Genomic DNA, 144179 nt, shown 5'->3' with positions numbered 1-144179 from the left:
AGTTTCTATTCCAATTAGGTAATCTGAGCACACACATAAATAATCTACCACCCCCCAAACCTGACACCTCATCTGAATGACAGTCAAGAGAATGGAACGGAGGCATCCACTGTGAGGAGGTTTTGGAGGTGTGAGAAGAGAGGAAGATTCTCCCTTGAATAACTGGGGAGGGTCTGACTCCCAGGAGGAAGCCCGCAGCTCCATAGAGCGTCTGTATCCAGGTGGACAAGCCTAAACAGCAATGACTGCACAGCTGCTAGTCTACTGCCTTGTCTCATTTCACAGACAGCAAGGAGACAACAAGCCCAAAGCACTATAGATAGTTTATTACTCATGGCGCGGTGGCAGCCCTGTTTGCATCAGATCCGCCTGTCCCCCAAACCTCAGGGCACGATGCAGAGCCGGCCTGGGTGAATGCTGCCCACACAGAGCTGAGGAAACCTCCCAATCCTTTAAGGAAACCACTAGTGAATCTGCCCCGCCTATGCCCCAGGGGAAGCCAGTACCTTCATTACACTGGTCGGAAACAAAACTGTCCTCCAACCCAGACAGAGACATTATCTATAGCTTCCAAGGATGTTTGCAAACAATCTTGAAAGGGTTGTCTGGACAAAAGCGGTCATAAAATGTGTAGGAGTGCCATGGAGACTGGCCTCCCAGCGTCTTGTAGGAATGACAGAGGGAGCTGGAGAAGTGAGGAGGAAAAGGAGTCAGCTGCAGGCCAGGGGAGGAGGGGCAATGGCTAAAGCAGGTGGGGAGCGGGGACTCTGAAGCTGGTACCTGGGCACTCCCTCAAATTCCAGGGCCAATGCAGGGGGTTTCCCCTGATGAGTTTTAAGTCTCCTTTGAGGGACTTATTGATGTCCCAGGATGTTATGAAATGAGGGTGAGCCATATAGGATAAGTCAATTAGGGGCTGCACAAAGGTTTAGGATGGACCGGAGTCATCAGGTTGCAGGTAAGGTGCTGCCTACTGTGGAAGAGAAGTTCTCAAAGCACAGCCCCCTGTGCTGGTAATGACCACCACCCGGCAGGTAATGACTCAGCTCCCACTCACTTCCTGGGTCCTCCAATAAAACCCTTTAATGAAAACCCCTTATTCCTGTGCAGGTGGCCCCTTCAGGTCAGACCCTGTTTGAAGGGAACTACCAAACCTCTCTCCTCACTCTTCTCCATTCCCCCCGCCCCCCGCCCCGCCCCACGCTGAGATTTTCACCTTTTAGATTCAAGCTTGATGGGGTATGTAAGAACAAATTATGGTTACAACACAGAATGTAAACCTTACCAGCCTTGACAATGGGAAAGTAAAATTACGATGTCAGAAATTGGGAAGTGGAGTATGGAGAGAAGAGTTTAAGGGAAAGGCAAGTGTTTGGGGGTTTTAATAAAGGGAGTAGTCAAGAAGGTATTGCTTACTATTTACAATAGCCAGGACATGGACGCAACCTAAGTGTCCATCGACAAATGAATGGATAAAGAAGATGTGGCGCATATATACAATGGAATATTAGCCATAAAAAGGAACGAAACTGGGTTATTTGTAGAGATTTGGTGGATGGACCTAGAGTCTGTCATACAGAGTGAAGTTAAGTGAGAAAGAGAAAAACAAATGTCGGATATTAACACATATATGTGGAATCTAGAAAAATGGTACAGATGAACCTATTTACAGGGCAGAGATAGAGACACAGATGTAGAGAACGGACGTGTGTACACGGGGCGGGGAGGAGGGAGATAAACTGGGAGGTTGGGATTGACATATATACACTACTATGTGTAAAACAGATAGCTAGTGGGAACCTGCTGTATAGGGCAGGGAGCTCAGTTCAGTGCTCTGAGGTGACCTAGATGGGTGGGATGGGACGGGTGGCAGGGAGGTCCAAGAGGGAGGGGATATATGTATACATATAGCTGATTCACTTCATTGTATAGCAGAAACTAACACAACATTGTAAAGTAACTATACCCCAATTAAAGAAAAAAAAAGGTATTGCTTAAAGTCATTGGAACAAGAAAGAGAGATTTAAGTCCTTTACTTAATGTTAAAACAGCAAGAGATAATGTCTAAAGTTGATAAACCAAGAAATAGCACTGTAAGCATAGTACTTAGACACATAGAGGTAACTACCTACAATGGAAACCAAGTAGCTGCCTCTGGGTAGCAGAGAATATTCTTGGTGGGAATGTAAATTGGTGCAACCATATGGAGAACATTATGGAGGTTCATTAAAAAACTAAAAATAGAGTTACCATATGATCCTGCAATCCCACTCCTGGGCATATACCTGGAGAAAACCATAATTTGAAAAGGTCATGTACCACAATGTTCATTGCAGCACAATTTACAATAGCCAAGATAGGAAGCAACCTAAATGTCCACCAATAGAGGAATGGATAAAGAAGATGTGGTACATATATATACAATGGAATATTACTAAGCCATAAAAAAGAATGAAATAATGCCATTTGCAGGAACATGGATGGATCTAGAGATTATCATACTAAGTGAAGTAAGCCAAAGACAAATATCATATGATATCGCTTATATGTGGAATCCAAAAAAAAAAAAAAAGATACAAATGAACTTATTTACAAAACAGAAATAGACCCACAGACATAGAAAACAAACTTATGGTTACCAAAGGGAAAAGAGAGGGGAGGGATAAATTAGGAGGTTGGGATTAACATCTACACACTAGTATATATAATATAAAGTAGATAACAAACAAGGACCTACTATGTAGTACAGGGAACTATAACGGATTCACTGTGCTGTACATCTGAAACTAACACAACATTGTAAATCAACTGTACTTCAATTTAAAAAAACAACTGAATTTGCAACAGGGCCAGTTGGTAGGTATTTTTTTCCTGATACAACTTAAAAAAAAAATTAAGAACTATAAGTGGGACCATATGTGTCTTCCCTCTCCTCCTCTGTGGTTCCATGAATAAAATGTTTCTTAAGCTTCTTTTCTTCTTCTTTTATTTTTGGGAAGACTCATCAATTTTCTTTCTAGTTCCACAGCACTGATTTTAAGGATGTTCAGTGTATCAAACACTTTTAAGGAATTTCCATCTTATTTGTTTATGTATATATTTGTTCATTCATACATTCATTCATTCAATATGTACTCTGTAACTGCATCACATGTGCCAGGCACTGGGGATATTACAGTGAATTTCACAGATTAATAGAGTCCCTTCAAGGAGATTACACTTTATTAGGAAAAGCCTGATTAATTAATTATACACATATATTTACTGTGGTAAGTATCATGAAGTAAAAACAAAAGAGTAGGGAGCCATGAAAGGTAGAGGCAGGGGGAGATGTTAGGTGGGCAAGGAATTCTAAATCATTTAAACCGCTGTTTCTGTACTTTGGGGCACTCACAGCTCAACCTGTTCTTAACTAACACAGCTGCCTCAGGTACACCTCTATCTGCGTAGCACACCTTGTAACATGTCTTTCTCTCTGGGCCTTGCCACATCCCTGGGGCTGAATCTGGGAAGAAAGGCAGAGTTCCCTCTGCTCCCAGAGTTTGTGTCTCCTGCCACCCACCCCCATCCCTGCGGAGCCCAAGGTCCTCTTACTTGGGAATCCATCAACCTCCGTGCACCCAAGGCATCTACTCCACCTACTCCAGGGGAGGAATCTTTATCGAGTCCAGAGAGCTGTAGCATTACTTTTATATCGGATTATTTCTTAGTCCTTTCTGCTCCTTCAGCACTAGACTGCTCCAACTCAAAAGCTGAACTGAATGTGGAAGAAGATGGCAAAAACATTACAGGAAATACAGGATAAATAAATTACTATTACCCTGCCCTATATTTTAAGGGTGATAATTCACCACTGATAATAAATGCTTGTAATATTAAATAGTTCTTTTTTGCTGCTCTTATGGTTTGATTTTTTTTAAAAAAAACAATGTTTTTGTTTGTTTTTTTAAATAATTTTATTTATTTATTTATTTATGGCTGTGTTGGGTCTTCCTTGCGGTGCACCGGCTTCTCATTGTGGTGGTTTCTCTCGTTGCACAGCACGGGCTCTAGGTGCACGGGCTTCAGTAGTTGCGGCTTGTGGGCTCAGTAGTTGTGGCTCACAGGCTCTAGAGCGCAGGCTCAGTAGTTGTGGTGCACATGGGCTTAGTTGCTCTGCGCATGTGGGATCTTCCCGGACCAGGGCTCAAACCCGTGTCCCCTGCATTGGCAGCCGGATTCTTAACCACTGTGCCACCAGGGAAGCCCCAGTTTAATTTTTTATATCAGGTACATATTTATTTTACACAATTTAAAAAGTACCTTTGATCACAATAGAAAAGAAAAACCGTAACACTTTGGTATAATGATGATGACCCTCTAATGTTGCCAGGATCCAGTCTGAGTAACCTGAGTCCCTCCTCCCTACCCCGTTAGGCTTAGGGCCAACTCATCGCAAACACAGAGTTGGAAAAGCATGCCGTTAATGGCTTCCCACCCCTGCCAACATCACTCCCTTTTTTCCCTTCTAGATTCTGATGTCTAACCCAGGCGCCAATCCCATTAGTCTCTGTTAACTGTTTTGTGTTTTTTTTAATTTATTTATTTATTTAATTTTTGGCTGCATTGGGTCTTCGTTGCTGCGCACAGGCTTTCTCTACTTGCGGCGAGCGGGGGCTACTCTTCCTTGTGGTGCGCAGGCTTCTCATTGCAGTGACTTCTCGTTGCGGAGCCCGGGCTCTAGGCACGCAGGCTTCAGTAGTTGTAGCATGAGGGCTCAGTAGTTGTGGCTCGCAGGCTCTAGAGCACAGGCTCAGTAGTTGTGGCACACGGGCTTAGTTGCTCCACAGCTTGTGGGATTTTCCCGGACCAGGGCTTGAACCCGTGTAACCTGCATTGGCAGAAGGATTCTTAACCACTGCACCACCAGGGAAGCCCTCTGTTAACTGTTGGGTTTTTTTGTTTGTTTGTTTGTTTGTTTAATTTTTAAGCCCTTTCTTTAGAATATAAAAATGTATATAGTTGGATATACATTATATGTAGCAGAAGTTCATGACATACTGAACAATCTTAAACAAAAGAGCATATTTTCTTAGCGCTCAGACTTATAATGGTACAAAGGAGTTAATATAGGAACTTAGCAGTCCTCTAAAGCAGTGGTTCGAAATCAGGAGCGTTTTTTTTGCCCCACAAGGAGCATTTTGCAATGTCTGAAGACATTTCTTGTTGTCACATCTGGGGGAGTGGGTGCTACTGACATATAATGGTAGAGGCTGGGGATGCTGCTAAACATCCTGCAATGTAGGGGACAGACCCCACAACGAAGCCTCAAATGTCACTCACAGTGAAACTGAGAAACCCTGTTTTAGAGTTTTAAAACATTGTTTTAATAAATGAGTCATGAGGATGTAATGTATACCATGAGGCCTATAGTAAACAGTATTTTATTGCAAATTTGAATGTTACTAAGAAAGTAAGTCTTGGGCTTCCCTGGTGGCGCAGTGGTTGAGAGTCCGCCTGCCGATGCAGGGGACACAGGTTCGTGCCCCGGTCCGGGAAGATCCCATATGCTGCGGAGTGGCTGGGCCCGTGAGCCATGGCCGCTGAGCCTGCGCGTCCAGAGCCTGTGCTCTGCAATGGGAGAGGCCACAACAGTGAGAGGCCCATGTACCGCAAAAAAAAAAAAAAAAAAAGAAAGTAAGTCTTAAAAGTTCTCATCACAAGAAAAAAATTTTATAAAAAAATTTGGGAACTTCCCTGGTGGCGCAGTGGTTAAGAATCCACCTGCCAATGAAGGGGACACGGGTTCGAGCCCTGGTCAGGGAAGATCCCACATGCCACGGAGCAACTAAGCCCATGTGCCACAACTACTGAGCCTGCGCTCTAGAGCCCTCAAGCCACAACTACTGAGGCCCCGTGCTAGAGCTCATGCTCCACAATAAGAGAAGCCACTGCTATGAGAAGCCCGTGCACCACAACGAAGAATAGCCCCTGCTCACAACTAGAGAAAGACCACGTGCAGCAATGAAGACCCAATGCAGCCAAAAATAAAATAAATTTATTAAAAAAAAATTTTGTATGGTGACTGACGGTAACTATACTTATTGTAGTGATCATTCAGTAATGTATACAAATGTCAAATCACTACGTAGTACACCTGAAACTAATGGAATGTCATGGGTCAATTACACTTCAGTTAAAAAATTGTTTTATAACATTATATTAGTTTCATACTGTAAAATTTACCCTTTTTGGTACACTATTCTGTGAGTTTTTATCATTTAAGTTTGTGATTATCTGGCATGTTTAGTAGATAAGGAATGCTGTGGTTTTCAGGTTTTTATTTTTTGTGTTTGGTTTGGTTTTGTTTGCATTGTCCCTGTAAGTCAGAGAGAGCCCTGCTCCCTTGGGAAAATCAGATTTAGAAGTGAGCTTATAGGAATGACTTACTGTGACTTTTGCCAAATAAATTATGAGAGGGAAGGAGCTCAGTATCTGAAAGGGCCTAACAGTCCCTGACACGTGGGAGAAATTCATTAAATATGGGTCTCAGGTGTGAACGACAGAAGCGATGTTCTGTTCATGCTGGAAATCCAGGCGTCCTTCTCCGTACCCTCCTGGATTTCCCTATTCAAGTCATCACCCAATCCTACTGAGTTTACATGTTCTTTCTCTCGTATCAGCCCTTCTGGGTCTCTAACACTCCCCCCATCCCAGACACCATTATTTCCCATGTGGACTATGTGGTAGCCCACGGCCAGGATTGCTGTAGGCCTGATGTGGACAACTCCACTACACTTAACCGGGAACAAGACCCAAAGATGACAAGAAAAAAGGAGCTGGGGAGGGCTCCCCTGGTGGCGCAGTGGTTGAGAGTCCGCCTGCGGAGGCAGAGGACACGGGTTCATGCCCCGGTCTGGGAAGATTCCACATGCCGCGGAGCGGCTGGGTCCGTGAGCCATGGCCACTGAGCCTGCGCGTCCGGAGCCTGTGCTCCGCAACGGGAAAGGCCACAACAGTGAGAGGCCCGTGTACCGCAAAAAAAAAAAGAAAAAAAAAAAAAAAAAAGGAGCTGGGGAGCTACAGAGCAACCTATGAATGTGTAAAAAATTAATAAAGAGAAAACCTCAAATAAGTAGACTGGGGAGACCAGAAGGGGGAGCTCTCGTGCCCTACGCTGATAGCATGATAGGAGGAAGAAAGACGTCCTCTTCCTGCCAGGCAAGAGCTCAGCCAGTGAGAGAATGTCACAACCCAGCCAATGAAAATCCATGGACTCTTTGTTTCCTGTAGCCCTCCCAACCTCCTTTCCCCCTTTATAAAAGAGTTCTCCTTCCCATTTTTGCCGGGGACTTGTACATGGCTCACCATGTTGTGGACCCCAAATTGCAATTCTTTGCTGATCAAAAAAATAATAATAATAATTTTTTTAATGAGAAAATAACTGGCAGTCTATTTGTTTTAGGTCAACAAGTGCATTGCCACTAAGAAATACACGGTCTTCAACCTTCGCCATGTTGCATGACTTCCTGCAATTATCTAGCATCAAGCTCATCCAAGAGTGGGGCCATTTCATGGGAATTCCCTGGTGGTCCAGTGGTTAGGACTCCACGCTCTCACTGCCTGAGGGCCCGGGTTCAATCCCTGGTCGGGGAACTAAGGTCCCACAAGCCACATGGCCAAAAAACAAAAGCAAGAATGGGTCCATTTTACCTTAAAAACAGAAAGGCTCTCAGGCACTTCTGAGAGAAACAGCTCTAATTTTCTTGGAGTATCAGGAGTCAGAGAGAGGATAAAACCCAGAAAAAAAGCAGGGGGAGGAAAATAAAATCTGAGTTAGAAACTTTGAGCTTGGACTAACAGAGCTTCCAAGGAACCCTACAATTTACAAAGTATTGTGAAACTCCAGTGAGTCCAATGCATCGTTGCATAGGCTCCCGTGCACAGAAGGGTCCAGTGCTCAGTTAAGGCTCTGCTATCACCACCTTGAGATTCTTAATAGTTTTTAAACAAGGGCTCTGCATTTTGATTTTGCATGAGGCCACATATTATGCAGCTTGTCCTGGCCAGGGCAATTGACTGTATGGAACCTGAAAAACAGAAGTTCTAAGTAGTTATTTCGTGTTTTCGATTCAAGCAGGGGGTATAGCTCAGGGATAGAACATTTGACTGTAATGTAAGTAAATTCCTTTCTTAAAGGAGAGATTCTCTCTTTCCTTTCTGAGATAATGTGGCTTCACAGTGGGGAATGTAATGGAGGAGAGTCAGAGTGGACACGAGTGCCCGCCCACCTCCCCTGGGCGCTTTCCACTGTACTCTGAGGGCTGCATACTGCTGACACCCACCCGAAGACTCTTTTCTGGCCACAGGAGGCTGCTTGGGCTGCCCATGGGGCAATCCTGAGTGCTGGGGAATAGAGAGTTAGTGGGTATGGCCCTCACCTTCCTCGCCCCTCAGGAACAGGGATATTTGGAATCCTTCTGAGGCATGTTCCACTCTAGTCCCAGCGTCCCCTCGGGGAGCCAGTCCAGCTGCCCATGGGAGAGACTTGCTTGCTGATGCACACTTTATTGCTCCCTTCCTCTCCCCATCTCAAATCTCCATTCCCCTATTGGAGTTTCCTGGAATTACCTCCTGAATAAACTACATGCACCCAAATCCTCATTTCGGGGCTACTTCCAGGAGAACTCAAAGACAGCAAGTCATTTCATCAAAATCCGGGACAGGTTCAAAGAGTGACGTGAATGACAACTTATACACAGTTCAGGGGCTGCTTTCTCTTCACTTTGCCTCTAAGCCAGCAAATAAGAGTGCAAAGGATACATACTAGGTAAGGATTCAAGCAGGTGAGTGGATGGCTCCTGAGTTCCTCTCTGAGCAGTGGCTTTAGAGTTGGGAACCTGCCAGGTCAGAGGGGTCTGGAGCTGCAAACTCATTACCTGTTAGGCCATTAAGTTGAAAGAGAGGCCTCATCAGTCTCAAGGACCTACCTCTTGCCATGTAAAGAAATTCTTGCTGTGCTGTCATTAATTCACGTTCTTCAAGGGACAGAAAACCTAGGAATGTAGCTTAAACAAGTAAGAAGTTAATTTGTCTTTCACATAGCAGATCGATGGGAGGTGGTCGAGGGTTGGAATGATACGCCTAAGTTTTGCTTCACTCTGTGAGACCTCCATCCTCAGTCTCCTCATTCTCCAAAATGGCTGCTCATAGTCCAGCCATCTCATCCATGTCCCAGACAGCACACCATCTCCCTTTAAGTCTCCTTGGCAGATGTTGTACATATTCTCTTCTGCCTATATCCCAATGGCCAGAATCTAGTCTCATGACTCTACCAAGGTGCACAGAATTCTGGGAAACATGTGCCCAGCTGAAATATAGGTGTTCTATAGAAGAGCAGACTCTGAGGGGCAACTAATAGGCCCTAACACCCCAGCCTCGAAGAGTTCCTTGGGCCCTAGTTTAGCCCAGAAAGTACAGAATAATTCCCATTTCCTCCAGAGAGGCACAGATGTGGCCCAAAAGTCACTGGCTCTGATGGAGTCCTGCAAACTAGAATGAGGTGGGCAGACAACTACAGACCAGATGAATGTCTCAGGACATGCCAACTGGAATAGATGATGACTGAGGTTCAGATGTTCTCCACTGTCGTGGCATACGTAAATTCCCCATAGATGGAACCCAGGAAAAGAGAGGAACTCCAAGTTGGCTTAGATCAGGTTTCTACTCCCTTAATGAAATGAGGATTATGGTGACCATTAGAGCTACTTACAGATATTCTGGTTCTCCTCCTCCTGGGTAGATGATAGGATTTGCCTTTCCCTGCCCCTTTGAAGTTAGCTGTGGTCATGTGATATACTTTGGCACAAGTGATACTTGAGCACAAGTGAGACTTGAGCACAAGTGAGATGTATCCTGTCTTGGCTGAAGGGTAAGAGTCGGTGATGGTTAATTTTATGTATCAACTTGGCTGGGCCATGGACCCCAGTTTTTGGTCAAACACCAGTCTATATGCTGCTGTGAAAGTATTTTTTAGATGTGATTAACATTTAAATAAGTAGACTTTGAGCAAAATAGACTACCCTTCATAATGTGAGTGGGCCTCATCCAATCAGCTGAAGGCTTTAAGAGAAAAAGGCTAAGATCCCCAAGAAAAAAGGAATTCTTCCTCCAGAATGCCTTTGGACTCAAGCTATAACATTAACTCTTCCCTGGGTCTCCAGCCTGCCCTGAAGATTTCGGATTTTCCAGCCCCTGCAATTGTGTGAGCCAATTCCTTAAGGAAAATCTCTCTGTGTCTGTCTCTGTCTCTATCTCTCTCTGTACACACACATACACACACACACACACACACACACACACACATTCTATTAGCTTTGTTTCTCTGGGGAACCCGGACCAATGCAGAGCCTTTGTGCAATTTGTCACATTTTCTTTTTTTCCTCTGCCACAGTGACCTTGAAACACATGTGGAGATGAGGTCCCCAGCCTGGATCCATAAATGACAGTAGCAACTAGGGGTCCCTCTGCCAACCCATGGTGGACAGGGAACATAAGCAAGAAATAGCCTCCATTGTGTTAAACCACTGAGATGTGGGGACTGTTTGTTGTCACAGCATAATCTATTCCATAGACCAGTACACGGAGGCAAAATAGAAATTAGGGTGACATAGAATCATACGGAAAGTTCTATGTCTTCTATTCTGGAATTACAGGCTAAGATTTCATTTCCAAGTACTCACTATTTCTTATTTCTTCTGGCCAAGATTACCACAGGGCTTGAAGCCCTGCAAGGCCAGAAGCAGCTCTTGGAGTTTTCCCTGTTTAGAATGTCCCTGGAATCAATGTCCTATTCCCACTCTTCCATCCTTCATTTAAGCTTCCCTGGCTCTAAAATTCTTTTTCCTCTCAATTCAATAAAAATGTTTCCTTTTCTTCTCAGTGTGAGAGATCACAATTAGGCAAGAAGAAGTAATAAGCAAATTCCCTCCAATGTGTGAATAGAAGCTTCATTTTCCCAAGGGAATTTGCATTTGAAAAGGAGATTTAAAAACAAAACAAAAATCCCACACAAATGAAGCTAAACTTGGTGAAATTCCAGGAAGCACAACTGAATGAGATTTCCTGTCGTAAGGGAGACATTTGGGAACAAGAAAAATCTTTCACAGGTGCTCTGCGGAAGGTACCAATATTGTTGCATTTTATTTCTTGGGATTTCTGGGTACTTCTGAGTGTTGGAGAACAGGGGTCCCTCAGGGATGCTTCAGCGCAGCTTCCTGTACTGTCCAATAATCCCCATTTCTCCTTCCAAACGCTTCCCAATGACTAGCACAGTCCAGCTCTTACAGCCTCACAGCCTTTCCTGGCATCCTCAAGCCAAGCTGCCAGCCACTTTGTTTTCCACAGGGAGCAGATTCCTGGGATATGTGACCTTTACCCCAGGGTAAGGTCCTTGAAATCTGATACAGAAATACCCCTGGGTGTCACATCTCCCCCTCTTATTTCACCCCAGGAGGCTTACCTCTAATCTCAAATGTAATGTATATTCATACAAAATCAACGAGGCAACTTGTTTAAAAATGTAGATTCAGAGATCCAGATTCTGATTCAATCGGTTGGGATGCAGCCCAGAAAGCTGCATTTTTACAAGCCTCCTTCCCCCAGGTGGTTCAAATGTACGTGGTAGGCCGACTATACGTGGTGAAGTAGTGTCCAAGGGAGATGTGGTGAGTTCTGAGTACAGCCTGCCCTCCTGAATCCCCAGCTAACTCTTTTCTAGTAAGCTCTGAGTTTGTGTGTATTTGATGCAGCTGGGCCATCTGTTCACAACCTTAAAACAAAACAAACAAAACAGACAAACGAAAGATGGAATGTTGCTGCTAGGAATTTCTGTGCCATTTGTCTCTTTTCTTTCTGCTTACAAGAGGATAGGTCTTTTTTGTGATTTAGTCTTTGATGACAAAAATGAGAACAAATGGTTGTCTCCTCCGGCACTCAGTTTTTGCCATATTTGCAGAGGACTTAAAAGTTAACACATGAAAGAAGCAACCAGCTCCAAGAGCTCTCAAATGAAAGTTGGAATAATCAAGAGTTAAAGGGAAAAAAAAAAAAAGAGTTAAATGACATTTGTTAACACAGTGTCTTTATACACCTGGTTTAGAGCCAATAGCCCTAGGGCAGAAACCAATACTCAAAAAGACAATTCAACTGGCCAATTGAAGGGTTAATTTCTATGGCCTCCGGGAAGAGGCCGCAGAGTTCCGCACGCTTGGAAGCAATTATCCTTCCCCTCCCCCAACACCACTCCAGCTCCCGCCCAGTCCCAAGCCAGATCTCTGACCGAAACGCGTGTGCCCCCTGGTGGTTCGAAGGTGAACTACAATTTACCTTAGAGGGAAAGGGAACCTCAGGAGTTTTAGTATCTTGGCATTTCACCGCTCCACAGGCACAGAGAGCTTTTTCAGGGACAGATCTGCAGGTGAAGAGTCCTCTTCAAAGGTGCATCAAGACTGACAGGTAAAGATATCGTAGCTCTAGTGGCATCCTCACCCTTTATTCTATACACATCAAACATGTGGGTGCTTTGATACTTCACAAATGCAGACATGTAGCAACCCCTTAAAAGCACAGTTCTTGCCAGGCCCAGCTCTCTCCACTGAACCAGGCCAAGCCACCAGTGCCTGTCACGGAAAGCACTCGATAAAAATCAAGCCCCAAGTTCAGCGTTGTCCCTTGGGCTCCACCAGCGTCCACGCTTCAACTCCAGGCCTGTCTGAGCAGCTTCTCCCTCCTTTCCAGTGTCTGTTTTCCTAACCAGTCACCCCTCATCATGGACCCCAGAATCTGCTCCCAGGGACAGAGCTTGCATTCACCCTGTGGCCCCTAGGCTCCACCTGGTTTGCACGTCCACTCCATCCCCACCACCCTAATTAGGGAAAATCTGACAACTCTTCACCAGGAAATAATAGAAAAAGGCCTCTGGACCTTCAAAAGGGGCTGCTGGCCTCCAGCCAGACCCTCTACACACATGCAAGATTCTTTTTATTTTATTTTATTTTTTTGAGGATATTCCTTTTTTAAAAAATATTTATTTATTTGGCTGTGTCAGGCCTTAGTTGTGGCACATGGATCCTCGTTGAGGCACACGGGATCTTTTGTTGTGGCGCGTGGGCTTCTCTCTAGTTGTGGCAAGCGCGCTTTCTAGTTGTGGTGTGCAGATTTTCTCTCTCTAGTTGTGGCGTGCGGGTTCCAGACCACGTGGGCTCTGTAGTAGTTTGTGGCACGCGGGCTCACCAGTTGTGGCTCGAGAGCTCAGTAGTTGTGGCACGCAGGCTTAGTTGCTCCGCGGCATTTGGGATCCTACTTCCCGGACCAGGGATCAGAACCTGCGTCCCCTGCATTGGAAGGCAGGTTCTTTACCACTGGACCACCAAGGAAGTCCCAAGATTCTTTTTATTTTTAACTATAAATTATACAGATATACCCTATTGTTTAAAACATCCAATATAACATACAGATGCATTGTTATTAATTTGGAGCATGTCCTTCCAGAACTTTCTATAATGTATTTACATATATAAGTGTACATAGACAAATATAGAGATTTGTAAGCCCATGGAGCTTTTTTTTAAAAAAGCAAACAAACAGACAACAAACAGGATCATACTGTACCTATCTTCTTTTGCAGCATGATTTTCTTAATTAACAATAAGATTTCTTCTGGCAATAAATCTTTCTATGTGCATACCTATGGAGCCATTTAGTTCTATTTAACTCTTCACACTATTCCATTTTCCTAAGTCTGGGCTCAGTGGAGAAAGAAGGCAATGGACACAGCAGATATAAACCAAAAAAACTGACAGAAATAAAAATGTTCATATTGTTAGCAAGCTGATTGGAAAATATGGCTTAAGGGCATATCTAGAAGGACTTGCTAATATTTCACCCCTGAATGAGTATAGACTGACTTGTTGGGTCACAGGCATCCCTGGACGCCCAATGTGTCCTCTGGCCGAAAAGCTTGCTACAGAGCAGAGCACAGGCTAGCATGGCCTCAGGGCAGACACCTTGGAAGATGGCAGTGAAAAGCCTTAGCTAAGGTGCCCAGCCCCTTCTCCTTAACTCACCAGCTGGGTAAACCAGTCCTTTTCTCATAGGGATGAATAAGCGAATGAAGGGTGGCAGGGAGGACAGGAGTGTAATCTAGAATCTAACTAAGGCCAGGGAAATGGAGATTCCCCTGAACACTTTCTAGCCTTTTGATCTTGTAACCCTGTTGGCCCAAAATCCACAGGGGCATAACTGACTCCCGCTTCCCCCCTGGAGAAGAGGTCAGGCATTTATCAGAACACTCCTGGCATCTACCTTCATGAATCCATTACCTCGATACCAACCACTGTTCTTTTGTAGATCTGTCTTGTGAACAGTTTATATTTTGGCCTCGGAAGACTCTCACATGGGTTAGGACAGTCCATTTGTTATTAACTCTTAGGCCTTGATGTTGTCTAAACAGAAATCCACTCCATATTCTGTTTCCAACCAAAAACATGCCCTATCACATGGTCCAATGATACCCATCAAAGGTTATACAGCAAAAAGATACTCCTTTCAAAAATGCAATATCTAACATAATAAAGGCCATATATTAAAACCCAGAGCTAAAATTATACTAAACAGTGAAAGAATGGAAGCTTTTCTCTAAGATCAGGAACAAAACAAGAATGCAGGCTTTTGTCACTTCTATTCCACATAGTGTTGAAAATCCTAGCCAGAGCAATTAGGCAAGCAAAATAAATAAAAAGCATTCAAATCAGAAAAGAAGAAATAAGGGAATTCCCTGGCAGTCCAGTGGTTAGTACTTGGTGCTTTCACAGCAGGGGCCCAGGTTCAATCCCTGGTCGGGGAACTAAGATCCCACAGCCTCCTAGTGTGTCTAAAAAAGAAAAGAAGAAGTAAAACTGTCACTATTTGCAGATGACATGATATTATCTATAGAAAACCCTAAAGACTCCACCAAAAACACTGTTAGAACTAACAAACAAATTCAGTAAAGTTGCAGGATACAAAATCAATACACAAAAATCTATTTACCCTAAGAATGAACTCATAGAAAGAGAAATTAAGAAAACAATACCATTTATGATTGCATCAAAAAGAATAAAATACCAAGGAATAAATTTAACCAAGGAGGTGAAAGACTAGTACACTGAAAACTGTAATACACTAATGAAAGAAATTGAAGAAGACACAGATAAATGGAAAGATATTCCATGCTCATGAATTGGAAGAATTAATATTGGAAAAATGTCCATACTACCCGAAGTGACCTACAGATTCAATTCAGTCCCTACCAAAATTCCAATGGCATTTTTCACAGACATAGAACAAACAATCCTAAGGACTTCCCTGGTGGTGCAGTGGTTAAGAATCCACCTGCCAATTCAGTGGACACAGGTTCGATCCCTGGTCTGGGAAGATCCCACATGCCACGGAGCAGCTGAGACTGTGGGCCACAACTACTGAAGCCCATGTGCCTAGAGCCCATGCTCCGCAGCAGGAGAAGCCACCACAGCAAGAGGCCCACACACTGCAGCGAAGAGTAGCCCCCACTCGTTGCAACTAGAGAAGAGCCTGCAAGCAGCAACAAAGACCCAAAGCAGCCAAATAAATAAATAAATAAATAGAACAAACAATCCTAAAATTTTTATGGAACCACAGAAGACCCTGAATAACCAAAGCAAACTTGAGAAAGAAAAACAGAACTGGAGGCATAATGCTCCCTGATTTCAAACTATATTATAAAACTATAGTAATCAAAATAGTGTGGTATTGGCATAAAAATAGACACGTGGATCAATGGAACAGACTAGAGACTCCAGATATAAACCCACATATATGTGGTCGATTAATTTATGACAAAGGAGCCAAGAATATACAATGAGGAAAGGACAGTCTCCTCAATAAATGGTGTTGGGAAAACTGGACAGCCAAATACAAAAGAGTGAAACTGGACCACTGTCTTACACCACACACAAAAATCAACTCAAAATAGATTGAAGACTTGAACATAAGATCTGAAACCATAAGACTTCCGGAAGAAAACAGGGGTGAGCTCTTTGATATCATTCTTGGCAATGATTTTTTTTTTTTTTTTTTTGGCCGTACCACATGGCTTGCAGAATCTTAGTTCCCTCGCCAGGGATTGAACACAAACCACGGCAGTAAAAGTACCAAGTCCTAACACTGGACCACCATTTCCCTGGCAATGATTTTTGTGGATTTAACACCAAAAGTAAAAGTAACAAGAGAAAAACAAACAAGTGGGAATACATCATATAAAAAGCTTCTGCATAGCAAAGGGAACCATTAACAAAATGAAAAGGCAACCTACAAAATGGGAGAAAATATTTGCAAATCATGTATTGATAAAGGGTTAATATCCAAAATATATAAAGACCTCATACAACTCTATAACCAAAAAACCCCAAAAATTCAATTTAAAAATGGGCAGAGGAATTGAATATACATTTTTTCCAAGAAGACATACAAATGGCCAACAGGTGCATGATAATGTGCTCAACATCATAATCATCAGGGAAATGCAAATCAAAATCAAAATGAGATATCACTTGACACATTAAGATGGCTATCATCAAAAAGACAGAAATAACAAGGGTTGGTGAGGATGTGGAGAAAAGGGAACACTTGTACACCTTTGGTGGGAATGTAAATTGGTACAGCTGCTATGGAAAACAGTATGGAGGTTCCTCAAAAATTAAAAATAGAACGATCATATGATTCAGCAATGCCACTTGTTGGTATATATCCAAAGGAAATGAAAACAGGTTATCAAAGAGATATCTGCACTCCCATGTTCACTGCAGCATTATTCATAATAGCCAGTATATGGAAACAACTGAAGTATCCATCAATAGATAAATGGATATATATATATATATATATATATATATATGGATATATATATACCTCCATTCACACACACACACACACACACAATGGAATATTATTCAGTCATGAGACCGAAGGAAATCCTGCCATTTGTGACAACATGGATGGACCTTGAGGGCATTATGCTAGGTAAAATAAGCCAAACAGAGAAAAACAAATGCTGCATGATATCACTTATATGTGGAATCTTTAAAAAAAAAAAAAAGTCAAATTCATAGAAACAGAGAGCAGAAACATGGTTGCCAGGAAGTAGATAAGTTGGTAAAAGGGTACAAACTTTCAGCTATAAGATGAATAAGATCTGAGGATTTAATGTAAAACAGGTGACTATAGTTGATATATAGTATTATATAATTGAAATATACTATTGTATAACTATAGTATTATATAATTGAAATTTGCCAAGAGAGTAGAACATAAATGTTCTCACCAATAAAAGAAAAAGATGAACATGTGAGGTTATGTATGTGTTAATTAACTAGATGGAGAGAATCCTTTCACAATGTATATGTACATCAAATCACTATGATATATAATTTAACTATCTTACAATTTTATATGTGAATTATATCTCAATAAAGCTGAAACTTAAAAAAAATACTACGAAGTTACAGTAATCAAAAACAGTGTGGCAATGGCATAAAGACAGACATATAGACCAAGGGCACAGAATAGAGAGCCCAGAAATAAACCCTTGACTATATGGTCAAGTGATTTTCAACAAGGGTATCAAGACCATTCAATGGGGAAAGAACATCTTTTCAACAAATAGTTCTGGAAAAAATTGGATATCCACATGCAAAGGAATAAAATTGCACCCTAACAAAATTAGGGAATAAAACTGCACCCTAATTTTGATTTTACCTAACACTGTATATGAAAATTAACTCAAAATAGAGCAATGGCCTAAATGTAAGAGTTAAACTGTAACACTCCTAGTAGAAAAATATACGGAAAAGCTTTATGACATTGGATTTGGCAATAACTTCTTAAATATGACACCAAAAGCATAGGCAACAACAAAAATAAAAATAGATAAATTAGATTTCATCAAAATTAAAACCATTTGTGCATCAAAGGATATTATCAACAGAGTGAAAAGGCAACCTATGGAATTGCAAATCATATATCTGACAAGGGATTCACATTCAGAATATACAAAGAACTCCTACAACTCAACAACAGAAACAAACAACAAACAAATTAAAAATGGGCAAAGGACTTTGTGATGGTTAAAGTTATGTCTTAGCTTGACTGGGTTAAGGGATACCCGGATAGCCTGTAAACACGATTTCTGGGTGTGTCTATGAGGATTTCTTCAGAAGAGATGAGCATTCAAATCAGTAGACTGAATTAAGAAGATCAGTCCTTACCAATGTAGGCTGGCATCATCCAATTCTTTGAGGGCTGGGAAGTCTGTCTTCTTTTGCCATCGGACATGAAATCTCCTGGTTCTCAGGTCTTGAGATTCAGACTCAATTTTACCACTGGATTTCCTGGTTCTCCAGCTTGCATACAGCAGATCATGGGGCTTCTTGGCCTCCACAGAGTGTGAGCCAATTCCAATAATAAATCTCCTCTTATATCTGTCTATACTATCCTATTGCTTGTTTCTTTAGAGAACACTAACAGACTTTTTTCTTCTTCTTCTTTTTACGTTTGGCTGTGTTGGGTCTTCGTTGCTGCAGATGGGCTTTCTCTAGTTGCAGTGAGCGGGGTCTACTCTTCGTTGCAGTGGACTTCTCATTGCGGTGGCTTCTCTTGTTGTGGAGCACGGGATCTAGGCACGCAGAGCTTCAGTAGTTGTGGCTTGTGGGCTCCAGAGCGCAGGCTCAGTAGTTGCGGCTTGTGGGCTTAGTTGCTCCGCAGCATGTGGGATCTTCCCGGACCAGGGATCAAACCCGTGACCCCTGCATTGGCAGGCAGGTTCTTAACCACTGTGCCACCAGGGAAGTTCCTGACTAATAGACTTGAATAGACATTTCTACAAAGAAGATATATAGAAGGCAAATAAGCACATGAAAAGATGCTCAACATCAGTAATCATTAGGGAAATACAAATCAAAACTACAAAGAGTTACCACTTCACACCCATTAGGATGGCTATCACTATAAAACAAACAAAAACAGAAAATAAATGTTTGTGAGGATATGGAAAAATTGGAACTCTTGGCATTGCTGGTGAGTGTATAAAATGGTACAGCTGCTATGGAAAACAGCATGAGTTTGCTCAAAAAATTAAAAATAGAATTACATATGATCCAGCAATGTCACTTCTGAGTATAAACCCAAAAGAATGGAAAGCAGGGACTCTGGTATTTTTACACCCAAGTACATAGCAGCATAATACATAAAAGCCAAAAGGTGAAAACAACCTTAATGTCCATTGATGGATGAATGGATACACAAAATGTGATATATACATACAATGGAATATTATTCAGCCTTCAAAAGGAAGGAAATTCTGAAACATGCTACAACATGGATGAATCTTGAAGACATTATATACTACAGGGGAAGAAAAGTAACTTTCCCTCTACCCTTCTGAGTTCTTAGCTGAAACTCCTGTAATAAAAGACAGATTAACAAGAGAGAAAAAAAAGTTTATTAACATATATCCCTCATTTATACATGGGAGATAATCAGGGGGAAATGAGTAACTCTCCAAGGTGGCTTTAGAATTCAGGATTTAATACCATCTTAATAGGGAAAGGGGAATCCAGAGGTACAAACCTCCAGTTATATAGTAAATAAGCCATGGGGATGTAATAATGTAGAGCATAAGGAATATGGTTGATACTGTAATAGCTTTGGGAACAGACTAGACTTATTGTGGTGGTCATTTCATAATGCATGCAAATGTCAAATCACTATGTAATACACCTGAAACTAATGTAATATTGTCAACTACATTTTAATTTTTTAAAAAAATAGGGAAAGGGGAGAGGATATGTATGCCTCAGAGAGAGTAAATAACTTTTAGGAAAGATGCATGAACCCTTAGAAGAATAGATGGAAGTATGATAGTTTGTGGAAAAGTTTGTCTTCATTTTATCATTCAGTTCCACCTAGCCTATGTTCTCAGATAGTTCTCAAACCTTTAGAAGGCATCAGAATCACCTGGAGGGCTTGTTAACACAGGGATTGCTGGGCCCTACCTGTGGAGCTTTGATGAAATAGGTCTGGAGTAGGGCCGGAGTATTTGCATTTCTAACAAGTTCCCAGCGATGCCCTTGCTGGTCTGGGGACCACACCCTGAGGCCGCAGCTCACTGACCTCAACCTTCTCTGAAGGGAATCTCTTTATTTTATTTTATTATTCCACTGTTCCACCCTAAAGCATATTTTTCAAACCTATACTAACTCCCCCTTGACTCTCTGACTCCTAGGTACAGGCCTCTGAATCCCCTTCTTTGCCTTTGGGCCTTACAATAATTTTAATGAGTTGTTTCTCCACCTCAGCCCAAGAAGCCGACATTACTGTTTATTTTTTTAATTATTTTTTTTTAATTATTATTATTTTGGCCATTCTGCGAGGCCTGTGGGATCTTAGTTCCCCAGCCAGGGACTGAACCCAGGCCCACCACAGTGAAAGCACGGAGTCCTAACCACTGGACCGCCAGGGAATTCCCACATTATTGTGTATTAATAAAACACATTTCTGTTCTTGATCTGGTAGTGGACGTGGGTAGTATTCAGTTTGTAATCATTCACTCAGGTTTGAGCACGTTTTTGCATGCATGTTATGCTTTTTTTTAAATGTTTATTAAACACACACACACACACACACACACACACACACACACACACATCCATGCTGATAAGGAAGCCATAGTTTTTGAGTCTCTAAAATCTAAAGCTGCTCATGGCCAGACGTTATATAATTGGTCCACATGGTGGGCTGTAACTCAACCTGCAGATAAGCCAAATGACTCAGAGAGGTTACTTTCCTGCTTGGCCCTAAAAGCAGATGTAAAAAGTGGCCACTTTTCAAACCATATTTCAAACAGTCAAGGACAGCCCCCTGCACACCCCCCTCCACCCCGGCCCAGCCCTGCCCTTCCTACAGCAGCAACAAAGCCTGCCACCAGCAGCCCCGGCCCTGCCAGGAGCACACTCTCTCCTCATGTGCTTTCTGCTCTCAGGGCCAGTCCCGTTATATTGCCCAAGGTTCCAAGTGGTCAGGTTTTTAGAAGGCCACTATATTACAGTTCTTTATTCCCACCCCAAAATAGGACCAGCTAAAAAAACAGGCAGCAGACCACGGTGTCTGCTTTTTCACTGATAAGCATTGGGCTGCACATGGATTCAAGTCTTTGGCTAAAAGCATTTCAGCCGACAATTAGACAGGGTCAAATTAGATAGGCTCCCTCACTCAGTCACAACTAGTCCTGGAGGACTAGAACTTGCCACATAGTAGATAACAGGTCAAAATGCAGTGTCCCTGAGAGTCATCAAAAAAGAGAAAAAGGAAAGGACTTAGCTGAGCATGCCCTGTTCTTCCTCCCAAATTCATTAATCCTAGGTGTCCCCTATTCCCATAGAGAGGTGTGAATAAAGGGACAGGGTTGTTACTCGAATTTAATACTGTTTCATTAGGAATATGAAACCAGAAAAAAATGGAGGTTCCCCCAATATATAGTATGGGTTTACCAGAGTTTAACAATTCCCCTGTTCATGGATATTTAAGTTGTTTCTAATCTTTCCACAGTGAATATCCTCAGGGAAGATCTTGTATATGTTTCATAGTATACATGTGAAAGTTTTCCTCTAGGCTAGCTACCTGGAAGTGAATTTCTAGGTGGAATGTATAAACATTTAAAATTTTAATAAATACTGACAATTTGCTTTCCAAAAAGGCTGTACATGATTTGCATTTGAGCTAGAATGTGTGCAAATACCCGTTTCCCCACATCTTCATCATTACTGGTTACTATCGATCTTTTTAATTTTTGTCAATATGGTAGGTAAAAAGGATGTCTCTGTTTTGTTTTGCTATATATGATTCTATCACTGGGGAGAATGAACATCTTTCTATATGTTTGCTGGCCATTTGTATTTCCTTTTTACAGAGTTGTCTGTTCATTTCCTTTGCCCATATTTCTTTTAGGTTATCTTTTCCTTATGAATTTGTAGGCATTCTTTATACATTTTGGATACTAATATTTTGCCTTTTATATTTGTGGCAATTATTCTTTCCAGTCTTTTGCTTGTCTTTTAAGTTGAGCGTGTATCTATGGTAATACAGAAAATTTTATTTTTATGAGGTTAGTTTTTTTTTTTTTACTTCTGCATTTTGTTTCTTGGTTAAGAAAGTCTTCACTATTTCAAGATTCTTCTATATTTTATTCTTCCACAGTTATTCAAATACTTTTGTTGCTTTGTTTTTGAAATAAATGTAAAAATCCATCTGGAACTTACAAAGGAGTTGTCGACTTAAAGAAAAATGCACAACATGAGAGCTGTGAGTTTAAGTTTTATTCAGGGTCTTACTGAGGACTATTGTCTGGGAGAGCTCTGACAAATTGCTCCTAAGAGGTAGGGGAGGAGCCAGTATATACCTGCAGTTTTTGGCTAGGAGATGTGGGCATTCAAGTATACGGATTGGCAAAAGATCACTGCCCTTCTCAAAGAACACATATCTCAAGCTAATGATTTTAGTGCTTTTCTATGTATAGGAAGAGGCAAGAATCTGGAGTCATTGAAATTCCTCCTGAGATATACATCTAACTATCTAGGGGTCCATGTATCTAAAGTACAGAGTGCCTCATCCTGTTTTTTCATCCTGAATTCCCCTCAGGATGCACTACTGGAGGGCCACTGCAGTGGGTTTTGACTTAACCTTTATATAACTGGTTGATGAATGACACTCTTTTGTTCCTTTTTTTTTGTTGTTCACAGAGTTAAGGAGGTCAGTTTATTATTTTTTTCCCAAATGAATAGCTAATTTTCCATTTGTTCCCTACTGATTTAAAATGCCATCTTTATCAACCACTGTCTTCCCTTGCATGTATGGGTCTTAACATATGTTTCGTTTTTTTTAATTTATTTTATTTATTTATTTTTGGCTGCATTAGGTCTTCATTGCTGTGCACGGGCTTTCTCTAGTTGCAGCAATCTGGGGCTATTCTTCGTGGCAGTGTGTGGGCTTCTCGTTGTGGTGGTTTCTCTGGTTGTGGAGCACGGGCTCTAGGCACATGGGCTTCAGTAGTTGTGGCACGTGGGCTCAGTAGTTGTGGCTCACGGGCTTAGTTGCTCCACGACATGTGGGATCTTCCCGGACCAGGGCTTGAACCTGTGTCCCTGCATTGGCAGGTGATTCTTAACCACTGCGCCACCAGGGAAGCCCCAACATATGTTTCTAATAAAGCTAGATAACTAGGTTCCTTGCCTACCATAGATTGGAAGCAGGGAAATAAATTGAGGAATTTTTTTTTAAGAAATGAATCAAATGATACAAAAAGGAAGTGAAAGCTGAATACAAAAAAGAGTACAGATAAATAGAGGAGGAGAAATTGTGCTGTGTTGCACAATAATGGGCAAAGATAAGTATTCTGAGTCTTTAAAAAAGGGTTGAATTATGTTTAGGCTCATTTGATTTTTAAGACAGGTAATAAATTTTATATTTTAGAACAATTTCTATTTTTAAAAAGTGATAAAAAAATAAACACTGTTTTGGCACTTGAAGGGGCAAGTTTCCATTACATAGAAATAGCACTTACGCAGAACCTTGATTCCCATGCAATGTTGGGTACACTGAGTGTTGCTATAATTCTTAGAAAGATAAACAAGCCACTGCAGAACCAAGCTCAGAAATGCAGAGAAAGGAAGATCTTACCTATAATTTTAAGCAAACCTGAAGAAGACCCAGGTGCTTCTTTTCCCACACCACGCCTGGTTCCTGCATTGGACTGCACGGATATGTAGCCCTTTGTCTTACAAGGTGCAAGTTCTGTGTGTTCAAGTCCTCAGTCTTGTGGCTTCCTGCTGAAGATAGAAGTTCATGGTCCTGTAATTTCAGCTTCTGTGGGCTCATATTTAGCCTGGGGTTAAAAATCAAGGAGGCTGGAAATTTAGCCTAGAGGGTAAAATCAAGGAATATGAATCCAAAGTAACAGTAACAAAGGAGCAATCTTCTGCTGCATGCCCTTACCATTGAGATATCACTCTTCTTGCTCAAGGTGTCTCCATGGTAACTCACTTTTGCCTCCAAACAGCCTTGATGGGCCCTGTGGGAGACTGGGTTCCTGCTCCTTTACTCCCTCCCTGCAGTAGAATGAAACATCCACAGCCTTTGCCATTTGACTTCGTAGGGTCTCCCACTGCAGTACATTTTCATGCCCCATGGATGTGGGGCTTGACTATGTGATTTGTCTGTCAATGGAATATTCGTGGATATCACCTAAGCAGAGGTTATAGACGTGCTTGCGTGGTTTGGTTTCTTCTGTTTTTTCTTCCAGTTTTATTGAAATATAATTGACACACAGCACTGTATAAGTATAAGGTGCAGAGCATAATGATTTGACTTATGGTTTGACTTCTTGAACTTCTGTCATCCTCTCTGACACCAGAGTCATGAAGCCACAGGCTGAAGCAGAACAACCAGCCTGAAACTGAAGACCTAGAGTGAGAAACATGAATGTGGTGCTGATGTTGCTGTAAGCCAGCGAAATCTGGGTTTGTTTCTTTGTTTAAACAGGATCATTGGGCTTCCCTGGTGGTGCAGTGGTTGAGAATCTGCCTGCCAATGCAGGGGACACGGGTTCGAGCCCTGGTCTGGGAAGATCCCACATGCCGCGGACCAACTAAACCTGTGCACCACAACTACTGAGCCTGCGTGCCACAGCTACTGAAGCCTGTGTGCCTAGAGCCCGTGCTCTGCAACAAGAGAAGCCACCGCAATGAGAAGCCTATGCACCGCAACGAAAAGTAGCCCCCGCTCACGGCAACTAGAGAAAAGCCCGCACGCAGCAACAAAGACCCAACGCAGGCAAAAATAAGTTAATTAATTAATTTATTTTTTTTAAAAAACAGAATTATTGCAGTGAAAACTGACTGATCCACTCCCCTTCTTTGGCACCCCCAGACCCAGTGTTGGCCGTGCAGCTCCCCTGTCCTTCCAACAGTCACTCCTCACCCGACATGCACTGTGACTCTTGTGCCTTGGTTTCCACTCTCCTGCTGTGCCAGGTGCCCCCAACAACCCCTCTAAGAGCTCCCATGTCTCTGGGGTCAGAGGCAAGGTACAGCTCCCCTCAGTTGCTGATGAAGTGAAACACTTTCTTCCATCCTCAGTTAAACACTGTGAGGCCATAAAACAGAACCACCCTGTGCTTTACCTACAGCTCTTAAACTTGACTAATTTTTTCATTTCAGTACAAGACTCCTCTCCCCAGGAGACAGATACAATACAGCTGGGCCTAAAGATCATTTGGGACTCTCCTCAGAGATGCATTGGCTCTTGTTGGGGTGAGTTGCTTTCCTTTTAGAACACCACTGAGAAGGTTAAGGTAAAGTCATTGTTCTCTGATTGAATGTGGATTACAATCCTGGGGGCCAGCGGTCAGTCCCAGTGCACCAGGTACCAGGCTCTTGGGAGAAAAAGATCCGTGAGAGCCCATGTGGAAATTCACATGAGCTCCATAGCTTGTGCCTGCCCTGTGGGATGCTAAGTAGACTAAGTGGCTGGTAAATAGTATTTTCACTTTCCTATCCTCTAGGGAAGATAGGTGTGTACCAGCCCAGTTCTGGAAGATTCACTCACTAACTCTTTCAGAAAATACTTATTCAACTACAGTGCTAAGCACTAGAGATACAAAGGTGAAAGAGACAAAATTCTTGCCCTCATGAAGCTTACATTCCTGGGAAGAGGAGAGGAAGGAAACAGAAAATCAAGAGAAAAACACGTAAATGTGTAATTTCAATCAGTGATAAGTGCTATGAAAATTTCAAAAGCAGGGCAAATGGTGGGAAGAAGTAAGGCTCTTCATATAGGGCAGAGAGAAGGCATCTCCGAAATCCTAACATTTAAGTAGACACCTAAATCAAGGGGGGAAAGCCATTAGAAGTTTTAAGGAAGGACAATCTAGAATAGGAAAAATGAATAGAAAGATCCTGAGGCAGGGCTTCCCTGGTGGCGCAGTGGTTGAGAGTCCGCCTGCAAATGCAGGGGACGCGGGTTCGATCTCTGGTCCGGGAAGATCCCACATGCTGTGAAGCAGCTGGGCCTGTGCGCCACAGCTGCTGAGCCTGTGCTCTGGAGCCTGCGAGCCACAACTACTGAGCCCGCGCACCTAGAGTCCATGCTCCGCAACAAGAGAAGCCACCGCCATGAGAAGCCCGCGCACCACGACAAAGAGTAGCTCCCGCTCGCCACAACTAGAGAAAGCCTGTCCACAGCAATGAAGATCCAATGCAGCCAAAAATAAATAAATGAAATAAATAAATTTATAAAAAAGAAAAAATAAGATCCTGAGGCTGGAGCAAACATTCAAAGACCATCTTGAAGGCCAGTGGCTAGAGGAAAGTGAGCCAAGAAGAGTGGGAAACGCTGGGTGGGCAGGGAGCAGGTTGTCGAGTGGCCTGTCATCCACGTAAGGAATTTGAATTGTATTGTAAGGGAAAAAGGAAGCCAGTAGAGAGAGTTGAGCAGGGGATTGGCTTGTGAATGGATTAATATCTTTAAAACCTAATCTTCACTGATACAAAGGACAAGGTAGAAGCAGCAAGACCAGGTAGAAGCTTACTGCAGTAGCCCAGGTGAGACAGAAACTATCCTGGGGGATCGTTTGAAGGTAGAGTCAACAGGACTTAGTAAGTATTTGGATGTGGAGAGTGAAGAGAAGAGAAGAATCAAGGATGACTTGCTAGGCTGGGCAGAGTGAAGTGAGTGTAGGTCTTGAGGAAGCACCCTGAGACCTATTTTACACATGATAACTCAAGATTCACCCCCATCTCCCATCATTTATATGAGAATGTCCTGAAGACAATTGGCTATGCAAGTCGAAAGAAAGGCCAGGGCTGCAGGTATGAACCTGGGTGAGTTTGAAGCTATGAAGCAGGATGAATTCTCAAGGGAGAAAATGTAGTGAGAGAAGGGATCTGAGGATGGAGTCCAGTCCATGTCTAGAATCTCACAATTTGGAGGATGCCTTGAGAAATATGGATGGTTCTCCCTTTGGATGTAATGGTGGATCAATGCTCTTGAGGGCAGGGGCCATGTCTTAATCATCTTGGTCACCCTTCCAGATTTTGCATAAGCTTGGTGTCTGGCCCCTAAGTACCAGTGAGTCTCAACTGAGGCTTCAGCTCTGAAACTGAAGGAGCAAGGCCAAATCAGGCTTGAACTGCAGCCAGAAACCAGGAGTGAGCTACAGTTTACTTTGAATTGTGTGTGTTGTCACAAGAGTTCTGCTGCCAGGATGCCAATTATTTTGTGTGGGAGGAGGAAAATTGGGATGAAAATCTCTCAGCGTTTGAAATTTTCAGCTATCTTTTGAGTAAACCTCTAAATTCTTTTTTTGTTGTTGTTTGTTTTTTTTTGCGGTACACGGGCCTCTCACTGTTGTGGCCTCTCCCGTTGCGGAGCACAGGCTCTGGACGCGCAGGCTCAGCGGCCATGGCTCACGGGCCTAGCCGCTCCGCGGCATGTGGGATCTTCCCGGACCGGGGCACGAACCCGTGTCCCCTGCATCGGCAGGCGGACTCTCAACCACTGCGCCACCAGGGAGGCCCAACCTCTAAATTCTTAAAATAAATCTTTCACAGTTGCTGGGGTAGAAATAATCACTGTAATTAAATTGTGCTGGCTATATCATAATTTTTTAAATCTTTTTATTTATGGAGAATTTCTAACTTACAGAAAAGTAGTCCAAATAGTATAACAAGCCCTCAATGTACCTATCACCTATCCCAAAACCATCAATCCTACCCCATCCACACCCTGATCCACTTCCTCTCCCCATGAATTACTTTGAAGCAAATCTCAGACATGACATTATTTTATTCATAAATATTGAGTACGCTTCTTTAGAAGGTACTTTTCTTTTTGGCAGAGCCACAGGGCTTGCAGGATCTTAGTTCCCCAAGAAGGGATTGAACCCAGGTCCAGGCAGCAAAAGCACCAAGTTCTAACCACTGGACCACTGGGGAATTCCCAAAAGATACATTTTTAAAACATACCACAATACAATTATCACACTTTAAAAAAATTCCTTAATAGTGTCAAATGTCATGTCAGTGTTTAAATTTTCAATTGTCTCCTAAATGCTGTGAATTTTCCTTTTTTCATTTTGTGGAGTTTTTTTTTAATGGAATCCAAATAATATCCACACATTACAAATGGTTGCTGTTTTAAAAATCTCTTTTAATCACAGGTTTTCCCTCCACTCCTTTTTATAACACTTGGAATTTATCTGTTGAAGAAACAAGGTTGTTTATCCTGAATAGTTTCCAATAGTCATGGATTTTGTGTACTGCATCCTGTGGTTTACAAATATCTTCCTCTGTCTTCTGTATTGTCGATAACAGGTATCAAAAGTTGGAATTAGGGCTTCCCTGGTGGCGCAGTGGTTTGAGAGCCCGCCTGCCAATACAGGAGACACGGGTTCGTGCCCTGGTCCAGGAAGATCCCACATGCCGCGGAGCAGCTGGGCCCGTGAGCCATGGCCGCTGAGCCTGCGCGTCCGGAGCCTGTGCTCCGCAACGGGAGAGGCCACAACAGTGAGAGGCCCGCGTACCACAAAAAAAAAAAAAAAAAAGGAATTAGATCTATTTTAATAATACAGGCAAACCTCAGTGTCTGCCGAGGATTGGCTCCAGGATCCTCACAGATACCAAAATCCTCCAATGCTCAAGTCCCGTATACAAAATGGCATAGTATTTGCATATAACCTATGCACATCCTCCCATATAGTTTAAACTATCCTTAGATTACTTATAATACCTCATACAATGTAAATGCTATGTAAATAGCTGCCTATGTGCAGCAAATTGAAGTTCAGCTTTTTGGAAATTTTTTATTTTATATTAGGTCAAATGTTTAATAAAATGGTTCTGTTGATTAGTTTTTATTTTCAACCTGCTAAGATTATATTGAATTTGATTCTCCAATTCATTCCATTTGTTTTTTTGTTTGTTTGGTTTTTGTTGGTTTTTTTAACATCTTTATTGGAGTATAACTGCTTTACAATGGTGTGTTAGTTTCTGCTGTATAACAAAGTGAATCAGCTATACATATACATATATCCCCATATCCCCTCCCTCTTGCATCTCCCTCCCACCCTCCCTATCCCATCCCTCTAGGTGGTCACAAAGCACTGAGCTGATCTCCCTGTGCTATGCAACTGCTTCCCACTAGCTAGCTATTTTACATTTGGTAGTGTATATATGTCCATGCCACTCTCTCACTTCGTCCCAGCTTACCCTTCCCCCTCCCCGTGACCTCAAGTCCATTCTCTATGTCTGCGTCTTTATTCCCATCTGCCCCTAGGTTCATCAGAATCATTTTTTTTTAGATTCCATATATATGTGTTAGCATACAGTATTTGTTTTTCTCTTTCTGACTTACTTCACTCTGTATGACAGACTCCAAATCCATCCAACACACTACAAATAACTCAATTTCATTTCTCTTTATGACTGAGTAATTCCATTGTATATATGTGCCACATCTTCTTTATCCAGTCATCTGTCGATGACAATTAGGTTGCTTCCATAATCTGGCTATTGCAAATAGTGCTGCACTGAACACTGTGGTACATGTCTTTTTTTGAATTATGGTTTTCTCAGGGTATATGCCTAGTAGTGGGATTGCTGGGTCATATGGTAGTTCTATTTTTAGTTTTTTAAGGAACCTCCATACTGTTCTCCATAGTGACTGTATCAATTTACATTCCCACCAACAGTGCAAGAGGGTTCCCTTTTCTCCACACCCTCTCCAGCATTTATTGTTTGTAGATTTTTTGATGATGGCCATTCCAACTGGTGTGAGGTGATACCTCATCGTGGTTTTGATTTGCATTTCTCTAATGATTAGAGGTGTTGAGCATCCTTTCATGTGTTTGTTGGCAATCTGTATATCTTCTTTGGAGAAATGTCTATTTAGGTCTTCCACTCACTTCTTTTTTTAAATTGTTTATTTATTTATTTATTTTTGGCTGTATTGGGTCTTCGTTGCTGCACACAGGCTTTCTCTGGTTGCAGCAAGTGGGGCTTACTCTTCGCTGTGGTGTGCGGGCTTCTCACTGTGGTGGCCTCTCTTGTTGCGGAGCACAGGCTCTAGGTATGTGGACTTCAGCAGTTGTGGCTCACGGGCTCTAGAGCAGAGGCTCAGTAGATGTGGCGCCTGGGCTTAGTTGCTCTGTGGCATGCAGGATCTTCCCAGGCCAGGGATAGAACCCATGTCCCCTGCATTGGCAGGCAGACTCCCAACCACTGCACCACCAGGGAACACCCTTCCACTCATTTTTGGATTGGGTTGTTTGCCTTTTTTGATATTGAGCTGTATGAGCTGCTTGTATATTTTGGAGATTAATCCTTTGTCATTGCTTTGTTTGCAAATATTTTCTCTCATTCTGAGGGTTGTCTTTTTCATCTTGTTTATGGTTTCCTTTGCTGTGCAAAAGCTTTTAAGTTTCATTAGGTCCCATTTATTTATTTTTGTTTTTACTTCCATTACTCTAGGAGGTGGGTCAAAAAGGATCTCACTGTTATTTATGTCATAGAATGTTCTGCCTATGTTTTCCTCTAAGAGTTTTATAGTGTCTGGCCTTACATTTAGGTCTTTAATCCATTTTGAGTTTATTTTTGTATATGGTGTTAGGAAGTGTTCTAATTTCATTCTTTTACATGTAGCTGTCCAGTTTTCCCAGCACCACTTATTGAAGAGACTGTCTTTTCTCCATTGTATATTCTTGCCTCCTTTATCAAAGATAAGGTGACCATATGTGCATGGGTTTATCTCTGGGCTTTCTACCTTGTTCCATTGATCTATATTTCTGTTTTTGTGCCAGTACCATATTGTCTTGATTACTGTAGTTTTGTAGTATAGTCTGAAGTCAGGAGCCTGATTCCTCCAGCTCCTTTTTTCTTTCTTAAGATTGCTTTGGCTATTTGGGGTCTTGTGTGTTTCCATACAAACTGTAAAATTTTTTGTTCCAGTTCTGTGAAAAATGCCATTGGTAGTTTGATAGGGCTTGCACTGAATCTGTAGATTGCTTTCCATCTGTTTGTGTCATCTTTGATTTCTTTCATCAGTGTTTTATAGTTTTCTGCATACAGGTCTTTTGCCTCCTTAGGTAGGTTTATTCCTAGGCATTTTATTCTTTTTGTTGCTGTGGTAAATGGGAGTGTTTCCTTAATTTCTCTTTCAGATTTTTCATTGTTAGTGTATAGGAATGCAAGAGATTTCTGTGCAGTAATTTTGTATCCTGCTACTTTACCAAATTCATTGATTAGCTCTAGTGGTATTCTGGCAGCATCTTTAGGATTCTCTCTGTGTAGTATCATGTCATCTGCAAACAGTGACAGTTTTACTTCTTCTTTTCCAATTTCGATTCCTTTTATTTCTTTTTCTTCTGTGATTGCAATGGCTAAAACTTCCAAAACTATGTTGAATAATAGTGGTGAGAGTGGGCACCCTTGTCTTGTTCCTGATCTTAGAGGAAATGGTTTTAGTTTTTCACCATTGAAAATGATGTTTGCTGTGAGTTTGTTGTATATGGCCTTTATTATGCTGAGGTAGGTTCCCTCTGTGCCCACTTTCTGGAGTTTTTATCATAAATGGGTGTTGAATTTTGTCAATAGCTTTTTCTGCATCTATTGAGATAATTATATGGTTTTTATCCCTCAGTTTTTTGATATGGTGTATCACATTGATTGATTTGTGTATATTGAAGAATCCTTGCATTCCTGGGATAAATCCCACTTGATCATGGTGTATGATCCTTTTAATGTGCTGCTGGATTCTATATGTTGGTATTTTGTTGAGGATTTTTGCATCTATGTTCAACAGTGGTGATGACCTTTAGTTTTCTTTTTTTGTGACATCTTTGTCTGGTTTTGGTATCAGGGTATGGTGGCCTCATAGAATGAGTTTGGGAGTGTTCTCTCCTCTGCTATATTTTGGAAGAGCTTAAGAAAGATGTGTTAGCTCGTCTCTAAATGTTTGATAGAGTTCAGCTGTGAGGCCCTCTGGTCCTGGGCTTTTGTTTGTTGGAAGACTTTTCATCACAGTTTCAATTTCAGTGTTTGTGAATGGTCAGTTCATATTTTCAGTTTCTTCCTGTTCAGTCTTGGAAGCTTGTACTTTTCTAAGAAGTTGTCCATTTGTTCCAGGTTGTCCATTTTATTGGCATAGAGTTGCTTGTAGTCATCTCTCATGATCCTTTGTATTTCTGCAGTGTCAGTTGTTACTTCTCCTTTTTCATTTCTAATTCTGTTGATTTGAGGCTTCTCCTTTTTTTTCTTGATGATTCTGGCTAAAGATTTATCAATTTTGTTTATCTTCTAAAACAACCAGCTTTTCGTTTTATTAATCTTTGATGTTGTTCCCTTCATTTCTTTTTCATTTATTTCTGATCTGATCTTTATGATATCTTTCCTCTGCTAACTTTGGGGGGTTTTGTTGTTGTTGTTGTTGTTGTTCTTCTTCTTCTTCTTCTTCTTCTTCTTCTTCTTTCTCTAATTGTTTTAGGTGTAAGTTTAGGTTGTTTATTTGAGATTTTTCTTGTTTCTTGAGGTAGGATTGTATTGCTATAAACTTCCCTCTTAGAACTGCTTTTGCTGAATCCCACAGGTTTTGGGTCATCATGTTTTCATTGTCATTTGTTTCTAGGTATTTTTTGATTTCCTCTTTGATTTCTTCAGTGATCTCTTGGTTATTTAGTAGCATATTGTCTAGCCTCCATGTGTTTCTATTTTTTACAGTTTTTTTATTGTAATTGATATCTAGTCTCATGGCGTTGTGATCAGAAAAGATACTTGATGCAATTTCAATTTTCTTATATTTACTAAGGCTTGATTTGTGACCCAAGATATGATCTATCCTGGAAAATGTTCTGTGAGCATTTGAGAAGAATGTGTATTCTGTTGTTTATGGATGGAATGTCCCATAAATATCTATTAAGTCCATCTTCTTTAATGTGTCATTTAAAGCTTGTGTTTCCTTATATATGTTCATTTTGGATGATCTGTCCATTGGTGAAAGTGGGGTGTTAAAGTCCCCTACTATGATTGTGTTACTGTCGATTTCCCCTTTTATGGCTGTTAGCATTTGCCATATGTATTGAGGCACTTCTCTGTTGGGTGCATAAATATTTACAATTTTTATATATTCTTCTAGGATTGATCCCTTGATCATTATGTAATGTCCTTCTTTGTCTCTTGTAATAGTCTTTATTTTAAAGTCTATTTTGTCTGATATGAGTATTGCTACTCCAGCTTTCTTTTGATTTCCATTTGCATGATATATATCGTTTTCCAACCCCTCACTTTCAGTCTGTATGTGTCCCTAGGTCTGAAGTGGGTCTCTTGTAGACTGCATATATACAGGTCTTGTTTTTGTATCCATTCAGCCAGTCTGTGTCTTTTTTGATATGTATGTACAATATATCAATACATATTGATATGTATGTTCCTATTACTATTTTCTTAATTGTTTTGGGTTTGTTTTTGTAAGTCTTTTCCTTCTCTTGTGTTTCCTGCCTAGAGAAGTTCCTTTAGCATCTGCTGTAAAGCTGGTTTGGTGGTACTGAATTCTCTTAACTTTTGCCTGTCTGTAAAGGTTTTAATTTCTCCGTCAAATCTGAATGAGATCCTTGCTGGGTAGGGTAATCTTGGTTGTAGTTTTTTCCCTTTCATCACTTTAAATATGTCTTGCCACTCCCTCTGGCTTGCAGAGTTTCTGCTGAAAGATCAGCTGTTAACCTTATGGGGATTCCCTTTTATGTTATTTGTTGCTTTTCCCTTGCTGCTTTCATTATTTTTTTCTTTGTAGTTAAATTTTGATAGTTTGATTAATATGTGTCTGGGCATGTTTCTCCTTGGATTTATCCTGTATGGCACTCTCTGCTCTTTCTGGACTTGATTGACTACTTCCTTTCCCATGTTAGGGTAGTTTTTGACTATAATCTCTTCAAATATTTTCTCAGTGCCTTTCTTTTTCTCGTCTTCTCCTGGGACCCCTATAATTTGAATGTTGGTGTGTTTAATGTTGTCCCAGAGGTCTCTGACACTGTCCTCAATTCTTTTCATTCTTATTCTTTATTCTGTTCTGTGGCAGTTATTTCCACCATTTTATCTTCCAGGTCACTTATCCTTTCTTCTGCCTCAGTTATTCTGCTATTGATTCCTTCTAGAGTATTTTTTTTTTTTTTTTTTTTTTTTTGCTGTACGCGGGCCTCTCACTGCTGTGGCCTCTCCCGTTGTGGAGCACAGGCTCCGGACACACAGGCTCCGCGGCCATGGCTCGCGGGCCCAGCCGCTCCGCGGCATGTGGGATCTTCCGGGATAGGGGCACGAACCCGTGTCCCCTGCATCGGCAGGCGGACTCCCAACCACTGCGCCACCAGGGAAGCCCTCTAGAGTATTTTTAATTTCATTTATTGTGTTGTTCATCATTGTTTGTTTGCTCTTTAGTTCTTCTAGGTCCTTGTTAAACATTTCTTGAATTTTCTCCATTCTATTTCTGAGATTTTAGATCATCTTTATTATCATCACTCTAGATTCTTTTTCAGGTAGACTGCCTATTTCCTCTTCATTTTTTTGGTCTGGTGGGTTTTTACCTTGCTCTTTAATCTGCTGCATGTTTCTCCATTTTCCCTTGTTTAACTAACTGTGTCTGGGGTCTTCTTTTCACAGGCTGCAGGTTTGTGGTTCCCGTTGTCTTTGTGTCTTCCCCCAGTGGGTGAAGTTGGTTCAGTGGCTTGTGTAGGCTTCCTGGTGGCGGAAACTGGTGCCTGTGTTCTGGTGGGTGGGGCTGGATCTTGTTTTTCTGGTGGGCAGCACCATGCCTGGTGGTGTGTTTTGGGGTGTCTCTGAGCTTAGTATGATTTTAGGCAGCCTCTCTGCTAGTGGGTGGGGTTGTGTTCCTGTCTTGCTAGCTGTTTGGCATGGAGAAGGCAACACTGGAGCTTGCTGGCCATTGTGTGGAGCTCAGTCTTAGTGTTGAGATGAAGATCTCTGGAAGAGCTCTCGCTGATTGATATTACATGGGCCTGGGAGGTCTCTGGTGGTCCAATGTCCTGGACTCGGCTCTCCCACCTCGGATGCTCAGGCCTGACACCAACAGGAGCACAAACACCCTACCAGCTGCACTGCATGGAAGAAAAGGAAGAAAAATAAAATGAACAGACAGAACCCCAGAACAAACTGTAAAAGCAAAACTGAACAGACAAAAATCACACAAAGAAACATATACAGGGCTTCCCTGGTGGCGCAGTGGCAGAGAGTCTGCCTGCTAATGCAGGGGACACGGGTTCGAGCCCTGGTCTGGGAGGATCCCACATGCCGTGGAGCGGCTAGGCCCGTGAGCCACAGCTACTGAGCCTGCGCGTCTGGACCCTGTGCTCCGCAACGGGAGAGGTCGCGATAGTGAGAGGCCCGCGCACCGCAATGAAGAGTGGCCCCCACTTGCCACAACTGGAGAAAGCCCTCGCACAGAAACGAAGAGCCAACGCAGCAAAAATAAATAAATAAATAAATAAAAAAAGAAACATATACATACACACTCACAAAAAGAAAAAAACAAAAAACGAACAGACAGAACCTCAAGACACATGGTAAAAGCAAAACTGAACAGACAATATCACACAAAGAAACATACACATACACACTCACAAAAAGAGAAAAATAAAAATAAAAAAGGAAGAGAGCAACCAAACCAATAAACAATCCCACCAATGAAAACAAGCACTAAAAACTAAACTAAGATAAACATGAAACCAAAAACAAATCAAATGCAGAAAGCAAACCCCAAGTCTACAGTTGCTCCCAAAGTCCACTGCCTCAATTTTGGGAACATTCGTTGTCTATGCAGGTAGTGCACAGATGCAGGGTTTATCAAGCCGACTGTGGGGATTTTACCTGCTGCTCCTGAGGCTGCTGGGAGAGATTTCCCTTTCTCTTCTTTGTTTGCACAGCTCCTGGGCTTCAGCTTTGGTTTTGGTGCAGCCTCTGAATGTAGGCCACCCTCAGGCATCTGTTCTCTGCCCAGACGGGGTGGGGGGGGCGGTTAAAGCAGTGGGTGATTAGGGCTCTCTTGCTCACTCAGGCTGGCGGGGAGGGAGGGGTACGGTTGGTCGTCATAGTTGGAATGCAGGGCGTGCCTGCAGCGGCAGGCCTGAGTGACACTGCAACAGCCTGAGGCATGCCATCTGTTCTCCCAGGGAGGTTGGTCCTGGATCACAGGACCCTGGCAGTGGCGTGCTGCACAGCTCCCAGGGGGGTGTGGGTAGTGACCTGCGCTTGCACACAGGATTCTTGGTGGCAGCGGTGGCAGCGGTAGTGGTCTGTGCCCGTCTCTGGAGTCCAAGATGATAGCTGTGGCTCATACCCTTCTCTGGAGCTCGCTTCGGCAGTGCTCTGCCGTCTGTGGGCACACAGAGCAGGAAGCCCCTCTCCTCGCGCACCCTGAAACCATGGTTTCTTGCCTCTCTGGCAGGTCCAGACATTTTCCCGGACTCCCTCCCAGCTAGTTGTGGCACACTAGCCCCCTTCAGGCAGTGTTCACACTGCCAACCCCAGCCCTCTCCCTGGGGTCTGACCTCCAAAGCCCAAGCCTCAGCTCCCAGCCCCACCCCACCCTGGTGGGGGAGCAGACAAGCATCTTGGGCTGGTGAGTGATGGTCGCCACAGATCCTGTATGTGGGAACCTCTCCGCTTTGCCCTCTGCACCCCTGTTGCTGCACTATCCTCTGTGGTTCCAAAGCTTCCCCCTCCCCATCCCCGTTAGTGAAGGGGCTTCCTAGTCTTTGGAAACTTTTCCTCCCTCACATCTCCCTCCCAGAGGTTCAGGTCCCATCCCTATTCTTTTGTCTCTGTTTTTTCTTTTTTCTTTTGCCCTACCCAGGTACGTGGGGAGTTTCTTACCTTTTGGGAAGTCTGAGGTCTTCTGCGAGCGTTCAGTAGGTGTTCTGTATGTGTTGTTCTGCATGTAGATGTACTTCTGATGTATTTGTGAAGACGAAGGTGATCTCCACGTCTGACTCCTCTGCCATCTTGAAGTTCTCCCCCTGTTGATTAGTTTTTGATCAGATTGGGTTTTTTTAAGATTTATTTATTTATTTAATTTATTTTTTTTTGGCTGTGTTGGGTCTTCGTTGCTGTGCGAGGACATTCTCTAGTTGTGGCGAGCAGGGGCTACCCTTCATTGCAGTGCACGGACTCTCATTGCGGTGGCTTCTCTTGCTGCAGAGCATGGGCTCTAGGAACATGGGCTTCAGTAGCTGCAGCACGTGGGACCTTCTTGGACCAGGGATCGAACCTGTGTCCCCTGCATTGGCAGGCAGATTCTTAACCACTGCACCACCAGGGAAGTCCCCAGATTGTTTTCTGATATGGAACTTTCTGAAAAAAATTTTTTGATATCTTCTATCTATAGTTGATTGAATCTGTGGATTTGGAACTTGCAGATACAGAGGGCTGACTATATAGATGATTTGGAAAAGCACAAATGGAAGGTAATATAGAAAAGCAACAAAAGTACAATTTACTCAAATTGTACACTTTTAACCCTCTTTTTGAATACTAAAGAGTAAAAATGGGAGTTCTCCCTTCCCCTCCTGGAATCCCATCCCTCAAGTGTAACCACAGGTAACAATTTGGGGCTTGGAGGACATAGTTCAAATTAAAAAATGAAGAAAGGTGTGTTGGTTAATGTATGTGTCAACTTAACTGGGCCATGGGGTGCCCAGACATTTGATCAAAACTTATTCTGTGTGTGTCTGCAATGGTGTTTTTGGATGAGAGTGACAATTCAATCCATGGACTGAGTAAAGCAGATTGCCTTCCCTAATGTGGGTGAGGTTTATCCAATCAGTTGAAGGCCTTGAACAGAACAAAAAGATTGACCCTCCCTGTAAAGGGAACTCATCTTGCCTGATAGCTTGCTGGGATGTTAGTCTTCTTCCAGCCTTTGGACCCAAAGTGAAACATTGGCCCTTCTTGGGTCTTGAGCTTGCCAGCTTTTGGACTAGAACTTACACCATCAGCTCTCCTGGTTCCCAAGCCTTCAGACCTGGCCAGGAGCTACACATTGGCTCTCCTGGGCCTCTAGCTTGCTGACTACAGATATTGGGAATTCTTATCCTCCCCATTGCATAAGCCAATTCCTTATAGCTAATTTATATATGTATATTCTGTTTTTATATTCTGGTTCTAGTTCTGGTTCTGGCTCTCTGGAGAACCCTGATTAACACAGAAGACTAAGTGGAGGTGATAGAATTTGAGCTAGGTGGTGAAGGATTGGTGGTATTTCAATGGTTAAAGACAAGGGGAAAGAGTATGCCAGGAAAGCAAAGTGGAAGAGTCTGGAATATGAATTTGTTATGTGGGTCTCAGTGGGGAGATTGGGCAGACTACAGCTGAGACTTGGGGTTGTTGAGTTATGCAGGGTTTTGGAGGCCAGGGTAAGGAATACGTACACAGTCCTACAGGCAAGCAAGAACCATGTCCACTGTCACCAAGATAAGAGGCAAGTGTTGAAGAAGTTCAATGTGTATGCAAAACAGCTCAAAGCAGCAGGATTTGCTGGACAAGTTCCATTGTGGAATTCTGAAGGAACCCAAGATTCTCATTATCAACCTGGTGTCAGAATTTCCACTTGGAACCTTTAAAAATCACATTTGCGGGCTTCCCTGGTGGCTCAGTGGTTGAGAGTCCGCCTGCCGATGCAGGGGACATGGGTTCGTGCCCCGGTCCGGGAGGATCCCACATGGCGCGGAGCGGCTGGGCCCGTGAGCCATGGCCACTGAGCCTGCACGTCCGGTGCCTGTGCTCTGCAACGGGAGAGGCCACAACAGTTAGAGGCCCATGTGCCACAAAAACAAAAAACAAAAAAAATCACATTTGGGAGCCCTCCAAAAGGGAGGTGCAGGGCTGTACAGCATTTACCTCAACACAGTCACACCCTAACTCTCTGACACTCCCTCCTGCTCACCACTGAGTTTGTCTCTCTGGTTCTCATCCTTGAAATGCACCTGTATCTGTGTCTCCTTGACTTCTGATGCATTCTGGTTCCCAGCACTTGCTCAAAGAGTCAGCTTCAGGTCTATGTTTATCTGCCTGTCTTATGTAAGAGGCAATATAAGGTGCAGAATGTATCTCTGGAGCCATAATGCCAACATTTAAACCCCAGATCTGCCTCTTTAAATAGCTGTGTGAACTGGGGCAAGTGCCTTAAACTTTCTGATCCTGTTTCCTCATCTGTAAAATGAGGAGAGTAATAGCAATTTACATGAGAGTTATTAGGAGGATTAAGTAAGATGGCACATGTAGAGTGCTTAGAACAGGCCTGGCACAATAGTAATAGTTGGGGATTTTTAAATTAATTTTTTCATTAAAAAAAATTTTTAAGTTTATTTATTTACTTATTTGATTTATTTTTGGCTGTGTGGGGTCTTTGTTGCTGAGCGCGGGCTTTCTCTAGTTGTGGTGAGTGGGAGCTACTCTTCATTGTGGTGTGCAGGCTTTTCCTTGCGGGGGCTTCTGTTGTTGCAGAGCACAGGCTCTAGGGCATGCGGGCTTCAGTAGTTGTGGTTCGCAGGCTCTAGAGCGCAGGCTCAGTAGTTGTGGCGCATGGGCTTAGTTGCTCTGTGGTATGTGGGATTTTCCCGGACCAGGGCTCAAACCCGTGTCTCCTGCATTGGCAGGTGGATTCTTAACCACTGGGCCACTAGAGAAGCCCTTTTTAATTAATTTTTATTGGAGAGTAGTTGATTTACAATGTTGTGTTAGTTTCTGCAGTACAGCAAAGTGAGTCAGTTATAGACATCCATATATCCACTCTGTTTTAGATTCTATTCCCATATATGTCATTACAGAGTATTGAGTAGAGTTCCCTGTGCTAAACAGTTGTTTTTTTATTGAAACATAAAGCGCAAGGTCTCTGCTTCCACTGCTCTATCCCCTGTTGAGGTCACCAGTAGCCCTGAATTTCAACCTCTGGACCTCAGAGCTGTGTATTGCACTCTCTTTGAGAACTCCCCAAGGAATACTGGATTTCCACACTGCTAAACTCCCAATCTGGCTCCTTAGCCCTTGCCCCAGCTAGTTAAGCACCTTCATTGGGAGAAGAGATACATGAGCCCCTACCTGTTGCTGCTCAGCTGTGGGCCCTGAGACCCTTTCCCAGCAGACTGAGCTGGCCCTGACCAAGAAGGAGGTGCGGTGGGAAAACCTGAGCCACAGTAGAAGAGATCTGGAATCCTTCCATGGCTGCCATGTATATTCTGTGCTGGAGCTTCTCAAACCCCTAAGCCACAGGCATGCCCCACTCTCCAAAACTGTGGGCTGTGCCTCCACTCCCCATTCCTGGTCTAGACAAGGAGTCTTCCCTGTGGCAAACCAGGCTTGTGTTTGATACCCTGCCCTGCCCCCTCTGGCCCAAAGAGGCTATCCTCTCTTTTCCTCTAAAGGCTTTATTGATTTTTCCCTTCACATTTAAATTTGCAATCCATCTAAAATTGATCCTGCCTCTAGTTTGAATGTTCTGCAGAGAACTGAATTGAAAATGGTTGGTTTTCATTATTTAGGCAGTGGTGTCCATCCAGGCTCTTCCTGCCTCTCCTGCTTCCTTATCCTCCAGAGCTTACTGTTCCTGCCCAATTCCAAGCCTGATTTTCCAGCCTTCCTGTTAAATATATGAGCTTTCTAAAAACCTCTTCTAAAGTCCCCTATTAGCTTCCCTGATGGCACAGTGGTTAAGAATCCGCCTGCCAATGCAGGGGACACGGGTTCGATGCCTAATCTGGGAAGATCCCACATGCCACGGAGCAACTAAGCCTGCGAGCCACAACTACTGAGCTTGCATGCTGCAACTACTGAAGCCTGCACACCTAGAGCCCGTGCTCTGCAACAAGAGAATCCACTGCCACGAGAAGCCCGCGCACCACAGGGAAGAGTAGCCCCCGCTTGCCACAACTAGAGAAAGCCCGCGCTCAGCAACAAAGACCCAACACAGCCAAAAATAAAAATAACTAAATAAACATATAATTTTTTTAAGTCCCCTATTAGTTGTATCAGCCAGTGTTGGTTTCTATTGCTTGCAATTAAAGATCCCTAATTTTTACACCCCAGAGAAGTGGATGGCTCATGTATAGCTATCTGGGGTGAAGGTGGTGGAAATGAAGACCTTTTGGGGTATCAAAGGAATACTAATGGTGAAATAGTAATATGTCACATTTACTTCCTTTATGCAGGAGACTAGAAATGACCATCCCTAGGCCTTGCCTAGAAACTGGGCAGTATGGCTAGCCGTAAGTTTGTTGGTGGTGGAGACACCGGCCATAGGCAGACAGAGATTGCATGTGTGGGGCATTCAGGAAACTGCCAATAGACTACTGTACATCTCCATAGATTCTGGACTCTTTGGGATAAACCAGGTCTTGTTCTGACAGAAGCAATGCCCCACCAACACTCAGCCTGTCCCATGATGGCTGAGATGATCTACGACACACTCTGTGCACAGAGCCCATGACTAGTTGTTCTAGGCTCTAGAGGTCTGTGAGGGAGCATGTGTGAGAATGTGTCTGGGCTGAGTGGCTAGACACACATGATTTCACTTTTACTGAGAGTGCCATAATCGTAATTTTGGTGTCCCCTGCAACCAACATAATCCCCAGTCTGCTACCCAAGCTGGGACCACCTAATCATCCCACAGAGAAGGAATGGCAGGTATTGTTTATTGCCTACTTGGCAGGTGTTATGGGCTGAATATGTGTTTCCCACCAAAATTCACAGGTCAGAGCCCTAACCCCCAAATGTGATAGTATTTGGAGCTGAGATCTTTGGGAGGTAATTAGGGTTAGGTGAGGTCAGGAGGTGGGACCCTCATGATGGGATTAGTGCCGTATAAGAAGAGATACCAGAGAGCTTGCTCTTTTTCCTCTCTCCCACTCTCTCTCTCTCTCCCAACACACACCTCAGGAAAGCCACGTGAGCACACAGCAATATGATGTCCATGTCCAAACAGGAAGACAGTCTTCACTAGAAATGAACCCTGCTGGGCCATGATATTGGACTTTCAGCCTCCAGTTTTCCATTGTTTAAACCACCCAGTCTATGGAATTTTGTATTAGATGACTAATACAACAGCAATTCCCTTTCTTTCCTAACAGAACTCTTATTTTGTAATGGGTGGAAACCTCTCGTAACAGAATCCCAGGGGATGAATAATGATTTGTCTAAGGCAATCATTGTAATACCATCCCCCCTTTCAAATAATGGGTTTAAGAGTGGGTATGTCTAACACAGTAGAGGAAAATTGACACCTGCAGTAACCCTTAGGAAATAAACTGTAGAGTTCCATATTCTGGTATTGTGGTTATATTGTTTTATATTAAAAAAGAAAAGAAAAGAATTGTTTTTAATTTTATTTTTCCCCATCTTGCAAAGTATAGTGACCCCTGTTTCCATTAAATTTGAACAAACACTATTTTTGCTTGACAAAAAAAAAAAAAGGAATGGGCATGTCAACCAGTTATGGCCAATGAGAATCAAAAGAAAGTCGGGATAGAAAGCCGTAAAAAATCCTTTTTCCCCTGCCCCTTCCTTCCTCTTGTGCAGTTGGAGCAGCAGCAGCCATCTTGTAACCAGGAGATAACATACATGAGGAAGCAAAGCTAATACCCTGATGATGGTGAGGCCAAGGATGCTTAATGATATTACTGAGCCATTTAACCAGCCCTGGGATTTCATGTTGAGTAAGCAACAAATGTCCTTATTGTTCACACTTACCAGTCAGCTTTGTGAAATGATGTTATTTGAAACTTTCTGTTATTTGAAACTGAATGTAATAATCTCATTGATATGGGAGGAGGTCACTGGACTTCTCCCCAGGCAGGCTGAATTCCAAAAGGCATTTAGCCAATGGAAAGCTGTACCATTTCTAGATGTCCAGGGTATAGGTCCTTGGCAAAAGCATATTCTCCCCCGTTGGGGGCAGAATACCATAAAAGTTAAGAGCTCCAGCTTTGGAATCAGATGCATGGGTTCAAATCCTGACTTTTAAGCTGATTAACTATGTGACCCTAAGAATGTTACTTAACCTCTGTGCCTCAGTTTCCTTCCCCATCAAAACCTAGGAATAATAGCAGTGACTACCTCATAAGGTTGTTGTAAGAATATAATGAGATGATACCTGTGAAGTGCCTAGCACAAGGTTGGTATATAGCCTGGCATATAATAATCACTCAAATATTTGCTATGCTCCATGACAGAAGATGAAATCTTCAGTAGAAGATGAAGGTCTTCAGTATTCAGTGGACAAGAATGTCCAACATGGATTCATGCCACTCTTGATTGTACAGGCTGATAAATCAGGGAGACTCTCTGCTCTGGAATGTCTAAGGAGTCATTTGTAAAGGGAGTGAGGCTCTTAGGGCTCTTAGGGATACAGCTTGAAATTACAGGCATAATTTTCAACTGTTTATTTAGGAACATTAGTCATCTCCTTATTGGACCTTAACCTCAGACATCAACTACAGAACACTCAATTCTTCATTAAGCAAGTACCTTAGAGAGCCTAACATTGGGACGGATCAGCAGTGCAATGAGCAGAGAAGATTGAAGACCTGAGAGAGTTTATTCAAATTGTTATGCCCGGGCTTCCCTGGTGGCGCAGTGGTTGAGAGTCCGCCTGCCGACGCAGGGGACACGGGTTCGTGCCCCGATCCAGGAAGATCCCACATGCCGCGGAGCGGCTGGGCCCGTGAGCCATGGTCGCTGAGCCTGCGCGTCCAGAGCCTGTGCTCCGCAACGGGAGAGGCCACAACAGCGAGAGGCCCGTGTCCGAAAAAAAAAAAAAAAAAAAAAATTGTTATGCCCATCAGATTACTTTTGATACAGGTACTTCAAGGGTTTCATGAATGAGAACATTAATGGCTTGTAGCCTCGAAGTTATCCTCTACACAGATGGTTCTCCACCAAAGTGACACTGTTCCCGGGGGAATATTGGAAGTTTGTGGATGTTGCAATGACACCCCTGACATTTAATGGTCAGGGGCCATGGATATTAAACATCCTGCAATACACAGGACAGTCCTATAGGACAATGGATTATGTCAGTATCAAACTGGACATTCGTGTACATGCAAAGTGTGTTTATAAGCGTAGAATCTAAGCCTAGAATCGAAGTTGGCTTTGATATATAAAAACAAAGTATTTTTACATTTTAACATACTCTAGATTTGAAAGGAATGTCATTATTGTGGAAATGGAAGGATGGTTGCATTGTGTTCTGTTTAAAATGTTAGCACAGATTGTTTACCATTTCAGAAAATTCCATCACCAGCGCCTTAGTAATTAACTAGTACATTACCTGATGCCATTTGCACTTGCAAATGTTGCATTCATGGAGATTTTCACACTAGATGCAAGCACCTGTTGTACTCAGTGTCTTCCAGAGTAGTCCTGACCAAATATCAACACACTAAAATACACATTTTTTATTATAAAGTTTTTCCCTCTCCTTTTTTTTTATATTTCTACTAAGGCACTATGTTGATTTTAATTATAAAATTAAAATTTTATTTTAAAATGAAAAAATTTTAATTATACACGTAGTATGTACAATTATCTACAACTTTCATTTCAGGAGAGTACAGAGGATGTCACAAGACATTTGTTATAAAAGGGGGGCATTTGGGGGCTTCCCTGGTGGCACAGTGGTTGAGAGTCCGCCTGCTGATGCAAGGGATACAGGTTCGTGCCCTGGTCCGGGAGGATCCCGTGTGCTGCGGAGCGGCTGGGCCCGTGAGCCATGGCCACTGAGCCTGCGTGTCCGGAACCTGTGCTCTGCAACGGGAGAGGCCACAACAGTGAGAGGCCCGTGTACCGCAAAAAAAAAAGAAAAGGAGGGAGGGGCATTTGGGTTTGATAAAGTGAAGAACCACCACTCTATGGGGACTATTTTTTTAAAGTAAACGTTACATTGAAATAAACATATATGCAGAAAAATGTAACTTAATTTATAAATTAAATTTTCCTAAGTTACCCATCTCCTCTGATGGACCCTAGTATTACCAGGTCCACAGAACTCTGCCTCATACTCTTCCCAGTCACTTCCCACTTACTATCCTGACTTATCATACCAGAGATTAATGTTGCCCAACCAAGAACCGAACCCGGGCCATGGCAGTGAAAGCCCGGAATCCTAACCACTAGGCCACCAGGGAAGTCTCAATGTTGCCTGTTTTTAACTAAAACTTCACGTTTATGTGAAGTGATGGCTATGTTAACTAACCTTACCGTGGTAATCATTTCACAATATATACACTATTCAATAAGTGTGTCCAGTCATCTCATACACCTTAAACTTGCACAGCACAATATGTCAATTATGTCTCAATAAAACTGGGGGGAGGGACTTCCCTGGTGGTGCAGTGGTTAAGAATCCGCCTGTCAATGCAGGAGACACGGGTTCAATCCCTGGTCCAGGAGGATCACACATGCCACAGAGCAACTAAGCTGGTGCACCACAACTACTGAGCCTGCGCACTAGACCCCATGAGCCACAACTACTGACCGTGTGTGCCACAACTACTGAAGCCCGCACGCCTGGAGCCCGTGCTCCGCAACAGGAGAGGCCACCGCAATGAGAAGCCGGCACACTGCAACGAAGAGTAATAGCCCCCGCTCGCCACAAGTACAGAAAGCCTGTGTGCATCAGAGAAGACCCAACGCAATCAAAAATAAGTAAATAAATAAAATTGATGCTTTAAAAAAAAACTGGAGGGAAAAAAAGAAAAATACTTCATGTAAGTGACATCATAAAATTCTGTATTTATTTACGTGTGGCTTTTTTTCCCTCAGCATTGTATTTCTGAGAACCATCTATGCTGCTACACATATCAGTCATTCATTCTCATTGCTGATACTATTCTTTTTTTTTAAAATAAATTTATTTTATTTATTTTTGGCTGCGTTGGGTCTTCGTTGCTTCACGCAGATTTTCTCTAGTTTTGGCGAGCAGGGGCTACTCTTCGTTGTGGTGCGCAGGCTTCTCATTGCGGTGGCCTCTCCTGTTGCGGAGCACGGGCTCCAGGTGCGGGGGTTTCAGTAGTTGTGGCACATGGATTCAGTAGTTGTGGCTCGTGGGCTCTAGAGCACAGGCTCAGTAGTTGTGGCGCACGGGCTTAGTTGCTCCGCAGCATATGGGATCTTCCCGGACCAGGGCTCGAACCCATGTCTCCTGCATTGGCAGTCAGATTCTTAACCACTGTGCCACAAGGGAAGCCCTGATACTCTTCTTTTGTACAAATGTAAGAAAATTTATTTTACCCATTTGACTATTGAAGAATATTCAGAGAGGGATGAAGAATCATCCCTCTCTGAATGTGCTCAAGGCTGAGTGCTGCTGAGGGGCATAGCTAGCAAGTGCTATGAGCAAGGCCTTGGCTGAGTGACAGCCAAGCCTCGCCATCTCTGGAGCTCTGGAGCTCCCACTGCATCTCAGGGGGAGGATGACTTCACACCAAGGCCCTTGAGGCAGAGAAGGAGTTTTTCGAATGCCCCTGGCCTCCAGCCTCGTTGGGCTGCACAGGTGGAGCATGGAGTAGGCAGTGGGAAGGGAAATGAGCAGGCTGCCTGTCAGCTGGAAAGCAGACTCAAGGTAGGTGGGAGTGGGGCAAGTCAGGGTACAAATGGCTGCATTTCCAAGGTGTTTGCCAAACAGATATAACTTAGAACTAGGTTTTTAATTGAAAAATTAATTCACTATACAGGGAAAACTTTTTTTTCCAATCACCACAAGCAGGCATGTAAAAAAAAAAAGGTCTCTTCTGTCTCTTAGATTGCCAATCCTCCAGGCCCCCTCCCCAAAGAAAGGCATGTTCCTCCAGAAGCAGCCTGTGCTTACACAAGAATAGACACAGAGCTATCTTCAATAAGTTACTCAACTTCTTTGGGCTTTATCATCTTCATCCTTAGCATGAAGAGGTTGGGCACAGTGTTCCCCAAAGTTCCTTGTTGATAAGAATCACTTGAGGAAACTTGTTCAACGTATAGTTTCCCAGACCACAGGTCCTGGGATTCTGATTTAGTGGGTCTGCAATTGGATCCAAGAATTTAAATTATTGGAAGACTCCTTAGGTGATTCTTATTATCAGAAAGTTGAGGGGAACACTGGATTTAGAGTAATTTTATTGTAATTTTACTTGGTTTTGCCTGGGGCAAAGGGGTGGTGGGGATGAGGGGTGCCAACCCTAAAGATCCAGCCTCTATTTTTCCTGGTATCCCTGACATAAAGCAAAATAAGGGCACTTAAAGCATTTATTTTGAAAAGTTGGGGGTTTATTATTCATACTAATCATGAATAATACATTTATATGATGAAATGAAACTGGCTTTGGACTGAAAGTCAGGAGATATATCTGGATATGCCACTAAGGAGCTGTGTGATCTTGGAAAAGTCACTTAATTCTCTAGACCTGTTTCCTTATGTATGCAGTGGAAGGGTAGATTAATGATTCTAAGGTATACACATAGTTTGGATTTTGTTTTGTTTTGTTTTGTTTTCATGGTTGTTTTTTTTTTTTTTTTTTTTTGCGGTATGTGGGCCTCTCATTGTTGTGGCCTCTCCCATTGCAAAGCACAGGCTCCGGACGCGCAGGCCCAGCAGCCATGGCTCACGGGCCCAGCCGCTCCGCGGCACGTGGGATCCTCCCAGACCGGGGCACAAACCCGCGTCCCCTGCATCGGCAGGCGGACTCCCAACCACTGCGCCACCAGGGAAACCCTGTTTTCATGTTTTGACATCTCTGAACTTGGACTGCATCTTATAATCAATGGTGTCTTACCAATATTATTGGCAGAATTTTTTTCTTTGCTGCTTTCACAATCTATAGCAGATTGGAATCAAATAAACACCATATCTAGAAATTTACTTCTATCCTGGGAGCCTTCTGGGCCCTGGTAAAGATGGAACACGTGACCATGGGACACCAACTGACTATGAGAACTGTCTGTCATTAACTGGGTATTATCTTACCTTCCAAACCATAGAACTAAACCCATACAGCAGTCTTCCAAAACAGAAGCAGCATATATATATGAGACCAGGCTGGAGTAGTCCAGAAGGCACAAATAAACTCTCACAAGCTGGTGGCCCAGAATCCCATGTTACCTGCTCCTATTAGCTTGCACTCTCTCCCTCCAGCCATCCTTATAGCCCATGGGAATTCCCCATGACCAGTTAAAGAAGGAAGCGAATAAGGAAGAGTCAAGCACCTGAATCAGTGATTGACCTGCATGGTATACTAGTTCCAGCTGAAATTGGACAACTGCTGCCCTACTATCCCACTCAGCGTGACCCTGAAATGCGGTGGAAAAGAGAAGTCCTCTGAGAGGGCAGGATTTGCATTGTACACTTTATTGTCTACTTCATATGTAAGTAAAGATAGACTGAGTACAGATCTATACTTATGAATAAGCACTCACAGCTGTTCAGGGACTGGGAAAGAACAAGGCTAGAAAATGTGACATGAAGGTCTGGAGGAGAGGTACGTGGATAGACCTTCCAGAATGGTCACTGAGAGTGAAAATGTTCATACCTCATGTGCAGTAGTCAGAATGACGGCCCTCAAACCTAATATATGTTCTCTTACATGACAAAAGGAACTTTGCAGATGTGATTAACTTAAAGATCTTGAGATGGAGATATTATCCTAGATTATCCGGGTGGGCTTAATGTAACCACAAGGGTCCTTATAAGAGGAAGACAGCAGTGTCTGAATCAGAGGGAGATGTGAAGATGCTCTGCCGGTGGCTTTGAAGACGAAGGAAGGGGTCATGAGCCAAGGATTGTAGGTGGCCTCTAGAAGCTGGAAAAGGCAAGGAAAGGGATTCTCATCTAGAGCCTTCAGAAGGAATGTGGCCCTGTTGACAATGTGATTTCGGCCCAGTGAGATTTCTGAACTACATCATTATAATGCATAATGTGTTGTTTTAAGCCAGGAAGTCTGTGGTAATTTGTTATAGCGGCAATAGGAAACTAATACATCCTGTAAATGCTCACCAGAGGGTGTTCCCAGAGGACGAGGCACTCTATTAATCAGGGGGACAGATGAAACATTTATGGATGTGGGTCAGCCTCTTTCCCCAGCCACCCAAGTGCTAGCTTGATAGACCCATGTACAAAGTGTATATTTAGTCATTTAATCCTCACATCAAATTTACAAGTTAGTACTACTATTATTTTTCCTATTTTATAGATAAGGAGACCAGGGCATAAGGAGTTTGAGTAAATTGGCCAAAGTCATACACTCAGTAAACAGTGGAGCCAGGATTTGAACCTAGATCATCTGACTCCAGTACTGTACTATCCAATATGGTAGTCACTAGCCATATATGGGTATTTAGATTTAAATTAAAGAAAATTAAAATTTTAATTTCTGTCACACTAGCCACATTTCAAGTGCTCAGCAGCCACATGCGGCTAGTGGCTACCCTATTGGAGAGTACAGATATAGAACATCTCTATCTTTGAAGAAACTTCTATCAGGAAGTATTGCTCTAGAGTGTGGGCTCTAAACCAATGTGCCCTTCAGCATCTCCCATTAATGAGCATATGAAGCTCTAAATCAGGTCACAGTGTGGCTCGGACTCTTCTCCAGTCCCCTAAATAGCTATTCCTTGTGGCTGCCTTGATTTCTGCAGGTTCTTTGGATTCCAAAGAATATGTTATTGACACAAAGAAACGCTTACAACACTGGCATTAGGTGTTGAGACCTGGCAGCAGATTACATGTGCTAGAGGGTCAAGGTTGCTGGGAGGACTAAAATAGGTTGACATCTGCTTATGTGCCTGGTAGCATGCTGGGTGGCAGTTGGAAGAGGGTGGAGGAAGATACCAAAGCTATATCATAAAACCATTGTTCTCAGGAAAGGAAGGACACAGGATTAAGCTCATCTATCCCACAAACTGTTATTTAGGGCCTACTATGTTATTGTCATGGTCCTAGGCATTGGGAATTTTGTGGCAGATAAAACAAAGTTCCTGACCCTATGGAACTTATGTTCTTTCCTTGGGGAAAGAAAGACATTGAGTGAGAAATAGCAAGTCTGATGTGTGTTAGGAAATACAAAGTATGGCATACTTTGGGATGAAGTAATTAAAGAGCTGATAATATAAGTGTTCCAGCAGTTTATAAATGAGAAATAGCCATGTACATTAATAGGACATGTTCTTACTTTAGGCAGGTAGGAATCTTTGTAACATTTTCAGCAAGGTAGTGACATGTTGGTCAGAGGTGTTCTAGGGAGGTGGTATGTCATGCAGGTTAGGCATTCTGGAATCACGTTGGCCGAGCTGTAAAGCCTGCCTCTACCACTTACTAACTTCATGAACTCAGTTTTATCATCTCTAAATGGCATAAGCATAATAGTCCCTACCTCATAGGTTTCTTTTGTTCTCATAGGTTTTTTTTTTAACAACTTTATTGGAGTATAATTGCTTTACAATGGTCTGTTAGTTTCTGCTTTATAACAAAGTGAATCAGCTATACATATACATATATACCCATATCTCTTCCCTCTTGCATCTCCCTCCCTCCCACCCTCCCTATCCCACCCCTCTAGGTGGTCACAAAGCACCAAGCTGATCTCCCTGTGCTTTGCGGCTGCTTCCCACTAGCTATCGATTTCACATTTGGTAGTGTACACATGTCCATGCCACTCTCTCACTTCATCCCAGCTTACCCTTGCAACTCCCCGTGTCCTCAAGTCCATTCTCTAGTAGATCTGCATCTTTATTCCAGTCCTGCCCCTAGGTTCTTCTCTCAAAGGTTTTTATGAAGAATAAATGATTGTAATGTACATTGATGTTCTTCTAACTATTACTACTATTTTTTTATATAATAGTGTTTATTTTTACTTGTTGACAGTTTGCTTTATTTATTTATTTATTTTTGGCTGTGTTGGGTCTTCGTTTCTGTGCGAGGGCTTTCTCTAGTTGTGGAGAGCGGGGGCCACTCTTCATCGCGGTGCGCGGGCCTCTCACTATCGCGGCCTCTCTTGTTGCGGAGCACAGGCTCCAGACGCGCAGGCTCAGTAATTTTGGCTCACGGGCCCAGTTGCTCCGCGGCATGTGGGATCTTCCCAGACCGGGGCACGAACCCGTGTCCCCTGCATTGGCAGGCAGACTCTCAACCACTGCGCCACCAGGGAAGCCCCTACTACTATTTTTTAAATTTTATATCCTTTGATAATTTTTAAGAAGATGGGTTTGAGAGAGTTGGATCCTTAGGAAGAGAGACCAATTAGTGGGCTGCTGAAGTGGCTCTGGGCAAGAAGCTGTGAAGAGGAAGAGAATTTGAGACATTTTTAAAAAGTGGTGGTGAAGGGGGGCGGTATTTACCAGCAATCCCATTCAGGAGAATTGAAAATATATGTCCACACAAAAACTTGTATTAGTCAGGGTTCTCCAGAGAAAAGAACCAATAAGATAAACAGTGATATGTATAAGAGATTTATTACAGGAAGTGGCTCATGCTGTCACGGAGGCTGAGAAGTCCCTTGATATGCCATCTGCAAGTTGGAGAACCAGGAAAACTGATGATGAAACTCAGTCTGAGACCGAAGGCCTGAGAATCAGAACCAACAGTGTAAGTCCCTGTGGGAGCCAAAAGACCTAAGAACCAGGAATTCCAAGTCCGAGGGCAGGGGAAGATGGATGTCTCAGCTCTGGCAGAGAGTGAATTCGCCCAGCTTCCACCTTTTTGCTCTATTCAGGGCCTCGATGGATTGGATGGTGGTCACCCACAATGGTGAGGGCATCTACTGATTCAAATGTTAAGCTTTTCCAGACACACCCTCACCGACTCGCCCAGAAAAAAACTGTTCAACCAGCTATCTGGGCATCCCTTAGCTCAGTCAAATTGACACATATGGGGGCTTCCCTGGTGGTGCAGTGGTTAAGAGTCCGCCTGCCGATGCAGGGGACACGGGTTAGTGCCCCGGTCCGGGAAGATCCCACATGCCGCGGAGTGGCTGGGCCCGTGAGCCCATGGCTGCTGAGCCTGTGCATCCGGAGCCTGTGCTCCATAACAGGAGAGGCCACAGCAATGAGAGGCCCGCATACTGCAAAAAACAAAAAAAAACCACCACCACCAACAACAACAACAAAATCGATACATATGAATAAATGTTCATAGTAGCATTATTCTTTTTTTTTCTTTTTTTTTTTTGATGTGGACTATTTTAAAGTCTTTATTGAATTTGTTACAATATTGCTTCTGTTTTATTTTTATTTTATTTATTTATTTTTTTTGAATTTTTGAATTTTATTTTTTTATACAGCAGGTCCTTGTTAGTTATCTATTTTATACACATTAGTGTATATATGTCAATCCCAATCTCCCAATTCATCACACAACCACCAAGCCCCCCCTCCCCGCCACTTTCCCCGCTTGGTGTCCATACGTTTGTTCTCTACATCTGTGTCTCTATTTCTGCCCTGCAAACCAGTTCATCTGTACCATTTTTCTAGATTCCACATATATGCATTAATATACGATATTTGTTTTTCTCTTTCTGACTTACTTCACTCTGTATGACAGTCTCTAGATCCATCCACATCTATACAAATGATCCAATTTCGTTCCTTTTTATGGCTGAGTAATATTCCATTGTATGTATGTACCATGTCTTCTTTATCCATTCTTCTGTCGCTGGGCATTTAGGTTGCTGCCATGATCATGCTATTATAAATAGTGCTGCAACGAACATTGGGGTGCATGTGTCTTTTTGAATAATGGTTTCCTCTGGGTATATGCCCAGTAGTGGGATTGCTGGGTCAAATGGAAGTTCTATTTTTAGTTTTTTAAGGAACCTCCATACTGTTATCCATAGTGGCTGTATCAATTTACATTCCCACCAACAGTGCAAGAGGGTTCCCTTTTCTCCACACCCTCTCCAGCATTTATTGTTTGTAGATTTTCTGATGATGCCCATTCTAACTGATGTGAGGTGATACATCATTGTGGTTTTGATTTGCATTTCTCTAATAATTAGTGATGTTGAGCAGCTTTTCAGGTGCTTCTTGGCCATCTATATGTCTTCTTTGGAGAAATGTCTATTTACGTCTTCTGCCCATTTTTTGATTGGGTTGTTTGTTTTTTTAATATTGAGCTGCATGAGCTGCTTGTAAATTTTGGACATTAATCCTTTGTCAGTTGATTCATTTGCAAATATTTTCTCCCATTCTGAGGGTTGCCTTTTTATCTTGTTTGTAGTTTCCTTTGCTTTCCAAAACCTATTAAATTTCATTAGGTCCCATTTGTTTATTTTTATTTCCATTACTCTAGGCGGTGGATCAAAAAAGATCTTGCTATGATTTATGTCGAAGAATGTTCTTCCTATGTTTTCCTCTAAGAGTTTTATAGTGTCTGGTGTTACATTTAGGTCTCTAATCCATTTTGGGTTTATTTTTGTGTATGGTGTTAGGGAGTGTTCTAATTTCATTCTTTTAAATGTAGCTGTCCAGTTTTCCCAGCACCACTTATTGAAGAGACTGTCTTTTCTCCATTGTATATCCTTGCCTCCTTTGTCATAGATTGGTTGACCATAGGTGTGTGGGTTTTTCTCTGGCTTCTTATCCTGTTCCATTGATCTATATTTCTGTTTTTATGCCAGTACCATATTGTTTTGATTACTGTACCTTTGTAGTATAGTCAGAAGTCAGGGAGTCTGATCTCTCCAGCTCCATTTTTTTCCCTCAAGACTACTTTGGTTATTCGGGGTCTTTTGTGTCTCCATAGATATTTTAAGATTTTTTGTTCTAGTTCTGTAAAAACTGCCACTGGTAATTTGTTAGGGATTGCATTGAATCTGTAGCTTGCTTTGGGTAGTATAGTCATTTTCATAATATTGATTCTTCCAATCCAGGAACATGGTATATCTCTCCAACTGTTTGTGTCATCTTTGATTTCTTTCATCAGTGTCTTATAGTTTTCTGAGTACAGGTCTTTTACCTCCTTAGGTAGGTATATTCATAGGTATATTATTCTTTTTGTTTCAATGGTGAATGAGACTGTTTCCTTAATTTCTCTTTCTGCTCTTTCATTGTTAGTGTATAGGAATGCAAGAGATTTCTGTGCATTAATTTTGTATCCTGCAACTTTACCAAATTCATTGATTAGCTCTAGTAGTTTTCTGGTGGCATCTTTAGGATTCTCTAGGTATAGTATCATGTCATCTGCAAACAGTGACAGTTTTACTTCTTCTTTTCCAATATTTATTCCTTTTATTTCTTTTTCTTCTCTGATTGCCGTGGCTAGGACTTCCACAACTATGTTGAATAAGAGTGGCAAGAGTGGACATCCTTATCTTGTTTCTGATCTTAGAGGAAATGCTTTCAGTTTCTCACCATTGAGAATGATGTTTGCTGTGGGTTTGTCATATATGGCCTTTATTATGTTGAGGTAGTTTCCCTCTATTCCCACTTTCTGGAGAGTTATTATCATAAATGGGTGTTGAATTTCGTCAATAGCTTTTTCTGCATCTATTGAGATGATCATATGGTTTTTATTCTTCAATTTGTTAATATGGTGTATCACATTGATTGATTTGCATATACTGAAGAATCCTTGCATCCCTGGGATAAATCCCACTTGATCATGGTGTATGATCCTTTTAATGTGTTGTTGGATTCTGTTTGCTAGTATTTTGTCAAGGATTTTTGCATCTATATTCATCAGTAATATTGGTCTGTAATTTTCTTTTTTTGTAGTATCTTTGTCTGATTTTGGTATCAGGGTGATGGTGACCTCATAGAATGAGTTTGGGAGTAATTCCTTCCTCTTCAATTTTTTGGAAGAGTTTGAGAAGGATAGGCATTAGCTCTTCTCTAAATGTTTGATGGAGTTCACCTGTGAAGCCCTCTGGTCCTGGGCTTTTGTTTGTTGGAAGATTTTTAATCACAGTTTCAATTTCACTACTTGTGATTGGTCTGTTCATATTTTCTATTTCTTCCTGGTTCAGTCTTGGAAGGTTATACCTTTCTAAGAATTTGTCCATTTCTTCCAGGTTGTCCATTTTATTGGCATAGAGTTGGTTATAGTAGTGTCTTATAATGCTTTGTATTTCTCCTGAGTCCGTTGTAACTTTCTCATTTCTAATTTCATTGATTTGAGTCCTCTCCCTCTTTTTCTTGATGAATCTGGCTAAAGGCTTATCAATTTTGTTTATCTTCTCAAAGAACCAGCTTTTAGTTTGATTGATCTTTGCAATTGTTTTCTTTGTTTCTATTTCATTTATTTCTGCTCTGATCTTTATGATTTCTTTCCTTCTACTAACTTTGGGTTTTGTTTGTTCTTCTTTCTCTAGTTCCTTTAGGTGTAATGTTAGATTCTTTATTTGAGATTTTTCTTGTTTCTTGAGGTAGGCTTTTATTGCTATAAACTTCTCTCTTAGAACTGCTTTTGCTCCATCCCATAAGTTTTGGACCATCGTGTTTTCATTGTCATTTGTCTCTAGGTATTTTTTGATTTCCTCTTTGATTTCTTCAGTGATCTCTTGGTTATTTAGTAACATATTGCTTAGCCTCCATGTGTTTGTGTTTCTTACTTTTTTTCCCCTGTAACTGATTTCTAATCTCATAGCATTTTGGTCAGAAAAGATGCTTGACATGATTTCAATTTTCTTAAATTTACTGAGGCTTGATTTGTAACCCAAGATGTGATCTATCCTGGAGAATGTTCCATGTGCACTTGAGAAGAAAGTGTAATCTGCTGTTTTTGGATGGAATGTCCTATAAATATCAATTATATCTATCTGGTCTATTGTGTCATTTAAAGCTTGTGTTTCCTTATTAATTTTCTATCTGGATGATCTGTCCATTGGTGTAAGTAAGGTGTTAAAGTCCCTCACTCTTATTGTGATCCTGTCAATTTCCTCTTTTATAGCTGTTAGCAGTTGCCTTATGTGTTGAGGTGCTCCTATGTTGGGTGCATATATGTTTATAATTGTTATATCTTCTTCTTGGATTGATCCCTTGATCATTCACTTTTTTTTTTTTTTTTTTTTTTGCGGTACGTGGGCCTCTCACTGTTGTCATGGCTCACGGGCCCAGCCACTCCGCAGCATGTGAGATCTTCCCGGACTGGGGCACGAACCCGTGTCCCCTGCATCGGCAGGCAGATTCTCAACCACTGCGCCACCAGGGAAGCCCAATCCCTTGATCATTATGTAGTGTTCTTCTTTGTCTCTTGTAACATTCTTTCTTTTAAAGTCTATTTTATCTGATATGAGTATTGCTACTCCAGCTTTCTTTTGATTTCCATTTGCATGGAATATCTTTTTCCATCTCCTCACTTTCAGTCTGTATGTGTCCCTAGGTCTGAAGTGGGTCTCTTGTAGACAGCATATATATGGGTCTTGTTTTTGTACCCATTCAGCAAGCCTGTGTCTTTTGGTTGGAGCATTTAATCCATTCACGTTTAAGGTAATTATCGATATGTATGTTCCTATTACCATTTTCTTAATTGTTATGGGTTTGTTTTTGAAGGTCCTTTTCTTCTCTTGTGTTTCCCACTTAGAGAAGTTCCTTTAGCATTTGTTGTAGAGCTGGTTTGGTGGTGCTGAATTCTCTTAGCTTTTGCTTGTCTGTAAAGCTTTTTTTTTTTTTTAGTTTAGCACCATTTATTAAGTGATCTCAGCTGTTGTTGTAGCTGCTGCGTGTCAACCTGTTCTTAAAACATAAAATGCTCTTCCGATTCCTCTTGTCCAGGACAGAAGGGTCTTCCAGGTAGCACGCCAACAGAAGAAGAGACTCCGATGATGCCAGCTTCAATGATGGTTCCATCCAGAGAGGGAGAGGGTCATGGCACATTCAACCGTGGCTTCCAGAGGTTTTGAAAAAGGAGCCTTTGGGGGCCCAGGCTGCCTGGCATTTTGATGCTCTTGGTGTGGGTTTTGTATTCCATAATGATGTTGGGAGGTAGGTTAAGCACTCGCTGAAGCGTATCCTGGATGCGGGCTGTGGTGTCTTGGTTGCTGGCAGTCTTATTCCATATTGAAATAATGTCCTCCTGAAACCAGACAGAGACCACAGCCCCGCAGATCTCCTCCCCAACCACGAACTGTTCCCCCAACATGGCCAGGATGAGATTCTCCCAGCAACCGGATGCCAAGCCCTTCTGAAGCCGAATAATCCACTTGCCACCATTTTTATTTGCATCATCCTCCCACATGGGTTTAATTCCTTCTTTGAAGAGGTGGAAGTCACTGTGGCCTGTCAGGTCCCCGGGACGTACCATGTGGCTGTAAAACCTCCAGAACTGCTACACAGAGGCAAAGGTGCCAATCTGTTTGATATTCTGTTCATAGCTCTGTGAGCTGTTGGGATGGCCAGGGGTTCTCCTGGAGTGCTAGAAAGTGTAGTTATACTGCAGCAGGTGCTCTGCTGGCACAGAGACAACAGCCTTCCTCTTGCTGCTGCTCTGACTCTTGTCTCATTCCGTGTTTTCCTTCTCACCATCTTTCTGTGTGCTGTTTTCTTCATTCTGATCATGGTCCCCACTGTCGTCATCTTTCAATCTCATTGCATCTTCGCAACTCTACAACATGGGATCTGTTACCGTCCGCAGGTGTCGAAATTGTTGTTCATCCTCTCACCGCCGCTGTCGCCACTCTTGTCTGTAAAGCTTTTGATTTCTCAGTCGAATCTGAATGAAATCCTTGGGTAGAGTAATGGGGTTATTTTGGGGTTTTTTTTTGTGGTATGCAGGCCTCTCACTGTTGTGGCCTCTCCCGTTGCAGAGCACAGGATCGGGACGTGCAGGCTCAGTGACCATGGCTCACGGGCCTAGCCGCTCCGTGGCATGTGGGATCTTCCCAGACTGGGGCACGAACCCATGTCCCCTGCATTGGCAGGTGGACTCTCAACCACTGCACCATCAGGGAAGCCCGGTAGAGTAATCTTGGTTGTAGGTTCTTCCCTTTCATCACTTTAAATATATTGTGCCATTCCCTTCTGGCTTGTAGAGTTTCTGCTGAGAAATCATCTGTTAACCTTATGTGAGTTCCCTTGTAGGTTATTTGTCATTTTTCCCTTGCTGCTTTCAATAATTTTTCTTTGCCTTTAATTTTTGTCAATTTGATTGCTCTGTGTCTTGGTGTGTTTCTCCTTGGGTTTATCCTGCCTGGGACTCTCTGTGCTCCCTGGACTTAGGTGGCTATTTCCTATCCAATGTTAGGGAAGTTTTCAACTGTAATATATTCAAATATTTTCTCGAGTCCTTTCTCTCTCTCTTCTCCTTCTGGGACCCCTATAATGTGGATGTTGTTGCGTTTAATGTTGTCCCAGAGGTCTCTTAAGCTGTCTTCATTTCTTTTCATTCTTTTTTCTTTATTCTGTTCTGCAACAGTGAATTCCACCATTCTGTCTTCCAGGTCACTTATGCATTCTTCTGTCTCAGTTATTCTGCTATTGTGTCCTTCTAGTGTATTTTTCATTTCAGTTATTGTACTTTTCATCTCTGTTTGTTTTTTATTTAATTCTTCTAGGTCTTTGTTAAACATTTCTTGCATCTTCTCAATCTTTGCCTCCGTTCTTTTTCCAAGGTCCTGGATCATCTTCACTATCATTATTCTGAATTCTTTTTCTGGAAGGTTGCCTATCTCCACTTCATTTAGTTGTTCTTCTGGGGTTTTATCTTGTTCCTTCATCTGGTACAATTCCTCTGCCTTTTCATTTTGTCTATCTTTCTGTGAATGTGGTTTTCCTTCCACAGGCTGCAGGATTGTAGTTCTTCTTGCTTCTGCTGTCTGCCATCTTGTGGATGAGGCTATCTAAGAGACTTGTGCAAGCTTCATGATGGGAGGGACTGTTGGTGGGTAGAGCTGGGTGTTGCTCTAGTGAACAGAGCTCAGTAAAACTTTAATCTGCTTGTCTGCTGATGGGTGGGGCTGGGTTCCCTCCCTGTCGGTTGTTTGGCCTGAGGCAAACCGGCACTGGAGCCTACCCGGCTCTTTGGTGAGGCTAATGGTGGATTCTGGGAGGGCTCATGCCAAGGAGTACTTCCCAGAACTTCTGCTGCCAGTGCCCTTGTCCCCATGGTGAGCCACAGCCACCCCCTGCCTCTGCAGGAGACCCTCCAACACTAGCAGGTAGGTCTGGTTCAGTCTCCTATGGGGTCACTGCTCCTTCCCCTGGGTCCCCATGTGCACACTACTTTGTGTGTGCCCTCCAAGAGTGGAGTCTCTGTTTCCCCCAGTCCTGTCGAAGTCCTGCAGTCATATCCCGCCAGCCTTCAAAGTCTTCCTCTCTAAGAACTCTTCCTCCCATTGCCGGACCCCCAGGAAGACTGATAAGTGTTTTCCAGTTTGTGAGTCATCCACCCAGCAGTTATAGGGTTTGATTTTATTGTGATTGTGCCCCTCCTACTGTCTATTGTGGCTTCTCCTTTGTCTTTGGATGTGGGGTATCTTTTATGGTGAGCTCCCGTGTCCTCCTGTCAGTGATTGTACAGCAGTTCATTGTGATTCCCGTGCCCTCGCAAGAGGAAGTGAGCACACATCACCCTACTTTGCCATCTTGAACCAATCTAGTAGCATTATTCTTAATAACCAAATAGTGGAAACAAACCAAACGTCCAGCAACTTATGAATGATAAACAAGATGTGGTATATCCAAACAATGGAATATTATTGTCATAAAAAGGAATGAAGTACTAATACATGCTACAACATAGATGAAACTTGAAAACATAAGACTAAATGAAAGAAGCCAGCTAAAAATGCCACATATTGTATAAATCCATTTATATTAAATGTCCAGTATAGGCAAATCCACAAAGACAGAAAGTAGATTTGTGGTTTCCAGCGACTCAGAGGAGGAGCATAGGAAGTGACTGCTAATGGGCACAGGATTTATTACTGGGGTGATGAAAATATTCTGAAGTTAGACAGTCATGAGAGTTGCACAATTTTGTGAATCTACAAAAAGCCACTGAACTGAATATTTTAAAAGGGTGAATCTTTTTTTTTTTTTTTTTTTTTTTTTTTTTTTTTTCGGTACGCGGGCCTCTCACTGCTGTGGCCTCTCCCGTTGCGGAGCACAGGCTCCGGACGCGCAGGCCCAGCGGCCATGGCTCACGGGCCCAGCCGCTCCGCGGCACATGGGATCCTCCCAGACCGGGGCACGAACCCGCATCCCCTGCATCGGCAGGCGGACTCTCAACCACTGCGCCACCAGGGAGGCCCAAAAGGGTGAATCTTATGGTATGTGAATTATATCTCAAAAAATTAAATTGAAAAAAATTAGTATAATAGGGTGAGAGAAATCAGAAACTGACTGTCTATGCCAAGAAATCCTTTAATATCTATTCTGTCTGGTATTAACCAAAAGGATTGCTTTGAGCACTTGCCATGTGCCAAGTAATGCTCCAGGAACTTTACATGTATTCATTCATGTAATGCCCACAGCAATCATATAAACTAGGCATCATTAGTTCCTGAAGAAACTGAGGTCCAGAGAGGTTATATAAATTGCCCTGGATCTACACAACTAGTAAGTGGTGCAGGTAGGATTTGAACCCATAAAACCTGGTCCTAGGGCCTTCCCTAGTGGCACAGTGGTTAGGAATCCACCTGACAATGCAGGGTACATGGGTTCAAGCCCTGGTCTGGGAAGATCCCACATGCTGTGGAGCAACTAAGCCTGTGTGCCACAACTACTGAACCTGTGCTCTAGAGCCCGCAAGCCACAACTACTGAGCCCACGTGCCACAACTACTGAAGCCCACGCATAGAGCCCATGCTCCAAAAAAAGAGAAGCCACCACAGTGAGAAGCCCGCGCACCGCAACAAAGAGTAGCCCCTGCTCACCGCAACTAGGGAAAACCTGTGCTCAGCAATGAAGACCCAACGCAGCCAAAAATAAATAAATTTATTTATTTAAAAAAAAAAACAACCTGGTCCTAGAAGAAACCACTATATCATAAACTCTCTTACTGAGATAAATACATCATCTTCTGCACTAAATTTCCCTTTCACACCAGCAGCTGTCGCTGTGTTTATCAAGGATACATGTTATCTCTGTGGATTACCCTACTATCTGATCCTGGATCACGGTTCTCAGTTTGTTCCTTAATTCTTTTAAAGTCCTTCGTGTATCCATCAATCTATCCACCATCCACCATCCACTGCCCAAAACTCAAGAAAACACTTCAACTGGATTCTAAAGAATATCTCTCAGCGTATCTCCCAGACCACGGAGTAATTCCTCCAAGGGAGAGGAGGAGAGCAGAGGGGAAGGGAGGGGAGAGAGGGAGGGAAGAAGGGGTGGGGAGGGAGGAATTGAGACGGGCCTGCTTCCTGCTCTTTCACCTTCACACCCCACCGGTTGGAATGGGTCCTTCTGATAAGGATTTCCTAAAGAGAGTCAGAGATTTTCCTTTGAACTGTGAGCACTGTCCTACCCCATTTGGCCCTTAGGAACTAATCGGACAGCTGGGTCAGCTCCCTAGCCTGGCCCTGTTGTCCTCCACATGCTATCCCCTCCCCCCCTACCACCTGCCTGTGCTGGTAAGTTTCCAGAATGCCTGGAGTCTGGGCCTCATTCCCCTACCTTTATTTATTAGTCCCAAGTGCAATGACTGTAATTCTCTCTCCTGGGAGAGGATCACAGGTTCCACAGGAGCTTCCTGGCCTCCTTGCTCCATCCCTGGGCTCCAGGACCAAGGAGGACGCAGCAGCTGCTTGTCCCTCACCTCCCCTTGCATGCTTCCCTATCTAGGTACCTCCCATTTTATGCCCTGTGGGCTTGGTCTCTCCCTCCCTCTACAAAAAATATTCCCATCCTTTGGCTCATTTTTGATTGTAATAAGAATGGGTGGTGGTTGGAATAATAGCCAACACTCACAAAGTGCTTATAGTGGGCAGGCACTAACCTAGGAGCTTCCTATCTAGGACGATGTTAAGCCCTACCAACAACCCCCTGCTGTAGGTAGTACTTTCATCATCTCTATTTACAGAGGAGAAAAAGGAGGCACGAAGAGGTTGTGACAGAGGTGAGTTACAGCACTGAGTGACGGAGCTGAGGTCTGAAGCCAGCTGAGTCCAGCATCAGAGTCTTTTTCACTACGCCATACTCCTCATAATACAGAGTAGCTTATATATTCTTCTTTCTGGCTGACATGTTTGTGTTGTAAGAAGGCCTTTCAGGATACCAGTCCTTGACTCAAAGGTGTGAGGAAAGGCAAACAGATATATTTCAGGTGAGTTTAGGTGCAGGCCTTCTCAGGCTAGCTCCACCTATTCTGGGTCTGCCAATTGACATTTCCTCATTTGGCCTCAGATGCTGATTAAGGTTTCTCATGATGATGCTGAGGCAGGCACTACAGGTTCCTGAACTGCCTTCTGAATCATCCAAGAAAGATTAAGCTGTGCGCAGCCTGGTTCATTCATTAAATAAGTTCTATCACCAGGCACCCAATATTAGCGCCCTGCCTTCAACAAGCTGCAGCTTGATGGGGGAAGTACATATTAATCAAATAATCACGCGGTAAGTGTAAGATTGCAACTGTGACAAAGGCAACTAAGTGTGAAGCATAATAAGGGTCTGATCCATTCAGGGGGTCAGGGAATTGACTGAGGCTGAGGAGTTGACTGAGTGGAGATCATTTTTTAAAAATAGATTTATTTATTTATGGCTGTGTTGGGTCTTCGTTGCTGCTCATGGGCTTTCTCTAGTTGCGGAGAGCAGGAGCTACTCTTCATTGCAGTACGTGGGCTTCTCATTGCAGTGGCTTCTCTTGTTGCAGAGCACGGGGTCTAGGCACACAGGCTTCAGTAGTTGTGGCGCATGGGCTCACGTGCTCCACGGCATGTGGGATCTTCCAGAACCAGGGCTCGAACCCGTGTCCTCTGCATTGGCAAGGGGATTCTTAACTACCGCGCCACCAGGGAAGTCCTGAGTGGAGATCTTGAAGCACAAGGGTCAACTAGGTGAAGAGAGGAGGGAAGAACATTCTAGGCAGGGAGAACATGCAAAGCCCTGGGGTAGGACAGAGCATGGTAAATAGGAGGCCAAGGAAGCTGGAACGGAGAGAATAAAGAGGAAGATGCCGAAAAGGTGGGGAGGACACACTACACAGGGCTTGTGGACCACATGGAAGTTTTGCTTTATGCTAAGAGGGAGGCGAAGCACAGAAGCGTTTGATCAGATTTTCCTTTTGAACTCATCACTCTGGCTGAAGTGTGAATGACTGTTGTTTTACAGAAATGCTACCTCATTGAATCCCCACCACAATCCTGTGAGCGTTACTGTTATTCCTGTCATACAGGTTCAGAAAGGTTAAATAATGTACCCAGGTCATTCCACTACTAAATGCCCAGGAAAAGGACCCAAGTTTTCTTGATTCCAAGCCCTGTCCAAAACTCCTTCCTTAAATAATCCCAAATCAGGGGCAGGTTGAGGCCATTCCTGCTGCCACACCTACCCTAACCTTTAGGAACAGTTACCAGAGAGAAGAGGCATGCCTCCCTCTTTCTAGTTACCTGCCTGCTCATTGGGGTGTGCCTGCAGCCTACCCTCTTCCATCCTCTAAATGCCTGCCCAGCAACCAAGCACAAAATTGGCCAAAAAAGAATCTTCTTGGGCAGATGATTAACACCTGATTTTTCTCCTCCAGTTTTAGTCAAATAGCCTAGTAACTAATAGTGCAAATTTATCAAAGCAGTTACAGTCAGCGCCTTGAAGGCTTGATTGCTCCATGAAGTTCAAGGCAAATTACGTTTAAAATGCAGTTCTAATATCTTATGTGTAGGAGATTTTTTTTTTTCCTAGCAATACACTTGGAGCACAAATAACTTTTGCCTGGAGAAACATCAGTATTCTGAAAAACAATGACATTGATTTTTCTCAAATATTCTACATTTTCTCTCTTTTGAAATGAATAAGAGGATAATTCAGACAGGATTTTAGAAACTGTACCTTTGTAGGAGGTATGGGGGAGCAGGGTTGGCACAAATAAGAACTGAGGTACTGTCTCTGCTCTGGCATGAGAAGGTGGGATAAGGCCCTAAACTTAGTGAGTCAGTTCTGATTCACCCTTTGTGTTTCTTTTTAATGCTCATATCCAGCTCGGATCCAATACAGAGGCGAGTAGCAGAGGGTCTGGGGGATGGCTGTGGACAAGGTGAGGAAGAGGTGAAATGGATCACTTAGGCACTGATGGAAGGCAGGAAAGAAGTAAGGTGGGAGAAATAGAAGAGGGACTGCAGGAGGAAAGAGAATGGTTGAAAATGCACAGGGAAAGTAAAGAGAAAACAGTGAGAAAGCAGAGGGAACAAAGACACGGCTGCACGGTGGGGAGAGTATCCTTCCGTCCTTACCATGAAAGATTCAGCACTCTCACCAAGGACTTCTGTGATCTGGACTCCCCGTCACTCGACTCCAGCCAGCCTAACTTCCTCGCTGCTCTTGAGCACGCCTGCCTTAGGACCCTCCATTTTCTGTCTTTTCCCCCACGACTGTCAACTAGGTTTGCCCCCTCACCTCCTTCACGACTCTCCCCGTTGGCTGCACTAACCACGCCCTACATAAAGTAGCACCTCTCTCGCTCTCTAACTTCTTTACCACGCTTTCTTCTTCAAGCTGCAATCACCAGCCGACATCGTACTTATTTGGCTATTGTCTGAACCTCCTGCCGCCCACCCTCCCCTTTCCCAGAAGGTAAATTCCGTGTGAACATGGACTTTGTTTTGCTCACTGCTCTATCTCCAACACCCAGAAGAGGGCCTGACGCTTTGTGAGGGCTCCATACACGCTGTAGGAATCAAGGGGTGGGTGCGAGTGGGAGAAGGGACCAGAAGAGAAGTGCTCGGAAGGGGTATCCAACGCAATAGCACACCTGCCGTTCTTTTTCTCTTTCTCTTCTCCCCGTCTTTCCTTCTCCACTTTAAAAGCTAAGGACAAGAAGCGGGAACGCGAGAAATAAGGAAAAATCCAAATTAGTCCAGCTCAAGTCCTGGTGAAAAGTGCACGATGGAGAATGGCGAAAGGGAGAGAACAAATGCACACGCAAAAGTGAAAGAAGTGAAAAGTAAGAAGAAAAGGCTGGCAGACATCACTCTCTCTCTCTCTCGCCGACTCCCTCTCCCGGCCAGCGCGGCTCGGATCGCCTTCGCCACCACCATGGTGGAGACCAAGTCCGCCTTCCCCGCAGGACGCCCCAGGCCCGCCTCGGCCGAGGCCCGGCACGCGCCCGTCGGAGCCGCGAAGGCGGCGGGACTACAGCTCCCAGGGTGCCGAGCGCGGAGGCGCCTGCGCAGTGCAGCGGGAGGCGGCGGTCTGTTCTCCGCTGAGGAGGAGCGGGGCAGAGGAGGGAGGCAGCGGGTGAGAGTTCAGAGTTCAGCAGCAGCAGCCCGAGCCCATGATTCCCATATGCCCTGTAGTTTCTTTCACCTATGGTGAGTATAATGTGCCCCGTCGGGGTCCCCGCGTGGCCCCTTACCCGGCCCGGGACGGCGGGGAGGCGCGGGGGCTTGGGGCAGGCTCTGGGGAGGAGGCGGCGGCCGCCACCGGGCGTGCGAGTGAGTGAGGGAGTGCGAGGCGGGAGGGGGAGGCGGCGCGGCCGCGGCCCGGCCCGGCGAGGGCGGCTTCTCACGGAGCCTCTCTCTCTCTCTCCCCCCTTCCCTCCCTCGGCGTCTCTGCTCCTCCGCGCCTCTCCTCCCGCCATGGGACCCGACTCTCCGTGCCCGCCGCAGTGCCCAGCCGGCTGGGGGAAGATGCCAAAATGGCGACCGGCAACTACTTTGGATTCACCCACAGCGGGGCGGCGGCGGCGGCGGCTGCGGCCCAGTATAGGTAACGGCTCCCCGCCCTCTCCCTCCTCTCCCCCTGCTCGCCCCTCCGCCCGGATCCCGCCGACACGACGCCCACACGCCCGCCGCCCCCCCGTGCCCCCCCCCCACTCCGAGCGCCGGCCGGCGGCAGGCCGAGCCCCGCGGCCTCGCCCGACCCTGGGCGGGCAGCGGCCCCGGTGGGGGCGGGAGCGGGAGACGGTGAGGCGGAGGGCCTCCCGGGCCTTAGGCGGCCCCGCAGCTAAAATGGCCTCCCGCGGCCTCGGAGCCGAGCCGCCACCCCCGCCGGGCTGGGAGGGAGGGAGCCGAGGCCGCGGCCCCTGCGGTGCCTCCGGTCCCGCCCCCGCCGGGCCGGTCCCCACCTCCGATCCCCCTCCCACTTGAGGAAGGAGACGGTGGGCGAGGGCACCTTTCGGGGAGTGCGGAGTCGCGCCGCCGCCCGGGCACCGGTCCTCGCCCGGTGCTCCGGCTCCCCGAGCCCAGATAACGTGTTGTTTTCTCGGGTGCCTTCTCCTGCGTCCCGTGGTCTCCCCTGGCCCTCCACCCGATCCCCGCAAACAGACTGTGGGTGTCATTGCATTCGTTTGGTTCCTTTAGTTCTCCCTTCAAGGAGAGAAGTAAACACACCAACCACCTGTGAATTGTGTGGCTGGTAGACTGGAAGAGATGTGCGAAGTTTCTAGTGCTGATAAATGAGCCCACAGCTTTGTTCTAGCTGTTGCGTTTAGGCTCCAGGTGGGCCAGTAATTTCCCTTGGCGGGTCTTTCCCCTCCAGGGAAATGAAAAGTGCAAGTGAGGTGCCGAGTTAGTGAAATGCACCCTATGAAATCTCTTACTTAAGGGAAGCTCTAATTTCTGAAGTTTCTGTAGTTCGTTATATATCTTATCAAAAGAAAGAAAAACACTAGATTCTGTTGTTGTTACTTTTGAGTCAGTCTGAGACGGTCTCTTTAGACTCAGGCCGTAAGCGTTCAGGGCTCCTAAGTGATCAGCTTTTTATAGAGAGAGATTATATTAGATATCTGTGTACTAGGTAAATTAGCTATTGGTTAATAAACCCAGGTAGTTTTCTCACCTCATTCACTTCAGGCTGCGGGTTGTCTAATGGAAAGGACATCACTGGGAACCAGAAGACCTGGGTTCCAGTCTTTTTTGCTCCGGATTTTAATGACGTTGGGGACATCTCTTATTTGGTCTTTCATTTTCCTCATCTGTAAAATTGGGCTATCTTTTTCGGTTAAAACTTGTAATTCTGAGGAACAGAGTTGTCATATTTCATGGAATTATAAGATACCATTTATTGTAAAGGAAGGGTATCATTTAATGTATCACTGAAAAAATCACTACCAGTTAAAATATGAGTCAGTGCTTAAGACCCCATTGATTTTTAAGACATGTTAAAATGTGTAAATGTGTTTTATTGATGAAATTAATATTCTACTAATTGTCAAATGCGTTGAACGCATGTGGCATTTTTTTACAAGTCTCTTTTGCCTTGAAGCTTATTTCCAGAAAAAGAACTGAGATGACAAATTATTCGGGCGTGATCTTGGGGCTTTTCAAACTTTTAAAAAATTCTTTACTTACAAATTGTGATAATTAAACAACTAACAAAGTCCCAGCCACTTTAATAAAGAGCAAATAATTTTCGTGGAGAGAGAGAAAAATCAAGCCATTTTCTTTTTCTGGGAAACAAGATATAGCTAACCAGCACTGTGCCGTAAATCTACTGCTACCAAGTACTGTGTGTCCTACACAAGGCTGTATTTAACCATTTAAGTTTTAATTGTTTTACACAGTATTTTTCTGTTACTGTGGGCAGAGTGATAGATTTGTTGGATTATTAACTGTTTACTGAAAATGTAGTGGGTTTGTTCTTTGTGGCAGTTTTGAAATATTTTTTCGAATGCAAACCTATAGATAGAAATGAGGGGAGGAAATGCCAATTTAAAGATAATCATTTTTTGATCAAATATTTGCATGTATGTATTTTATCCCAGTATAGGAAACTATTACAGAATTTCTGTACCTAGTTTTTCTTTGGCTTTGAATCTTATAAAGTTTCAGTAAACTGTAACAGCAATCCAAAGTATTAAATTGCTTGTTAATATGTGTGTCTAATGAGAAAAGACTAGTGTTTTGACATTACTTATTTATGCATGTATTGGCAAAACTAATTGTTAAGATGCTCTGTCCTTGTATATAACATACTATATAGAATTGTTTGTTTTTAATGGAAAGAAATCAGGTCCAGTAATGCTAATACCTTGGTTCAAGGAAGATGAACAAATAGCATTAATAATAAAAGCATATGCAAAAAATACAGTGATGGTGCTCATCTTTCTTCCTGTCTAGAAATCATTAAAATGTAACTTTGAGACATGGAAGACCAAAGCTTACTTTGCAAAAAAAGAATTTTTTTTGAAGGATGTAAACTCAAGGAGATCTTAAACATTTACCTGTAGATTATGTGAATAGTTGCGTCACCTGTCGTTGAGTACAGATAACTGAGAGTAACTATTCGAAGTCTAGATTTAATTCCGGTTCTTAGTTTTCTTGGTTACCACTATGTGAGGTATTTGATTACATTTATTTTAAATTTAGACTTTCTTTTTGCTTGTTAATATTTGAGATTTATAATGGCATACTAAGTATCAAAGTTCTTTAAGAGATGTTGTAAAGATCTCTTATAAGTTCTACTACTAATAACCTTTAGATAAGCCAGGTTTTTCTTTTGTATAATACATATTAAATATTTTTGTGGTAAGCATTTATTCAGTCTTCGTGCTACAGGTTCCATCAGCTACTGATTGCTTTTCTTCCTGCTTCTGTATTTTTTTAAGACTAGTAAATAAACCTATTGGCGCCATTTGCCACTATTGCAAATGTAATCTTTTCATTTTCTTACCTTTCATGTGCTTTTTTCCCCTTGGCAGTGACAAGATCAGAAAGGTTTTAAGTATTAATTATTGTGTTTATAAGTATATATTTCTGGTAGAATGTTAATTTGGGGTGTGTAGGACAAGGCAGATCCCAAGCATGATGAAAAAATAGGAATGGCTTCATGGCAGAAAGGGAACTTGGTTAGAGAGGTACCTACTTCAGTAGAGTACCTTTTTTGTTTGAGAAGATATACTTAAAAACTTTTAGACAGACATTAATTTTATAATAAATCTTGAAAAAAATGATTTCAACAGTTGTAAGAACTTAGGGTAGCAAAGAACGTGAGAAAGATAACTCTCAGTGGAAAAAACTTTCTAATTAACAGTATCATAGGATCAAATCAGTTTTTTTTCCTTCTTCATTGGCAGTTTTACAGAAGTTCTCATAGGAGTTCTTCAGTTTTTGAAGGGGATTTGTGGCATAAACAAATATGCTATGTATATGTAATATAAACTAAAGTAATCCCATTATATCCCACTATGAATAGGGCATAACTTTTTCTTTGAGAGTTTTAAACAGCTAGTTTCTCGTATTCTTTAGAAAAGCCTTGGTCATATCGTTCTTGTCACCTTTGTATCTACTCAAGACGCTTGTCTGTTAACCTGCATAACCTAAATGTTTAGCTTGTGCTTAAACTAATTTTCTTTGTTCTATCTATAGCTCTTAGTGTATCATTGGTATCTGAATGTTATTCTTCCTTCAATAAAGTTAGCTATTTAAAATAATCATTCGGGGGCCTCCCTGGTGGCGCAAGTGGTTGAGAGTCCGCCTGCCGATGCAGGGGATACGGGTTCGTGCCCCGGTCTGGGAGGATCCCATATGCCGCGGAGCGGCTGGGCCCGTGGGCCATGGCCGCTGAGCCTGCGCGTCCGGAGCCTGCGCGTCTGGAGCCTGTGCTCCGCAACGGGGGAGGCCACAACAGTGAGAGGCCCGTGTACCGCAAAAAAAAATAAAAATAAAAATAAAAAAAATAAAATAATCATTCGGCAACATTTTTTTACCCTTTTAATATCTAGAATTAATTGAGTTCAGAAACTTTATAGAGTAATGATTGTATAACGGTACAAAATAATTGCCCCCATATTCTTAGGATCTCAGCAAATGTTGTTAAATAATAAATGTTTAAGTGGATTTCGACTGTTGTCTGGACATTAGCTTAAATTAAGCATCTGTTAGTCAAAAGAAGGCATCTCATCTAGTGATTCTTGAGATGTCTTTAGGACATCTGTTCCTGAAGGATAAGTATCTTTTCACATCACTAAGATAACTTGGGTAGGTTGATTGCCCAGTGATTTTTCCTTTTTTTCCTTCTCTTTTTTGCTTTTTATTTGAACGTAGAGTTAAGAATATTGTATCTTGAAGGAAAGAATAAAAGTAACACTAGTAAGGTAGAAAGAAGTAATCACTAACTGAGATGGTGAGAAAACCAGGTGAACAGGTTTTTGAAACCGATCTTAGTGATGGAAATTTACTGGCTCTACCAAAAAAAATTTACTGCAACTGCTAATTACATCAGCTCCTCCATTGTTGAATCAGAGATCTTAGGATTCATATTGCATGAATGAATTTGAAATAATGAAGATTTTCTTTCCAAAAGGAATAGTGCTTTTACAATGATGATATATCCTGTATGTGTTATTAATAGCCTTAAGAGTAGGATGAGGGAGAATAGCCCTGTATAGAATGCTTAAGGTGTATGCCTAACTGTGTTTTTATAACCTGCCTCACAGTATACTATAGTGAAAAGGGCCTGAGCTAGTCAGACTTTGGATTTGAATCTCAACTCTATCTGTTCAGATACTTATGCAAGTCACCTAATCTTTCTACAACTCAGTTTCCTCAACTAACTTGCTTTGAGGTGAAGTTATTAAATGTAAACCTTCCTAGCCTAGTGCTTGATTTTCAATAGGCATTTTACCAATGCTAGTTTTCTATAGAGATTTGTGTAATAATACTAAAAGGGTTTTAAAAGCTCTCCTTAGTTGATGGCTATCATACACTTAATATTTAGAGCTTCATAATCTCAAATGTTTTAAAAGTAGGTACTTGAGTATCAATTGGAGGCTTCAGTTTCAATGTCAGTTTAATAGGGACCTCCAAGTTTTTAATTATTTGCAAGCAACATGATTATAATCAACAGACTAATATGAGAGTTCAAATTTTCTGGATCTAAGATCACTCCTGTTTCAGCAATGTTGAATTAGATTATCAAATTTCAAATAAGTCCTTTTTATATAGCCGCAAAATCTATTAAGTAGAAGTAAAACTAATGAGATATACGAAACACTTTAAGAAAAAAATACAATAGACTATAAAGGACATAAAAGAAGACAAATAATTGAAGATGGGCTGTGTTCATGCAGTGAAAAAAATCAATACTATCAAGTTATCGATTTTCTCCTAAGTAGTCTATATGTTTAATGTAATTGCAATAAAAATCACAACAGGCTTTTTGGGGTAACTTGATAAAGGAGTTCTCATGTTGATAGTGAACAGAGTATTTGTCCAAAAGTAGTCATGACAGTCTTGTAAGATATCATAAGGAAGGTCTTGTGTTAGCAGGGATCAAAAGATGTTATTAAACAGGAAAATGTGGTATTGGTAGAGGGATAGACAAATAGATCATTGGCTTAAAATAGCCCAGAAATAGGTGTATGCTTATGGGCAGTTGGATTAGAATATATAGCTGTTTAAGTAGAGGTATGTGTCAAAAAAAGCAAATCAGGGCCTCCCTGGTGGCGCAAGTGGTTGAGAGTCCGCCTGCCGATGCAGGGGATACGGGTTCGTGCCCCGGTCTGGGAGGATCCCATATGCCGCGGAGCGGCTGGGCCCGTGAGCCATGGCCGCTGAGCCTGCGCGTCCGGAGCCTGCGCGTCCGGAGCCTGTGCTCCGCAACGGGGGAGGCCACAACAGTGAGAGGCCCGCATACCGCAAAAAAAAAAAAAAAAAGCAAATCAACCAAATTATTATTCAGAAGTACACCATCAGGATAATCAGAAGACAGTCCTTGGGCTTATAAATGTAGTAATTGACAAAGTATATTAGGATTACTAGAATGAGATTAAAGGTGAGGAGTGCGCCAACAACATTGTCCTTGGCATCACTGTATCAGAATTAGGGTCGTTGTTCTGAGTATAACATTTCTTAGTGTTTTGTGAAAGCTGTGTGCAGTGCAGCTCTTAATTCATCCTTACAGAGGGTGAATTAATGAAGCAAAGAACACTGGGCTTTTTTGTTGTTTTAGTATTAGTCTCCTCATGTAATATATACATTAAAATACGTTCATAGGGAGTAACTTACAGTATGCATAGTCCCTGCTTTCAAGGAGTTTACACTCCTGGGGGTGAGGGTAGGGGCAGGTATACCTACAAGTAACTGCCATGATAGCGATCATAACTGAGTTTTAATGAAATACTAAAATGGGGAACTGGAGGATTCTGACTATGGAGTTTGAGGTAGGCTTTATGGTCTTTAATTCTGAAAATGGAGGGAAGGTCATTTTAGACAAAATGTGTTGAGCCGAGATAGGAATGAATTAAATCCAGCCCCCACTCCTCCCCGCCAGCTGCGCTGCGTGGCATGCGGGATCTTAGTTCCCAGACCGGGGATTGAACCTGAGCCCTCGGCTGTGAAAGCGCAGAGTCCTAACCACTGGACTGCCAGGGAATTACCTGAATTAAATTCTTGATATGGTTGATAGTTGGTGGGTTCTGAAGTCAGGCTAGCTGAGCTGAATCCAGGATCCCTCTACTATTTGTCATGTGAGATTGGGCAAACAGTCCTTTGGTACTTGAGTTTCTTCATCTATAAATTAGAGATAATACTAATAATTACCTCATAGGATTGAAATTTTTAAAAAATTCTCTATCAAAGTATGGTATATATAAAAAGAACTGCACATATAATAAGAATATAGCTTGATGAAATGTCATAAGCTGGACACCTATATAACCAGCACCCAGATCAAAAAAACAACACTCAGCATCCCTGGAGGCCTGTACAGTCTCCATTGTGATTTGAGAATTCAATGAGATAAAATTTGTAAAGTGCTCAGAATAGCCCCTGCATACATATATCTCCATCAATGTTAATATTATATTCAGTAGACATTTGGAAATGGAGCTCAGAAGGGGGATAAGGGTTGTAGTGTAAATCCGAGTATCATCCATATGGTGGTGATCCACCATATAGGTGTGAGCATGGATGAAACCAGAGAAAGTACAGTGCCTGTCATAAATCAAACATTTAGTAAACATTTTTTGAATGAGTGGGAAAAAAATAGAACAGAGAGCCATGGTTACAAACTTGGGGGTCATCTGTGTTTAAAGTAGGGCCAAAGAAAGAAGCAAATACTGGGACAGGGTCAGGGTGGGGAGAGAGTTGGGAGAATGTAATGTTCATAAAAACCAAAAGAAGATGGAGTAATCAGCAATGTTAGGGTTTTAGAGAGGCTGGATAAAGGATTGATAGTTAGCAAGATCTTTGGTATAATTTTCATGGACAGCCAGTATAGAAAAACTAGAATCTGATCATTTGGAGCTACAGAAAGACAAGCATAAAATTTTGCATAAGATAGGTCTTGTAGTCAAATTTAGTATTCAAATAAATTTTTTTGTTGCTGTTGTTGACGTGTAGTTGATTTACAGTGTTGTGTGAATTTCTGCTGTATAGCAAAGCGGCTCAGTTACACACACATACACATTCTTTTCCACAGTCTTTTCCATTATGGTTTATCCCAGGATATTGAATGTAGTTCCCTGTGCTATACAGTTGTTTATCCACAAATAAATTCTTGAGGGTCCTAGAGGTTAAATGGGCTTAAAGTATTCGGAAGCACTGTTTTTGAAGATCAATTAAATGAAAATAAAATTTTTAATTCATTTTTTATTTCTGGGAAAAGATATTGTGCCTGAACCACCCCCTCCCGTCCTTGGAAAAATTGTCTTCCACGAAACCAGTCCCTGGTGCCAAAAATGTTGGGGACCTCTGACCTAGAAGGATAGTACAATAGTGAAATAATTGGAGGATGTTGCATTGTCTTAAGTATTGCATCGTCTTTCAAGAAGGTATGAAAGAAAGGAGAGACGCTGTCTTTTAATAGTTGGCTTTTAGTTTTTTCAACACAGTTGAGGAGTCAGAATTACTCATTCTCTGTTCATACTGGCAAAGAGAAGAAAGTTAACACAAGACGATATTTGACAACTCTTAGCTAAATAAGATGAATACAAAAATAGCACCACTCTAGACAAATGATAATGGTGAAGTTGATTGTATAAGCAAAATCTCAGCCTAAGAGTCTATAGATACAATGTCCTAGATGATTTTTTTCAAACTGAAGAATCAGTGAGTGAACAATATATTTATAAGGATAAGAAAGGAAAGTAAGGTATTCTCATCTAGTTAACAGGAAGGACTTCATTATGTAATATTCTGTGACAAGTTCCAGAACATCCCATTTTGCTAAAAGTATATGTGGCAGAAATCTTTCATGTTTTGTGATGTTTGTGAACCAAAATTTACTCGATATGGTTCATTAGTGGACAGATGCTTAAGGCAGATATATATACAAAGGTAGTTGGAAGGAAATAGATGGTGTAGAAATTAAAAGATTCTTTAGATCATTCCAAAGCAAAAAACTGATAATGTTTTACAGTTATGGAGCAAAGTAGCTGACATCTCTCTTCAACAAAATATGAGCCATAAAACATTTCAAAACTTTTTTAAGCATTGCATTTTGACAATTCAAATGCAGGAAGATGAACCAAAAGTAATGGTAAGTTAGAACTCATTAGAGAAATATTTGAAATGTGGAATTAGCATTTATGGGATGGGCATGTTCCATGTTCATGCATGAAAGTTGATGAGCAGTTATGTTCAGAGAACGTGGTGCATTTTGTGTATATGTGGAATAAAAATTTGGGTTTACTGTACTTTGTATTTAAAATTTTCTAATAGTATTTTCATTATCCCTTATTCTTATGTAAGTTGTCAAATGACCTCAAAAATACAGAAAATGTAAGAGGTCCAGTGGACCCAAATGATATTTCTCCTGGTATGTTGAGAGTTAAAAGATGTCAAGAAAACTGTCAACGGTTTTCGTATGATATTTAACCACCCTCCCTCCCTTGTAGTCTACCCATCTAAAGAGTTGGTAGAAATTTTAGGATTATTTTATTCTAGTTTTTAAGAAGAAAATAGAGCCTGAATCTAAATTTCTTCTAAAATTCTACAATGATGCAGTTATTGTTTTAATGGCACTGTGAAGGTTAATGGGAGCATGACATTACAATAACAAGTTTAAGGAATATTTAAAGGTGGTTTGTCTTTGGGGTTATTCCGTGAGAAAGTTTAATTTTGCATCATTCTCAACATTATAAAATACTAAGTGTAAAGATAAATTTGTCAGTGATTTGTAGATACGTAAAATGCCATAATTTGACCTAGAAAAGTCCAGCAATGTTGAGCATTAAGTTTGGACTAATGGAAAGGTTAAATTGTGTTTTGTGTGCCAAGAGAAAGACAGAAAAAAAAGTTTTATCAGTTACTTTACCATTTTATGCAAAATTGAAACAAACACAAAGTATGTTTTCCAGGAGAGAAAAAGCACCTTTAATAATGTAAGTGACAGGAGCTGCCTACATTTTCTTGCCTGAGACTTGCTTCCCTCATGGCCTTTCAGAAATATTCTGCATTTGTCCTATAGTGGTTCCTCTAGAAATTTAGCATATTTCATTTAGTCTAAAGTTAATCATCACCTTTATTCTCCTAAACAATACCAGGACTTAAAATGTTTTAACTTTGGTCAGTCCACTCCTGATTTTTGTCCTTTTGTTGTACTATATTTCAGATGTTCTTAACCCCACAACCGTTGTTGAACAAAATTATTGTTTTATATAGCTAGTGAGTATTTAAATTTGCCTTCGTATTTACCACCTTTTTTTTATTATTATTTAACATTCGTTCACTCTGAGATCATTTCATTCTTCCTAAAGTAAATCTTTGAGAATGTCCTTTAATGTGGGTCTACTGATAACAATGTTTTTTTGGTTTTTCTCTCTTTTTGAATCTCAAAATATCTTCATTTCACCCTTCTCATTCTTGAGAAGTCATCACTTAGTTTCTAGGGATTTTTTTTCCTCAAGCTACTTGTGCTTCTCTCTCTTTGGTGTTTACAGTTTCACTCAGATGCGTCTTGGTGAGAATTCCTTATTTAATTCTACTTAGGGTTAGTTGGGGGCTCCTGGATCTGAGGATTGTTATATCAGACATTCTATTAAGATGTTTCCTCTCTCCCGTTTTCTTCATTTGCAACTCCAGTGAGTTGTAAGTTACCATTTTTTATTCTTTTCTCCTGGTCTTTTAATCTCTTTAATATCTTTCATCTCTTTGTGTGCCTTCTGAGTAATTTTTATAGATTTTTTTTTTGCCAGCTATGTCTAATTAGTTACGTAATGCCTTTCTGCGTTTCTGATTATAATTTTTTTTTTTTTTTTTTTGCGGTACGCGGGCCTCTCACTGCTGTGGCCTCTCCCGTTGCGGAGCACAGGCTCCAGACACACAGGCTCAGCGGCCATGGCTCACGGGCCCAGCCGCTCCACGGCATGTGGGATCCTCCTGGTCCGGGGCACGAACCCGCGTCCCCTGCATCTGCAGGCGGATTCTCAACCACTGCGCCACCAGGGAAGCCCCTGATTATAATTTTTATATACCGTATTTCATTTCTGGAAATTCTGTTGTTTTTTTTTTTAATTAATCTGGTTGTTTTTGATTGGACTCTTAGTTCTTGGTCTTGGTTTTCATAGGCTCTTTAAGTGTACTTATTTTATATTTCGTATCCAATACTAATACTTGTAGTCTTTTTTTTTTTTTTTTTCTCAAACTCTTGCTCCTAGTATCTTGTTTCCTTATGGGTTTTGTTTGTGATTTTTGATTGAGATCTCTTTTTTGGAACATGGTAGCATTAGAGAGGAATGAGCATTTTGTGGTACCTGGAAGGAAATAAATAAATAAATAAACGCCAAACCAAGTAGTTAGTTTTCCTGGTCAGCTAATGTGAATTCCAGAGCCCAAAGTAGGGGAGTGCTGGCTTGTTGTTAAGAATTATCAGGAGAGGCTTCTCGCCTTTACTTGGAGCCAAGGCTGAGACAGGAAAGTTTCCTTACAGTTCTCCCTTAAAGGGGGAAGTGGGCTTTTTCCTAATTCACCTTCTGTTAGTTGTGTGTGGGAGTTCCAAAATTCTAAGCCATTACTTCCCTATGCCTTTGATGTCTCTGCTAACATAGAAAATGATATTTGTACAGCAGCACACCGGGTAAACTGGGAGAAGATTTGGAGCCCTAGGTAAGACTATTATACAGCTGTAGGCAGCAGACTTGGGGCTCTGGCCACTTTTGCAGTGCTCATTTTACCTGAGAACAAGTACTGTTTCCATGTCATAAGATAGAAGGAAACATTTTGCTTAAAGGGACAGTAAATAAAGAGCAGGAAAATGAGTGGTGAATACCATTACAGACTCTAAGTTAATGTTCTGTATTGTAAAATGGTGGTTCTCAAACTTTCTGGTTTGGGGACCCTTCTAACCTCTAATTATTAAAAACCCCCAAAAGCTTTTGCTTATGTGGATTGTACTAATATTTACTATTTTAGAAATTTTAAAAATATTTATTAAATTGTTTTAAAATAGTAAAAAAACCCACTACATGCTAACCAAAAATATCTTTATGAAAAATAACTATATTCCAACCACTGAAAAAGTAGTAAGATGAGAAGCATTGTTTAACATTTCTACCAATTTTTTTTTCTTTTTTTTTTTTTTTTTTTGTGGTACGCAGACCTCTCACTGTTGTGGCCTCTCCCGTTGCGGAGCACAGGCTCCGGATGCTCAGGCTCAGCGGCCATGGCTTATGGGCCCAGCCGCTCCGCGGCACGTGGGATCTTCCCGGACCGGGGCACAAACCCGTGTCCCCTGCATCGGCAGGCGGACTCAACCACTGCGCCACCAGGGAAGCCCCCTCTACAAATCTTTTTAATATCCCAGTTAAGATGGTTGGATTCTCATACCTGCTTCTGCATTTAGTCTGTTGCAGTAAATTGTTCGGATTAAAATATATGAAGGCAATCTGTAATTGAAAAGGGAGAACCAACCTCCTGAGCCCTCTGAAACGGTATTAGGGACCCTCAGCAGTCCTTGGAGATCACATTTTGAGAACCACTGTCGTATAGATACTAACAGAGGTGTAGGATGCCGCTTATGCAAACGAGCCATTTGTACACATAAGTTATTTTAATTTCAGTAGTGACTATAAATTTAGTAGTGTAGTATGAAGCCAGGTCATATTAATGGAATTCAAAAGCACTTAAAGATGGGCCTAAAGTTGGATATAAATTAGGGTTGAGGCCAGAAGTGTAGAAATATAGATATTAGAGTTGTGTTGGGATAACTAGAAAGGAGTATTTAAATTCGGGGTTGGTTTGTTGGTCATTGAAGTTGCCAGCTTGAGAATTCTATTCTGATATCTTTCTGCTTATCTTTCATTACTCCCAGAGTAATGCATTAATTAATTAAAAATAGTATAGAAGGGCTTAATGAAAACAACAGTTCCTTATTTTCCTTCTCCCTGCCTCACAATTCCCCACCTTTAACGCATTTTGGTTTTATTTCTAACCTCCATATCACTAAACAGTATGCTGCTTTTTTATGTCTTAATTTATCAACTTTATGCATTATAGTTTGATTTCTTACAATCATGGTTAGGATTTCATACATACTCTCTCATGCTTCTCATTTCTCCTCCCAGGTTCAGTGATATGGCTATTTCTGTTACTTCAAACAATACACACCAATTCTAGTTCCATCAAAGGTAGACAGTATCTTGGTACTCTCTAAGAATCTTGAAACCCTTGTGCTTTACTTTCCCTCTTTCTCCACCCCATCCCCCAACCCAGCTCTCGTTTTCCTTGTTATAACACTTACATTGTGTTCTGTAATCATAGTTTATCTTCCGTAATTTAGGTTGATTCTAAAACCTTAAAGCAGAAAACTTCCATTATTATGACTGTAAATAGTATTTACTCTGGAGCCAAGTACTGTTCTATGATTAGAATTCCTCATGTAGTCCATTTTTACAACCCTGTATCACTTAATAGAGAATCTTTCCAGCGTCAAGTGCAAACAGATTTTTCCTTTTTTACACCCTACTAATTGCTCAACTGAGATCATGACTTTTCTTGAGCAGTTTCATATTTCCTGAAGTCTTTCATTACCCTTTTTTTCACACAAATCTTCTTGGTGCCTTGATTATATCATGAGATTTTCCCAGGCTCTTGGTCTACTGTCTATTGTCCAGTCATCTGTTTTCCTAGACATCCTTCTCCTGGAGGCTTCTGTCCTTCCTTTGATTTCAGTCTCATAAACTTACTGCCTTCTGGGCCTGCTGCATAGCTGCCGACCTGGGCTTTTATCTGTCTCCTGAGTTTGAATCCACTGTTTGTGGGATCCCATGATATCTTCCTTGTTTTATTTTTTGCTGAAGTACATTTTCATGTAGCTTCCTAAGAAAAGGCATGTGGGAGGTAAACTCCTTCAGACCTTGAATGTCAAAATCATTATTCTGCATTAATAGTTTAACTGGGTGCAGAATTCTACATTGATAATCATTTTCCCTTGAATTTTGAAGACACTACCCTATTGTCCTCCAATCACTGGTGTTATCAGTAAGTCTGATTTTCATTTACTTGTATGTAGGTGATCTGTTTTTCTTCTCTCTGGAGATTTAAAGGATCTTTTTTTTTTTGTCTTGAGGTGTTGGGAAATGCTATCAATATATGTCTCTCAGTGTTGTTCTTTCATTCTGTTTTGCACTCCGTAGATATTTGAATTTGAAAATACGGGCCTCCCTTCAAGAGTGGGAAATTTCTTAATTTCTTCCATCTGCTTTTTTTCTCTTCTCTAGAATTCCTTCTTGTTGGAGTATTAGACCTGCTATGTTTATCCTTTCTCTTTTCTTTTGTCTTTATCTTGTCCATGTCCTTCAACTTTATCTTCTAACTAGTGTAAAATTCTTGTTTTATGGATACAAATTAGAGATTTTTAAAATTCTTATCTGTTGCTTTGAGATATCCATTTCCCATGGGTTCATTCTTATTCCTTTTGCAGTTTATAGTAGGCTTTCTTTAAACATCTGGTGATTTTAGCTGGCCGTTTATTTCGGTAAGGCTTCTGGCTGGCTTCACTTTTTGGTAAGCAAGTAGGGAGCAGACCATTAACCTCCAGCTTAAGTTCAGAAATATGAAGGATGTTTTTACTCTTCAATATTAATAATTTCCTAAGTACTCTCCCCCCCCCCGCCACCGCCAAGAGAAATACCCTTCCATTTTATGTCTGATTGTTTCCTTTTTTTGGTATCATTTTGTTTGTTTGTTTGTTTGTTTGTTTATTTTTGGCGGCATTGGGTCTTCGTTGCTGCACACGGGCTTTCTCTAGTTGTGGCGAGTGGGGGCTGCTCTTCATTGCAGTACACGGGCTTCTCATTGCAGTGGCTTCTCTTGTTGCAGAGCACGGGCTCTAGGCACGCGGGCTTCAGTAGTTGCAGCACATGGGCTCAGTAGTTGTGGCTTGCGGGCTCTAGAGTGCAGGCTCAGTAGTTGCGGCACACAGGCTTAGTTGCTCCATGGCATGTGGGATCTTCCTGGACCAGGGCTCGAACCTGTGTCCCCTGCATTGGCAGGCGGATTCTTAACCACTGAGCCACCAGGGAAGTCCCTGTCTGATGGTTTCTTAAACTTTCTTACCCATGTTGTTTTTATATGTTTGTTTCATAATTTATTATTTAATTTGTCCCAGTTTAAAACTGACTGAAGCTGATTAGATTTAATTTATTCACAAAGGATATTACCTTCTAAGTAAAAGCTTCTGCTCTACTGGATGCTTAGTAAGTGAAAATCTTCTCATATTTCACAAATTATTTTTTATGGCATAAGATTTGGGATTTTATGTCCTGTTCTATTTAAGAAAAAAATTATTATTATTATTATTATTATTATTTTGGCCACACGGCTTCTGGGATTTTAGTTCCCCAACCAGGGGTTGAACCGAGGGCCTTGGCAGTGAGAGCACGGAGTCCTAACCACTGGACCGCCAGGGAATTCTCTATTTAAGAAATCATTTAAAGACAGTTAAGTCTTACATTTTATGTAGGGATATAATTTAACACCTTTCATTCTCACACTCCAGACTAGGCAAAAACCTTGATTTGAACTGTTCCAACTTAAGACTAATTTTTATGTAAACTAATTTGAACTCGACCTGAATTTTTAAAAATTAATTTACTGGGCTTCCCTGGTGGCGCTGTGGTTGAGAGTCCGCCTGCCGATGCAAGGGACGCAGGTTCATGCCCCGGTCCGGGAAGATCCCACATGCCGAGGAGCGGCTGGGCCCGTGAGCCATGGCCGCTGAGCCTGCGCATCTGGAGCCTGTGCTCCGCAATGGGAGAGGCCACAACAGCGAGAGGCCCGTGTACCGCAAAAAAAAAAAAAATTAATTTACTTATTTAGACTTAGCTACTTGATATTTAATTGAACGGTTATAGTCCAGTCTGGTCATCTATGTCATGTGAAAGGTAGTTTTCCTAAAGGTATTTGAAATTGGAAGAGAATTTCCCAGATGGGTCTAAGATAACAAATCAGAGAATCTTTATTCTGAACAATAGTCAGCTGCCCTAACCCTTGACCCCCTGGGAACTGGGACTGGATCGTCATTCTTCATTATGCTTGGGGGGAGCATGTGGTTCCAGCCCAGATGATGGTTAGGGACCTGGCTCTACAGAACAGGTTAGGTTAGACAGCCCTAGGGATCAGTGGCAGGGCTTCCCTGGTGGCGCAGTGGTTGAGAGTCCGCCTGCCAATGCAGGGGACGCGGGTTTGTGCCCCGGTCTGGGAAGATCCCACATGCTGCGGAGCGGCTGGGCCCGTGAGCTGTGGCCGTTGAGCCTGCGTGTCCGGAGCCTGTGCTCCGCAACGGGAGAGGGCCACAACAGTGAGAGGCCCGCGTGCCGCAAAAAAAAAAAAAAAAAAAAAAAAGATCAGTGGCAGTATAAGTCAAATTGCCTGCCTAGTGTACTTGACATTCCTATTCTGCTCCAACTTTTGTTTTTTGTCCTATAGGACATGTTTTGGGGACCATGAAATGTGAACAGATACTCAATAAAGAGCAGTGGGATGAATGGAAACAGTATAGGAATTCAAGACTATCTGAATTTTACATAACCATGTAGCCTCTATGCAGGAAATCTTATCAGTAAACGTTAAATACAAGTTTCACAGAACTGGTGTATTTATATTTTAAACATAATTCTTTTTCTCAGTTCTAGGAATTTTGAAGAAGTATATGTTATTGGAATTTTTCTTAAGGATGTGGAATTATCCATAGAAAATGTCAATGCCCAACCAATTTCCCACTATTACAGTTTAAACTTCCCTTTTCCTGTCTTATAATTGGCATATATGTAGGAAATGTTAGCTAATTTTAATATCAAAATGCGGAAAACCTCATCCAAATAGAAATTATAAGAGTTTCTTTGGACTCTGTTCTAAGTTTTTGTTTTTGTTTCTTTTTCATATTGGGCTGAAATCTGCCACCCTTCCATCCATTGGTTCTAGTTCTGTTCTCCGGAGCAGCTAGAGTAAGTCTCTTCTATTAGAAGGCAGCTATCATATCTTCCAAGGTCACTTTTTCTAGACTGAATGTCCCTAGGTACTCTACTTTTATGTGAAATAATACCTATACTTATAAACTTCATATTGATTCCCTTTGAACACATCCTAATTATCAGTGTTTTCCATAATACAGTTAAAATATGATGGCCCCAGATTTTAATTCTGTGCCATATTTTTTTTTGGTATTGTGCATACCAGTGAAGAATACCCTGTACTATAACCCATGAATCAAACACTCTAGTTTATTAGTGCAGCTTCAGCTTATGTCAGGTATTTTTTTCTTAGCTATTCTTAACTGTTGGCTCATATTAAAACTTATGGTCATCTAAATAACTGTTGGGGCTCTCCTTTTTTTAAGAAGGCATTTTTCTGCCTTGGTACTATAGCTTTAGCAAGTGTGATTATGAATGTATTACTCAAGAGAACCTAAAACAACAAAAACGTTTTCATTTGGTAACATTTGTGGGCCTGGTTTTATGTGATACAGGCTCTCAATTTAAAAATTAAAGTAAATGTTATTTTAAGAACTTTAGCTGAAGATGCATTTGATTTACAGTTTTAGAAAATGTTTTTGTCTCTCTGAGGTTTAAACGTTATGATTGCAAAGCATCTGACTTAGGTCTCCTTTTGCAACATGTGCTACTTTTTAAGAGAAAAAGAAATGTGTATAATGAATTGCTGCCTGTAACCTGGAAACTTTATCTAAAATAATAGATATTCCATTGTAAATTCTATACCTTAGAGCAGGATTCCTCAGCACTGTTGACATTCTTTGGATAATTCTTTGTTGTGGATAGCTGTCCTTTATGTAACAGCATCACTGGCCTCTACCCACTAAATACCAGTAGCACACATCACCTCTTCCTCCTCCGCAGTTTAACCATCAAAAATATCTCCAGACATAGCCAGATATCTCCTGGAGGGCAAAATCTCCCCTAGCTGAGAACCACTGCCTTACAGCATCAGAAGTATTTAAGTCATCTCGGTAATAGTTTCTACCTTAAATGTTTTCCATAATTGGAGTTAGAATACAATATTTTTCTTGATATGATTTCCTTGTAGAGATTTTTTTAAACTATAGAACATAATAAAGAACTATACATATAACAAATACTTTTTTAAGTTCCTAGGTTGAGCAGTTTTTTCTTTCTTCCTAATACTGCTTCTTATCCCAGTTTGTCCTCCCTGCTTTGTGATATGATGTTTGATCTGAAACATATATGTGACTCTCTAATTTATTCAGATTAAGGAATGAAAATTATGCAACCATAACAAATAGAGTGTTGGTTAGTTAGGTGGTTTATTGAGCTCAAATACCTGTTCTCTGGTAGTCCGTGATTAAATCATTGGGAAATGTGCTTTTGATTTAAGTTGATTAACCTCCTAGATTTTAAACATTAAATTGTATTCTGTTTATTCTTCTACTCCACAATACAGCCAGCAGCCAGCCTCGGGTGTAGCCTACTCTCATCCAACCACGGTTGCTAGCTACACCGTCCATCAGGCTCCAGTAGCCGCTCACACAGTTACTGCTGCCTATGCACCAGCAGCCGCCACAGTTGCAGTTGCCAGGCCTGCCCCGGTAGCTGTTGCAGCCGCTGCAACAGCTGCTGCATATGGAGGGTACCCCACTGCACACACAGCAACTGACTATGGTTATACACAGAGGCAACAAGAAGCACCTCCACCACCACCCCCAGCTACGACACAGAACTACCAGGTAAGAAAACTACTTTCATGAGCCTTAACATATAGGTTCAGTGGCTTCCGTGTTTAATGTAATGTCCAAGCCACTGCTTCTCAAAGTTGGGTCTTCCAAAATATACCTCTAATGATACAGAAAAGTGAATGTGTGTTCCTAGATAATTTGGGGGTGTACTCCAACCATTAAGTTTCCTTGCAGTGAGTTTTATATTAGTAATCCCCCAGTGCCTTGCATTCCACTCTCTATATATGTTTGCTTTAACTAAAAAAATACAGTAATTGGGACTTCCCTGGCAGTCCAGTGGTCAAGAGTCCGCACTTCCACTGCAGGGGGCGCAGGTTCGATCCCTGATCAGGGAACTAAGGTCGCACATGCCACATGGCGTGGCCAAAAAAAAAAAAAAGATACATTAATTACTGGTTAAGTATTTTAATTTTATTACAAGTTTTTGAGGAAAATTAAGACACACAGGGTCTTCTGCCCCCTTATTTAAATGTTTATTTATTTATTTATTTTAGGGTCTTCTGTCCCTTGCTGGTACTATGGCATTATTTATCCACTTGGGACACCCCTGTGTCTCCTATTTTGAGAAACATGAGCCTCAGCTGAATAGGACAAATTACATAGTGTCTTCTTGAAACTTATCAAGGGTGGAAATTCTATTGCCTAAATGTACATTCTTCCCTCAAGGTGTTCTTTCTTAGTTTGTAATAGAAATTGATCCTGCTCTTAATTCATCTAATTGCTTCTTGTTAGGTTTATAGAGACATAAAGATCTAAGTCTGTTTATGGTAATATAATTCTCTTTATGTCTGATATGACACTAAATTACTACCTGCTTATTTAATTAAATTTGGTCCTAATCCTTTATCCCATTTTTTGTTTGTTTGCTTTTAGGATCTGTTTTTTAAACTTTGGTCCTTCTGGACTTTGCCTGGTTTTTAAATATTCTTTCTAAAATACAGGGATTTATTTTGTTAACTAAGAAGCTGACATGAATCGGCAATATTAGTATTTGCTATTAATATTTAGCAGGTTACTAAACTCAGGATTACTTTAACATATGTGATTGTTTTCATTATGTCCAGAGACAGAATATTATAAATTTTATTGTTTTTGATAGGATGTATGAAGCCTATCATTTTCTGGGCCCTTCCAACTCTTTCTGCCTTTCCTCCTGCATACCTCAGGTGTACCTCCCCAGCTCTCCTCACTATATGCGATGCCAGAATTCACCCAGCTCACCTTGATCTTCATTGCCTTGGAGATTTATATTTAGCGTTCCTTTCCCCTGGAACCTCTGTTCCCCTTTCCTCCACCTGGAAGCTCCTACTCATCATTATGTTAATGAATAGTAGTAAATAAGGAAGAATGAAAAGAAAGCTGGAACAGTCACAAAGCTTAGAACACCCAGGTGTTCTTTACTGTGGGATCCATCTTTAAGGCAGATCCGCCAAGCAATTTTTTAATAAAATTAATTTTTTAAAAAAAAATAATGCTTATTTTAAAATTTTGATGATTTTTCTGATTGTAAAAGTTAAGCATACTGCTTAAAATGGTTTTGACCTTATTTGATGAAGTCCAAAATGAATGCCCTTTGTATTGAATTTGAATCTTCTGTCTCTGTTCATACATACTTAGGCTTTTGTTTTCTTTTACTGCGTTTTTAATATAGTAAAGATGAAGGTTTTTTTCCATCTGCCACTTCACTCATAGCAAGATTTTCTTTCCTTCTCTTTCTCTAGGACTCATACTCATATGTAAGATCCACAGCTCCTGCTGTAGCTTATGATAGTAAGCAGTACTACCAACAGCCAACAGCAACTGCAGCTGCTGTAGCTGCTGCCGCCCAGCCTCAGCCTTCTGTTGCTGAGACCTACTATCAGACAGGTGGGTTTTATTAACATATGCCCTTTCATTGTACACTGTTGAAACATATTATTCAAGGTGTTTTTTAACGAATATATGCTTTTGAATCCATCTAAACTCATTGTGTTATATTACCTTGAGGGGCAGGTTCTAACCATGTCCTTCTCTTTCTCCGTAAGAATGCCTTTGAGTTCCAAAGAGAGAAGATCTTGGAGGCAATTCATAATCATGTCCTTCCTTCCTGGAAGTGTATTTCATATCTGTTCTTCAGATTATAGTTCTTTTCCTGTTGAAATAAGCTGTACAAAAGAAGTTGTGGCAATACCTTCTGGCCACCTTCTTCTCTTTGTCTGAAATGCCCAGACATAACTGCTGACTGCCTTTGTAACTAGTGGAGGCCCTAGTATGGTTTCCATTTTGTGGACCCTTTCTTTTTTTTGGCTGTGCCGCTCAGCTTGTGGGATTAATAGTCCCCCAACCAGGGATTGAATCCGGGCCCTCAGCAGTGAAATCTCAGAGTCTTAACCACTCCGACCGCCAGGGAATTCCTGTGGACCCATACTTTTAACTCATCTTTCTCTGATCTGTAATGACAGTTGGTTCCATTACCAGCCACTGATATTACGGTATATATTAATGGTTTGAATGCAGGAAGTATTTTGTTTGCAAAGAAACCTACATATTTGTAGTCTTTAAAAGATGGGGTTTTTTTCATAGAGATTTAATTGAGAACTTTGAAAGCAAAGCTCTCTTAGTTCTGAAAAATAGCAACTCCTTTATTTTAATTATTTTTGAAGGACCATGAGAGTGTGGGTAGAGCCTTGAATTAGGAAAGAGTAGAATTGGTTTCTAGCACTGGCATTACCACAATGTGGGCAAGTGATTTTTTACCTCATTTCATCTCTGTTCTCTTATCTGTGAATGGGGTAGTTGACTCAGGTCTTTTTTTTTTTTTAATTATATCTTATTTTATTTGATTTATTTTTGAGTAATACTTTTTTATTATTATTTATTTTATTTTATTATTTTTTGGCTGCATTGGGTCTTCGTTGCTGTGCACGGGCTTTCTCTAGTTGCGACAAGCGGGGGCTGCTCTTCGTTTTGGTGCACAGGCTTCTCATGTGGTAGCTTACCTTGTTGCAGAGCGTGGGCTCTAGGTGCGCGGGCTTCAGTAGTTGTGGCGCACAGCCTCAGTAGTTGTGGCTCTCAGGCTCTAGAGCTCAGGCTCAGTAGTTGTGGTGCACAGCCTTAGTTGCTCCGCAGCATGTGGGATCTTCCCAGACCATGTACCCTACATTAGCAGGCGGATTCTTAACCACTGTGCCAGCAGGGAAGTCCTGACTCAAATCTTTCTAGGGTACTTTTAGTTCTAAGATTGATTTTATGAGTCCCTTAAAAGTGGTTTAAAAATATTTTGCATTATAATGACCCTGACTTTTCTTATCATCTCTTTTCTAATGATTTGTGGGTACAGTGAACTATAATGAACTTCCTGATTAGTTACCAAGGTTAGATAGATTGTGCTTAAGAGTACTGAAGTAATCTAAGAGTCAGAAGACCTTGGTGTAGTCTGAACTCTGACATTGACCATGTGACTTCTGTAAATCATTTAGCTCCTGGACATCAGGGTTTTTTGGTAAAATGTTGTACTCATCTATATGTTGTGTGGATCAAATTTCATACTATGTGTAGGAAAAGTTTTATAAATTCTTAAGTGCTATTTATTTCAAGTACCTTTACTTAACTAGGCATGAAATGAGTTTGGCGCCTGATATTTGGGCCTTTCTCAGAAAATTACATTTGTATGCTTTACTGATCATTAATAACGGATTAATTATTAATTTAGTGATAATAAGTCTCATAAGATTCTTAAAGTATACATTTGTTTTAATATGTTCAAGGGCAGTGGAAAGTTTAGCAGAGACATTAATGGTAGCCATTTAAGAACAGCTGTACTCATACTATTGACATTTGAAGAATTAAGTCAGTAGCACCTTGTGGGTTGTAATTAGATTGAAGTTCACTATGGATAAATCAGTAAAATGCCATAATAGTATATGAACAAGTTCCATGTAATTAAACATTGAAAACTTCACTGTGACTTAAATTATACTTTGAGGCTCTCTCTATTCTGTTCCCAATATTAAGCATAACTCTCAAGTAGACTGACTAGCCCAAATACACACACACATACCCTTTTCTAAAAACTTTGTTTATTGCTAATATGTTTTAAATAGTGCTGGTGTTTTAGTTAGTGGCAAATTTTGACAAATGTCATTTTGGAAATATGTAAAAAGCATATGTGGAGGGATAGTAAATTTATACAGATGTTATATTTTATTAAGTTGGTGATAAGAATTTTATCAAGAAGAAATTGCTAACATAAAATTTACAGTTAATGATGTTTACATTTTTTTTCCTAGGATATTGGTACAGTAACTATAGTGGTTCACCCTTCTAATTTTCTGATGTCTCTTTCCCAATTTAGCCCCTAAAGCAGGTTATAGCCAAGGTGCAACTCAGTATACACAAGCCCAGCAAACTCGACAAGTGACAGCCATAAAACCAGCCACACCAAGTCCAGCTACCACTACTTTCTCCATATATCCTGTATCCTCCACCGTACAGCCAGTAGCAGCTGCAGCTACTGTGGTGCCGTCCTATACCCAGAGTGCTACTTATAGTACCACGGCAGTTACTTATTCTGGTAAGGCTGATAAACTGTGTTTAAATGAGTAAGCAAATTAAAAAGAGACTCACTAAGAAACTATCTTGATTTTCTATGGAATGATCTTACTCCCAGTAGCAAGAGTTGAATTAATTGATAGGCATTAATATAAATATATGTGCATAATGTGACAGATGAACCATAATCAAAGTTGTAAGGGTTTTGTTTGTTTGTTTGTTTGTTTTTTATTAATTAGATAAAATAACACCTAGTATTCTGTAGGGTCATTTCCTGTCTGACTTTTCCAAATAAATTTGAAAATTCAAAGTTAACTTCAGGAAATAACCACTGACAGATTCTTTATGTTGTTTTTTTCAGCTCTCAAGGAGCTATATCTTCATGTTTATCCTCAGGAATAAGTAACCTTGAAAATATTGGGGGCCTTTATAAACATCCATAAGATGATGGTTATATAACACATCTCTTGGAAGGACAGAGTAGATTTACTTTCCTTAAATAATCATATATTTTCCCTGCAGAAGAAGAATTACTAAAACCTTCTTGCTGTGCCCACTGCTCTTCCTAATTTCCAGCTGAGGTACTTTGTAGTGTTGCAGTGATGAAAGTCACACATGGCTTTTTTTTTTTTTTTTTTTTTTTGTGGTACGTGGGCCTCTCACTGTTGTGGCATCTCCCGTTGCGGAGCACAGGCTCCGGACGCGCAGGCTCAGCGGCCATGGCTCATGGACCCAGCCGCTCCGCGGCATGTGGGATCCTCCCGGACCAGGGCACGAACCTGTGTTCCCCGCATCGGCAGGCGGACTCTCAACCACTGCGCCACCAGGGAAGCCCACACATGGCTTTTTTGAAGACACTTAGCCTTGTACTACTGTATGGTTTGTTGTTGTTTTGCATTTTATTTATTCCTTAATATGCTGTCTTGTTCCATGGAGGATTTAAGGTGACATAGGCCGTTGCATTTATTACCTCTTGATGTTTTTGTGGTAACCTAGCTACTGAATTTCTAACCTATTTTTTTATTTTTTAGAGATTTTTTAATCTCTTACCCTATGTCAAATCCTGTGCTTGGTGCTAGGGATAGAAATCAGGCAGGCATGATGTATTTGGGATCAACAGTTCATTGTGGCTGGAATACAGGATACATGGGGTAACTGTCAGGAGCTGAGGCTGGAAATGTCAGTGTGGAAAGTTCTGTAGGGTCTGCTGTGGTGTCTGTGTTTATCCTGTGGGCAGACAGGGTGCCAAAGAGGAGATCTCAAGAAGGGGAGCAATAGGAACACATTTATAAGTTAATTAAGACAGCCATGTGGAAATGAACTGGCATGAGGAGATGTTGGTATTCGGGATTGCCCAGATACAACTTTTCTGCCTTTCTCTGATTAGCTAGTTATAACTGTAAATGGAGTTACTTCAATGAAATCTGTTTGGACACTAAAAAAAAAAAATCCACATTAGCTTTAACAAAATAAGGAATATGATAGTATCCTTTCCTATTCCTTGTTTCTCTCCTGCCTGTGCTCCTTCTCCCTTTATCTTTTCTCTGTCTCAGTGTTTGTCTCTCTCAGTTGCTTGAATATACCTTACACAGAATGAAGATAATTATTTTTATTTACTGCTTTATTATGTAAGTAATACATCATTTTAAACCTTGAAAGTATGGATTAAAAAAGGAGAAAAAATTAAATTACTAGACATCTACCCCTAGACACTGATTACCATTAATATTTTAGTGCATGTCCTTCTAGACTTTCTTCCATGGGAATATGCATATATAAACATCATGGTTTCTTTATAAAAATGAATTTGTCTTGTATCTACTGTAGTGTAAACGCCTTTCCTCATTGTGAATGCCCTTTCTAAGTATAGAGATATACCATTCCTTGGATTCATGTTTTTTCCCCAATTTTAGAAAATTTTAATTCTGCAGAAAAGTGAAAAAATATTATAGTACAACAAATGCCCGCACAACATTTACCTAGACTCACCAAGTATTATTTTGTCACATTTGCTTTATCTCGCCTCTCTTTAAACATATTTTCAAATGGTTCAGCAGTGTTTTATAAGTTGCAGGCAACATGGTGCTTTGCCTAGAATTCTTCCACATGTATTTCCTAAGAATAGGGTCATTCTTTTATATAGCCACAATTCAGATAAGGAATTGGACATGGATATTATCTAATAAATTTTTTCCAGTTGTCCACAAATGTCTTTTATGGCTGGGCTTTCTCTGTAGTTAATGTATTTGTGTTTGTGCTTTGTTTTAAATTTAGGGTCCAGTCAAGGATTATGGGTTGTATTTGGTTGTTAGTTTCAGTTTCCTTTAATGTAGAATAACCCCTGTTTTTATCTTGTCTCTCATGACCTTGATGTTTTTGAAGAGTTCAGGCCAGTCGTCTTGTAGAATATCCCACAGTCTAGATTTACCTGATTTCTTTTATGTTTAGATTCTGGCAGCTTTTTAGTTAATTAAACTACCTATGTGAGCATTACATTTCAGCACATCAGGTGCACAAAATAAATAATGTCAGTTTATTCCTTATTGATGGTGCCAAGTATAATCACTGATTAATGTGGTGACTACCAGATCTTTCCATTGTAAAGATACCTTTTTCCATTTTATAATTAACCAAGTAATCTGTGGGCCTATTACTCAACTACCTTTCTGTCTAAGGTGTTAGATCCTATGAAAGTCTCAGTAACTGAATCAGGTTCTCCAATGGTGAATGCAAAGTCCTTTTACTAAGAATCAATGTAAAAGGATTTGGATTCTTAGACATTCTTCCCTAAAGAGGAGTCCCCTCACCCCTTTTTTAGTATTACTGTGGGCTCCTTTTTTATTCAATGTAGTATCCATTGCTTTCATTTTTCTTTCTGAGGCACACAGTGTCCCAAATTTGGCCAGTGAGATCCTTTTCAAACCAGCTCTGAGTCTTGAACTTGGCATCATTTGTCTTTGAGTACTTCTTTCCTTTCTGGCACAGTAAGATGTTATTCTGCCTGATTCACCATTGTATCCCTAGCATCCAACATAGCATTTGACATAGGGTAAGAGATAAAAAACCTCTGAGAAATAAAAAAATATTTTTAAAATTCAGTAGCTAGGCTTCTAACAGCCAAGATGCAACAAAACATCAAGAGATAAGAACTGAAATTGCCCATATCACCCTAAATCCTGCACAGAACAAGACAGTATATTAAGGAATAAATAAAATGCAAAACCACAACTTTGAGCCTTTCCTGCCCTAGACTCACAATTAGCCATTTCACAAAGGAGCGCCTTGGTTTCTGTATGGCATTGGTATTTAGAAACCAAGATCTATGCTTAGAAAAACATAGTTTTTAATGACTAATACTGTCTTATTGTATGCATGTGCCACATTTTAAAAGTTCTTTTTGGGGACACTTAGTTTCATATTAAGGAAAAACTAGAAACGACACTAGGTAAACTAATCCTTTTATGTAAAGATTTGTGTGTTTGCCAGTTGTTTCCCTAGGATAAATTCCTAGACTTGGAACTGTTACATCAGAGTATACACTTTTTAAAGAACATGTGATACACAATGTGAAATTGCCATCCAGAGAGATCATTATTAGGGCTTCTGAATTCTGTATCTGCAATTTTATATCAGCTACAACTTAAGTCAGCTATTCTTTTTATCTCATTAAAAATGAGTTCCAGAGTATTGGTACCTACTAAATGATGACTTGTAGTATGATGCATTTACTGTTGAAGTGATAGTTTTTGTTTCTGATACCATACCTTTAAAAATTATATTTTAACTGCTATAATTATGCAACTTTCTAATTGACAAGTATTTATAATAAAGGTGCTTTTTAAGTGAAACTGTTTTAGCATTTCCAAATTGAGCTTTTACTTAATTTAGAGACACATCCTTATATTTATTTTCCCATTAGTGCTTTATAAGAAATATACGTTTGTTTCCTAGTAGTTATAGGAGATTTAAAGGTGTTCCTTAGCAGAATTCCAGAACCTTCAGCCTACCTTTCAGTTTATGCTTTGATTTTTTTTAAAAAAGCTAAGTAGTAAGCTATAATTAGCTTACCTTTTTATTAGTTTTAGACTACATGTGTACAAATGAAGGAGGTTATTTTGTAAATATTATGCTTAACCTAGTGATTTTTGTTGTTTAAATAACACAGAGGACCTTACGATCTCTTAGCCTTAGTTTTTTCATCTCTAAAGTAAGTATAGTAATACCTGCAATACCTAACTTGTAGTTCTGTTTTGAGACTTCACTGTGTCTGGAACACTGCCTCCCGTAGTGTGGATTCTCATTTTTAAACCTAGGGAATTCCCTGGCGTTTCCAATGGTTAGTACTCAGCGCTCTCACTGCTGCAGGCCTGGGTTCAATCCCTGGTTGGAGAACTAAGATCCCGCAAGCTGTGAGGTGCTGCCAGAGGAACAAAAAAAAAAACCTAGAAGTCCTGGTCATCTAGCGTTGTAGGATGCTGCTGCCCTTATTCTCCTTTTTATTTTCTTGATACATAATTCATGAAGTTATATTTTAAGTAGCATGTTTAAAGTTCCTATACACAACTAGTCATTTGGAAATTTTCTGTTATAAAGATTTCATATAAAAATTATGGTCCTAACCAGTAATAATCCACAAGTAGCTTTGTTATTTTAAAAATCAGACAATTTTATGGTGTTGTTTAAAGAGTGAAATATAAACTGTACATGTTTCCGACTATAAATGTGAAAGTATTTGGCTGTGAGCTGAATTATATTCTTTTATCACAAACTTCAGTAATAGAGGCCACTGGTAGGACTGACAAAGAATTTATTGATTTATAGAATTTTTCTTTTAACCAGTTATACCAAGTGTTTTCTAATTTTTAGAACTCTGATCATATCCTTATTATTGATGTGTTTACCTGCTTCTTCCTACTTTCATTTTTAGGTGTTTTCTTCCGTTACCACATTTTCTTTCTTTATATCTTCATAAGCATTTATATAATTTAATAACCTGACATAAGTCTATGAAGGTTTTTCATAAAAGTTGCCCAACTACTTCCTTCCCCGCTCTCTCTCCACTTTCAGATTCCTATGATACTGATTTCCCATGCATCTTAACCTTCACCTTTCCAATTCGTATTTTCTCCCCTGTGTGTGTAAGATATATTGGAGTCAATGTGTCATAAGTCTTTACTCCTCAGTATAGCAGCCTGCATTTGAGATACCAAAAAGTTCAGTTTTCCTTAAGTAGTTCTCCTGTGCCATCATGGCAACTAGGAATCTCTCTCTTGAGCCTTAACTCTTGGCCCACTCATTTCCACTTTAGGGGAAAGGATGATAATTAGGGAGTCCAACAAATTTCCAGAGATCTTAGTTTAGGAAGCAGTGAGTTTTCCAGTTTTGCGATAGGGTTATAAATAAAATCATCAACTTTGTCACAAGCTTTGTCACAAGCTTTTATAGATTTTTAAATCTATACATCATAACATAAACAGCATGTATATATTATATCAATAACTAGTCTAATGTGTTATTCATCAAAGACTTTGAACAATGGAAATGGATAGAATCCATACATTTAACCAGAAAATTCAGTGCTTTTTCACCTTTTGGAAGATGAGAACCAGTGTATTTGGTTCTTTATTTCAAAATCTTTTCTTTGTCGTCCTAGGTGTTCATCTGACCTCCAGCTCCATATTATGGACTTCTGCTAAGCTTTATTCACCTTGCCTCTCCAGACCAGCTTCTGTCAGCTCCTTGCTTTTATTGGTTGCACAACCCATCAGTCAGTCCCTGGGATTCAGAATCTTGGTGTCATCTTTGTGTGTTTTCCTCTTCTTTCACATATTTTATCCTCTAAGCCACCAAGCATGTAAAATCTTACTTTCATGACTTTATTTTTTTTTCCTTTCTAGTATCCTAGTTCAGACTCTGCCTCAAATCCAGCACTTCCCAAATTATTCAGAGGAATTCTGCTTGGCGAAATACTAATAACAGGTTCCATAACCACATAAGTTTATCAAGCCTATCACTTCCCTCCAACGGAACTATAAGCCTTCTTGAAAGCAGGGACCAAATCTTATTCTTACTTCACATCTCCATGACACCTGGCACGTATTGCGTAAATACTATGTTGGTTGACTTACATTAAAAGGAAGATGAGTGAGATTTTTTTCCCCAGGTTTTGTGAGATATACTTTATTTGTAAAAATGCACATGTAAACCTACCTTTATTAGCAGCATTTATTGGATTTAAATTCATAGCATTTATCTTGGCCTTTTATAATTATGTAACATAACCTTTGTTTGATTTTATCTGTAAGGTACATCTTATTCAGGTTACGAAGCAGCCGTGTATTCAGCTGCGTCCTCCTACTACCAACAGCAGCAGCAGCAACAGAAGCAGGCGGCGGCGGCAGCGGCAGCAGCTGCTGCAACAGCTGCTTGGACAGGGACCACCTTCACTAAAAAAGCACCATTCCAAAATAAACAACTGAAACCAAAACAGCCTCCCAAACCACCCCAGATTCACTATTGTGATGTTTGTAAGATCAGCTGTGCTGGACCACAGGTACTTATGTTGTATGCTTTACCATGAGTCTTCAGTGGTTGGGTTTTTTGTTTTTTGTTTTTTTCCTGTTGCTAAACTTAAAATAAGTGATTTAGGGAAGAGTCTGTTGATAAAATCTAGTGAATTCAGCTCCCTTCCCAACTTTATTTGTTAATACTTTATTTAAGAGTATCTAGTTTTCGTATAAAAATTTGATAAGCAGTTTGGCAGACAAAAGGCATAGTATTTGAAAAGACCAGATTTTGACTCTTTGGTAGTTTCTTCCAGTTATATCCACTCCCACCCTTGCCCAACCTGTGTATCTTCTTTTTAATTTACTAGATTAGTTCTGTCTACTTTTCAAAACAGAATTTGTAGGGTATTTTCAGTTACCAGCATTTGCTGAGTTACACCGAATTAGGGAATATTTTAATATATGTGGCTAGTAACATAAAACCTTTTTTCCTATTTTCAGTATGATAGGAAACAGGTTCATTGTGATTACTTGGCTGGGGGAGAGGAGACAGGTGGGGAATGTTTGCAGCAACCCAGGATTAAACTGAACGGGAACAAGAATGTTGGTTTTAGGGTTTGAGGAGTGTATCTTTAAAACATCAGTAGTGACTGTTTTAAAGGTAATGATGCTATGAGTGGCAAATGCAAACCATAAGAGACTTGTTGAATATGTGGTACCATATAAAAGGATAGAACATGGCTCTAGGGTGATAGGTTAATTGCAGCATTTAGAATGAGTATATATATAAGGCTGACCATAGATCTGGGGGAGCTGGATGGTTACACAAGAACAGGCCAAGGGTACTTCTGCAAGTCAGAGGCAGTGCCATAACGGGTTAACGAGCCTTAGAGAAAAATACCATTGAGGTGGTGAGGTAGGGTGAGTTAAGAGTCTAGTGTAGACATAAGGAGGGAGAATAAGTTGGTTCATATATAAGGGGCCATGGTTCCAGTCCTCTCTGCAACTATCTTGTGGCCCGGGGCAACTTGGAGACCTTAACTTCTTTGGGCTTCTGTTTCCTCAGTTCTGTAATAAGGACTTGTCCTAAATTATTGAGGTTCAGACTGCTTCACGGAGCCACTTTAGACTGCCGCAGATAGTGAGAGGAGAATCAGATGGCTAGGTCTTACGCCTTCCTCTTTTGTTTCAAAAACAGTAACTTTCCTTACTTGTGCACAAGATTTCATTTTGAGGAAGGATTCTCTTGTTTAAAATTTAGAAAATTGTTGTTTTAGTTAATCTCCAAAGTCTCATCGAGCTCTGAGTTTCTATGCTGTATATATAATTTTATGCTAATCATATGTCTGTATTAAAACAATTTTTTAAATAATATAGGAAAGAGTAACTATCTAGCCCCACTCAAGAAAAAACAAACTACCCAGCAGTCCTTATTGACCTCCTCTCATATTAATAAAGCTACCTTCTTCAGTCATCTGCATTGAAGACAATTTTTTTTTAATGGTTTTTTGTTTTGTTTTGTTTTTTATTTTTGGCTGCATTGGGTCTTTGTTGCTGCGTGCTGGCTTTTCTCTAGTTGTGGCGAGCGGGAGCTACTCTTGGTTGCAGTGCATGGTCTTCTCATTGTGGTGGCTTCTCTTGTTGTGGAGCACAGGCTGTAGGCGCACGGGCTCAGTAGTTGTGGCTTGTGGGCTCTAGAGCTCAGGCTCAGTTGTTGTGGCGCACGGGCTTAGTTGCTCTGCAGCATGTGGGATCTTCCTGGACCAGGGCTTGAACCCATGTACCCTGCATTAGCAGGTGGATTCTTAACCACTGCGCCACCAGGGAAGCCCTGAAGACAATTTTTAATATATAATTTCACTATTTTGATGGCTAGTATTACAATAATACTATTTTTCCTTCAAAAGAGATAAAATTTTGGCTGTTAAATATTTTAAATAGGCTTTTGTTCAGGGTGGCATGGATTCTAACACAGATTCTATGTGAAAATGCATTCTGTGTTTGAAAAATAAAAGAAAGTGTTAGGTAAATGTATTCTTGGAAAACAAGGTACAGAGAACCACAGATACATCATGTGTGTAGGGAAACCACATGCTGTTGTTCAGTTGTGTTTAAAAAATGTGTACTGCTGATTGTTTAATGAGTGTTAGAGGTTTGAGAATTGAATAATTTCAAATGATGTAGATAGAAAATTAGTGAAGCAAAATTTATTCTTTTTGTTTGAAACAGACTTACAAAGAACATTTAGAAGGGCAGAAACATAAAAAAAAAGAAGCCGCATTGAAAGCCTCACAGAATACCAGCAGCAGCAACAACTCCACTCGTGGGACTCAAAATCAGCTACGTTGTGAGCTCTGCGATGTGTCTTGTACAGGAGCAGATGCGTATGCTGCCCACATTCGTGGTGCTAAGCATCAGAAAGTAGGTGTTTTTTTCCCACACACCCTTATGTCTTACTCTTGTTTTCTTTTCCTTTTTCAGTGGGGGGTTTAAAGTAAAGGTGGCTTCGAAATTTGAAAACTTTGAGTGCATTATACACCTTGCTTATATGTATATAAAGGTGACATCAAATACTCTTTGCTTAAGGAAGGAAAGACTGGAGACCTTTCTTCTTTAAATTTAACTAGATCGTTTTTTTCCACCAACTGGAAATTGAGTCATGTGATTGTTTTCCGCCTTTTGTCATGCTTACAACTAGGTTGGTAAGCATGTGGCCAAGTCATTTCCTTACCTGGTGGTAGATGGAATATGTATCCATATTTGCTTCACGGAGATTATTTTGAAAGTAATAAGTTTTTATCTAAAAATATATAACAAAAAATACAACAAAGAAAAATATAGTTAAGATTTTCATTTTATAGTGTCTTTTAGACAGACTTTTTATTTTTTTTAATTTATTTTTTTTATTTTATATATTTTTTTAGACAGATTTTTTTAAAAAAAATTTACATTCTCTGAGTTTCCTGACAAATAAATATGCTTTTATTTTGTAGGTGGTTAAATTACACACAAAACTTGGCAAACCCATTCCTTCAACAGAACCAAACGTTGTTAGCCAAGCTACTTCTTCAACAGCCGTGTCTGCTTCAAAACCAACTGCCTCTCCTTCAAGCATTGCAGCAAGCAATTGTACTGTGAATACTTCATCAATTGCAACTTCTTCAGTGAAAGGTCTTACAACTACAGGAAACTCGTCTCTTAATAGCACAGCCAACACTAAAGTATCAGCAGTGCCTGCAAATATGGCTGCCAAGAAAACATCTACACCCAAAATAAACTTTGTTGGCAAGTACTGAAGATTCTCTGTGTTCCTTCTAACTCTGTTAAAAGTGATGTTTCTCTTCCATTCCAGGGCTAACCCTTCTACTTTTGCTGTTGTATCAGTCTTCTCCTCTTTTCCTGGGACCTTATTCAATCATATATCTATTTTTTTCTTGAAATTTTTTCAGTTCCCTTTTCTTCAGCCAACAGGTATACCTGTGTCTTTCATAATCTTAAAAAAATATGTGTATATATTTTCCCATTTCTCAGGCTACTAACATAATTCTTATTTTCTCTACTTACTATCCAGTCCTCAGACTCTTACAGTGTTTCGACTCTGTGCTTTTCTGAAACTGCTTTCAGGAGTCACCAAAGACCTACTTGCCTGATTGATTGAGTGGCCAGTTTTCTGTTTCATGCTGTTGACCTCTCTAACATTTGACACAGTTGACTGCTATACGTTAAAGCTTAAGATATGCCTCTGTCTCTCTGTTCCATGTCCACTCACCTCTTCCTTGGGTATCTTTATTGGTTCTCCTGCCTTCATGTTCATTAACTGGTGGTGTTCCTAAGATTCTGATTTTGGACCTCATCTCACTTACCTAGTATTCACGAGTGGTCTCATCTATTCCACTGTGTATGCAGTGAGTTTAAAACCAGTTGGGCCAATTCAAAGCCCCCACCTGAGTTCTAGAGCCATAGTTTAGGTATTTCCTGGTCACTACCTGTATGGTTCTGTTGATTCCTACTAGTGTGTCATTCTAACTTTTTATCTCATCACAAGAGTACCGTGAAATAATCTCATAAAACTGCTGCTTTTTCACATGGAGAACTTCACTGACATCATTTCTTCTTATTTATTGCCTCCTCCAGTCGTTTATCTAGTCCTTTTGTTTCTGTCACTACAGTATTTCTCCAAAAAGTGTCGTTTCCTCTTCACAGCCACTGCCTTGTTTTTAGACCTTCGAAGTCTCTTCCTCAGAGCTTTGTCTCTTACTGTACCCAGTTTCTCCAACACTTTTGTCAAAGTCATTTTTTAAAAATAAGTATCAAATTGTGTTAGTCTGTTATTTAAAAATTTTCTGTGGCTTTCCCCTTGCATATAGGGAAAAACTCTGTATTCCTTCATTATGTCATCCAAGGCTCTTCACAGTTTGACCCCTGTCTCATATCATCACCTCTATCTCGGTAGTAATTCATATTGAATTACTGAGTCTTCTTTGAATTTACCATAGTCTTTTTAACACCATGTCTTTGTGCTTTTCTTGTACGTGCTACTCTTTCTGTTTAGACATCATTCTCTTTTTTTCTGCCTAACAGTTCATACTCATTGCTCTTCTTTCAAAGCCCAGCTCAAGTGTCATACCCTTGGTAAAGCCATTCTTAACTGGGTCAGTTTAAAGGGTTGTGGCTCCTTTCCTTTACATTCCCACAATACTCTGTTAGTACTTATAACAGCACTTGCCACATTGTACTCTAATGACTTATATATTCCTTTAAATTGTTGGCACCTCAAAGACAGTCTTATTATTATATTACTAGAACTTAGGACAGTGCCCCATTCCATGGCAAAGGGATATAAGCATGATTTAGGCTTAGACTCTACCATTTCAGGTACTTGCTATTTACTTTTAGGTACTTGATCCCATAAGAGCCATGGTGGGGACAGAGAGCACCATTGGATATTGGGACGTAGAGAAGGGGAAAGAAAATTCAGACATGTGTTTAATTAATAAGATAAAAAAGCCAAGTGGTTTACATGGCTCTTCAAACTTCTGACCTGCTCTGTGTCAGACAGGAGTTTGACAATTGGTAGAAAAGATCAGAACTTTATTTGAAGTTCTTGTTGTATCAGGCCATACATTACACAAAAAGAAAATTTAAATCACTATAATTCTTTTATGCTCTTCTAGGTGGTAATAAGCTGCAATCAACAGGAAATAAAACAGAAGACTTAAAAGGAACCGAATGTGCTAAAAGCACTCCTGTCACTGCTGTACAGATCCCGGAAGTAAAGCCAGACACAGTGTCAGAACCAGTCACACCTGCGTCCCTTGCTGCTTTGCAGAGTGACGTGCAGCCGGTGGGCCATGATTATGTGGAGGAGGTATTGATTTGAGAATACTAGTGCTGTGAGATCAGATAAAGGGAAGACGTGTGTCTTTGTTACAAGCATGCTTTACATGTATAATTAAATTACATTCAATTATATTTTAGGTTTAGATTACTTAAAAAGGAATATCAAAGGCATCTTTGTTGAAGGGTTTTTTTTTTAAGCTTGCCTAAGTGACATCACAATTTTTTTTGTTAACTTCTCTCTTTCCCTGCTGACAGCCATCACTGTGGTGTGAAGTAACTTTCCATCTATTTGGCAGGCATTCTTTTAATACAACCCTTCCACTGTTCTTCTGAACATAAAAAGTAATAAAAATTGTGAGCAGCAGAAATGACAAAGACAGCAAATACTTCCTTCCAAACAGTCAGTTTCATGTGTAAAATTAAGGTTGCTGATTTAACAGATACTGTTTATTTGATTTCTCAAGCTGATTAGAAAACTATTCCTGTTTTACAGACAAAGTAACTCAATAAATGGAGGATGAGGGAACGTCAGAGGGGCTTGATAAATATTTGCTGTTAGCAGAAAGACTATCATACAGTGGTGTAGCCCTACTCTTTACTTTTGCTGTATTGTAGAACAATTGTAGAGAACAAGTTCTCTGAGCTTCAGTGTCTACATCTATAAAATTTGGTTATCTCCCAGCAAAGTTACAAAGCTTAAATGAAATAAAGTACCTAGCACAGTACCTAGCCTACAGTAGATTTTTAGCAAATATTTATTTGTTCCTTCATCCTTTTCCGCATCAAGAAAAATTACATATTGAGTTCTTTGTTTACAGGGTGGAAAACTGGGCTATGCAGTTTGAAAGTATACAATTTTAATTTAAAGTTATAGCTTTACATACAATTTTAATTTAAAGTTATAGCTCTTGGGAATTCCCTGGCGGTCTAGTGATTAAGGCTTCATGCTTCCACTGCTGGGGGCATGGGTTTGATCCCTGGATGGGGAACTAAGACTCCACAATGCCGTGCATAGCGCAGCCAAAAAAAAAGGATATTTAAAGGTTAATAAACTTCTTTTAAAATAATTAATTAAAGTTATAGCTCTTAAAAGAGTAAAAAAAAAAAATGTACAGCCAGAACACCTTAATTGCCAGTGATGTTGGTTAAAATAATCTTAAACTTCAGAGAATTGAGTTCAGAACCAATTTTTTAAACTTGCACCATTTGAACTTAGAATTCACTGTAGACTTTTTAATAACATTCTAGCCTACTTGTCTTCCTAACTGGTTGTGCAGTGAGAAAAAAATTGATACTGGTTTTCCATAAAGTTACATGTATAAAGTCTTGGGCTTTATAGAAATAAATGTGAATAATGCCTTTCATTATCTTTATTTTCATTTCCAAGAACAGTACCTGGCCAGTAGCAAGTATTGAGTAAATATTTATTATAGAATTTAAGGTATCTAATTGCGTTTAAATCTAAATGTTTACATGTAGACACAACTATTAAAATAAAAGTTAATTACAAGAGCCAGATACATGCTAACACGTCTTGTATGCTACAGTTAAAAATTCTAACCTTTAGTTCATTTCTGTAGATTATCCTTTTTAAAAAGTATAGACATTGCCCTGTTTTTTTCTCATTTCAAATTCTAAAAGTTATTTACAACTCATGAAGGTATATAATTGAAATCTTCAACTGTAACATTCCTGTATATAATTGAAATCTTCAACTGTAACATTCCTGTTGTGATTCTTGAATTTTTTTTTCCACATCAAGGTACGAAATGATGAAGGAAAAGTAATTCGATTCCATTGCAAATTGTGCGAGTGCAGCTTTAATGATCCCAATGCTAAGGAGATGCACTTAAAAGGACGAAGACACAGACTTCAATATAAAGTGAGTAAAATTTCAGCTATTTTCTCTTTTTATATGTCTTGGAACATTCTAGATGCAAAAACAAGGCCTCTAAATATAACTCACTAAGTCCGTGAACTCCCACTCCAGAATTGGCATGTAATGTCTCACATAGAGTCAAATGTTTAGTTTTTATTGACTAGTTTGTTATACTTAGGAAAAAACGATATCATATTTCATTACTTTTAGTGGCAAAATAAAGCTATAACATTATTTGGATCGAGTAATCATGTAAAGATAATTGCATCACAGGAAGTGTTTGAAAGAAGTGTCAGGTCTCCATTCTTTTCCTTTATCTTGGCAGAATTCCCACTAAAATGAATTATGAGATGAGGAATTCTTGATTGAAAACACTTCAAGTGATAAGTTAAATCTAAATAGTGTATTTAAAGTTTTTAATTAGGTTGGACTAATGCACGAGATTCATGTTTTCTAAACACAGAAGTGAAAGTTAAAATAAAAGTAATCTGTTAAAGAGCAATACATTTAGATGAAAAGAAACTTTTTAACCCCACACTCAGGTATCTAGAATCATTTACTTACAAACGAAAATTAATATCCATCAGTCTTCTAAGGATTTCTTTTATTGGTTAGCACTAAGTTATGTATGTTTTACATACTAAATGTATCACTTTAAACTTGAACAACTAAGAATTTTGGGGGTGGGAAGGAAAGAAGAATGTTTATGAATGTATTCTGAATTTTTCCTCTGATTCAACTTATTTTACTGCATTTACTCTTAAAATAGGAAATTTGCAAATAAAAGCCCCTATGATGAAAGAATATGTGGGATTGTATGATTTAAAGATACGTGTAGATTGTTGGAGGGGTTGCTGCTTTTTCAAATATCTTGTCTGTATTAACAGAAAAAAGTAAATCCAGATCTGCAAGTAGAAGTAAAACCCAGTATTCGAGCAAGAAAGATTCAAGAAGAGAAAATGAGGAAGCAAATGCAGAAAGAGGAGTATTGGCGAAGAAGAGAAGAAGAGGAACGCTGGAGAATGGAAATGAGGTAGTATCTTTAACTTTTAATAGCACGATAAGTGGTTTAGCCTTTCTAAAAAACTTAGCTATTCTGAGTATGTGACATCCATTCAGAGCAATCCAGATTTATTTAATATACTTTTTTTTAGATTTATTTATTATTTTATTTATTTATTTATTTATTTTTGGCTTTGTCAGGTCTTAGTTGTGGAACACAGGATCTTCATTGAGGCGTGCGGGATCTTCGTTGTGGTGCGTGGGATCTTCGTTGTGGCGCACAGGCTTCTCTCTAGTTGTGGCGTGTGGGTTTTCTCTTCTCTAGTTGTGACACACAGGCTTCAGGGCACACGGGCTCTGTAGTTGTGGCGCGTGGGTTCCAGAGTGTGTGGGCTGTGTAGTTTGCGGCACGCAGGCTCTCTAGTTGAGGCGTGCGAACTCAGTAGTTGAGGCACGTGAGCTCAGTAGTTGTGGTGTGCAGGCTTAGTTGCCCCGCAGCATGTGGGATCTTAGTTCCCTGACCAAGGATCGAACCTGTGTACCCTGCATTGTAAGGCGGATTCTTTACTACTGGACCACCAGGGATGTCCCTATTTAATATACTTTTAGTTTTCACTTCTCAGGAAGATCTTAGGTCTAGGAGAGAAATGCATTAAAACTAAGTTATTGGCTATTCTAATATTTGACTGTGTCCTTGGTATTAGGAATTATGTTGGAAATGGTATCATATATATTTAAATACATAAATAGTTTAATACTATAAATAAATGCCTCAGTTTAAAACAAGCAAAATAGAACATTTGGTTACATGATAAAAATATCCAGAATATCAGATTTAGTAGCTTCTAGACATTAATAATGTGTGGGTTTTGGGGTTTTTTGTTTTTGTTTTTGTTTCTCAGGAAACGTCTATTATAAAAACTTCAGAAGCTACAGGGAAGGAGAAATGAGAAACGTGTTCAAGAGATATGTAAATGTTTAGTTTTACTGATGTAATTGGCATATCTTTAAATGGTAAAATTCACTGGTTTTTATTATATTCGCAGAGTTGTGCAGTCATTACCACAATCAATTTTAGAACATTTTCATGACCTGCAAAAGAAACCACAAACCCATTAGCAGTCAATCCTTATTCCCCCCCACAACTCCTCCCTCTACCCCTAGGCAACCACTAATAAACTTTGTCTCAATAGATTCACCTATTCTGGAGATTGCATGTAAATGGAATCACAAAGTACGTTGTCTTTTGTGCCTGGCTACTTTCACTTAGCATAATGTTTTCAAGGTTCATGCATGTTGTAGCGTATATCAGTACTTCTTTTTTATAGGTGAATAATATTCCATTATGTGTATGTATCATATTTTGTTTATTCATCAGCTGATGGACATTTGTGTCATCTCCACTTTTGGACTATCATGAATACTGCTGCTATGAGGATTTGTGTACAAGTTTTAAAATATAATTAAGATAGGGCTTCCCTGATGGCGCAGTGGTTGAGAGTCCGCCTGCCGATGCAGGGGACACGGGTTCGTGCCCCGGTCCGGGAGGATCCCACATGCCACGGAGCGGCTGGGCCCGTGAGCCATGGCTGCTGAGCCTGCGTGTCCGGAGCCTGTGCTCCGCAACGGGGGAGACCACAACAATGAGAGGCCCACATACCGCAAAAAAAAAAAAATAATAAAATAAAATAAAATAAAATATAATTAAGATAAATATAAACAGAAGTGTAATGTATGTGTATTTTATAACCTACTTTTTTTCGTTTACATACCAACTCTTTTAAAAAGTAAGCTAGAATTATTTTATCTTATTTTCCATGGCTACATAGTATTCTCTTGTGCAGATGTAAAATTTTCCTTATAACCAATTACATATTGTTAGATATTTAGGTTTTTTACAGTATTTCCCTATTATAATTATTACATTGACCATCCTTGAGGCTATATTATTGCATAAATCATGATTAGTTGCTAATAATAAAATCCCAGAAATGAAAATGTTTGACTGGCAGATACCCATACTTTTTGCCTGTACTGGATAGTTTAACTTACTAGTTCTCAAACTTTTTGGTCTCAGGACCTTTTATACTCAATAATTACAAAACTCCAAAGAGCTTTTGTGTATATGGATTATAGCTGTCAACATTTACTGTATTAGAAATGTATTAGTGAAACTGTATTAGAAATGAAAACTGAGAAGTTTAAATATTTATGAATTAATTTTAAAATGACTTTGTATTTGTTAAAATGTAGTTAAATATTGATAATTATAGTATTAGATCAGCCATACTTATTAATATAATATGGTGGATAAATATAATATGCTAACTATAAAATAACTATTTCTCCCCCAGAATAATGAGAATGACATTGTTTTATATTTTTTCAAATCCCTTTAATGTCTAGCTTAAGGTAGCCTGATTTTCCTATCTACTTCTCTGCTCAACAGGTTGTGATAAACACATTTTGCCTCTGGATAACTCCAGTGTACACTCATAAGAGAATGAGAATGGAGAAGGCAAATGTCTTGTTATTATTATTAGGAAAGTAATTTTGATGTCATGGATCCCCCTGAAGGTGTCTCAGGAACCACCTAGGGTCCCTGGACCACACTTTGAGAACTGCTTCTATAATTTATTAAAATCTCTCCAATGAGAGAGTGAAACATGAAAGCCAGTTTTGTTTCAACTTTAATTGTTTGTATTGCAGGCAAATTAAATTTTTATTTCATGCTTAACCACTTAGATTTCTTCTGTGGTGAATTGCCTGTTTATTTGTTTAACTTACCTGTTGTTGATTTGTACAGACACTTCTTATATTATAGCTATTAACCCATTATTAATATGTTACCTTTAAATAATCTTTGTTGTTATGTATGTATTGATTTTTATTTAGGTATCTAAATCTATTTTTCTTATTCTTTATGAAGTTTCTGCCTTTGTAATGGACTGGAAATTTTTCTCTATACCTAGATTACGCAGTTACTTCCTCTTTTATTGTTATATCGAATATTTATTAAGCACTTACAGTTTGCCAGGAAGTAACACGTACTGTGTTAGACACCAAGTATGAATTGGTAAACAATGGATAAAGGTCCCTGCCCTTACTTAACTTAAACATCTTTAGTAATAACAAAGTATTCAGTACTGGAATGAACATGGTTTTCCAGAGCCTTCAAGCTCAAGACCTAAATAACATAGAAGTATGGTTCTTCCTGTCCTTAGTGGGATGACCTAAAAAGCACTGCTTATTCCCGACTGAAGAAATTGGTGGTTTCTACAGTGCTACTTGAGAAACATACTTCTTTCTTATGTTTTGTGTTAAACAAATTTGTCTGGTAAAAACTTAATTGTTACAAAAATTTGCTATAAAGACAGGACTACCTTGGGAGTTATTGGTATCCTAGTTTGAAGCTGAAAGCGAAGATAGAACTGAGAAGGAGAGAGTCACGTGGTAAAAAAGAAATTAGATTCTGAAAATGTTGACTATTAAAGCAGAGGCTACACACAGGCTACACACTAGCTTCCCGCAGTCCAAGTTCAGTCCATGGGTGTTTCATTTGGTACACATGGTATTTTTTGGATACCAACATGAACCAACACTTAAAGACCATGAGATTTCACAAAAATCCTGATAACCTTGGGATTACCATCTGTATTCCCTTATGGTAATAATTAATAGCTGTGCTGTGGCTCAGAGCATGTGCTTTCTTCTTCACCATAGTTCCTGTCACCCTTAACATGTCCCCAAAAGTGAAACATGATGTGAGTTGCCATTTATCTCAGTTGTTTTTCCTCATTGTAGAGAAGTGTCTTTGTCTCTCTGCCTGTATCCGTTGAGGAAATTAAATGTAGTCTTCAGAAGTTCTCTCTTAGAAAAAAATAGGAGAGAGCACATTTCTTTGGAGACATGAAGAAAATTTCTGAATGTATGCTTTGAGTCTTTCACTCACACACATTGTTGGTTGGCCACATTAGGTAGGCATTCAAGTTTACAGTCTCCTGTAAAGAGGGAGAGGTTAGAAGGAACTCTGAGGTTTCTGGTGCTTGTTCTTTCAACCCTGTCTTCAGACTGTGAAATTTTGTTTTGCTTTTATCTTTGTTTACTTATTTTCTCTTTTCACTGGGATTCACTTCCATTTACTGCTAGTTAAAGCAAATAAAGGTAATCAGATACAGTAGAAGAACAGAGAGATGTAAGCTAGACTGATTTGGAGTATTTTTTAAATTGCTTTTTATATCATTATTGATGTAAATTCTTGGGTTTTATTTTTCTTGTAGACTTATAGTATCATTCTGTATGTTTCAGACGTTACGAAGAGGACATGTACTGGAGAAGAATGGAGGAAGAACAGCATCATTGGGATGATCGCCGCCGAATGCCTGACGGAGGCTATCCTCATGGTCCCCCAGGCCCACTAGGCCTTCTGGGAGTCCGACCAGGCATGCCTCCTCAGCCACAGGGGCCTGCAGTGAGTGTCCACTTTGTTTACATAGCGGGTGAAAGTGTAAGACTGGCTCAGCATTGGAAGATAACAGTTTGGGGAGCTAATTTTTAGACTTAATAATATCCAAATCTCAATTAAGTTTTTCATCTGATGTAGAATTTTCCCTCCTTTTATTACAGGTTCTCAACTCGTGTCCTTATTTATGAGGACGTCATAGAATTTCCATGCATCTTTCTTACTTTCAGTATGAGCGAAGGAAGCAGAGCTTCTTTCGCCAGCTCTTCTTTCACATAAGAGATTTTCCTGCCTTTGTTCTTTAGATTGTCAGGAACAACTAATTTTGAAGGCAGTTGCTTTGCTTTCAGAATTATTCTTATCTTCCCATTACCAGTGGTTTAAAGTCTTTTTTCCTTTTTCAAATAATGAAAAAAACCCTACCACTACTTCTAAATTAAGTGCAGGATAAGGGGTAAGTAAATGGTCCAAGATGAGCACACAGTGGATGTATTAGGAGAACTGTAGGCAAGAGCTGCATCTTGAGAGTTTGTGTTCTATGGAAGCTAGGTAAAAGAAGACATACCTGGGTTATGAGGAATATTTCCTATAAGTTCAGACTGCAGAAAACAAGATGTTTTTATTCTTTGTTCTGTTTTCTAGAGGGCACTTAGAAGGAAACAGCAACAAGTTCCTGCTCTTCAAACTATTCTTTCTCATTTGTCTTTCCATAGAATAAGTATTTGTGAAACTTGTTTTATTAAAAGCAAAACATTTCAGAATCACTGGTTGTTAAAGTTGAGTAGAAAGTATTTTTATAACCTTAGATGGTGTGTATTATAATTTTACTTGTTTTGAGGCAAAGCATACATATATACATAGATACATACTCATTCTTGATAGTGTAATTTTCCATAGTTTACATGTTTGTTTTTACTGAAATGGAAAAAAGGGAGAAGATAGCTTTAAATGGACATTTTGCATAATTGACTTTCTTATTGAAAAGATGTGACAAACATATGTATAGTTGAAATATAATAATTTACTTTTGCTTGGGAAGCTTTTTTTTTTTAATGAAGTTATCTTTTTTGTCTTCTCCAGCCCTTACGTCGTCCTGACTCATCTGATGATCGTTATGTAATGACAAAACACGCAACCATTTATCCAACTGAAGAGGAATTACAGGCAGTTCAGAAAATTGTTTCTATCACTGAACGTGCTTTAAAACTTGTTTCAGACAGCTTGTCTGAACATGAGAAGAGCAAGAGCAAAGAGGGAGATGATAAGAAAGAGGGAGGTAAAGACAGGTGTGTTTTTAGAGTTTTTTACTTTTGTTTAATTTTGGTTTCTCTTATGTGGACTTCTTACACTTGAAATAAAAGTTACAAAGACTGAAAATTCTCTGTTGTCAGTCTACATGTGTTATGCTTGTGTTAGATATTTAATGTATTCAGCTGTTTTTTGCTGAAATGAAAAATAACAGAATTTCATACAGTCTCCAACCTTGTAATTTTACTCATTTTATATAAAACTATTTCAAGTCTGTTTTCAAAGCAGCCTTTATAGTTTTCAATTGCATTTAGCTGCTATTCAGTTTTTATTTATTTGTTGCATCTGTTTACTCTTTGTTTTAGCAGCTTATTTTTCCTTAACACATTGACCCATAAGTGAATAAGCTCAAGCTTTAGCAACATCTTTCATATCAAGTTTGCATTATGATCTATAACTTTTCATTTTCCCCTTAACCATTTGGAAATATCTTTGTATATATTGAACATGACTTTTATTCTAATTTGTAAAGTGAGACACAGAAAAGTGTTAATGGCCTTTGCTTTGCAGTTGTCCTTGTGAGAACTTAGCTCTTGATTTATTAATTTATCCATATTTCTTATCTAAGTGAAGGATACTTCTAAAAATATTGAATGTTTTTATACTGTAGTTGATAGAGAATTTTAACGGTATAAAAGTTATTTCATTTACTATTGTGTGTTAAGAGATTATCACGGTTCTGGTTGAGAAGGGAAATGTCATAATATAACTTGATTTCACTGCAGAGCTTTAAAAGGAGTTTTGCGAGTGGGAGTATTGGCAAAAGGATTACTTCTCCGAGGAGATAGAAATGTCAACCTTGTTTTGCTGTGCTCAGAGAAACCTTCAAAGACATTATTAAGCCGTATTGCAGAAAACCTACCCAAGCAGCTTGCTGTAAGTATTATGGAAATGTTCATTTTTACCCCTTGTCTGGTTCAAAAGTTTTTGGCAGGACTAACTGTGCTTCAGCTTAATCTTAAGCCTGCCTTTAAAGTTTTGGTTTGACTTTCCAAATTGAATTTTTTGCTTGATTGTACAAATTGGTAGAACTGTTTTCTACTTTGTCTTTTTAGGTTTTATAGTGCTCCTCTTTGGCATGAAGCCATCTTGCTAAGTTACTTTAAAATATAAAATTGCAGCACATGTCCTCTTCCTGTTTTTTTTTCCAGGAGTTGAATCATTAAGAGATGAGACTTTAGGAAAAAAAGAGATTTTTTTGTTTTGTTTTGTTTTGTTTTTTAAACAAAGCCCATGTATGTATAGCAAATTCTAAATTTTTAGAATTCATGAACTTCTTGCCTATTTAGTTGAATATATGTTTTTAATAAAGTATAGTAACTAAAATAGAGACTTTCTGATTTGAATTTCCCCAGTTTTATTATGATTACTTTCAGTTTTCTACATGTTATAGTCGTAGGTATTACCTCTCACTGTCTCTCTGCAGCAAATTGTGGCAGTGCACAATTAATAGAATATCCCCTTTTGGTCCTACAAAAAACTTTTTTAAGTTTGAATCTTTAAAATTTTTATACAGTATCTTGTCAGAATCGCAGACTGGGATTTAAAATAAAGATTTCTTGAATAATTTAATGTATAAAACTTATTTAGGTATTTGAAATCCAAGAATTGACATTTCATTGGCAATACGTATTCCACAGTAATGTCAGAATAAATAGTACCTGACGACAGCAGAGCAACCGATACCAAAAGGGATAGTGAAGCATGCTATTAAACGACTGTGGCACTTACTGTTGTTTGCTTTATATTACCATTGTTCCAGATGTGAAGTTTCTTATTGTGGATTTTTAAGTATTAGGAGCCAGGAGAATTGTCATTGTATGTCTACTTGTTACCCTTTGTTGAGGCTGCTAGAGCAATGAGGGGGGAGGAGACTCAGAAGAGGTTTGAGGACTTTGAAAAAATTATATAATTTGCGAGAAACATCTTGATCCTAAATTGGGGTGTTTAGTAAATCTACAAAGCAGGGGGGCTTCCCTGGTGGCGCGGTGGTTAAGAATCCGCCTGCTAGTGCAGGGGACATGGGTTCGAGCCCTGGTCTGGGAAGATCCCACATGCTGCAGAGCACCTAAGCCCGTGCGCCACAACTACCCAGCCTGCGCTCTAGAGTCCGCGAGCCACGACTTCTGAGCCCACGTGTTGCAACTACTGAAGCCCACGTGCCTGGAGCCTGTGCTCTGCAGCAAGAGAAGCCACAGCAGTGAGAAGCCCGCACACCACAAGGAAGAATAGCCCCCACTCGCCGCAACTAGAGAAAGCCCGCACGCAGCAATGAAGACCCAACACAGCCCAAAAAAACTACAAAGCAGAAAATACTATATCCTAACTAAATAATTAACAATTACACTAAAAGCAGCATACTCTTTCCAAATCATTCTATGTACTTATTGTACAAGTGGATAAGCAAGAGGAATAGAATTTATTATCGTCATCATCATTGTCATAGTTAACGTTTATATAATTCTTACTATGTACCAGGCACTGTTTTAAGTGCTTTATATAGTTAATTCATTTATTCTTCCAACAATCCTACAGGTTAGGTAAAATTACTGTCCCCATTTTATAAAAACAGGTAAAGGGGAGTTAAATAATTTGCCCATCTTCATATCATTAGTAAAGTAACAGAGCTAGGATTTGAACCTAGATACTATGCTGTAAACACTCCATGTAATTTCTATGGAGTCTTCATTTGTTCATATATACTGAGACTTATTTCATGTGTACTGAATTGCAGTGAATCCTGGTTTTTCTTCTGTTGATCAGGACTTTCTGCTCCCTGATAAAATGTAGATCTGTTGAGTTCACAGACAAGGGACACTAGGAATGTTTGAATTGTGGCTCCTGTTAGTTTCAGATATCTATTTTAGTCACATTCATATTCTGCAAGTACTTAACTACCCAAGATGCTATTAGGAAGGTATGGTAATAAATAGGGCAGTGTTTCTTTTATCCAAGAACTCATCATCTAAGAGAGACATACACACATACAGATAACTCATATGATACAAATAATGGTAAATATTAGTTCGACTAAGGAAAGAGGAGCAAGAGATTTTAATATTTGCACATATTACAAGGCTTCTTGGGGGGAGTAGTATATGATCTAGTCCTTATAAAATGGTTAAGGTAGTGAGAAAATGAAAGAGCCATAGTGAAACTGCTCTGTTTGATAATGTTAAAAGTTCCATCTAATTTCCTGTGCTCTTCATTACATAGGTTATAAGTCCTGAGAAGTATGACATAAAATGTGCAATTTCTGAAGCGGCAATAATTTTGAACTCATGTGTGGAACCCAAAATGCAAGTCACTATCACCCTGACGTCTCCAATTATTCGAGAAGAGAACATGAGGGAAGGAGGTTGGAAAGCCATTAAACATTCTACTTTTTATTAACTTTTTTTTCCCCATTTACCTACTCTTTAAGATTGGCATTAAGCCCTAGAAGGCAACATGCTGGCATTACATATGAATTTGATAGATTTGACTTATATAGCAACCAGTTTTGCTTAAGATCATTTCCCAGATCTTTTATTAATGTCTTTTTAGCAATGTACTTTTATATAAAACACTCATGGTATTATTGATTTTCTTGATTTTTTTTTCTTTTCTTGCTAACCTCAGATTTCTGGAAAAAAAAAAAAGTTCAAAATTATTCTTACCAGCATAGTTGACCCATGAACAAATTAAAGAAATGTTGCTAGTGAGGGGCCACAAATTGAACTTCTGTTAAGTTGTTGTTCTTGTCTTAAAAAAGACAAGAGAGTTCCATAAATAAAATTGGTTAAATATTCATAACACAGTTTAAGAGGCATTGTTATATATGTAATCATGGATTTGGCTTGTCCTGAGGTAAACATTTCTGGTTCTCTGAGGTTGCTCTTTGGTTTGAAGCGTTTTCATAAATGCAGAGCATCCTAATGCACGTAGATTTGGGCATCTGACCCCACTATTATACTAGAGATACTGAAAACTAAATGGTGTTGGCATAGTTAGTGAGTTATAGCACAATTCAGGGTTTTTAAACTTACTTTACAATTGTAGAATATGAAATCCTGCTGGTGCCAGCAATGTTGCTTTAGGGACTATTGTGTAACATTTTCAAAGCTTCAAAAGCTTTTAAGCCAAAAAGCATGGTCAGTGTCTGCCGTATGTTGGTTCTGTTGTTTTATGGGTCAGATAAAATTTACTTTGTTTCCTTTCATGTTGTTTTTGTACATCTTAATTTGTTGATATGGAGTTATAGTCTACACTAATATTTCTTTGTGATACAGATAGAGGAGAAAAGAATACTTAAAATTAATTTGTCTAATAGCATAAGTAGGCTCTCAATTACTGTCCCTTTAAATTTGTTTTCTTACAGCAAAGCAATTTTTTTTAAGGCACTGTGCTTTCCACAACCCAGGAAAAGATCATTTTTACTAAAAATGCGATCATTGGGAGACATGTCTAACTTTGCATACATTATATATACACCATATATCAGGACTTGTATGTTGTGTAAGCTTTGCATCTTAAAAATAAATGGGGTTTGTGTAGAGGATCTTTTATATGAGCATGAGTTCCCACTCAAGGTCTGGCCGTGGATATTGCTGGAAAAACAGTTCCTGAGTCAATCTGGTCAATTCGTATGCAGCATAAGACTCTTAGGATTTGAATAAGAAATCTTCAAGATTATGTTATAAGTAATAGTTGCTGTATTTCATATGAAATTTTACTCATATAACCATTTAACTTTATTTCAGAGCACATCTTGTCCAGTTATATTTAGGCTTACTTAAATTTGTGCAGTATCAAGTAATTTTATTTTGTTGCAAAAGTCTAAAGTTAATAGTATCATATTTGTAGTAGTCTTTAATAACCTATCCCTTCTAAAGGAAACAAAATTATATTTTTGTCTGACCCAGACTTGAGTTATTGTTCTGAATTTCGTAAATATTACGGTGAGAGAAGTGGTCAGTCCAAAATTGAAAGATTTTACTTCAAGACACTGAGCTGAAAAGTTGGATGTGCAAAAAGTGTAGAAACATTGATAGTGTTCTTTGCTGCAGATAACTGCAGTAAATCATGTCTTTAGCTTCATTATGAAGATTGCTGCAGAATAACGGTATGTATTCTCTCTCACTGCAGCTCTGAATGCTCTGTGTCTTAAAATCATTTAAAGCCTATAGCTTGCTTTGGGGAGTTAGTACAGGGGTAAGGAAGGCTTTGCCGGAAGAGCACTTGTAAATCATGAGACTGGCGACTTGCGCATAGTTGTGGTAGCCTCTTAATGCGTAATGGTCCTGTTTGATACCAAAAATTATTTAAAGGAGATGATTAAATTGCCCAAATAGCTGTTAAACACATTACAGATCTGTTTTATGTTACTGTGTTTGACAGTTAAACATTAAGTAAACACTTAATTGACTTGAAGCTTGAAATGTTCAGAATGCTCTAACCCTTGCTACAGTGTCTCTTCTGTAGCAAGTCAAGTATTGTGTGTGTTTTTTCCCACCTTTAGCTTATCAGGCCTGGTCCAAAGCCTTCTAGCAGAGGGAATTGATTCCTGTCAGGGGTTGCTGCCAAGACATCGGAAGGATTTTTGACCAAGGTTTTCAAAAGCTCAGTGTCACACCTGCCATTTGAGTAAGGAGGGATTTTGGATGCAGAGTCTGGCATTTATTGTCCTTTGTGTGGCTGTTTTGTTTGTTTTGTCTTTGTCTTCTAGAATTGAGCAGTGTTCACACTAGTTTTTAAATTGTTGGGTGGATTACATATTTTATATAACCATGTTAATTTAAATTAATATATTCCCATTAACTTTTAATCATAAAATAGTGTGGACACAGCATGTGTTCTAACTGGTGATTAACCCCTTAAAATTTATGAAACACATTTTTGTAGGGTAAGAATTTGCTTTCTTTTAAATAAATTAACTGATTTTGTTTTGTTTTGTTAACTGGGTATTAGGAAGAAAGTATGATTTTAGTACAATATATCTAAGGGGTTAATCCACTTGAAATATAGAATGGGTGCAAAAATCCACACTCTAAATTTGACAGACATTTCCTACTTATAGCTCTTAAGTTGTTTTTAAATTGCAATAGGTGTCTTGGCATCTTTGAAATTGTATCATTAATTTAAATGTCCAAAGTTATGAATGATTGTGTGCAAAAGGAAAAGTTTTCTTCTGTGTTGGAGGAAATTAAAACATGAATTAACATTAAAAATTCAGAAACTTTTAGAAAGAGATTGCACATTATCACCTATTTGCATTTTAGCTTTAGCAAGTAATGTAAATAAGTAAGGGACATGGAAAGGGTTCTTCAGCATGTTCTGTAACCTTGCTTTGGGGAGTGGTTTTTTGTTGTTGTTGTTTCTTGCTTTTTTTTTTTTTTTTTTTTTTACTTCTTTAATTAGCTGTGCTTTCCTGTGTTCCTTTTCCTTCTCTCAGAATAGCCCATTTCTTATGTTCATTATATTTCTGGATTCAGTAGTTGATTTTTCAGGTTTTGAGATTGTTTATTAGTTTTTAAAAATTACTACTATTTCTGACTTGATACTTTTCTTTTTAGTACCCAGATTCCTCTTTCAGTGTTCATTTTCAGAATGCCACACAGTGTTCTTTGATTATCTGTAAAATTCCCTTCTAATATGTATTCTGAAAATATGTGCCATCTGATTATGTAAGGACTAGGAACTAAGAAGAAAAAGCCCAGACAAGGGATGGAATTCTTTATTACTTTTTAAATATGCTTTTTAATATGTCATCTACTCAAAATAAGGACCAGATATCTTTTAAGATTTCTGAATGCTCATATAAAAATAGACGATCAGGGCTTCCCTGGTGGCGCAGTGGTTGAGAGTCTGCCTGCCGATGCAGGAGACATGGGTTCGTGCCCCAGTCTGGGAAGATCCCACATGCCGCGGAGCGGCTGGGCCCGTGAGCCATGGCCGCTGAGCCTGCGCGTCTGGAGCCTGTGCTCCGCAATGGGAGAGGCCACAACAGTGAGAGGCCCGCGTACCACAAAAAAAAAAAAAAAAAAAAAAAAAAATAGACAGTCAAATAATTTGCCCAGCGTTGCAATAGTACTCTTAAAGTAAAATCATCTTTGTGTTTTCTTTTATTGTATATTTCATCTTTTGTCCCACATATTCATTTGGTGCCCTCCATGATTTATAAAATTATATCCTAAATATCCCATAATTTTGGTGCTTTTTATCTAGAAGACTGTTTTCAATAGATTACTTGCCTGGTATGTAATTTTCCTATATTTAGAAAATATTTTAAAATCACCAAGAGTTGTGAATTAGATTGACTTATACCTTTGAATAGCTTGATTAGCAACTTTTGTACACAGTTTACAGATCTGTTTAAATGAACGTAAAGCTGGCCTTTTATGAATGAAAAGTTTACTTCTTGTCCTGATTTAGGTTCAGATTTTCTTCTCAAGTTTTATATAGCTCATTTATGTTTTAATACAATAATCTGATTAAAATCAGTTATAACTGACTTTGCAACTTAAAAGATTCTACAGATACATCATCAAACCATTCTGCTTACTGCATCTGTTCTATTTCTATACTTATTCTATTTAACCATGCTAGTTCCTATTGCCCTTTTCTACTTTACTCATTGTTTCTCTCCAATTATTCTTTGAAATACTTCATGGGAACTTTGAATTTTAAAGGGCATTTCATATTCCCTTAATTCTTAAAGCTAAAATTCTCTTGTGGAAGAGAAGTCATTTGAACTCTTAGAAATGCTTCTTTTTGGCTCTTTATTTTTTTCTATGATTATTACTGCATTGATCATCCCATATTTATCGTTAGTTCTTTGACATATTAGCCCCAGAATAACCTATGACCATTTAAAATACTGAACAAACTCAATAGTTTATTGTACATTCTCATTTATTAAGGTGGATTTTTGTGTTCCCTTTTGTCTTGTCGTCTTTGTGCTGGTGCGCTGTGTCCAGTAATCCTTCCTTTTGATTTTATTTTGGTGGGTAGGGTTTATATTTGCAGAAGTTATTTATTTCTAAAATAAAGAGTTTAATTCTCATCTTGATCTTCATATTAGATTATGTGAATTTGTTGAAAATAACTCCCTTGGTACTTTAAAGTGTTGACAAACTCTCAAATGGCTCATGTGACACTGATGCTACTTTAAGGAAGTGTCTTGCTCACCTGGTCAAACACCCATTCCTCACTGCATTTTGCCAATTCAATCCATTTTAGATGTAACCTCGGGTATGGTGAAAGACCCACCGGACGTCTTGGACAGGCAAAAATGCCTTGACGCTCTGGCTGCTCTACGCCACGCTAAGTGGTTCCAGGTTCGGAACATCATTTTACTTTTTTCTTGTAGCCTTATGAGAGAGTAGTTCAGTACAACATGTTTAACTGTGTTTAAACATTTCAAAAGATTGCCCAAGCAATACTATTTTAAATTAAATATCAGAGAATGTTAACATAGAAAGCTGGGTATGAAGACCTGCATATTGCAGTTACTATTAATTTGACAATAAACTCAGGTTTTGGGGGTGTTTTGTAGTTTGGGTTTTTTTATTTTTATTTTTAGTGGCTATATTTAAAGTTGACTTGTTTAGGAACATCACATGTTTGTGTACATATATTATATTCCATAAGGCTGCAGATTAACTTTGCTTTAAATAATGGAATATGTGTTTAAAGCTTTGTGTATAGTTTTAAGATTTTCCCCCCCTCTTTCTCTAAGTTAATAAGTGTAGGGAATGAAAGGTGAGGAAGCAGCTGTTTGGTTTAGTGACTTTGCAGTTATGCAAAGGCACAGAAAGGAAACCAAACAGATTTCCTTAATCTTTCAGTCCCTAGACAAACTTTTTAGCTCTTTACTTTTTCTTTTATTTCTAATGTAGGCAGACTTTTTTTTGAAGTTTACTGTTTTAAATGAACACAGGTCAAGGTTCACAGGGGATCAAGAACAATTATTCTTGTATAATCTGTTTACTTTGACCTAAAATATCAGCTTTTAAATACTAACCCTGGCATAAAATATTGCTGTAAATGGCAGCTCATTGAATCCAATTTTAAGCGTGGTTATTTTTGTTTTATTTTTATCTGAGCTTCCATTGAACAGTGGTATTTTAACTTTTTTTTCGTCAAGGGATACTTTCAGTATTTCTAAGATTAATTCAGTTGGTTTTTGTGTTGCTCTCAAGGCTAGAGCTAATGGTCTGCAGTCCTGTGTGATTATCATACGTATTCTCCGGGACCTCTGTCAGCGAGTTCCAACCTGGTCTGATTTTCCAAGCTGGGTGAGTAATATGTAACTGTACGGTGTGAAAAATAAACATATAGGAAATATTTCTGCAGTTTTTTAATAGACTCATCTTACATCTAATTATCAACTTTCTTTTCATTTCCTAAATGTAGTTTTTTTCTTCCAGTGAGAAATCCTGGGGTCTTAATTTTCTGAGAATTCCACTTGATTTTCTTTCTGTATTTTCCTCTTTTTTTTTTTTTTAAACTCTCCTCACAGTGTTTATTACTTTCTTTAAAATAGGACCGATTATTAGTTGTACATACATAAAGGTACAAAGAAAGCTAAAAATGAGCTATTAATCTACCTATGCAAGGTTTTGTTGACATTTTAACAAAATAATGTATAAGGAATTTTTAAGATTTAGAAATATACATTATTCAAAATGCATAAAATTAGGAAATTCAAATAATGCAGAAAGGCACGAAGTAGAAACGAAAGCCTTCTCATCATTTAAAGGCAAGCTATCTTGACACAGTTTGTTGTGATTGTTTTCCTAGGGGAAAAAAATGCATTCATATATATCGTGTATGTTCCTTTTTTAAAAAAATATTTATTTATTTGGTTGTGCTGGGTCTTAGTCGTGGCAAGCAGGCTCCTTAGTTGGGGCTTGCCGGCTCCTTAGTTGCAGCACACCAGCTCCTTAGTTGCGTCACGTGGACTCCTTAGTTGTGGCATGTGAACTCTTAGTTGCATCATTCATGTGGGATCTAGTTCCCTGACCAGGGATCGAACCCAGGCCCCCTGCATTGGGAGCATGGAGTCTTAACCACTGCGCCACCAAGGAAGTCCCATGTATGTCCCTATTTTTATTTATGTACGTATATCCCTTTGATATTGAACTGTTTGGGTTCCTACAAGAATTCAGATAGAGAGGGATTCATTCAGAAATATAACTGAAACTACTGATTCCAGAGTTGGGTTAGAGAGAGTTGCATAGCCAGGGTTATCTTAATTCTTTTTTTTTTAACACAGGAGTGGGTCATGCTGTTTACATTGTTTGCATCTTTCTCAACAAAATGCATCTTGGAGCTCTTTGAGAGCTGTATTGACTACATGGTGTTGCCTTTGTATGGACATGCAGTATTTTATTCAACTGGTAGTCATTTGATGGACAGTTGCATTGTTTGCAGTCTTTTGCTATTAAATTTTCATTGTATTGTTATCAGGCTTTTATGAGTATTATATACATGTGATAAATGGCTAGGGTCAATTGCTATAGAATTCCAAGGTCAAAGGACATGTGTTGATTGTTACCAGAAAGGTGGATCATTTAAAACTTCCAAAAATTGTTGAACTGATCATTTCCTTCACACCCTCGCTAACTTTGGGATATCATAACACTTCTTTAACACAATAGGTAAAAAAAATGGTGTCTCATTTTTTATTTAGATTTCTTTATGTGATTATTGGCATTTGTAATTATTTTTCTCTTAACTGCCAGTTCCTTTATTTTTCGTTTTCTCAATTTATAACTCTTTCTATAAGAAATTAACTCTTATCTGTATTAAAAAATAATTTTTTCCAGTTTTTCATCTGCTTTTCATTTAATTTTTGCTGTTTTATAAAAGCTTTAAAATCTTTGCAAATTCTAATTCATTGATGTTTTATGACTTAATGGTTTTATTTCTACTTACAAAGTTCTTTCATATTTTAGGTTATAAATTATTCACACGTTTTCTTCTAGAGCTTTTTTCCCCCCCATCAAATTATATTTTCTACAGATGCTTGCTTGTTTGCATGTTTATTTAGTTCTTTAGTCATAATGCATAGCAAACCTCCTGGAAGGATGTATTTCATATTACAACAGTGGTTGTCTCAGTAGTGACTAGTAGGATTAGGTAGAGATCTGTAATGTTTGGATTTTACTAGGATGAAATATATATTTTATTACTTGTATAATTAAAAATTAATTTAAAAATCATACGTGGATTAAAGGTGGATCCAGCTATATGTTTTTCCAGACCAATTACCAATTATTCCAGTACCATTTAACATTTTATTTAGTAGTGATGTTTGTTCTCCCAATCCCCATTTTGAAATGTCACCATTATCATAAACCAGTGGTTCTCAGCCACCATCAGTTTTGCCCTCTAGGGGACATTTGGCAATGTTTGGGGATAATTTTGGTTGTCAAAACTGGTTATCAGTGGCACTGAGGAAGAGAAACCCTGTCACAAACCAAAGTTCCTTTTTTGCAGGCCTACTTCTGCAGCCCTCTTTCATTGCTCAGTCTTTTCTAGTACCAAACTCTTTTAATTTTTAAAGCTTCATAGTGTGTTTTAAAATTCTGATTGTCCTCTTCATCAGAAGTCTTCCCTCTTCATTCTCTGCTATTCATTATAAACACCATCTTACACAGAAGATTTTTGGGGGGGGAGTGCTTTTCTCATGCTTCTTTTTCTGAAAGAACTTGACTACCATTTTGTTCAGTTTCTCCGGTTCTCTTGATGATTTTTAAGTAGCACTGTATTGAATTAATAATTGGTGGAATGTCATCACTTTTATAATACTGACTCTTCTTTATGGGATGTCCTACTTATTGGAATGAATGTTACTCTCTTATTTAGATTTGAATGGGTTCTGAGCATAGTTGTTTGTACCTAGGTATTTCTCTTTTAGAGTTTTTTAAAATACCATTTTCTGGTTATTGTTTATATATGTTAAATATATTAATTTTTAACCCACCACCTGACTGCATTCCTTTATTTGTAGTAATATTTTTCATGTGATTCTCTTGGCTTGGAATCATATCTACCAATCTCTTTTCTAATTTAGTTGGTTGATACTCCTAGAATAATTATGGAATAAAAGAAATAATACTTTACATGCATGTTATGTCTTAATTGCTTTGAAAATGTTTCTAGTATATAAAGTCTGTTAAGCATGGTGGTATAGCCTTTTATTTGAGATATTTATTTCTTTGTAATGTTAGAAATGTCAACCCTCTCTTAGTTTACTAAGTAATTTTGAATCAGGAATGTAAATTGAACTTTATCGATAATTTTTCAAGGTTTCTTGACATGAATGTATAGTTTTTCTCCTTCACCCTGTTAATATTGTATATTTACAAATATATCTCCTGATATTGAGCTACCTTTGCATTCCAGAGATGATTCTCTTATATTTGAGAATAATCTTAATGAACTGTTAAGTTCTGTTTGCTGGTAGTCTATTTAGGAATTTTGCAGTGACATAAAGGAAATTTTTGTGGTTTTATTTTTGTCTTCTTTGTTAGATTTAGGATCAATAATACACAAACTCTATAAGAATAATTTAGAAGCTTTCGTTCTTTCTCTAAACTCTGAAACAGTTTTTAGTAGCATCAAAACTATATGTTTTTTGGGACTTCCCTGGTGATCCAGTGGTAAAGAATCCGCCTTACAATGCAGGGGAGGCAGGTTCAATCTCTGATTAGGGAACTAAGATCCCACATGCCACAGGACAACTAAGCCCATGAGCCACAACTACTGAGCTTGCACGCCTCAACTAGAAAGCCCACGTGCCTCACCTAAGACCCAGCACAGCCAAAAAATATATATATAAATATATATATAAATTATTTTTTAAAAAACTATATTTTTTGATAATTTATAAAATTCATGCGACATCATCAGTCACTTATAAAAGGGGTGGTGCTTTCTTGGTTTCTTTTATTGTGATTAATTGGTTTGTTTAGTTTTTCTTTCTCTTGGGGTAATTTTTGGCAACTTATCTTTTCCTAGAAAAATTGACCAATTCAGCCAGATATTCAGATTTTTAGAGTTTTGCTCTCTTAGAGTTTTAAAAATACCTGTAGCATCTTTTTTATTACTTTTAATTCTTTGATTGCTTAGACTAGCCAGTAATAGCAGTTGCTGTATAGGAGCAAAATAACAAATGGGTGTTTAGTATTTATTTGTGATGAGAATTCACTGAATTCTTAATAGATTTTAAGTATAAAAATTTATGAGCATTATATAACTTTAAATTTTTTAAGTGTTCAAAACTATAAGCATTATGCATTACCATTTTACTTCCTGATTCCTTCAACTTCAGTCCCTTCAACCCAGGTGCCCTTGAGGCTATTTCTGTTGTAGTAAGTCTAAGCTTCAGTACTTTTGAGACTGAACTCTCAGGCCACTCCTTGGCTACTCTTGGAGTTTGGAGGTCCAACACTACAGATGGCCCTTTGCCTACACCTTACTTTTCCTCTTTATCAGAGAGAGCCATAAACTTCAAGGGACCCTCTCTCCTTTGAGGGTGCAGAGATCTAAGAACTGAGTGGAAGAGAGGATGCACAGGTGAAAGGAACTTGGGGAAGATAGGCCATGACAGGGTAATGATGGGAGAATCAAGGAGGGCAAAGCTGCTGGCCGATCTGTGAAATCATGTACATATAACATAAAATACGCAAGCGTTTTGGTAGGTTAAAGCACACCAAAATGTCAGTATTTTGACATTTAAAAATCTCTCCTAGTATCATATCCTTTAGTCAGTAGTTTATCCAATTTATTATTTTTTTCCTCCCCTCAAAGAGCCAGCTCCTTGGATTTAGCTGCCAGATCTGCCATTTTCCTTAGTAATTCATTAATTTCTTATTTCATCTCTAGTTTTCTATTTTCCTTGGGTTTATTTTTGGTCTTTTACAAACTTCATGAGTTGGATACTTGTTTCATTCACTCACTCTTTAATTATAGAGGTTTTAAAGCTGTAGTTTAAGGCTGGACATAGGTTTTGGCCATATATACATATATGTGTGTGTGTGTGTGTGTGTGTGTGTGTGTAATATTTTTTCTTTTTTTTCCTATGCATTCCAAAATTCATTTTAATATTGTCTTTAAGCCAAGAGTAGTTTTGAGGGAATTTTTTTTTTTTTTTTTTTTTTTTTTTTTTTTTTTTTTTTTTTTTTGCTGTACGCGGGCCTCTCACTGCTGTGGCCTCTCCCGTTGCGGAGCACAGGCTCCGGACACACAGGCTCCGCGGCCATGGCTCGCGGGCCCAGCCGCTCCGCGGCATGTGGGATCTTCCGGGATCGGGGCACGAACCCGTGTCCCCTGCATCGGCAGGCGGACTCTCAACCACTGCGCCACCAGGGAAGCCCGGGAATTTTTAAATTCTACATGACTGAAGAAGAGTTGCTTTTGTTTTTGTAAATAACTTCTAGATTTTATAGCATATAAAAATAATGCAATAAATATATTCTATTTGCAATTTTGGGAATTTAAAAAGTTTTCTTTGTGGTCTCATATGTACAGTTTTTGTAAAGTGTGGGCACTTAAAAAATGTGTTCTCAGCAAGGTATAGCATTTAATATATACCCCTTAGTTCAACTTCCATCAATTCTGTTCATATCTTCTGTCTCCTTTCCTTCATATTTTTTGTCTACTTTATCTGTCCATGGACTGACAAAGATAAATTAAAATCTGGTATTTTGTTGTGTTTTCTACAGTTCTTTATTGTTTTGTTGCAGTAGTATTTTGGACATAGACACTTAATACAACTATGTCGTAATTGTGAATTTGAACCTTTTGCCATTATAAAGGGCATTTAATTAACACTTTCTGCTATTAGTTAATAAGCCTTGTCCATTTATTAATATCAGAACTCTAGCTTTGAGCTTCCCTGGTGGCACAGTGGTTGAGAGTCTGCCTGCTGATGCAGGGGACATGTGTTCATGCCCCGGTCCGGGAAGATCCCACATGCCACGGAGCGGCTGGGCCCGTGAGCCATGGCCGTTGAGCCTGCGCGTCTGGAGCCTGTGCTCCGCAACGGGAGAGGCCACAACAGTGAGAGGCCCACATACCGCAAAAAAAAAAAAACCCAAAACTCTAGCTTTAAAAAAAAGAATTATGGGCTTCCCTGGTGGCGCAGTGGTTGAGAGTCCGCCTGCCGATGCAGGGGACACGGGTTCGTGCCCCGGTCCGGGAGGATCCCACGTGCCGCGGAGCGACTGGGCCCATGAGCCATGGCTGCTGAGCCTGCGTGTCCGGAGCCTGTGCTCCGCAACGGGAGAGGCCACAACAGTGAGAGACCCGCGTACCGCAAAAAAAAAAAAAAGAAAGAATTATAACTAACTTACAATATTATATTAGTTTCAGGTGTACAACATAGTGATTTGATATTTTTATACATTATGAAATGATTACTGAAATAATGACCAGTTATGATTTGTTACCAAAGTTATTACAGTATTGTCAACCATATTCCCGATGTGCACTTACATCCCTCTGACTTACTTATCTTAAAGCTGGAAGTTTGTACCTCTAAATCCCCTTCACTTATTTTGTCTGTACCCCCAGCCTCCTAAACTCTAGCTTTTTATATTAACATTTGTCTGGTATGATTCTTTTTGTTTCCTTTGTTTTCTTCTGCCCTTTCCCGTAATTCTTATCCTTTTCTTGTTCTTTCTTATGTGTGAATGGGTTTCCCTCTGATTACTTATACAATTAGTTGTTGCCCTATTTATAGTTTTTTGTGGTATTTTCATCTATTTGTTTAACAATTTGAGGTAATGTTTGTTAACCTCTCATCTATAAAAGCTGAGAAAATGATCACTTCTTCATACTCCTCACATCTTTTGGGTTTTTTGTTATATTTTCTTTTTTTCATTTGTTTCATTCATTCCTTTAAGTAATGTATTAAAACCTGTTTCTTGATTTATGTCTTAATATATGCTGATTCCACTTAGAAAACAAGGAAAGTTTACACTTAATGCTTTTTTAAACCTTGAAGGTTTAAAAATAACTACATTTACCTTCTGGAGTCATATTCCCTTTGTTTAATGTTCTGTATCTGAATGTTTTCATGCCAACCATTAGATCTTTTACTGGGGCTTCCTCTTTTTATTACTTGATTGACTGCATTTTTATCATCATATAGTTTTTATCAAAAAGTGTTTTAATTTTTTAAAATTTCTTTCATGTTTGAGAATCTTTGCCAGTTACCATTACTTTATTGAGAAATATATTGTTAGGTCACAATTTTTCCTCCTCCATTTATTGGTGTTGCTCCATTATCTTCCAGCACTGAGTATTACTAAATCTAAGTCCAGCCTAATTTTTTTGCCTTTACTTTTTCTACAGGCTGCTGAAAAATTCTTTATCCTTGAATTTTAGTAACTTAACCAAATTATGTCTTGGAATCTGTTGTTCAATGTCAGCATTTCATTGAAAACTTTGTCCTTTTTGCCCTGCAGATTTGACAAATTATTAATATGATTCTCTATTTTCAGGGACACCAATTATCCTTATATTGCATTGCCTTTGTCCTACATATCTATTATCTTTGTGATTGTTTTTATCTTTGTTCTCTTTCCTCTTTTGTCCCCTGTTATTGTTTCTTTGGCAGTAATTTAGTTTCCAACTATGTCCTAATCTTCTTTGCTATTTATAATTCATTATTAGTTCTATAATAATGTTATTTTGCATTTCAGTTTGCTTAATTAGCTCTGCAGTCTTCCTTTTCATCTCAACTTTGAGCTCTTAATTTTATTGGCTTTTTGTATTTATCAAGTTCTCTATTACTCAGAATGTTAGCAGGTTATATCTTCATTTCCTTAAATTAAGATTCTTCCAGAATAGATTATATTTTAATAGATATTTTTTAAAGCACTTTTTGGTTCACAGCAAAACTGAGCAGAAAGTACAGAGTTCTCACATACCGGCCTCCACCGTACATACATAGCCTCCCCCTCAATATTTGCACCAGAGTGATACATTTGTTGTAACAAGTGATGATACTTGTTACAAGCAGTGACATACTATTATTGCTCAAAGTCCATAGAGAGTAGTTTTTTGGTTTGTTTTTTTTTTTTTTTTTGGCTGGGTTGGGTCTTTGTTGCTGCACACGGGCTTTCTCTAGTTGCGGCAAGCGGGGGATATTCTTTCTCTAGTTACAGTGCGCGGGCTTCTCATTGTGGTGGCTTCTCTTGTTGTGGAGCATGGGCTCTAGGCGTGAGGGCTTCAGTAGCTGTGGCATGTGGGCTCAGTAATTGTGGCGCACGGGCTTAGTTGCTCCTCGGCATGTGCGATCTTTCTGGACCAGGACTTGCACCCATGTCCCCTGCATTGGCAGGCGGATTCTTAACCACCGCACCAACAGGGAAGTCCCAAGAATAGATTTTTCATCTCTATTTTTCATGCTATGTTCCTCCCAAATGCACAGATGTTGTGTCTGGTTTGTTTCAGTTTTTTCATCTCGTTAGTGCTTAGCATTGTCAGTTCCATTACAAAATCATCCTTTTATGCTGAGACAACCAAACAAGAACTGTCTTTGAATGTATCCACACCTTTTAAAATACTTCTTTTTCTTCCCCCATGAGCTCTACTTTGAGGATTGCTTATGGAAAGGAGTAGGGTTTGGCTGCACGTAAACCTTGGGCCTTTTTTTGGCCATGTTGTGTGGCTTGCAGGATCTTAGTTCCCCCACTAGGGATTGAACCCAGGCCCCAGCAGCGAACGCACTGAGTCCTAACCACTGGACCACCAGGGAATTCCCAGACATGGGCTTTGTTTATCCTATGTCCTGATTGAATGTGCTGTGATAGTCTGTGAGGTGGATTCCATTGGCACACCTTTACACTTCAGGTTTCAAACCCAGGATGGCCTCCTAGAGGCTTTGCCTATGCAGAATCTGCTCTGTTTGTTTCCTAAACCTATTCACCATCTCCTTTCAACAACAATTTGTTTCCCTGAACCAACAGAGGGTTTTGGGTATGTGAAGCTGCTTTGGGACACTTGTGTTGAGAATTCACAGCCACCTTTGATACTAATTTTCCCCTGCGTCTTACTCCTTTGGAAGATCTTACATTATTTATTTTTTCTTTTATCTACATGTTAGTCAAATGTCTATTTATTATTAGATATAATTAGATGTGGATAATTGGAATTTTTCTACTCTTCCTTCCCTGTCTCCCACAAAGACTCTTCAACTTGATAAATACCATTACAAGCACTTGTCTGTATAAAAGGTGTTTTAAGTGATAGAACACTGACATCACAGGGCAAATAACTAACATTCTTTTAGCTGCAGGAGAATCGGCAAGTTGTACTTGGACTGTATCATCTCACTCACTTTAGCTTAAAAATAATAACTCAGGGGCTTCCCTGGTGGCACAGTGGTTGAGAATCTGCCTGCTAATGCAGGGGACACGGGTTCGAGCCCTGGTCTGGGAGGATCCCACATGCCACGGAGCAACTAGGCCTGTGAGCCACAACTACTGAGCCTGTGCGTCTGGAGCCTGTGCTTCACAATAAGAGAGGCCGCGATAGTGAGAGGCCCGCGCACCGCGATGAAGAGTGGCCCTCGCTTGCCACAACTAGAGAAAGCCCTCACATAGAAACGAAGACCCAACACAGCAAAAATAAATTAATTAATTAATTTAAAAAACCTAAAGATAATAATAATAATAATAACTCAGCACTTGCCTACCCCATAACAGAAACCATCTACTTGAGCACATACACATCACCAAATCACCAAAAGCTGTTAGTAAACTTTTTTAAAGAAGACTTGACAGTTCTGGGACTTCCCTGGTGGTCCAGTGGCTAAGACTCTGTGCTCCCAATGCAGGGGGCCAGGGTTTGATCCCTGCTCAGGGAAGTAGATCCCGCATGCTGCAACTAGGAGCCCACATGCTGCAACTTAAAAGATCCCACATGCCTCAACTAAGACCCAGCATAGCCAAATAAACAAAATTTTTTTAAAAAAAAGGACTTCCCTGGTGGCTCACTGGTTAAGAATCCGCCTGCCATTGCAGGGTACATGGGTTCGATCCCTGGTCTGGGAAGATCCCACATGCTGCGGAGCAACTAAACCCGTGTGCCACAACTACTGAAGCCTGCGTGCCTAGAGCCTGTGCTCAGCAACAAGAGGAGCCACCTCAATGAGAATCCCGTGCACCGCAATGAAGAGTAGCCCCTGCTCGCCGCAACTAGAGAAAGGCCATGTGCAGCAACAAACACCCAATGTGGCCAAAAATAAATAAATTTTAAAAAAAGAAGAAGGCTTGACAGTTTTTATTAAGAATTGTTGAGTGTGAAATAAAGTACTGTGCATCAACATGTGTATGAGTATGAAATAAAGTGCTGTGCATGTGCAAAAATATAACATCCTACACATGGACTTAGGAGTGGGAAGTTTGTCATGCATGTATCTTCACCTGTGTCCACTGGAATACAGAAATGGCTTTTATACAGACAAGTGCTTGTGATGGTATTCATAAAATCCTATTTTAGTAGCATAAACATTTTTATCTGTAAAATTGGAGTAATAGTTGTATCTACCACCAAGAGGTGATTATGATGATTAAAATTGGTTAATGTATGTAAAGGCTTAGAACAGTGCTTAGCATATAATAAGCACCCACTCAGTAAGTATTAGTTATATAATGATGAAGAGGCTAACTTAACTACTATTACAATTAGTTGACCAAACTTCCTAGGGTTTGATATTTAGATTGTTTCCAGTGCATTGAAGATAAACAGCTTCACTGAATATTTTTCGTGTTTTCATTAAGTGAAAGAGCCCTATTGTAAATCTTTAGTACTGACATTACTGGGTTCATTAGTATGTGGCTTTGAACTTGCCAACTGTGTGATTTTTTTTTTTTAAAGAAAGTTTTACAGGTATACACTACCACCAAATGAAAGTACCTGTGTTACCGTAATCTCCCAAAGTATTTTTTTTTCATAGCCCTTTACCTCTATCAGAACTAGAAACTACTATCCAAGGAAACTAGCTAATGTTATCTGTCTGGGTCAATAGTGAAGGATATTTATTGAAATATAGTTGTCTTTAAAAAAAAAAAAAAAAAAACAGGTTTGAGTCGGTCAGACCTGGGTTTAAATCCTAGCCCCTTAAGCTTCTAGTTGTATGACCTTTTAACCTCTTTAAGGTTTTCTGTGTTTTTTTTGTTTTTTTTTTTTTTGCGGTATGCGGGCCTCTCACTGTTGTGGCCTCCCCCGTTGCGGAGCACAGGCTCCGGACGCGCAGGCTCCGGACGCGCAGGCTCAGCGGCCATGGCTCACGGGCCCAGCCGCTCCGCGGCATATGGGATCCTCCCAGACCGGGGCACGAACCCGTATCCCCTGCATCGGCAGGCGGACTCTCAACCACTTGCGCCACCAGGGAGGCCCAGTTTTCTGTTTTTTAATCTTTAAAATTGTGGTATAGTGGCATCTAGTTGTGAGAAATTAAATGAAATCATTTATTTAAAAGTGCTTAGCATGGTGCCTGCCCTTTACTAAGCATTGTTCTTCTTACTACTATTAAAGATGGGAAAGAAAAATATATACCACATGAATGTTTTTTAAAGCAAATATTACAATCCTAGGTTTCACGTCATTTAATAGGTAATATTTAAGAGAGCTTTTTTCTTTAAATAACTTAAGCCACCAAGATGCTTCATACTGCAACCTAAATAACCATTTTCCTAATTTGATTCTGTTTGTCTTTGATGTTGTCCTTTTACTTGTTTCTTTTTTTCCACATCTTTTTTGGAGTATAAATGCTTTTAAATGTTGTGTTAGTTTCTGCTGTACAATAATGTGAACCAACTATGTGTATACATATATCCCCATATCCCCTCCCTATCCCATCCCTCTAGGTCATCACAAAGCACCAAGCTGATCTCCCTATTCTATGCAGCAGCTTCCCACTAGTCATCCATTTTACATTTAGTAGTGTATATACGTCAGGGCTACTCTCTCACTTCATCCCAGCTTCCCCTTCACCACCCTGTGCCCTCAAGTCTGTTCTCTACATCTACGTCTTTATTCCTGCCCTGCTGCTAAGTTCATCAGTACTGCTTTTTAAAATTCCATATATATGCATTAGCATACAGTGTTTGTTTTTCTCTTTCTGGCTTACTTCACTCTGTATGACAGACTCTAGGTCCATCCACCTCACTACAAGTAACTCAATTTCTTTTCTTTTTATTTTCTTTTTAATATTCCATTGTATATATGTGCCACATTCTTTATCCAGTCATCTGTTGATGGACATTTAGGTTGTTTCCATGTCCTGGCTATTGTAAATAGAGCTGCAATGGACATTGTGGTGCATGTAGGTTGTTGTTGTTGTTTATAACATCTTTATTGGAGTATAATTGCTTTACAATGGTGTGTTGGTTTCTGCTTTATAACAAAGTGAATCAGTTATACATGTACGTATATCCCTATATCTCCTCCCTCTTGCATCTCCCTCCCACCCTCCCTATCCCACCCCTCTAGGTGGTCACAAAGTACCGAGCTGATCTCCCTATGCTATGCGGCTGCTTCCCACTAGCTATCTGTTTTACATTTGGTAGTGTATATATGTCCATGCCACTCTCTCACTTCGTACCATCTTACCCTTCCCCCTCCCCGTGTCCTCAAGTCCATTCTCTACATCTGCGTCTTTATTCCTGTCCTGCCCCTAGGTTCTTCATAACCATTTTTTTTAGATTCCATATATATGTGTTAGCATACAGTATTCGTTTTTCTCTTTCTGACTTACTTCACTCTGTATGACAGACTCTAGGTCCATCCACCTCACTACAAATAACTCAGTTTCGTTTATTTTTATGGCTGAGTAATATTCCACTGTATATGTGTGCCACATTCTTTATCCAGTCATCTGTTGATGGACATTTAGGTTGGTTCCATGTCCTGGCTATTGTAAATAGAGCTGCAGTGAACATTGTGCTACATGACTCTTTTTGAATTATGGTTTTCTCAGCGTATATGCCGAGTAGTGGGATTGCTGGGTCGTATGGTAGTTCTATTTTTAGTTTTTTAAGGAACCTCCATACTGTTCTCCATAGTGACTGTATCAATTTACATTCCCACCAGCAGTGCAAGAAGGTTCCCTTTTCTCCACACCCTCTCCAGCATTTATTGTTTGTAGATTTTTTGATGATGGTCATTCTGACTGGTGTTAGGTGATACCTCATTGTACTTTTGATTTGCATTTCTCTAATGATTAGTGATGTTGAGCATCTTTTCATGCATTTGTTGGCCATCTGTATGTCTTCTTTGTAGAAATGTCTGTTTAGGTCTTCTGCCCATTTTTGCACTGGGTTTTTGTGATATTGAGCTGCATGAGCTGTTTATATATTTTGGAGATTAATCCTTTGTCAGTTGCTTCATTTGCAACTATATTCTCCCATTCTGAGGATTGTCTTTTCATCTTGTTTATGGTTTCCTTCGCTGTGCAAAAGCTTTTAAGTTTCATTAGGTCCCATTTGTTTATTTTTGTTTTTATTTCCCTTACTCTAGAAGATGGGTCAGAAAGGATCTTGCTGTGATTTATGTCGTAGAGTGTTCTGCCTGTGTTTTCCTCTAAGAGTTTTATAGTGTCTGGCCTTATATTTAGGTCTTTAGTCCATTTTGAGTTTATTTTTGTGTATGGTGTTAGGATGTGTTCTGATTTCATTCTTTTATATGTAGCTGTCTATTTTTCCTAGCACCAGTTATTGAAGAGGCTGCCTTTTCTCCGTTGTATATTCTTGTCTCCTTTGTCGAAGATAAGGTGACCGTATGTGCGTGGGTTTATCTCTGGGCTTTCTATCTTGATCCATTGATTTAGATTTCTGTTTTTGTGCCAGTACCATACTGTCTTGATTACTGTAGCTTTGTAGTATAGTCTGAAGTCGGGGACCCTGATTCCCTCAACTCCGTTTTTCTTTCTCAAGATTGCTTTGGCTATTCGGGTTATCTTGTGTTTCCATACAAATTGTAAAATTTCTTATTCTAGTTCTGTGAAAAATGCCATTGGTAGTTTGATAGGGATTACATTGAACCTGTAGGTTGTTTGGGGTAGTATAGTCATTTCCACAATATTGGTCCTTCCTGTCCAGGAGCATGGACTATCTCTCCATCAGTTTATGTTATCTTTGATTTATTTCATCAGTATTGATAATTTTCTGAGTACAGGTCTTTTGCCTCCTTAGGTAGGTTTATCCCTAGGTATTTTATTCTTTTTGTTGCGATGGTAAATGGGATTGTTTCCTTAATTTCTCTTTCTGATCTTTCGTTGTTAGTGTATAAGAATGCAAGAGATTTCTGTGCATTACTTTTGTATCCTGCAACCTTACCAAATTCATTGATTAGTTCTAGTAGTTTTCTAGTGGCATCTTTAGGATTTCCTATGTATAGTATCATGTCATCGGCAAACAGTGACAGTTTTACTTCTTTTCCAGTTTGTATTCCTTTTATTTCTTTTTCTTCTCTGATTGCTGTGGCTAGGACTTACAATACTATATTGAGTAAGAGTGGTGCGAGTGGACATCGTTGTCTTGCTCCCGATCTTAGAGGAAATGCTTTCAGTTTTTCACCATTGAGAACGATGTTTGCTGTGGGTTTGTAGTATATGGCCTTTATTACGTTGAGGTAGCTTCCCTCTCTGCCCACTTTCTGGAGAGTTTTCATCATAAACAGGTGTTGAATTTTGTCAAAAGCTTTTTCTGCATCTGTTGAGATGATCATATGGATTTTATTCCTTAATTTGTTAATATGGTGTATCACATTGATAGTTTTGCCTATATTGAAGATTCCTTGCATCCCTGGGATAAATCCCACTTGATCATGGTGTATGATCCTTTTAATGTGTTGCTGGATTCTGTTTGCTAGTATTTGTTGAGGATTTTCGCGTCTGTGTTCATCAGTGATTTTGGTCTATAATTTTCTTTTTTTGTGACCTCTGTCTGGTTTTGATATCAGGGTGGTGGTGGCCTCATAGAATGAGTTTGGGGAGTGTTCCTCCCTCTGTAATTTTTTGGAAGAGCCTGAGAAGGATAGGTGTTAACTCTTCTCTAAATGTTTGATAGCTTTCGCCTGTGAAGCCATCTGGTCCTGGACTTTTGTTTGTTGGAAGATTTTTAATTACAGTTTCAATTTCATTCCCCCCCTGTGATTGGCCGGTTTATGTTTTCTAATTCTTCCTGGTTCAGTCTTGGAAGGTTGTACTTTTCCAAGGATTTGTCCATTTCTTTCAGGTTGTCCATTTTATTGGCATATAGTTGCTTGTAGTAGTGTCTTAATGATCTTTTGTATTTCTGCAGTGTCAACTGCGATCTCTCCTTTTTCATTTCTTTTTTTGGGGGGGTGGTACACGGGCCTCTCACTGTTGTGGCCTCTCCTGTTGCGGAGCACAGGCTCTGGACGCACAGGCTCAGCAGCCATGGCTCACGGGCCCAGCCGCTCCACGGCATGTGGGATCTTCCCGGACCGGGGCACGAACCCGTGTCCCCTGCATCGGCAGGCGGACTCTCAACCACTGCGCCATCAGGGAAGCCCTATTTCTAATTTTATTGATTTGAGTCCTCCCTTTTTTTCTTGATGCGTCTGACTAAAGGTTTGTCAATTTTGTTCATCTTCTCAAAGAACCAGCTTTTAGTTTTTTTCATCTTTGATATTGTTTTCTTTGTTTCTGTTTCATTTAGTTCTGCTCTGATCTTTTTTATTTCTTTCCTTCTACTAATTTTGGGTTTTCTTTGTTCTTCTTTTTCTACTTGCTTTAGGTTTAAGGTTAGATTGTTTGAGATTTTTCTTGTTTCTTGAGGTGAGCTTGAATTGCTGTATACTTCCCTCTTAGAACTGCTTTTGCTGCGTCCCATAGGTTTTGGATCGTCGTGTGTTCATTGTCATTTGTCTCTAGGTATTTTTTTCTTTCCTCTTTGATTTCTTCAATGATCTCTTCGTTACTTAGCAGTGCGGTGTTTAGCCTCCATGTATTTGTGGTTTTTACTGTTTTTTTCTTGTAATTGATTTCTCATCTCATAGCGCTATAGTTGGAAAAGATGCTTGATACTATTTCAGTTTTCCTAAATTTTCCAAGGTTTGATTTGTGACCTAAAATGTGATCTGTTCTGGAGAGTGTTACATGTGCACTTGAGAAGAAAGTGTATTCTTCCACTTTAGGGTAGAATGTCCTAAAAATATCAATTAAGTCTATCTGGTCTATTGTGTCATTTATAGCTTCTGTTTCCTTATTTATTTTCTGTCTGGATGATCTGTCTATTGGTGTAAGTGGGGTGTTAAAGTCCCCCACTATTACTGTGTTAACTGTCGATTTCTCCTTTTATGCCTGTTAACATTTGCCTTATGTATTGAGGTGCTCCTATGTTGGGTGCATATTTATATTTGCTACGTTTTCCTCTTGCTTTGATCCCTTGATTGTTATGTAGTGTCCCTCCTTATCTCTTGTAACAGTCTTTATTTTAAAGTCTATTTTATCTGATATGAGTATTGCCACTCCAGCTTTCTTGTGATTTCCACTCGCATGGAATATCTTTTTCCATCCCCTCACTTTCAGTCTGTATGCATCCCTAGGTCTGAAGTGGGTTTCTTGTAGACAGCATATATAAGGGTCTTGTTTTTGTATCCATTCAGCCGGTCTGTGTCTTTTGGTTGGAGCATTTAAACCGTTTACATTCGAGGTGATTATCAATATATATGTTCCTATGACCATTTTCTTAATTGATTTGGGTTTGTTTTTGTGGGTCTTTTTCTTCTGTTGTGTTCCCCACTTAGAGAAGTTCCTTTAGCATTTGTTGTAAAGCTGGTTTGGTGGTGCTGAATTCTTGTAGCTTTTGCTTGTGTGTAAAGCATTTGATTTCTCCATCGAATCTGAATGAGATCCTTGCTGGCTAGAGTAATCTTGGTTGTAGGTTCTTCCCTTTCATCAGCTTTAAATATGTCCTGCCTCTCCCTTCTGGCTTGCAGAGTTTCTGCTAAAAGATCAGCTGTTAACCTTATAGAGATTCCCTAGTATGTCATTTGTTGGCTTTTCCCATGCTACTTTTTTTTTTTCGTAGTACGCAGGCCTCTCACTGTTGTGGCCTCTCCCGTTGCACAGGCTCTGGACGCGCAGGCTCAGCGGCCATGGCTCGCAGGCCCAGCCGCTCTGTGGCATGTGAGATCTTCCCGGACCGGGGCACGAACCCATGTCCCCTGCATCGGCAGGCATACTCTCAACCACTGTGCCACCAGGGAAGCCCTCCCTTGCTGCTTTTAATATTTTTTCTTTGTATTTAATTTCTGAGAGTTTGATTAATGTGTCTAGGCATGTTTGTCTTTGGATTTATCCTGTATGGGACTCTGTCCTTCCTGGACTTGGTTGACTATTTCCTTTCCCATGTTAGGGAAGTTTTCGACTATAATCTCTTCAAATATTTTCTCAGACCTTTTCTTTTTCTCTTCTTCTTTGGGACCCCTGTAATTCAAATGTTGGTGTGTTCAATGTTGTCCCAGAGGTCTCTGAGAATGTCCTCAATTCCTTTCATTCTTTTTTCTTTATTCTGCTCCCTCACAGTTATTTCCACCATTTTATCTTCCAGCTCACTTATCCGTTCTTCTGTCTCAGTTATTCTGCTATTAATTCCTTTTAGAGTATTTTTAATTTCATTTATTGTTTTTTTCATCACTGTTTGTTTGCTCTTTAGTTTTTCTAGATCCTTGTTAAATGTTTCTTGTATTTTCTCCATTCTCTTTCCGAGATTTTGGATCATCTTTACTATCATTACTCTGAATTCTTTTTCAGATAGGTTGCCTATTTCGTCTTTATTTATTTGGTCTTGTAGGTTTTTACCTTGCTCCTTCGTCTGTAACATATCTTTTTGTCATTTCGTTTTTTGTTCTTTTTCTGTTTTTGATGGGTTGGGCTGTATTCCTGTCTTACTGGTTGTTTGGCCTGAGGTGTCCAGCATTGGAGTTTGCAGGCCATTGGATAGAGCGGGGTCTTCCTGCTGAGATGAGTACCTCTGGGAGGCCTCACTTGGATTAATATTCCCTGGGGTCTGAGGTTCTCTGTTAGTCCAGCGGTTTGGACTCGGAGGTCCCACCGCAGGAGCTCGGGCCTGACCTCCGGCCTGGGAACCAAGATCCCGCAAGCTGTGTAGCACGCCAAAAAAAAAAGAAAGAAAGAAAGAAAGAAAGGAGCAATACAATAACAAAGAATAAAAAACAAAATAAAATCAGAAAGATAAAAAACCATATTAGGAAAAATAAAAATATAATTGAAACAACCAGTTGCTGGGGGTTCCTCCCGTTGCCTTAGGTGTCTGTGGTCCCTCACGGGTGCCTGTTAGGTGCCATGGTTTTCTGTCCTTTTACTTTTGAATGCGTACATTTCAGAGTATATAAACCTCTTGTGTTCTACTTTTGTTGCTTTCCTAACTGTCAGCCTCTGCTTGGAGAACAACCATGTTCTATAGAAAATTAACATTTTTAAATTGCTTCCTTCAGAGCAAATGATCTCAAGGCAGATAGTTGACTTAGTTTTATTGTGTGATTAAATATACGGACTTTCTGTATTCCATAAATAATTCATTTCTTTCTTGGTTTTTAGTTAGTTTCTACCATAATATATAAGTTTAAATTACAAATTCCCACTTCTAAGGTCAGTCAGTAAGCAGATTTTGAAAAAGCTTTGAATTACTTGTAACATTTTATATCTTGACATAGCTATATTATAGCTGATTATTTAATACTTATTTTTCTCTTAACATTCTCTAAAAGTACTTATTATAAATTTGAAGTATTTTGGGAAAGTTGCGTATTTTAGGACATCAATTTTGTATTTTAGTAACTTGTTAATAAGCCTTGATTTCTTTGATTAGCAGGATTATTTTCATATTTCTTTCCAAAAGTATTCTGTTTCATAAACATTTATTGAGTGTTTTATTTATTTACTTACTTAATAAATTGCTGTGCACAGGCTTTTCTCACTGCGGTGGCTTCTCTCGTTGCAGAGCACAGGCTCTAGGCATGCAGGCTTCAGTAGTTGTGGCACACGAGCTCAGTAGTTGTAGCTCGCGGGCTTTAGAGCACAGACTCAGTAGTTGTGGCGCATGGGCTTAGTTGCTCCGTGGCCTGTGGGATCTTCCCGGACCAGGGCTCGAACGCGTGTCCCCTGCATTGGCAGGCGGATTCTTAACCACTGAGCCAGGGAAGTCCTATTGAGTATTTTCTACATACTGGCCACTTAGGTTAGGCAGAGGGGTTCAAAGTAAATGACATCTGGGGGACTTCCCTGGTGGTTCAGTGGTAAAGAATCCACCTTCCAATGCAGGGGATGCAGGTTTGACCCCTGGTTGGGGAACTAAGATCCCACACGCCACGGGGCAACTAAGCCTGGCACCACAACTACTGAGCTCGTGCACCTCAATGAGAGAGCCCGCGTGCCACAAACTACAGAGCCCACGCACTCTGGAGCCGCCTGCCCTGGAGCCTGTGCGCCACAACTAGAGGAAAACCCGCACGCCACAATGAAGAGCCTGCACCCAGACGAAAGACCCTATGTGCCTCAACGCAGACCCCGCGTGCCACGACTAAGACCTGATGAAGCCAAAAAAATAAAGTAAAATTTTTAAAAATCCAAAATAAATGACACTTGACAATCCTTTAATCTTCAAAGATTTCAGTCTTTTGGACATCTTGAAATAATGCTTGTCTGGAAAGGACAGGTGTTTATTCTACATTCATAGAGTTGTCTAGATAAGTGAAGCTGATTCCTTAAAATACTAAAATTTTAAAGTGAAAATCCTTAAAAATTGTCTAGAACATCTTACTGCATTCTTCAGTTGAATAAACTGAACCATCTTAATTTTTTTGTTGTAATTTACATTTATTATTATTAACATTCATTATTCTCAGATTTTCTTAACTTCATGCTTCCAGCTCTCATTTTTTATAGCTCTTAATGTGCACTATCTCTTTTAATTCTCATCTCTCTTACAATTTATTCCTAATTTGTTTGGGACTGAAGCCTCCAAATGTCCAGCCTTTTAAGAATTATTCTTACTTAAAAGATCTGAGTAATGGCCTCGGGGTGAATAGGTGGATGTAGTTTTTACCTCTGATTAAATTTATGAGTTTTTTAAGTATACAGCTAAAAATGGATTCTCCCTAAGGTATTTTCAGTTTCAGTATCATTTTAAGGATTTCATTCTAGGTGCAATCTATTTAATTTCTTTGAAGTGTTATTGGTGGTTTTATTTATAATTTAAGTAAAAGCTACAACTTGGACAAACCTTAAACATTATGCTAAGTGAAAGAAACCAGCCAGATACAAAAAAGTCACATATGGTTCTTTGTATGAAGTACCTAGAAGAGGCAAATCATAGAAATAGAAAGTCGTTTAGTGGTTGCCAGGGGATGGAAGAAAGGGAGGATGGAGAATGACTGCTAATAGGTATGGAGTTTTTTGGGGGGGTGATGAAAATGTTCTGGAATTAGAGAGTGGTTATGGTTGAACAACTTTGTAAATGTACTAAAAACCACTGAGTTGTACGTTGTATCTCAATTTTTAAACTCTAAATGGAAACATTTTTCTAATAGACCCTTCAAAACACTTTCTGGATCTAAATCTGTACTTTTTTCTTTTATTCATTGGTTTAGATTTTGAGTCTCTCAAATGTAATTTACAGTGAAAGCATAAGTTGTGTTTTCCTTAAGGATAATAGAAGTACAGTTGTATGTTAAATGAAAATTAGGTAATTGTTCGTAAAGAAAACAAAAGTCTTCTTTACTTAGTAGAATACTGTCTTGCTCTAACGACTTAGTGTCATCAGTATGTAGGTATTAAAGAACATATGTATGTGAGTCCTAAATAGCTAAAGAATTTTAAGGACTGTCATATTTTAATAAGGAAAGGATAACAATAACTAAAAATAACAAAAAACCTATTAATCTATTTTCATTAAGCATAAATTATAAAATATTTTTAAGATGTCAATTATATAGTCTTATTATTTTTGTTTTCATTACTTAGTATTTAATTTTGAGTGTTTTATATTATATGTAATTTTTTTCTAATTTTGTGACTCGGTCTATGTAACTTTTTCAATCTTTAAATTTTTTAATGACAGTTTTGCAGGTAGTTTGTCATTCTGGTGTTTGAAAATGAATAATTCCTTTGGGCTGTAAGCCGTTAAGCACATTTTTATTTTTTTGTTTTTAGGCTATGGAGTTACTTGTAGAGAAAGCAATCAGTAGTGCTTCTAGTCCTCAGAGTCCTGGAGATGCACTGAGAAGAGTTTTTGAGTGCATTTCTTCAGGGATTATACTTAAAGGTAAGTTTTACTTCATTTTTAATGTTTGTTTTTGTGTTTGATGGTTGAATGAGAACTCTTCTTTATTTTACAAATGGATGATGGTAATGCTGTTTTCTCCCTACGGTGATTGCTGTAGGTAGTCCTGGACTTCTGGATCCTTGTGAGAAGGATCCCTTTGATACCTTGGCAACAATGACTGACCAGCAGCGTGAAGACATCACATCCAGTGCACAGGTACCCGTGTGTTCCTAATCCCAAAGCTTTGTTCTATCACTGCCCTTAAAGTTTTGGTTTTTTATAATTGTCCTTTAGGAAAAATCGCTGTAAGTAAACCCTTAGAGAGGATGTAATTTAAACTAGGTTTCATTAATATAATCTTCAAGTTTATTATTTTAACTGTGTGTGTGTCTCAATAAGTATATTATATAAATATAAAAATACAGCAGTATTTTCAGTGTCTCTAAATCTCGGTATTACGTTGTATATCAAGATCAGTAGAGAAGCTGTTTATGTCCTCTGGATGTACAGCAGTGATATGTATGTAAGTGATTGTATGGTTTATGGAAATTTTTGTTAATGATTTAGCCTTTCCTGCCACTGAAAAAGCCAGCTAATGTGGTAATTGGAAGTGTGGGCCCTGAAGTCAAGACTCCCTGAGTCTGAATACCAGCTCTGCCCGCTCATCTGTAAGGGATAAGAGCGTGTCTGTCTCAAATAGGATTGTTGGGAAGATTAAATAAGTTAATATTTCAGTCAGTCTAAAACTGCTATAGCTTCCTTGTTTTGAGTTCAGACGTGTACTAAGAGGAGAATAAGGTTAATCCGCCCCCTCAGAAAAGGAATTAAGTAAACCTTGTCCCCTTTGATAATGTTTAAAAATTCCAAGATGATTTTTTATGGGAATAATTTCAGTATCCTCAAATTTCGTTTGCTGCTAAATAATTTACAATTGCACAGTAGAAATCTCTCCTCTTGTTAGAATTTAGGAATATATATCAATCACATGCAGAACAAGAGCTTACAGAATGTACACTCCATCCTCAGATGCTATTTTAGTTTTCCTTACTGGAGTACTCTTCTGTTTAGAAACTCCTAGTATTAGAAAAAGCTGATGATCAGTAGCAATATGTCTGTGGTAGAAGTGTATTACTATTCATTATTATACACCAGATATCTTTGGATATTTTCTTTTAATACAGAAGAAAACATTATTCTGTTTATCTTTGGGAAGGACCTTTTGTAAGTATCTCTAAATAAAGAATTAGTATTCTGTTATGATAAATATTCCTAGTTTCACTTCAGAAAGCCACTGTGGAAAACAGTTTGGCACTTCCTCAATGAGTTAAACATAGAGTTACCATATGACCCAGCAGTTTGACGAAGTATATTCAGAGAACTGCAAATATATGTTCATTAAAAAGTTATACACAAAAAATAATAAAAAATAAAAAAGTTTTAAAAAAAATTTATGCACAAATATTCATAGAAGCATTGTGCATAATTGCCAAAAAGTGGTAACATCCCAAGTGTATATCAATTGATGGATAGGTGGATAAACAAATACGGTATATTCATACAGTGGAAAATTACTCAGCCATTAAAAGGAATGAAGTGTTGTTACATAATATAATGTAGATGAATCTTGAAAACCTTAATGTAAGTAAAAGAAGCCAGACACTAAAAGTCATATTGTATGATTTCATTTATATGAAATGTCCATAGTAGACAAATCTATCAAGATGGAAAAGTAGATGAGTGGTTGTGAGGGCCTCGGGGTAGAGGAATTGAGGAATGACTGCTGTTGGGCCATGGGGTTTTTTTTACGGGTGAGAGGTAATGAAAATGTTCTAGAATTAGAGAGTGGTTATGGTTGAAAAACTTTGTAAGTATACTGAAAAAACCCACTGAATTGTACACTTTAAGAGGACAAATTTTCTGTGAATTATATCTCAAGAAATAGTCTAAACAGTTATATTGAAGGTTTAACTATAGTGAAAATTGCCATTTGATCAAATGACTGTCAAATTTCCTTATATTAGTTTAAAGGGTATATATATCCCCCAGAAAACTGGGGAATTATGTCTCAAATATCTTGTGACACATAGGTCTTGTGAAATTGATGCCTAGCATATTCCTATGTATACATAGCCACATAGTGAAAAATCTTTTTTTTAGTTCATGAAGTAACAAGTTGTAGAAGTATAATCCTCATTTTGTAAACCTGGGGGGAGGTGTGTGTGTGTGCATACACGTGGACCCCATGCCTGAGCCTGTGTACATGGGCATCCACAGGAAAAGTGGGAAGATGAGTGAATATGAAACAAAGAGATGTTCATTCAATAAGTGAGACACTTTTTCTTTTGCTGTATATTGTTTTAGGATTTTTTTAATGAACATTATACTAATTTTTTTAAGAATTATTTTTTTAACTTATGCTTTAAAAAACAAAACAGCATGCACACATTAAAGCCTGAAAATAAAAACATCAGAACATATGGAGTATTTCATTTGTGAAATTGAATATCGTTCAAGATGTTTCTTTCATTAAACATGCTTTTTTATATTGTCATTTGGGGCTATAAACCTAATAAGAATTAATACTGGTTTTTTAAATTAACTAAATTCTGACTTTTTTTTGTTGTAGTTTGCATTGAGACTCCTTGCATTCCGCCAGATACACAAAGTTCTGGGCATGGATCCACTACCCCAAATGAGCCAACGTTTTAACATCCACAACAACAGGAAACGAAGAAGGGATAGTGATGGAGTTGATGGATTTGAAGCTGAGGGGAAAAAAGACAAAAAGGATTATGATAACTTTTAAAAAGTTTCTGTAAAATCTGCAGTGTTAAAAGGCAACAGGTGCCCATTTGTTGGCTGTTTTTCATTCATAATGATGTCTACTTTGAAAAAATTATCAAGAATTTAAAGAATTTCATGGAAGAACCAAGTTTTTCTATGATATTAAAATCTTTTAATGTACAGTGTTAGGTATTATATGAATGGAAAGACACCCGCCCCCCAAAAAATTATGCTCCAACTAGGGGAAAAACAATTGTTCTGATTTTTTTTCCCATTATTTTTGGTTTTATTTACTGGTTGCCCTAGCTCCCCCTATATTTGTGTCTTTTATTAACTAGTCCTATTAAATCTTTACTATATTTAATGCAGTATTTGTGCTCAGTTGCTATGTGTATTTTGATATTTTTATTTAGAGGTTTTGTTTGCTGTTTGATACTAGTTGTTACTTTGTGTTACAGATATCCTTTACCCCCTCTTAATATTTTACAGCAGTACGTTTTTTTGTAACGTGAGACTGCAGAATTTCTTCCTTTTGTTATTCTTTATGTGATAGATTACAACACAAAAAAGTTATCCTGCCATTTAAGTGCTCAGAACTGAATGTTTCTGCAGATCTTGTGGCATTTGTCTCTCTAGTGTGATATATAAAGGTGTAATTAAGACAGATTTCTGTTAATCTAATCAAGTTTGCTGTTAGTTGTGCATTAGCAGTATAAAAGCTAATATATACTATATGGTCTTGCGACAGTTTTAAAGCCTCTGAATCATTGATAATAAAAATGCATGACATTTTTGTTTTTAATACTTTTAAAATTATAATTTTAGGTTTGACACGTAGATCTTTGTACAGTTGACTTTTTGACATAGCAAGGCCAAAAATAACTTTCTGAATATTTTTTTCTTCTGCATAAGTGGAAAGGGCATTTTTCATATATAAGTGGGCTAACCAATATTTTCAAAAGGAACTGTATCATTGTGCAACTAACAACAGTAACTAGCCCTTAATTACGAAGACAGTTCATTATTGGTGTGTGTGAGATTACTCTAGGGACTATTACAGTATAATAATAGTTGAATGATCCCTCCTCCCTGTCCCCACACCCCATCACCCAGATAATTTACAGTTCTATTAACAGTGAGGTTGATAGAGTATTACTGATTTTAAAAAATTAAGGTTATCTAAGAAAAAAAAACAGAAAATTATTTGGTGTGGCCATCTTACCTGCTTATGTGTCCTACAAAAAGCTAAATATTCTAGCAGTGGTGTAATGAAAAGTTACATCTTACTGTTGATATATGTATGCTCTGGTACACAAATGTCATTTTGTCACAGCACTACAGTGAAATACACAAATAAAAACTTAAATTCATATAATGACTTAAATGTATTATGTGTTAGAATTGACATAAATACTTCTGCTTTGAAATAACGTACGCTTCAGTAAAACCATATTCAAATTTATTGGCTACTTACATCTTGTTATTTCTGACAAATGATGTTTCCTGGGCACATAATTTCCAGAAAATTGTGTAATGCAATACCATATTGGTTCAATTTCTTTCTTGGGTCAGAATCTTCCCCCAGGCTCTTAGAGGACCAGGAGACTGTAGGAGACAACCGCTGGGGAAGTAGAACAGGAGACTCTGTTTTTTCTCCCAAGCATCTTTTCTTTCTTTCTTTTTTTTTTTTTTTTAATCTTT

The 144179-nt window shown here is 39.7% G+C and overlaps 1 protein-coding gene and 1 pseudogene across 1 annotated transcript; one reads left to right on the top strand and one right to left on the bottom strand.

Annotated features, from left to right (window-relative positions):
• Positions 1-56795: 56795 nt before the first annotated feature.
• On the bottom strand, positions 56796-57719 carry LOC132485141 (eukaryotic translation initiation factor 4E type 2-like; annotated as a pseudogene).
• A 7726-nt stretch (positions 57720-65445) lies between these two features.
• Positions 65446-143940, top strand: ZFR (zinc finger RNA binding protein). Its single transcript, XM_060092764.1, has 20 exons — positions 65446-65572; positions 65870-65969; positions 84059-84341; positions 86072-86216; positions 88684-88902; positions 95186-95433; positions 97616-97807; positions 98380-98671; positions 100561-100754; positions 102489-102608; positions 103493-103638; positions 107916-108078; positions 109150-109355; positions 110103-110253; positions 112594-112735; positions 117598-117695; positions 118560-118655; positions 139583-139694; positions 139813-139910; positions 142321-143940. Exons 1-20 carry the CDS (start codon positions 65536-65538, stop codon positions 142498-142500), a joined length of 3222 nt encoding a protein of 1073 aa, XP_059948747.1. The 5' UTR covers positions 65446-65535; the 3' UTR covers positions 142501-143940.
• The last annotated feature ends 239 nt before the right edge of the window (positions 143941-144179 follow it).

This window comes from Mesoplodon densirostris, chromosome 3 (assembly GCF_025265405.1).
Source record: "Mesoplodon densirostris isolate mMesDen1 chromosome 3, mMesDen1 primary haplotype, whole genome shotgun sequence".
NCBI classification, from domain to species: Eukaryota; Metazoa; Chordata; class Mammalia; order Artiodactyla; family Ziphiidae; genus Mesoplodon; species Mesoplodon densirostris.
The sequence above is the reverse complement of the archived record's forward strand: the minus strand, read 5'-3'. Positions and strand labels throughout refer to the sequence as shown.

What these genes read in the sequence shown, in the direction of transcription:
- ZFR (XM_060092764.1), top strand. Translation starts at nt 65,536, where the DNA reads ATGATTCCCATATGCCCTGTAGTTTCTTTCACCTATG. An exon ending in CTCAGCCACAGGGGCCTGCA is followed by an intron (nt 108,079 to 109,149) that starts GTGAGTGTCCAC and finishes TGTCTTCTCCAG; the next exon opens with CCCTTACGTCGTCCTGACTC. An exon ending in ACATCACATCCAGTGCACAG is followed by an intron (nt 139,911 to 142,320) that starts GTACCCGTGTGT and finishes TTTTTGTTGTAG; the next exon opens with TTTGCATTGAGACTCCTTGC.